Raw genomic sequence first — 144,179 nt, 5'->3', positions numbered from 1 at the left:
GATCGTCGAGGGTGACGGGAGTCAGACCCCCACTGATCAGATATTGATGACCCTGAGGATAGATTATCAATATGTACTGGCTGAACAACCCCTTTAAAGTAAGTCTGTCACCAGGAGACTTACTATTAGACCAGGCACAATGCGCTGTATGGGCTAGTTCTGCTGAATATAACAATACCTTTCACTTATTCATCTGCTGCTTTACCGTGGAGAAAAAGTACTTTTAATCCATAAGCAAATGAACAGATAAGCGCCCCAAGGGAGAGCCTAAGCCATTCTGTGCACCCTTGCTCCTCCTGCCAGCACCAACCTCTCATTAAGGGCTCATTCAGATGACCTTATAATGGGTCCGCATCTGTGTGGACCCATTCATTTCAATGGGGCAGCAAAAGATGCAGACAGAACACCGTGTGCTGTCCGCGTCCTAAGTTCCGTTCCGTAGCTGCGCAAAAAAGATAGAGCATGTCTTTTTCTTGTCCGCAATTGCTGGAGGGGGCAAAATATAGTGTCACTTTTGTCACTGATCATAAGAACCTAATGTTTCTCGAGTCTGCTAAGAGGTTAAAGGGGTATTCTCATCAGCAGTTTTAATACTTACCTACAGTGAGCGCGACGTTCACTTCCTGGATTCAGCTGGGCTTGATTGACGTCTTCTCCCGGCCAGGCCGCGATTGCGCAGAAGACTGAAGATTTTCTCCCGGCCAGGCCGCGCAATGTCCTGAATGCGCACGCCACTGCTCATGCACCTTGGTGACTTATTCTTGGCCTATTTAGTACAGAGCCGGCGTGCGCGTTCGCAGCTCTGTACTATACTGGCCAGAAAAAGTCATCATGGTGCATGCGCGGCAGCATGCGCGTTCAGGACATTGGGCGGCCCGGCCGGGAGAAAATCTTCAGTCTTCTGCGCAAGCGCGGCCACAGGATTTGACAGGCGAGAGGTGGACGTAACCAGGGGAGACGAAAGACAACAATCAGGTAAGAGGGGACTTATTTTCTCAAAAAGGGTGAGAATTGGGTAATAAAATGTATTTACAAAAATGATCACTGTCAAATCATTAACAGATTTAACAGTGATCATTGTGATGGGAATACCCCTTTAAATCCCTGTGGGGGCAAAGACCCCTTACTCTTATTTATGCTGAGTTCCAAATCATCAATGCCCATAGATTTAGTAATGGGTACCCATTTAGAATTGATTGACCGACACTCAGTGATCAAACAAGTCTCTCTTTATTCAAACAACATGCTTATAATATATTGTCTTGGCAAGGAAGGGGGTGGAAAAGCCACCCACACACACATAGTAACCTAGTACATAAGGCCGAAAAAAGACATTTGTCCATCCAGTTCAGCCTGTCATCCTGCAAGTTGATCCAGAGGAAGGAAAAAAAAAAAAAAAACCCTGTGAGGTAAAAGCCAATTTTCCTCACTTTAGGGGAATAAAAAATTCCTTCCCGACTCCAATCAGGCAATCAGAATAACTCCCTGGATCAACGACCCCTCTCTAGTAGCTATAGCCTGTAATATTATTACACTTCAGAAACACATCCAGGCCCCTCTTGAATTCCTTTATTGTACTCACCATCACCACCTCCTCAGGCAGAGAGTTCCATAGTCTCACTGCTCTTACCGTAAAGAACCGTTTTCTATGTTTGTGTACAAAACTTCTTTCCTCCAGACGCAGAGAATGTCCCCTCGTCACAGTTACAGTCCTGGGGATAAATAGATGATGGGATAGATCTCTGTACTGACCCCTGATATATTTATACATAGTAATCACATCTCATGAAGGTCATGACCATATACTTCAGAGAGGTCATACAATTTAAAATGGCTCCTGCAGACACCAAGATGGAGTCTCATCCTCACATCCCCCCATTTGAAACAATGGTTAAGCTTGTAAGATCTGGCCGGACGTACCCCAGATGTTTCACCTCATGGATGAAATGTACATCTGCCGGCAGCAGTGCAAAGTTTCGTTGAGCCAGGGTTCCAAGCTCATTCATTGTCTCACTACGGAATTGGTAAAAAGTTACTTCTGTCTGCAGTCTTTTATTACATGGCAGAATACAATATACCACTATTACAAGCAAGATTATAATAACAAGCAGTGATACAAATATTCAAGATGGACCCTTTATCTTTGAGACATCTGTGGACTGTCACCGCCCAGAAGTACTTCAGAACAAGCTAATCCCATTCTGTCCTTTGGGATCCCTTCCAGGGTGGGAAACAGTACCACTGATCATTCAGTCCCTGACAGGATTGCCAATTTGAGTGAGTAAAAGAATCCTTTGCAGGGCCGCTGATTAAAAAAGGGTCAGAGGCCAAGCAGTCATAAAGGGTTTGCATCAACATGGATGCATTCCGGATACAAGGTCTGCAATAGGACACCAGTCCCAAAAACATTCTGAGGGGCTTTGGCCCCTGAGGGAGTGGGATGTCCTTCACAGCCTGTTTTCCTTCCAAACAGTGACCGAGGAAAGTGACATGGGATTGGAAAAACTGCAGCTTGTCTTTGGAAGACTTACACCCATTTTCTGCCAGGAAAATCAACAGTGACAGAGATGCATCTTTACAAGTGCCATAGTCAGGAGCACATAACAATAGATCATCAACATATTGTAACAAAACAACCTGATCAGGAACCCACCAACCTCTTAGGACTGATTGGAGGGCTTGAGTATACATGGTGGGTGAGTTTTGAGCTCCCTGTGGCAATACTGTCCATGTATACTGTTTACCCTTGAATGCAAAAATATTGAAATTTTTACGTGGATCGGGACACAGAAAAATGCATTTGCAAGGTCAATCACAGTATAACAGATGCCCTCGGAGGGACCTGTGACAACAAGGTGTGTGTGTTCGGGACAGTCATGCACTATCCTATAAGTCACAGGCTGGCATTTTATTGCTTTCTTTTTGACCGCAAACAGGGGGAGGGGGGGGGGGTGTTGGCGGAAGAATTAGTCATTACCATGAGCCCCATTTGAACATACTGGTCAATCCGAGTGTCCACAGAATGTTCTTGTGAATGACTCAAGGGATACTGACGGACTCGGCGTGGTGTATATCCTGGTTTTAAATGTACCATGAAAGGAGTGACATCCAATCTGCCAATATCAGTGTAACGGATCTCCTGGCACCCCAACTGGGTACCTCCATTGATGTATGCTCCTAGTGCTTCCCGAGGACTCCAAGCACTCCGCTCGACACCGTAACCACCACAGTAACAAGGAACAGGAACAGCTCTTACAAGAGCTAGGGGTTATAGCCAGGGGAGTATACAGCGTATAGCAATCCCCACACACATGGGACGAGGCTCTATGTTGAATGTAAAACAGGAACTCACTTTATTGAAGATCAACTCAGTATATATACAGTTCAAGAAGTCTAACAACATAACGCAGTCAACCATGAACAACATGCAAACAGACATCCCCCCCCCACTCCATAATGAATGAATAGGGAGAGAGGAGACACATGTGATGGGATTATCACCTGAGTGTATCATAGGGTGATCTACTCATCTAGGAGTCGACTACTCCTAGAGTCAGCTATCTTAATCCCATCACTAACACAATCAGTGGGAGTCTCAGTGCAGAGTTAACCCCTTTTTGTGTTGCTGAATTCACACCCTACACCTTTAATGGGCAATAGGAAATATGTGTCATATAAATTCCACACATAAATCAGGGTTCATAGTTCCTTGTAACCCCAAAAGGTCTGAGGGGGTCTCCATAGTTCTGGGTCCATAGTCCGTAGGAAGGAGGCTAGCCCTCAGGCTTCTACAGCAGCCCCAGTGATGGTTCAGTCCATCACAATCAGTTTTACCATTTTCCCACAATTTGTCGGGGACTGGCTGCAGGTTCTGCTCCAATTGTACCACACAGGATGTTTGGTCCGGCTCCAGGTGTAAAGCTAGAACCCGGGTTAAAACATCATCGGGGGTGTCAATATCTACATGTGTGGTACCATCCTCATTAAAGTGAATATGAGCCCCCAGTGCCTGCAGGACGTCAGTACCCAACAAATTGAATGAGATATTTTCTTTTACTAACAACTGAGTCACCACTGTGCTGTCTTTGAACTTTAACTTCATAGGTATGGTCTCTGGGATGAAGACCACTTCCCCTGTGAACCCTGAAGCGGGGACACACTGTGTACTTATCTGCCATGGCTTAATATAATCAGGATTGATCACTGTCTTGGCTGCCCCATGTCTATTAAGAAAATAACCTGTTGGTTGCCTACCTGGACTGGTATCTCAATTTGGCAGCCCACGGCTGCTGCAGTCCTGGCAGATAAGGACACGGGGTTGCCGGCTTCCTATTGTGAGGTCACCGGACCAGGGGTGTGCACTGAACCCTGGTTCTGTGAGTTGCCCTGTTGTTCATGAGGTGGTAACCAGCAATTTCTGCGTATGTGACCAGGTTTATTTACAGATGCCTAAACAGGCAATAGAACCTATCTTTACGCAGGTGAAAATGAATACTTCACTTTTATTATTATATAGGCTAAAAACTAAACACTAAATATGTGCGTGGTGCATATTTTAATTATTCTTTAACAAACCAAAAATAAAGGGGTTTTAAAAAAACAGTCGCCACTCCAGGTATATGTTGGTCGATGACAGGGGGCGAGGAGATGTGCACTATCTCCCACCCTTATCACTTTAGAGGCAAAAAACTGACGTAACACCATTTGCAGTGTTATTGCCAACTGAGTTAGGTTGTCAAACCAACCATGTGATACAGCGGGAGAATTGATATATCAACCCACTGTAGAATTATCACATTACATGTGCTCTCAGACTGTCAGATGTCTTAGTGGCAGTTAGCTCTGCAAACGGAAGTAGCACACAGTTATTGATACCGTATCTAACTGATTGTTGAACCAGGCATAGGAATGTAGGCCAGCCGGACTACTATTTGCTGGTTAGCAGTGGAGTGGAGCGCAGCATTTAAAAACTAAAACTGCCCCCCGACATGTTTCACCAGGATTCTGGCTTCTTCAGGGATAAATGGGCAGCAATGAGTAACCCCATCCGACTGGAGGATTAAATACAGTGTGTTAGGATTGACAGGCTTGCCATCCTATCACCTACAGGGCAAAATGCTCAGCCAACCAATAATATACAAGACCACACCCCCACAAGAAGAGTGAAGCGCCAGACACAGTCGCCTACTATGTTGGTCATCAATGACGCGCTGCGCTCAACATACCTGCGCGAACACTTGGAGCACCACGGCTCATGCTGTGAAACTGCGCTTGCGCTGCGCTACATATGGCTGCGCACAGACTCAGAACCTAAAGGAGGGAGTCCTGCGCAGAAGACGGCTGCGCTAGCACTTAGAGGTAAAAATTGATATTATTAGAAATGCGCACATGCTGCGCAACACAGTGATGCGCATGAACTCTGCCTAATAAAAGTACTGCACAGAGCGACACTGCGCGTGGACTTAAAGATAAACGAGCATTGAATAGGCACATAGTTGCTCATCTGTTGCGCTAAAGACTGCAGCGTACAGACTTTGAAACGACACAACTCTGCAGGATGAGCCAGGGTATATGTCTATGGTACGAATGCAATAGAGTGCTCCCTACTGTATTAGACATGATGTGGAGGAGCTAGATTGTATTGTATTGACGTCATCTACAATACCATAGCTGCATAGTTAAGGGGGTGGCATTGGTATCTGGAATGGCGGTGCGTATAGATTTTTGCCCAGAAAACGTGTCAGTATTTTTGTTACTAATGAGTTGACACTATATGTTCCAACAAAAGACATAATTAATAATCAACACAGTACTAAGGGTACACAAAGATTTTTTGGCTCAATATGTATACAATCGAATGGGTGTCAGTTGACACTTGAAAAATAGAAAAGTAGAACAAATGAAAAACCACACAAATCCCCTCCTTCATTCTCAAAGAAAAGCAGTGAAGGCAAAACCTTCATTGAGCCCTTTTGGATTGAGACTGTCAAGACGATAGATCCACCTAGTCTCTTCTTGCAATAGAATTGCATCCAGATCGCCCTTTCTTACACCTAGGTTTTTTTTACAGATTCCCCAGAATTTGAGTACCTTGTGATCTCCACCATGATAGGCCCTAACATGCCTGGATATTGAGGTGTCTGCCATGGTGTTTATGCTACTTATATGTTGGCAGATCCTTCTCCTAAACTCTAGGGACGTCTTACCAACATAGATCTTAAGACACGGACATTGAATGGCATATACAATGCCTTTGGTCTTACAGTTGATATATTGCCTTATATTGTATTCTTTTTTATCCACAGGATTGACAAAGGATCGACATCTCTTCACAAGAGGGCAGAAGACACAGTCCCCACATGGGTAAGTGCCCACCATATTAGATTTTAGCCAGGTGGTTTTAGGCGGTGTAGGACGATATAGACTGTGGACCAGTGCATCCTTTAGATTTCTACCTCGACGGTAGGTAACACTGGGATTCTGCGTAATAACTGCCCTCAAGTCATTTTCTGCCCACAGGACATACCAGTGTTTCTTCAAGATTCGGAACACCTGATTGTTTTGGGCATCAAAGGTGCCAATGCATCTGACAACATGTGTCTTGGAATCCTTGGATGCAGCTCTTAACAGTTCCATCCGATTGATATTACTTGCCCTGGCATAGGCCTGATGTAAAACCTTTTTAGGGTATCCCCTTGCACAAAATCGATCATACAGGGTCTTACTCTCTTTAGCAAACCTTGCTTCATCTGAGCAGTTCCTGCGGGCCCTAATATACTGGCCCACAGGTATTCCCTTCTTGAGTGGTCTTGGGTGGTAACTGTTCCACTGCAGTAAATTGTTCGTCGCTGTGGGCTTGTGATGGATTTCAGACTGAATGTGGCCATCAGGGTCCAGGATGAGTTTAAGATCCAGAAAGGTGATAGTGCTTTCGTGAATCTCAGAAGTGAATGTCATACCTATAGAATTGGTATTAAGTGTTGAAACAAACTGGTGGAACTTATCAGTGGTGCCTTCCCAAAGAATTAGTACATCATCGATGTATCTACCCCAAAAAAGTATGTGCTGTGTGAAATTAGAGAGATCATGTGTAAAACAATAGTGTCCTCCCACCACCCTAAAAATAAATTAGCATAATTTGGTGCACACTTACTTCCCATCCCGGTACCAACAGATTGTAAATAATAATGACCGTCTAAAAGAAAATAATTGTGCGTGAGTAAAAATTTGAGGAGAGTCAGGAGAAACTCATTGTGTGCACAGAATTGAGTGCTCTTAGTGGAGAGAAAAGAGGAGACTGCCTTAATCCCTAAATCGTGTCTAATATTTGTGTACAGAGCCTCAACGTCGAGGCTTGTTAGTTTGGTTTCTGAGGTTACCTGAATATCCTGGAGCCTGATGACCACATCCTTGGTGTCCTTAATGTATGATGGTAGACTGGGTACAAATGGTGCTATGAACTCATCGACGTATTGACTGATATTCTCAGTCAGACGGTTGTTACCAGATACTATGGGTCTACCTGGCACTGGTCGCCTCTGTTTATGCACCTTAGGGATAGCATAAATGGTGGCAATCGTTGCATGCATCTTAAAGAGGTACTTGAATTCCTCTTTTGAGATAAGTTTGTCCTCCTTCGCTGCAGATAGTATCGTTTTTAGTTCACCCAGGAACTTGTCTGTTGGATTGTGATCCAGCTTCTGGTAGGTGTCAGTTTGCTTAACCAGGTCTTCAACCATCTTCTTATAATCCAGTTTGTCCATAAGGACAACATTTCCACCCTTGTCCGAGGGTTTTATTACCAAATCATCATTCTGACTGAGTTCATCTAGTGCCTGTTGTTCATCCACCTCAAGATTGAACTGTGTGGTAGGTATTTTGGTGTTAAGGGTTTTTAGATCTCTTGTCACTAATTGGACAAAGGTATCTATGTTCCCATACTGGGTGAATGAAGGCGTGTATTTTGATTGTGGTTTTAATGATGACAACGGTGCCTCAACTAGATCCTGGGCATTCTCATCGAGTGTGTCCAGTGATTCTAGGATGGCCAAAGCCTCTTTTTCTTTGGCCTGCATCCGCTGGAAATCCCTGGATTGCTGATTGAATGATTTGTGAAGGGCAAGCTTTCTTGCAAACAGGTTGATATCCTTGACCCAATTAAAACATTCAAAGGCTGGTGTAGGTGTAAAGGATAAACCTTTACTGAGTATTTTAAGGTGCCTGGGTTCCAAATGAAAGCTGGAGAGATTAATCACCCTAAGCAGGGCCGTCTTTAATATTGATTGGACACTGGGCAAGAATTTACTTGGGCCCCCTGGATCCCGCCTTCACACACCCTAGCATGCAATCACGCCCTCCACCACAACACACAGTGAATGGGTCCGCATCCGAGCCGCCAAAACGGCGGCTCAGATGCAGACCCAAACAACGGCTGTGTGCATGAGGCCTAAGGACATGCAGTCTCAGGAGTGGTACACACCACAACCCTGCCTTGCAGCCTCACAGGAGTACAGGACCAGTATCTGCACACGTATGTATGGCATAATTGGGATGCACATCACACATGACATGACACAGGTCTTTACCAGGCTGCAGGCACTCCAGCGACTTACAGATAGAGGCAGTGGCGTTGCTATGGCTGGTGTCACCCTTTGCTCAGGGGGGCCCTCATGGTGTCATGTGGAATGGTCATTTTTACTAAGGAATATAGTTTAACCGTTTATGTGCTAAAGAGAAAAAAGTCTTGGTCTATGTGCAGATATCTGATTGGAGCTGACTTCTTATTTTCTCTTTTGCACATAAATGGTTAAACTATATTCCTTAGTGAAAATGACCAGTCCAGTCCACACCATGAGGGCCCCCCTGAGCAAAGATTAGTAAATGTGGCCGGTGGTGGCCCCAGGCCACAGTTCAGCAGCAGACAGAGAGAACCCAACCCAACCCCTTATGTCTCCTGGGGCCGTCTGTCTCTATAATAATCCCCCACTAATTTCTGAATGGATCTGGGGTTAATTATTAATTCGGTGACCTGACCGGTCTAAATTTCTAATATAAAATAAAGTCAATATGCGTGCTTTTTGCTTTACCTACCAAGTCCTTACCTCCTGGCGCTGCAGTGGCAGGTCTGGTCTGGCTGTGTAAGGTAAGGTGAGTGAGTCACTGGTGGTCTGGTCACGTGAAGCCGTGACTCACCACCCAATCCCTCTAGCTCCGGACCAGAGGCAGAGACTTAGTCCCTGCTGCTGGCTGCTCCGCCATGGCGCCACTCACCAGGCTGCGGTGAGTCACACACCCCCTTTTACCACGTGACGGCGGGGCTAACTAAGCAGCGCAGTTGTAAGTTGTTCTGAAGACTGCAGCGCTGCATAGTAGTCTATGTCCTGACATTGTATGCCCACTTCTCCCTGTCTCTCAGGGCTGGGCCTGGACCTAAAAAAGAGGGGAGAACCGTGGGTGCCACTGCAGAGGACATTATCATAGGTGGAGCACAAACGGCACCAGATGGTACAGAAGGTAAAAGTTGTCCTCCAGAGCTGGAAGAATGCTGTTGTGAATTGGCTAATGGGACTGGGGTGGACACTGTCGAGATTGCATTTGGTACAGGGATGGATCCCTGAATGCCTTGCCATATTTGAGGGAAAAAAGAGACAATGCAGCAGCACTCTGCAAATCAGACAAAGTACAACAATGCTTACAAAAATTATGGTGCTAATACTACGCTTATTTATAAAAGCGAGATGCTTGGACAATGCATTTTGTACAAAACTATCTAAGCCCGTCTGCCGAACGTCAAGGCGATCTCTGTTAGACGGGTCCTAACACTAAATACTACCTGTTATGCGCCAGGTAGTATTGCTTGGACAATGCATTTTGTACAAAACCATCTAAGCCCGTCTGCCGAACGTCAAGGCGATCTATGTTAGACGGGTCCTAAAAATTCAGGGAGTGGATCCAACATGCATATGGGTCCAACACTCCCTGAATTTTATGGCGGTCATTATGGCGCATAACAGGTAGTATTTAGTGTTAGGACCCGTCTAACAGAGATCGCCTTGACGTTCGGCAGACGGGCTTAGATGGTTTTGTACAAAATGCATTTTCCAAACATCTCGCTTTTATAAATAAGTGTAGTATTAGCACCATAATTTTTGTAAGCATTGTTGTACTTTGTCTGATTTGCAGAGTGCTGCTGCATTGTCTCTTTTTTCCCTCTAGGTCTTTGCCATGGCAGCGTGCACCTGCGCACTGGGAGGTGCTGACTAACCCCCTTTTTTTTACCATATTTGACCCATTTGTGTCACTGTGCCTATCTGAGGGGCGGGTGCCTTCCTTTGACTAGACTGTCAACTGACACCCATTCGATTGTATACATATTGAGCCAAAAAATCTTTGTGTACCCCTAGTACTGTGTTGATTATTAATTACGTCTTTTGTTGGAACATATAGTGTCAACTCATTAGTAACAAAAATACGGACACGTTTTCTGGGCAAAAATCAATACGCACCGCCATTCCAGATACCAATGCCACCCCCTTAACTATGCTGCTATTGTATTGTAGATGACGTACCATCACAATACAATCTAGCTCCTCCACATCATGTCTAATACAGTAGGGAGCACTCTATTGCATTTGTACCATAGACATATACCCTGGCTCATCCTGCAGGGTTGTGTCGTTTCAAAGTCTGTACGCTGCAGTCTTTAGTGCAACAGACGAGCAACTATGTGCCTATTCAATGCTCGTTTATCTTTAAGTCCACGTGCAGTGTCGCTCTGTGCAGTACTTTTATTAGGCAGAGTTCATGCGCATCACTGTGTTGCGCAGCATGTGCGCATTTCTAATAACATCAGTTTTTACCTCTAAGTGCTAGCGCAGCCGTCTTCTGCGCAGGACTCCCTCCTTTAGTTTGAGTCTGTGCGCAGCCATATGTAGCACAGCGCAAGCGCAGTTTCACAGCATGAGCCGTGGTGCTCCAAGTGTTCGCGCAGGTATGTTGAGTGCAGTGCGTCATTGATGAAGAACAAAGTAGGTGACTGTGTCTGGCACTTCACTCTTCTTGTGGGGGTGTGGTCTTGGATATTATTGGTTGGCTGAGCATTTTGCCCTGTAGGTGATAGGACGGCAAGCCTGTCAATCCTAACACACTGTATTTAATCCTCCAGTCGGATGGGGTTACTCATTGCTGCCCATTTACCCCTGAAGAAGCCAGAATTCTGGTGAAATATGTCGGTGGGCAGTTTTGTCTTAACACTTTCTCAGAGGACTCCACGGTTCACTATTTCCTCTAAAGGCATTTTCTATGATACGATGCAAAATCCAAACAACAACCAGTACGTAAATCACAACACCAATAACCAAACGTTTCCCAAGACCAAGACCAATCAAATTCCATATCTCAGCATAAATAGTGTCACGGCGGGGAGTGGGGGAAACCCCCCACCGTGCGGTGTCAAAGGGTAAAAGGGAATCAGCCTGGCCAAAAGGATTAATAAGCGAGCAGGTCACCTCCTACAACATCCCTAATCCTCTTCCTGACTCCTCACTGTATGAGCGGACCCCGATGGTAGGACGACTCATACTCAGGATACCTAGAAACCCTAAATCGCCCTGGTAATCCGTCAATAAGGAGCAGGGGAGAGACAACCTGTTCATCCCAGTAATGGAGGAACAGGAGTCTCTATCTGAGGCCAGGCTGCAAGGAGAGGGGAACACATACAGCGATAAGGAGATGGCAGGTAAGTGAAACCAGTAACACACTTACCTGCCACAGACACACAGACTGGAACCCGTGCACAAGTGCTGCTGTCAACACCAACATTAAGGACACAGCACACACCACAAACCACACAGGGACCCAGGACACCCATAGCTGCAATAAACATAAGACACCATAAAAACATCTATGACCACAAGGGTGGCCCTCACTGGAAAGATGGTACAACCAGACAGAGCATAACTCCAGCACACACCATGGCTGGAATACCACTCAGCTACAGGCATCCAGCAGAGGCTAAATAGCCCAAGCAGCCACACCCACAAACACATAAACCCAGGGCCAGATTTATCATTAGCTCAGGTCAGAATAATGGAGTGAAAAAGTCCCAAAAAAAGTCCCAAACGCTAAAACTGCGCACAAATTTGCGACTTTTTTCTGCTCTGCACTATGCTCGCCAGTTTTCTGAAAGTGGGCGTGTTTTCTTACGTAAATTAATCTCTAGACAGATTTACTATTGGGACTATTTAAAAAGTCGCAAAAAAGTCGCAATTTCACTCCAGTGAGGACCATGCTTATCTTATGAGACTTTTTAATAGAGCATGCAACTTTTTCATAAAAACGTGCAACTTTTTCATAAAAACGTGCAACTTTTTCGTAAAGATGTGCGATTTTGTAAAGCTGCTTACTGACGGATAAACTGCTACCGTCAAACCACATTTATTACAGTCTTAAAGGGCCGATCATAAATCTGACTTGGCTAAAACTGACTTTAGCCATATGTTAAAGTGGAGTGAGCTGTCAGAGTCATGATAAATCTGGCCATCAGTGTTCACAAAACACTAGGAAGGGAGTTAACCCTTCCAACACCAGACAAGGGAAGGAAGCCACTTAAAGGGGAAGTGCACACACAAGCAATGAAAGCTACACGTTACCACCGGCAACAGCATGCGTGGCAACCATGTCACGGCAATGACCCAGAAGGCCGAGACACTGCCACCGCATGCTCACACAGCAACACGTTGCTGCGGGCAACCGCAAGTGTAGCAACAGTGTCACAGAGCACACCATAGGCCGTGACAAATAGGTTCTTACCATTTTAAAAGGCTTGACCGTCAGAGAAACTTCAATAGACCCACTGTCTCGGAACCAGGCTAAGACACAGAAAACACAGATATGTTTTTGTAAGAATAAGCTTCTTACCTTACAGCGCTGTTTGTAGTATCTGTGAGTCCGGGTCTCCTCCTGTTGCGGCCGGAACGGTAAGGTCAGAGTTCACTGGTCAAGCCCCACGTTTTGGGCGCCAAAGAAATTGTGGGGGTAAAGACCCCTTACTCTTATTTATGCTGAGTTCCAAATCATCATTGCCCATAGATTTAGTAATGGGTACCCATTTAGAATTGATTGACCGACACTCAGTGATCAAACAAGTCTCTCTTTATTCAAACAAAATGCTTATCATATATTGTCTTGGCAAGGAAGGGGGTGGAAAAGCCACCCACACACACATCTCATGAAGGTCATGACCATATTTCTACATATGTGCTTATCGAAAAAGAGACTATAAATGTCAATTAACCGCAGACGCATACGATTCAGAATACAGGAAATAACCGTTAGAGCTAGCAATTTCAGTCTATCGAAAATAGCAAAGGTGGGGGCTAAGTTACTTCCTGCAGAAACTTTGCATGTCAAACTTTCTGATCTATTAACTTCAAAGAGGTCATACAATTTAAAATGGCTCCTGCAGACACCAAGATGGAGTCTCATCCCTCACAATCCCCGTCAGGCAAGATGGGCATTGTTTTTTACACGTTTTGATTTCTCCATCACTTTCAGGCCAGGAAGTAGAAACATGAAGGCTGACGCATTGTCTTGGAGCTTCCTTGCGTCTCAGCCTAAAGATGCACCACCTGAATCCATTCTACCAGCTAATATCTTCGTAGCGGCCCTGACCCAGGATATCACAGCTCTCATGTGTTGGCCTGCAAGGTTTGTGCTAGGTCTAAGACCCCTAGGACTCGCCCTGCTGGTGACCTACGACCCCTACCCATTCCCAGTAGACCCTGGTCCCATATCTCGATGGACTTTATCACTGACCTGCCACCTGCGGAGGGTAAGAGTGTGGTTTGGGTAGTGGTCGATAGGTTTAGCAAGATGGTTCATTTTATTCCCCTGTCTAAACTCCCAAATGCGAAAACCCTGGCGTCTATATTTGTTAAAGAGATTGTACGATGGTATTCCGGAGAATATTGTATCCGACAGGCGTGTGCAGTTTGTGTCCAAGTTTTGGAGGTCTTTCTGTCAGAAATGCCAGATTTCAAAATCTTTTTCGTCCGCCTACCACCCTGAGAGTAATTGGACAGAACGCCTCAATCAGACTGTGGAACAATTCCTTAGGTCTTATGTTGCTGATGACCAGCAATTATGTACCTGCTCTGAATAACCATGTTAATTCTTCTGCTGGTCTCTCCCCGTTCTTTTGTAACTATGGTTTCCATCCTCGTTTTCATTCTGGGTCATTTGTCTCCTCCTCTAACCCCAGGGCAGATAGGGTCTCCTCTGAACTGTGCACAGTTTGGGCTCGGGTTCAATCGAACCTAGAAAAGGCTCAGAATACTCAGAATATCAAGGCCAATAGGAGACGTTCTAAGGGGGTGAACTTTCAGGTTGGGGATAAGGTGTGGTTGTCCTCCAAGAATCTCTCACTCAAGGTAGCTTCTAGAAAATTTGCTCGTTTAATAGGGCCGTATAAAATTACGGAAGTGATTAACCCGGTATCGTTTAGGTTGGAACTGCCTGAATCGTTCTACATTCATGATGTGTTTCACAAATCTCTACTTAGAAAATATTTTGAACCTGTTGTACCATCGCAAGCTGCGCCTCCGCCGGTCCTTGTTAATGATTCTGTGGAGTATGTGGTGTCTAAGATTGTGGATGTCAGGAGAGTGCGTAATTCTTTGCAATACCTGGTCCACTGGAAGGGGTATGGACCCGAGAAAAGGTCTTGGGTACCAGCTAGGGAGGTTCATGCCCCTAGACTGGTTAGAAAATTCCATGCAGACCATCCTGGGAAGCTATTGCCTGAAGTTTTGGGTCCGTTGGCCCCCGCATAAGGGGAGGGGTACTGTCACGGGGCGCCGGCGATGCGCTCCGCAGCGCAGACGACACCCCGCTACTGTATAGGAGCGAGGACGCGTGCAGCATGGCCCTTGATGAAGCGCTGACGCGCGAAACGGCCGTTGCCGAATTTCAACCACTGCATGCCTGTATGTAAGTCCGTCCCATGCCACATTTATATGTACTCAGCTTTTTGAATCCAGCTTTTTATGTACTCAGCTATATACATGCACCCAGCTTTCTGATGTATTCAGCCTTAGATGTATTCAGCTACTGATGTAATCAGTTACAATTGCTCATGTATTCAGCTTTTGATGTACCCAGCGATCTATCTGAGGATTAAAAATGCCTGTTGCTCTGATCGGTGAGTGCCGCCTGAATATTTTCTTTTCATTTTTTGGTAAAACAAGAGACTAAGACAGAAAGGTAAGCTACCAGGCTGGGTAGAAACCAAACAAGCAAATAACAAACCGTAAGCAAAATTAGAACACAATGGAAGCCGAGGTCAAGTGCCAGGAGGTCATGTCAGTACAAAGGAATAACACAGGATCAAGGTCAAATACAAATCGAGGTCAGGAGCCGTCAGATCACATCAATACAAAAGGATTACACAAGATCGAGGTCAAATACAAATTGAGGTCAGGAGCCAGGAGGTCACATCAGTACGAAGGGATTACACAGGATCAGGAGTAAAATACAAGCCGGGGTCGAGTTCACAAAATCACACATGCAGGAAAAGGCTAGTGAGTAGTAAGACCAATCACAGGAAACTTGTGGCTAGCAAGTTGCCTGTTAACTAGGCCAGACTGAATGGTCATGTGTAGAGATGGCCTTGCGGTTCGCCCGGCGGTCGTTTCGCGGCAAACTTTGCTTGTTCGCCGAACATGCAAACATATGGCGATGTCCGCCGGCGCCCTATTCTTTTGCATTGTGCAGAACTTTGACCCATGACACATCCATCAGGTGGGACAGGACAGCCAATTGAGACGTTTCAGCACATGGACACACCCTTAACTCTATAACAGAACCCGATCTGGCCGCCATTTTACAGTCTTTTTGCCAGTGTAGGGAGAGGTTGCTGTGTGGAGCAGGGACAGACTGCTAGGGACACCAAACGCTAGCTAATAGGGCCACAAAGGTCCTTTGAAGGACTGGTATAGGTGTGCTATCGATAGGTGTGACATACTGAGGGGTGTGATATACTTATAATATACTTTTTAACATAGAAAGTATATTATATTGCATTTGTATTGTGCAGCAGTTGTGTGCGGTTCTGCTGCGATACTGCAGATAAACAGGGGGACAAATGCTATTGGAACAACTAATTGAAACTGGTGTGATATACCAGTTGACCCCCCAAAAAACTGATTGAGGCAGGTGTGTGATATACCTATAATATAATTTCTATATAGTGCATTTGTATTGTGCAGCATTTGTGTGCGGATCTGTTGAGATACCGCAGCTATACAGAGGGACAAACACTATTGGAACAACTAATTGCAACTAGTATGATACACCAGTTGCCCCCCCAAAAAAACTGATTGAGGCAGGTGTGTGATATACCTATAATATAATTTATATATAGTGCATTTGTATTGTGCAGTAGTTGTGTGCGGTTCTGCTGAGATACCGCAGCTATACAGAGGGACAAACGCTATTGGAACAACTAATTGCAACTGGTGTGATATACCGATATACCAGTTGCCCCCCAAAAAAACTGATTGAGGTAGCGGTGTGATATACCTATAATATAATTTCTATATAGTGCATTTGTATTGTGCAGCATTTGTGTGCGGTTCTGCTGAGAAACCGCAGCTATACAGAGGGACAAACGCAATTGGAATAACTAATTGCAACTGGTGTGATATACCTGTTGCCCCAAAAGAAACTGATTAAGGGGTTTGATATAACGGCTTCCAGCAAAAACTCATTAAGGGGTTCTATATACCTGCTTCAACAAATACTGCTCTTCTATAGGGACTTTGTCACAGGGTCATTTTAAAAAATGACAGGCAGAGGAAGAGGCAGGCCATTCCGCAGGGGTGGTAGGGGTAGGGCAGGTGCACCAGGCCGGAGCCTAAGTGGGAAGTTGAAAAAGGTGCGTGCAATTACATCAAAGGACGCACCAGTGTTGGTTGAATGGCTCACTCAGCCTTCCGCTTCTGCACCCTCCTCACTCTCTGCTATGTGCACCCCCAAAGACACCACCATCACCACCACCACCATAGCCCTTCCACTCGAGTCAGAGGAATTATTTTCCCATCAATTCCCAGACCTTACCGATGCGCAGCCATTCTTGGCATCGGATCAGAAAGAGGAGGTAGCAACAGCTGCCACCCAGCGGTCTGACGACAGTACCCAGATCAGCCCAAGGAGGGTGGTCCCCACTGTTGCTGCCTACTCCGAGATCTCTAATGTCAGTGGTGGTGAAGGTGATGATAATGACGTGTCGAGAGGAAGAGGAGGGGAGTTCAGAGAGAGAGACGGAGCAGCAGATACGGAGGAGAAGCAGGCAGAACTCGCAGTGCACAGGAGGCAAAAAGCAGACTGCAAATGTATCTGGAGCGAGCCATCCAGCATGCACGGCACACGGCACTTTTTTTAAAGTGTCAGCTGCTGACAATAGTGTTGCCATCTGCAGCCTGTGCTGTCAACGCATAAGTCGCGGTAAGCCCAACACTCACTTAGGGACGACTGCCTTAAGAGGGCACCTGGCCTCCCATCACTGAGCCCAGTGGGAGCAACACAGTCAGAACCCACAAAGCCACACTCCCGGCGCTCCATGTCCTGCCTCTTCTCCTTCACCTCTCTCCTCCCATTTGTTCTCCACTCCACCTTCCACCGTACCGTTGTCGCATTCATCTGGCAAAAGGCAGGCTTCCGTGGCCCAAATGTACGAATGTAAAAAGTTGATGGCGCTGGATAATCCTCCTGACCGCCGTCTTGTCAGAACTGCTAGGCCACCAAGTACTGCCATATAATCTGGTAGACTCGGAGGCCTTTAGAAAATTTCTGGCCACTGGCACGCCGCAATGGAAGGTCCCCGGAAGGAAATATTTCTCCAAGAAGGGCATCCCAGAGCTATATGGCCATGTTCAGCGGCAAGTGAATGTATCTCTGGCACAGTGTCGGTGCCAAGTTATCTGACTACAGACACGTGGTCTAGCAAACATGGGCAAGGAAGGTACAAAACTTTTACTGCCGACTGGGTGAACCTTCTGACGGCTGGCAAGCATGTAACCCGTGGAATCTGTGTGGATTTGGTGTTACCACCACTGATTGCATGCAGGCCTGCCTCTTCTTCTCCTCCTCCTCCTCCATCCTCTGTCTCCTCATTGGCTGACTCCTCCTTTTCCACTGCTACCGCCTCTTCCACTGCACCCCCCGAACCTATTCGACGTGCCAGGTGAGACGTTGCCATGCTGTGCTGCGGCTGTTGTGCTTGGAAGCCAAGAGCCACACCGGTCCTGCACCGAATTTCAGCTCTGCGATCACAGTCCGATCAGTGGCTAACCCCGCTCAATTTGACAGTTGGTAAAGTGGTGTGCGACAACGGTGCCAATCTGCTGAGCGTGCTGAAACAGGGCAAAATGACACACGTGCCGAGCATGGCACACGTCCTGAACTTAGTCGTGCAGCGATTCGTTGCCAAATACTCCGGGGTCCAGGACGTCTTGCGGAAGGCCAGAAAAATCTCTTCCCATTTTAGAAGATCTTACACGGCCATGGCTCGCCTTGCTGACGTTCAGTGACGACACCATTTGCCCATCAGACGTCTGATTTGTGACTGCCCGACGCGCTGGAACTCCACCTTGTATATGCTTGATAGGCTGCTTGTCCCGTTTCTGTGCAGGAGCGAGGACGCTCACCCTTGGTGATAGGGGGCGGGACGGACCGGCCGCGCACGTCTCCTCCGCTCGGCTGGCGTCCTCAGTTCCCCCAGCAACCAGGGGAGGTCTGAGCACCGAGTTGGGCACTCGGTGCTCAGCTGTACTTCCTAGTGCGGGTCATGTGACGCTGGCCACGTCACATGGCCCCAGCTAGCCAGTATTTAACAGGCAGCCTGCTGGCCACAGGTTGCCTGTTAATTAGGTTCCTGGCGATTTTTGATTCCTGTATACTTACCTGATCCTGTGTTACCTGACGATCCTCTGTCTGCTCCTCCTGTACTGCGCAACTCTCCTGGTATTCTGACCCCGGCTTCCACTTGACGATTCTTTGCGGACTCCTGTTGTACTCCATTACTGTCCTGGTATTTGACCCCGGCTTCTCCTGACTATTCTCTGCTTTATCCCTCTGTACTGCGTTGCTCTCTTGGTATTGACCCGGTCCATTCACGATCCGTTATTTGTCTTGTCTGTCCTCCCAGCACGTATCCTAAGTTAGGGACTGCCGTCCAGTTGTCCCCTGTCGTCAGGACTTGCGAGGTAAGTAGGGAGGGCCAGGGGTGAGGGTGGAGCGCAGTGGTCACTATCATCCCCCCGTGTGTAGTTTACGTGACCATTACACTGCTCCACCATTTTTCACCGCACCAGTGGCTGCTCATGTGCGACACATGCAGACTTCTGCGGCCATTTGATGCGATCACCATACTGGTCAGTCGCAGCCAGGGTGCCATCAGTGACATCACACCTTACGCCTTCTTTCTGGATGTGCATTGCATCGTGTTATTGATCAAGCCGTCGAGGGGCAGGAGCAGGAAAATGAGGAAGTCGCAATGCTGAATGAATTCCCGGGGGGGGGGGGGGGTTACTCCATCTGAGACAAGTCAGCAGGAGTCTGAAGAGGAGTCAGAGGAGGATGGTGCCTGGGGGGAGGAGGAGCAAGAAGAGCAGGCTTTAAACTTTTCTGGGATCCCTGGTGTTGTCCGTGGATGGGGGGAGGAGACCGAGGACGACATTCTCCTGGTCGATGAGCAGGAGCCAGGGCGCTCCACCGCTTCCAATTTACTGCAAATGGGGGCCTTCATGCTCCAGTGTTTGAAGAGGGACCCCCGTATAAAAAGCATAAAGGGCAAGGACCATTACTGGGTGGCAACGTACTTAGACCCCCGGTACAAACAGAAAATGGCGGACATGTTACCAGCATCACAGAGGGCTGTCAAAATGCAGCATTTCCAGGCCTTGCTTCGAGAGATGCTGCATTCTGCTGTTGCAGGCCCTAGCAGAGGAATTTAAACCCACAGAAAAACTGTTGCAAGTACCAATCCTACAGGGCATGCAAGAAGAGGGCGGTTTGAAGATGTGTTGGTCACTTCGGATATGAGATCATTCTTGCAGCCAACCCATCGACAGTCGCCCTCCGGATCCAGCCTCAGGGAACGCCTAGACCGACAGGTGTCCGACTACATTGGGTTAACGGCCGATGTGGACGCTCTGGGAACCCCTTGACTACTGGGTGTGCACGCTTAACCTGTGGCCAGAGTTTGCACAATTTGCCATGGAACTCTTGGCTTGGCCCTTGTCAAGTGTCCTGTCCGAAAGGACGTTCAGCGCAGCAGGGGGGATCGTGACCGATAAGCGCACTCGCCTAGCTCACAACAGTGTGGACTACCTCACATGTCTAAAAATGAATGAGGCATGGATCTCGGAGGAATTCAACACCTGTGACGACCACGTTTAATTGAATTTCCTCATGCCAGCCCACACATATCCGCTACTACACAGAAAAAAGAATTGTCCCTGTCTTATGTAAATACAGCGGCATAAAATGTCTTTTCTCTCAGGTGAATGCCTAATGTTTGGGACCTCGGAGGAATTCAACACCAGTGACGACCAAGTTTTATCGAATTTCAACTATTATCATTAGGTTTTTTTTTAAGAGGGGGGATTTTGTTTTTAATCCAATTTAGTATTTTTTGTTCTTTTAAACATATGTATTTGACATGTATTTGTACTGACCTACAGTAAAATTGATATCCAATGACCGTCTAATATACCTCCAGCCACATAATCACTTGATCTTTTATGTAAGGTGAATACATAATTTTTGGAGCCTGTAATCTAACTGGCCAACAGTAAAATTGTTATACAGTGACCGTCTAATGACCTCCAGCCACATTATCAATTGTTCTTTCCTGTACGGTAAATGAATAATGTTTGGGGCCTGTAATCTACTGGCCTGCAGTAAAATTTATATCCAATGACTGTCTAATATACCCCCGGCCACATAATCACTTGATCTTCTATGTATGGTGAATGCATAATTTTTGGGGCCTGTAATGTAACTGGCAAACAGTAAAATTGTTATACGGTGACCGCCTAATGTACCTCCAGCCACATTATCAATTGTTCTTGTCTCGCACTTTTTCCCCCCCAAAAGTGGGGGGAAAATGCCCCTGCGTCTTATGGGGCGAATGCTTCCATTTTACATCGCAGTCTGCGACGCTGCAGCATCGCGGACTGTGATGTATGAGCGGAGAGAGAGGAGGGGCTGTAGTCCGGAACTAGGTGCGGGGCCCGGTGCAGTCACTGTACTCTTACACCGGCCCCGCCGCTCACCGCAGTATTTATAAACATGAATCCTCATCCTGTAACTAACGCTGCGCTCTCCCATGTTCCCATGTCCCCTGTATCCCCACAGCACTTACGAACAAGCTCCCATAGCAGGCAGAGCGGCTGGCAGCGTTACGTCACTCACTGACGTTAAGCGTCTGCTCCGCCCACTTTATGAATGAAGCAGGCGGAGCAGGCGCGCGACGTCAGTGAGTGACGTAACGCTGCCAGCCGCTCTGCCTGCTATGGGAGCTTGTTCGTAAGTGCTGTGGGGATACAGGGGACATGGGAACATGGGAGAGCGCAGCGTTAGTTACAGGATGAGGATTCATGTTTATAAATACTGCGGTGAGCGGAGGGCCGGTGTATTTTGGGGTACACTGTTAGGAGGGGGATCTGAGGATGACATATAGCAGTGTCATCCACAGATCCCCCCATAACAGTTCCATCCACAGATCCCCCACCCCATTCAATGCCATCCACAGATCCCCCACCCCACAACAATGCCATCCACAGATCCCCCACCCCATAACAATGCCATCCACAGGTCCCCCACCCCATTCAATGCCATCCACAGATCCCCCACCCCATAACAATGCCATCCACAGATCCCCCACTCCATAACAATGCCATCCACAGATCCCCCACCCCATAACAATGCCATCCACAGATCCCCCGCCCCATAACAATGCCATCCACAGATCTCCCACCCCATAGCAGTACCATCCACAGATCCCCCATAACAGCGCCATCCACAGATCCCCATAACAGTGCCATCCAGAGATCCCCCATAACAGTGCCATCCACAGGTCCCCCATAACAGTGCCATCCACAGATCCCCCACATGACAGTACGTCATCCACAGATCCCCCATAATAGTGTCATGCACAGACCACCATTAATTCAAAACCCACCAAAAGCACACCTTTTGGTTAAAAATATTTTTTTTCTTATTTTTGTCCTCAAAAACCTAGGTGCGTCTTATAGGCCGGTGCGTCTTATAGGGCGACAAATACGGTACCTCCAGCCACATAATCACTTGATCTTTTCTGTAATATTTTTATAGTTCATCAGCTTTCAGTGTTCTTTTGTAGGTTCTCTATTAGTTTCTGAGTTAAGCTCTTTTGAGGGGCCCTTACTGCGGCTTCACGCCATTCTCTTGTGTAATCTACTTATGTACTAATCTGTACGGTGAATGCCTAATTGTTGGGGCCTCAGAGGAATTCAACACCTGTGACGACCATGTGTTATCGAATTTCACCTATTATAATTTAGGGTTTATTCAAGAGGGGGGATTTCATTAGCCATGTTTTTAATCAAATTTTAAATTTTTGTTCTTTTAAACATATGTATTTGACATTTATTTGTACTGGCCTGCAGTAAAATTGCTATCCAATGTCCGTCAAATATATCTCCAGCCACATAGTCACTTGATGCTTTCTGTCCAGTGAATGCCTAATGTTTGGAGCCTGTACTCCCGTGGGGCCTAAAATAAATTTTTTCTAGGCTCCAGCAGGCCACATTTTTGACAGTTTACCTTCAAGACGCATAAAAATGGCCCCTGTCTAAAATACATATTTTTTGTGGGAATTTTTGCCATTGATCCCCCTCTGGTATGTCACTGTCCATGTTGTGGGAAGATTTGTGCACTTGTAAGTATTTGGTGGCTGCAATAATGACCTGAAGATTTTTCAGGTTCGCCTGCCATTAAAGTGAATGGGGCTCGCCGCGAATTTGATCGCATTCGCGCGATCGCCCCCCAGCCGATGTTCTTCCATCACTAGTCACGTGGCCAGCGTCACGTGACCCTGCGTCAGCCCCCGCCAAAACTCATATCCGTCGTCCCTGCCTCTCCTCGTTGCCTGGAGGTTGGAGGACGCTGGCCACGCTGAGGATGTGTGCGCTGCCGGGTCATCCCCACCCCCTTGTTACCAGGGAGTGAGGACATCGGCTCCTCCCCCCACTCTATCAGCGGGATGCCGGCGGTGCTGCAAGGAGGGAGCGCACCGCCGGCTCACTGTTACAGTATCAGCCCATAGCGAGACCCCCATCAGACCTCAGATCAGCTCACATAGTGAGACCCCCATCAGACCTTATGTCAGCCCATAGTGAGACCCCCATCAGACCTTATATCAGCCCATAGTGAGGCCCCCATGAGACCTTATATCAGCCCATAGTGAGACCCCCATCAGATAAAAATAAAAACCATCTCTACCTGTCCTGCGCCGCCTCTCCTCTCCACCTCCGGCAGAAGTCGTGATCCCCTTTCTTCCCGGCCTGCGGTGCTCTGTCACCTGACTGCGTGCAGCGTCAGGTCATAGTTTGCGCACTACGTTCTGACGCTGTACGCGGTCAGGACAGTGCAGTGCCGGCTCCAGGAATGAAGACCAGGAGAGTTAGTACAAGCGCTTGCAGCTCTTCACTTCCTATTCCCGGCATCTAAAGCATACTAGTGAGCTCTTCCATAATGGGGGAAAAAATACTGTATATAAGATTGGTATCTCTGTAATGGTACTGACCAGCAAAGTAAAGATAACATGTCATTCTTCCTGCGCGGTGTTCGCCTCAATAACAAAACCCAAAAAGCAATGGCAGAGTACCTGCCTGCCTTTTCTTTATCCTGCTTCTCAAAAAGCTAAATAAAATGTGATCAAAAAGTTCTATGTAAGTAGTAAAGGCTGAAGCTCAGCCTGCGTTTGTGGGAGGGGCGAAGGAGGCCTATTTAGCGCAGCCCCACGCTCCCATCACGGACGCCGCGCTCTCACACGTGACGTCTTCCCACTTCCGGGTTCAGTGCCGACGCTGCCGCTCTACCTTCGCTGCTGCTCGTTCCTGCCTCCGGTCTGAATTTCTCTACCCTCCCGAACCGCGCTCCCCTGGTAAGCTAAGCGGCGCCTTGAGCTGCTCCCTATCCTGGAAGCCTCGGCGCCGCGCTCTTCAAATGTTCCACATGTCTGCATACTGGCCCCACCTCCCACACTGGTCTCCAGGCAACGCCGACGCTCAGATCCCCATCATGCTCAGATCCCCATCACTGGGAAACCCGACAGCCAGCATGATTTAGTATCCAGCACACTTTAGGCTGCCATAGCACCTGCATTCAATCAACCCTGGCAATCCATACCCAGCAATCCACGCCAGGTATTAAAATGCATTAAATATGAAATGGAGTTCACAGGACCCACCCGAGGAACAGATTTTAAAGTCCTCTCTCCATGTATACAAAGCATGTGCACATACGCTTAAATTTCATCTTCACGCTATTGTCTGCCACGCAGCAGATTCATGCCAATTTTCTTTAAGTTCTTTCACGCTATTGTCTGCCACGCAGCAGAATCATGTCAATTTTCTGTCTTTTCTTTAGGTTCATTCACGGTATTGTCTGCCACGCAGCAGATTCATGTAAATTTTCTGTCTTTTCTTTAGGTTCATTCACGCTATTGTCTGCCACGCAGCAGATTCATGTCAAATTTTTGTCTTTTCTTTAGGTTCCTTCACGCTATTGGCTGCCACGCAGCAGATTCATGTCAATTTTGTCTTTTCTTTAGGTTCCTTCACGCTATTGGCTGCCACGCAGCAGATTTATGTCAATTTTCCTTAGGTTCATTCACGCTATTGTCTGCCACGCAGCAGATTCATGTCAATTTTGTCTTTTCTTTAGGTTCCTTCACGCTATTGGCGGCCACGCAGCAGATTTATGTCAATTTTCCTTAGATTCATTCATGCTATTGTCTGCCACGCAGCAGATTCATGTCAATTTTTGTCTTTTCTTTAGGTTCCTTCACGCTATTGGCCGCCACGCAGCAGATTTATGTCAATTTTCCTTAGATTTATTCACGCTATTGTCTGCCACGCAGCAGATTCATGTCAATTGGGCTCATTCACGCTATTATCTGCCACGCAGCAGATTTATGTCAATTTTTTCTATCTCATTTAATGTTTATTCACGTAATCATCTGCCACGCAGCAGATGCCCTTTCCGTCTCGTTTCTTTCCCTGACACGTATCAGGTTTCAGTTGTGGTCTGCCACGTAGCAGTCCATGTTAGTTTTCCTGACACGCATCAGGTTCATCCACCGCCCTGACACGCATCAGGGACAGGTTCTCACGTCTCATTTGCACTTCCTGACACGCATCAGGTGCTGTTGCGGTCCTGCCACGCAGCAGGTGCATCGGTCGCGCTACTCACTCCGCCCGTCCTAACCTAGTTGCCCCTGATGCGCCTAAGGGGCTTCGCCTCTAGCCACGCAGCTAGTTCACGGGTTCCGGCCGCCCGCAAGGCATCAGGTCATTCAGGGGCACCTCACAGGTGTCAGGCATGGTCAAGCTTGACCCAGCTTCCGCTCCCTGATTCACGTCAGGTTCTACTTTCTTCTGCTTATCTCAAACCTCACCCCATGTTTCTAGGGTCACCCCCGGAGGTCTGTCCGGTTCAAAGTTCGCTAGGCGAATTCCTCAAGGTACCAATCCTAGGTCATCTTGTTCATCCAGGTCACTTCCGTTTACGATTTCATCCGCCAAGTCCAGGTAAGTTTGGTTTCACTACTTCATCCCTTAGGATCAGGCCGGCATCCGCAGGTCATTTTTCCTTCAGGTAGTCTAGGCCAGCTCATCAGGTAGGTCAGGCCTCTTAAACTCTTCCTGGTAACGGATTTCGGTCACTCTTCGGTGTCATTCAGAGGGTTTCACGGATTCACTCGCTGGTGTCAGGTGGCTCTATCACCCTTCTTACCTTCCATTCTTCATTCCACAGCACGATGTCCCACGCATCGGATATCGCCGAGACCCGCTTCATTCCGGAATCGCCCGGCTCGGCCCATGGAAGCACTCTTTCATTCAGGCAATGGACCATTTCGAAACTTATGACCGAACTAACCAGGAGAGGCATCCGCTATCCTGCCTCAGCCCGCAAAGCTGAGTTGTACAGGCTACTGTCGGCGGGGCCTATCTCAGCGGCAGAAGATCAGGTGTCCCTGTCCACGGTCCAGACAGCGCTGGCCCAGCTTCATTCTGCTATCAACACTCTTACCAGTTCAGTGTCCGACATGCAGACCAGGTTGCTGGTGGTGGAAACCAGGCCATCAATTTTGAGCACTCCCACTTCTCCGGTTCCAGGCCCGTCCGCCATTCATGCCCCAACCCCAAGCCAGGCCCCCAGCTCCTTCACCATTTCCCCATCACATTTCGTTCCCGATAATATCCGGAAGCACATTTTGGCAGGTAAAGACATTAGCTTGGCTTCCATACTTATTTCTACCCACGACTCCGACGAGAACAGGACCATTGCATGTGGAGACGTATCAGTGGTTCTCAAGTCCAAAGACGCCCGGTTGCATAAAAAGCTCTCCATTCCAGAGTTCGTGCTGGCCTTCAGCCTTTTCCGAGACATCCTATGCTCTGCCCAACCGCACCGCAGAGAGGAACTCGACACCTACCTCTACAGGGTCACTGATTTGGGACACAAGTACGGAGGTCACGCTTTTTACGATTATCATCGTTCGTTCTCCGCCAAAGCCGCTGCTGCTCTGTCCCAGTTCCGGCACATCACGGATTGGTCCACACTAGACATGGAGCTCTTCTGCAGGCACTTTGCGGGCCTCAAAGCTCCCACTTGTGCCAATTGCCAGTCCATCTTGCATTCCTCCGACTGGTGTCCCAACTCAGGGGCCCTGGCCCAAGGCAGACCCTCGGCCTTCCCTTCCGGGTCTTCAAGTTCAGGGCAGAACACAGACAAATGGGGCAGGCCCATAGTGTTTTTGGGCAGAAGTCAGGTTTGTAACAACTTCAACTGGTCTGATTGCTATTTCGCAAAATGCAAGGCTTTGCATGTTTGCACCATTTGTTTCAGGGCCCACCCCCAGTCGTCCTGTCCGCAAAGGTCATCAAAACAGCTATGACTAGCTGGAGTCAACGTTGATCTACTAGCCGCCCTCCTGCTGCATCACCACGATCCCGCTTTCGTGCAGTTTTTGGTCTCCGGTTTTTCACAGGGGTTCCATACAGGGCTAGTTTCCTCCCCGCAAACAACTTGGGAGGGTTCCAATCTCCGTTCCGCCTTGGCAGATCCTGAATCAGTGGACTCCCTCATTCAGTCTGAGATCAGTAAGGGTTTCCTCCTGGGTCCATTCATAGTCCCCCCCCTTTGACATCTGGAGGGTCAACCCCATTGGCCTGGTCACAAAAAAAATTTCAAATAAAAAAAGACTGATATTCGACCTTTCTGCTCCTCATGTTTCCAGCACACCTAGTTTAAATTCACTCATCCCTTCAGAAGACTTCTCTATGCGGTACTCCTCCTTGGACGAGGCCATTCGGTTGATTCTCCAGCTGGGGTCAGGCGCGTGGCTTTCCAAGGCGGACATTGCCGACGCCTTCAAACTGCTTCCAGTTTCACCCCATTTATGGAAATTCGACGGCATCAAGTGGAGGGAACGGTACTATTTCTCAGACAGACTGACGTTTGGATCAAAGAGCAGTCCCTGGCTCTTTGATCAATTAGCCACAGCTCTCCACTGGGTCTTGGTCAACCACGGCGGATGCTCCAGGGTCATCCATTATCTTGATGACTTCCTGTTGATCGAGACCGCAGATCAAGCACCTAATCAGCTCCAGGTACTTCTCGACTTGTTCTCAAAATTAAACGTCCCGATTGCCCCAGCAAAAGTCGAAGGTCCATCTTCAGTTATAACATTCCTGGGGATCATCTTGGATACTGGTAAGATGGAAGCCAGATTGCCCGACAAAAAACTCCTAAAAATCCAAGATTCCATCAGGAGGTCTGTCGCGGCCAGGACCCTCACCAAGGTCGAACTCCAGTCGATTCTGGGAATGTTAAATTTTGCCTCCAAGATCATGCCCCAGGGGCGGGCATTCATCTCCAGATTGCTGCAACTTTTACCTGCTGCCTCGGATCAGGACTCCTTGATCCACCTCGACGCCGCCGCAACGGCCGATCTCCACATGTGGCACCATTTCCTGACCAGCTGGAACGGCATCTCCCTCTTCGTCCCTTCCTGGGATGATAATTCTCCCACCGTGTTTTCCGACGCAGCAGGTTCAAAAGGGTTTGCAGCCATTTTCAACAACCACTGGTTCGCGGGTCCTTGGCCGCCTCAGATTTCTTCCATCCAGAGTTCCATCAAATCCTCTCCACTGTTAGAAATTTATCCCATCGTGGCAGCTGCCCAGACCTGGGGGGAGGTCTGGAGGAACAAGCCTGTCGTCTTCGTCACGGACAATCAGGCAGTGGTAGAAATCCTCAGCAAAGGTCGCTCCTCCTCCCCACAAATTATGCCCTTTGTCCGCAGATTAGTATGCCTTGCCTTAAAATACAACTTTCATTTTTCATGCAGGTTCATACAGGGTTCAGCAAACATAGCAGCTGATGCCCTCTCCCGTTTCAACTTCCCGTTTTTTTTTTCAGGTGATGCCAGACGCAGATCCATCAGGGGTCCCTCCACCTGCCGTCGAGACACTGATGATGGATTGAGCAAGCATGTTAGAACTGCCAAGTCACTCATCCATAACTCCTTATCCCTCAATACAGCCAGGAACTACAAGACAGGGTGGGAAACCTTCACACAATTCTCCCTCAGACACCCACAAGGACAGCTGGACCAAACAACTTATGTCATGGCATTCCTGGCTTATTGTCACACAGACCTTCACCTATCTTTCAGCACCATCAAATTATACCTTGCAGGGGTTCAACATTTCCTCACCTTAGATTTCCCAGGCAGCCAATCCATATTTTCTTCTCAGGCCATTAAATCCACCCTCAGAGGGATCCAAAAGAGCAGCAACAAGCCGGTGTCCCGCAGGAAACCAGTCACCAGGGCAATGTTCAGGGCTTTTTCCACCTCCCTAGACAACGATCCTTTCGGGCCATACAAAAGCATAGTGATCAAAGCAGCCATGTATCTCTGTTTCTACGGGTTCTTACGGCCCGGGGAATTCACCAGCTCTCCCGGACACGCAGGCCCCACTTCAGACCAGCTGGTCTGGCAGCAGACGCATTGCACCCTTTCTCTCCCTTCCACCAAAACTTCTCAAGTGGGACCACCAGTCAAAATTATCTACTTCCAGACCTTCAATGAATGGTGCCCGGTTGCCGTGTTCAAAAAGCTTCTCGCCATCTCAAAGGTTTCCACGCCAGGCAGCCCTCTCTTTCCCTTCAACTCCAAATATCTCACGACTTCACAGTTCATCCATCATATCAGAACTTTAGCTTCCGGACTAGGGTTCGATGCCAAGGCCATCTCGGGACATTCGTTTCGCATAGGCGCGGCTTCCGCAGCGTCAAGTCACGGGGTCCCAGCACACGTCATCCAGAAAATGGGCAGATGGCAATCCTCCTGCTTCACGCATTACATCCCTAATCCGCGGGCCGAGATCGCCAAAGCTTTCACCAGCTTAGCTCTATGAGTTCCACCTTGACATTTCCTACCCGTTGACTTTTGCCCCTCATTTAGCTCGCACCCGGCCATGGCTTCCCGCACACCCTAACCATCTATAGTTGACAGTCATGTCACCCCTCTCCCCTCGGTTCTTCTTCACGGTCTCCCACCGTAGCCAGGACCACAAGTAGTAAAGGCTGAAGCTCAGCCTGCGTTTGTGGGAGGGGCGAAGGAGGCCTATTTAGCGCAGCCCCACGCTCCCATCACGGACGCCGCGCTCTCACCCCTCCCACCCGTCCCCTTCTTCACCTCTCTCACCATCAGGCATGCCCCTCATTTAGCTCGCACCCGGCCATGGCTTCCCGCACACCCCAGCCATCTATAGTTGACAGTCATGTCACCCCTCTCCCCTCGGTTCTTCTTCACGGTCTCCCACCGTAGCCAGGACCACAAGCCAAATTAGAACCAATAAAGTTGGCACGCATCCCGCAAAAAATGAACCCTCACACAGCTCTATTGAGAGAAAATTTAAAAACATATGGTTGTCAGAGAATAGCTGCACTGGTACAACATGCCAGTTCAATAGCAACATGGCGCCCATAAACCAATCCATCAAAATCTGCACAGAAAAAGCCAAAAGGTGGTCTTTACCTTCTGAACCCTGCACCATACCAAAACAGCAGTTTACATCCACATTTATGGCATTGCAATATCCAGCAGTACCCACCTAACAATTAAAGGGTGTGGTGTGAGTCTCAGATGGCACAAGCTGGGCACTGAAATGCCATATCTGCGAAAAACTTGCAATTTTCATTTGGCACTGTCCCCTGCTCATTTATTTCTGAAAAACACCTGTGGGGTCAAATTGCTCACTCCACTTCTTGATAAATAACTTCAAGGATTTAGTTTCCAAAATTAGGTCACTTATAGGGGGATGCCACTGTACAGGTACCTTAGGGGTTCTGCAAATGTAATGAGCACCTGAAAATCATTCCAGCAAAATCCGCACTCCAAAAGCCAAATGGCGCTTCTTTTCTTCTGAGCCTATGTGCCCATAAAGCAGTTTCCGTCCATATTTATGGCATTTCCATACCCAGTATAAGGGTCCATTCACACATATGGCTGCGGAACGAATCCAGACTCATTCATTCTCTATGGGGCCAGAAGAGATGCGGACAACACACAGTGTGCTATCCGTATTTCCGGAGCGCGGCACCGATCTTCCGGTCCGCGGATCCCGAAAAAAATAGAACATGTTCTATTCTTGTCTGCAATTGCGGACAAGAATAGGCAGTTCTATGGGGGTGCCGGTCGGGTGATTTAACCCGCCTATCTATTTAAGTAGTGTGGTGTGAGTCTCAAATGGCACACGGAAGGCACAGCATATCGGGCACTGAAATGCCAAATCTGTGGGAAAATTTTCACTTGCCACGGTCCGCTGCACATTAATTTCTGCAAAATATCTACGGCATTAAAATGCTCACTCCACTCAATAAATACCTTGAGGGGTGTAGTTTCCAAAATTAGGTCACTTCTTGTTTTCAAAAACAAATGACAATGGAGAATATCGGGCTAGACTTTAATGTTACCTGTAACTTTGTTTTTTTTGTCATATTGTTCACTGTTTTATAGATGCACTTCATGACATTGTGAAATGAATTTCTCGCAGGCGCCGATAGGGGAAACTGATTGCATGGAGATTTATACAACTCCTACTGAGTAGTATTATAGCTGTATAAAGTCCTATGTACTGAGCTCCCTCTAGTGGTAGCTGTCACCAGCCAGAGTTTTATCATTTATAATTGGATATGGTGCCCTCTGTGATAGATTAAAGGGCAGTGGTGTACCTTCCCTGTTCACACTGCTGCCTGTGGATGAAATGCCATGCCCTCTAATTGCGCTCAATACAGGATCCCATTGCGTCCAAAGTTCCTGCTCGGGGTTCAGGCCCCGCCTTCTGACTCCCTCTGTGCTTCTGCCCCTTAAACAGCACATCAGTGGGGCAGCAGGCACAGTTCATGAGGGGCATATGGCATACTACATAGTGAACAGCAGCAGGCATAGTTCATAGAGTATGACACACTATATAATAAGCAGCAGCGGGCACAGTTCATGAGGGGCATATGGCATACTACATAGTGAACAGCTGCAGGTATAGTTCATAGAGTAGGACACACTATATAATAAGCAGCAGCGGGCACAGTTCATGAGGGGCATATGGCATACTACATAGTGAACAGCTGCAGGCATAGTTCATAGAGTATGACACACTATATAATAAGCAGCAGCGGGCACAGTTCATGAGGGGCATATGGCATACTACATAGTGAACAGCTGCAGGTATAGTTCATAGAGTATGACACACTATATAATAAGCAGCAGCGGGCACAGTTCATGAGGGGCATATGGCATACTACATAGTGAACAGCTGCAGGCATAGTTCATAGAGTATGACACACTATATAATAAGCAGCAGCGGGCACAGTTTATGAGGGGCATATGGCATACTACATAGTGAACAGCAGCAGGCATAGTTCATGGAGTATGACACACTATATAATAAGCAGCAGCGGGAACAGTTCATGAGGGGCATATGGCATACTACATAGTGAACAGCTGCAGGCATAGTTCATGGAGTATGACACACTATATAATAAGCAGCAGCGGGAACAGTTCATGAGGGGCATATGGCATACTACATAGTGAACAGCAGCAGGCATAGTTCATGGAGTATGACACACTATATAATAAGCAGCAGCGGGCACAGTTCATGAGGGGCATATGGCATACTACATAGTGAACAGCAGCAGGCATAGTTCATGGAGTATGACACACTATATAATAAGCAGCAGCGGGCACAGTTCATGAGGGGCATATGGCATACTACATAGTGAACAGCAGCAGGCATAGTTTATGGAGTATGACACACTATATAATAAGCAGCAGCGGGAACAGTTCATGAGGGGCATATGGCATACTACATAGTGAACAGCAGCAGGCATAGTTCATAGAGTATGACACACTATATAATAAGCAGCAGCGGGCACAGTTCATGAGGGGCATATGGCATACTACATAGTGAACAGCAGCAGGCATAGTTCATAGAGTATGACACACTATATAATAAGCAGCAGCGGGCACAGTTCATGAGGGGCATATGGCATACTACATAGTGAACAGCTGCAGGCATAGTTCATAGAGTATGACACACTATATAATAAGCAGCAGCGGGCACAGTTCATGAGGGGCATATGGCATACTACATAGTGAACAGCAGCAGGCATAGTTAATAGAGTATGACACACTATATAATAAGCAGCAGCGGGCACAGTTCATGGAGCAGGGCAAAAGGTGGGTAGTGGGATGAACTAGGGATGGGTCATGGGGGTCTACTTGAGATTTTGCTATGGGGCCCAGAAATTTCTACGTACACCCCTGTTAAAAGGGTTGTCTGAGTTAGGCCTCTTTCACACTTGCGTTGTCCGGATCCGGCGTGTACTCCACTTGCCGGAATTACACTCCGGATCCGGAAAAACGCAAGTGTACTGAAAGCATTTGAAGACGGAACCGTCTTCCAAATGCTTTCAGTGTTACTATGGCACCCAGGACGCTATTAAAGTCCTGGTTGCCATAGTAGGAGCGGGGAGCGGGGGAGCGGTATACTTACAGTCCGTGCGGCTCCCCGGGCGCTCCAGAATGACGTCAGAGCGCCCCATGCGCATGGATGACGTGATCCATGCGATCACGTGATCCATGCGCTTGGGGCGCCCTGACGTCACTCTGGAGCGCCCGGGGAGCCGCACGGACGGTAAGTACACTGCTCCCCCGCTCCCCGCTACACTTACCATGGCTGTCAGGACTTTAGCGTCCCGGCAGCCATGGTAACCACTCTGAAAAAGCTAAATGTCGGCTCCGGCAATGCGCCGAAACGACGTTTAGCTTAAGGCCGGATCCGGATCAATGCCTTCCAATGGGCATTAATTCCGGATCCGGCCTTGCGGCAAGTGTTCCGGATTTTTGGCCGGAGCAAAAAGCGCAGCATGCTGCGGTATTTTCTCCGGCCAACAAACGTTCCGTACCGGAACTGAAGACATCCTGATGCATCCTGAACGGATTACTCTCCATTCAGAATGCATTAGGATAATCCTGATCAGGATTCTTCCGGCATAGAGCCCCGACGACGGAACTCTATGCCGGAAGACAATAACGCAGGTGTGAAAGAGCCCTAACTTCAAACTTATCACTGAAAATATGATATCCTGTTAGCCAGAAATAAATAAAACAAAATGCTATCACAGTAATATATATGATCAAGAGATGCAATTATGCCAGACGGTAGCCCCAACAAGTGCCATGTCAGACATAACACAAGGGAGATATAACATGCTAGAGCTAGACCGCTTTTATAATGCACCTAGATTTTTCACAGTGCCACGTGACCACCGACCGCGAAGAACTACGTCACACAGTTCCAGCAGCCTCGCACCAACAACTCCTCCTCCGGTAGCTGCTCCAATGAAGAAGGAGGATGGTGCCGAGCGCCGAACACGTGAGCCAATCACGGAACAGGAAGGAGTGTTGAGCACAAGGAGGCTTGGAACGCAAATCCGGACAGCGTGTGGTGCACGCTGGTTATCAGTGAATTTGTTGGGGCTGCTATGCAGGAGCAGTAGGCGGACTGGTGAGTGCGAGCTGTTCTCTTCCACCTGTATGATTGTGCGCCGTTTTATTCCCCTATATGTCAGGACGTGTTTGGGGCTAAAGCCCGTTCAGGCATCATGTAAGGCAATAGAAATCCCACTCATCTGTATATTCTGTTACCATGCCTGGCCTGCGGTGGTGCTCACAGCTTCTCTGGGCAAGGTAGGTACATTATAGGCATGGGTGCTGTGAATACCAAGTAGTGTCCTGACTAGAGATGAGCTAACTTCTGTTTTAAGTTCGGCGTCTAAAGTTCGGCTTCCGGTTAGCGGAGGATCCCGATATGGATTCCGAATTCCGTTGTGGTCCGTGGTAGCGGAATCAATAATGACCATTATTGATTCCGCTACCACGGACCACAACGGAATTCGGAATCCATATCTGGATCCTCCGCTAACCGGACGCTGAACTTAAAACAGAAGTTCGCTCATCTCTAGTCCTGACTAGTGTTGAGCGAACTTGTGTTTTAAGTTCGGGTTCTCGAAGAATTCCGTTATGGTCCGTGGTAGTGGAATCCATAACGCGATTCCTCGAAAGCCCGAACTTAAAACACAAGTTCGCTTAACACTAGTCCTGACCCTCGTGGTCAAATGACCGAAAATGGATGGAAACCCTGTGCCATGGGTGCCAAATATGTAAATGTGACGCCAGGTCGTATCGTCATCACAGCGCCAGGTAACAGCCGCAGCAGTGATGTCACATACTGCCAGTAATGACCTCTTCATTCATGTGACACTTGATGCAGCGTCTTCGTGTTACTTGTACGGTATTCAATCTAAGAGGTAAGTTTATTTAGCATCAGGTTCCTTACGTGAATTGGGCTCTTGCATTTATTTAAAAAAAATTTTTTTACCTGTTTTCCGGCTGTGTGTTCGGCAGGTTTTTCGCACACAGTGTGGGAGATTTATCGAAGCTGGTGTTTCCATACACCGGTCTTAAAAGGGTTGTCCAGTCTTTTATTATTGAGGACCTATCAGATCAGCGGTGGTCTGGCACCCCTGCTCATCACCTGTATGAGGAGACGGCGCGCACAGTGTGCACGTGCCGTCTCCCTTCTCTCTTTCTGCTGTATGTCTATCATATAGCTGATCGTCGGGGGTGCCGGGTGTCGGACCCCCGCCGATCTGATATTGATGACCTATCCTCAGCAGGTGATAGGACATCTCCTCCTATCTCTTTGCAGAGTGAAGGCATGGATCAGAAGCCCATGGAAGCGCTTCTGATCCGTGCCTCCGCTCTGCAAAAGATAGAACATAATGTTCTATCTTTTGACGTGTCATGTGGATCGTGGACCCATTCAAGTCAATGGGTCTGCAACCACAGCACAGAGTGCAAATGGCCAATGCCCATGTATTACAGCCCCGCTGTCTGCGGTATGGGCACAGAGCCCTTACATTCGTGTGAAAGAGCCCTGAAGGAAAGCTCACAGCAGACCTGAATTATATTAACCCCTTCCTGACATGTGCCTTGCATGTATGTAGAATTTTAGGTTTAAAGATGTCACCTGCTCAGGAACTGAGCATGCACCGTATCTGCCCAGTGCCTGCCGCTTTAAAGTCAGTGATTGATAATCTTAACCCCTCAGATGCTGTGGAGTTGTTACCACGTCATCTGAGCAGTCAGTTACCGGAAGCAGTGTGCGGTGACCAAGCGGCTCCCCCTAAACATTGTGGGAACCCTTCTGTTGCTAATTCTGAAGACTGAGGCCTTTCCTATCAAACCTTGCCTGTGGTGACATGAATTGCGCCACGTGAGAGCGATGTGCACTGGCTCCTGCGTATGTTGCTCATACTGTTTGGCCTCATTCACTTCTATAGGCCTGAGCTGCGCCAAAGCCACATGATCAATGAACGTTTCGTCACTGGCCTAAGGAAAGCTGAGAGGGCTGCAATGCTACCGCTGCCTTCTCAAACAGCTGATCGGTGGGGGTTCTGGGTGTTGGACCCCCACCAATCGGATACTGATGACCTTAAAATCTCGGTAAACCCCTTTCACATGAACACTACGGATGGGTTCAGAATGAGTACACTGAAACTCGCACCACTTCACAAGCAGTCAGTTTTGTCTGCGATTGCATTCAGTGGTTCAGTTTTGATGTGTTTTTCATGTGTGTGAAAAAAAACTGAAGGCTTACCTTACAAACAACATCACCTAGCATCCATCAGTGAAAAGCGCATTGCACCCGGATGCAACCCATTGAAATACTTGGGAGAACTCTTGATGCCCACTTGTTGAATTATTGTAACCTGTGTATTGACTGTTTTTCATCTTATTATAGAATACTATGGAAGCCCAGGAGGAAATACCTGGAGAAACGGCACATGTATTGCAAAACAACAATAACCTTGAAGAAGATGAACAGGCCTCACAGATAACAGAGTCGGATACCCCTGACAAGACACCAGTACTTTTATGTAACAATGGTATCGTACATAGTATCTCAGGAAAGGCCCAAGATGAATCCAGAGAAGAAGGTCCTTCAAATGATAATGTTGGAGTACAGAGTTTGCCCCTAGCAACTGAAGAGGATACACAAACTGTTCTGGTTCAGTCTTTGCCTTGTACTCTGCCACCACAGGAAGCTAAGGAGGTAGCTGAACAGCTGGAAGGCTTACATTTTCAAAACCGTACTATGGGCGATTATATCGGAGGGACTGACTCTCTCCAAGTAAATAATTGCCTGCCTATTTCTGGTAAAATAGAGGCAGAGGATGTTTATGCCAATGAAGAAAGTTCTTCAGAAGACTCCTCTTCAGACAGGTAGGCTACTAACCGTTTTGACAATGTTCAATTTATGTGTTTTCATTGCTAGGTATATTCAGATTAGGATTGCACTGGGCATCACATTATCGATACCCTATCAATACTTTTGTACCGATATCGATTTGACATTTACCAATACTACACTGTGCAGTAGCGCAGCGTTGTATCAGAGAACATGGCGCGCGCTGCTCTCAGTGCACTCCATGTTCTCCTCAGCAGCACAGTGGAGTAGGAGTCTTTCCCTCCCTCCCTGCTGTGCCGCTGCTGCCAATAAGAAGAGAGACTTGAGGGGGAGGGGCTGTGGCCACTGCGCCACCAATGATAACTAACCCATTAATACAAATACAGAAGGCAGCGCCCTGTCATAGAGGTCGGGTGCCGGCTATGTGATTCTGCCGCCGGCACCCGCCTCCTGTATTTGTATTAAAAGGTTACTTATCTTCATTGATGGCAGTGGCCACAGGGTCCTCTCCCCTCCTCTTCATTCATTGGTGGTGAAGTGGCAGCTTCTGATCGGAGCCCCAGCTGTGTAATGCCGGGGCATCCGATCCATGACAGCCAGGATGCTGCTGAAGCCCTGGCAGCCATGGTAACCTCCCTGCTGCTGTGTGTACTATGCACAGGACAGCAGGGAGAGCGTGAGGTCCTATTCACCCTGATAGAGATCTACAGATGAAAAGATCCCAAGTTCTAGCCCCTAAGGGGCTATAAAAAGTAAACAAAAGTTTGAAAAGAAAACCACACCAAAATATTAAGTTTAAATCACCTCCTTTCCTAATTTTGCATATAAAATATATATACCTAGAAACATAGAATGTGTTGGCAGATAAGAACCATTTGGCCCATCTAGTCTGCCCAATATACTGAATACTATGAATAGCCCTTGGCCCTATCTTATATGTGGCGGATATGGGCAGCATGGTGGCTCAGTGGTTAGCACTGGTGCCTAGCAGCGATGAGCTCCTAGGTTTAAATCCGACCTAGTGCAACATCTGCATGGAGTTTGTATGTTCTCCCCGTGTTCGCGTGGGTTTCCTCCCACACTCCAAAGACATACTGATAGAGACCTTAGATTGTGAGCCCCATTGGGGACAGTTGGATGCTAATGTCTGTAAAACGCTGTGGAATATAGTAGTGCTATATAAGTGCATTAAATAAAATAAATAAATGAACATATTACATATTGCCACGCCTGAAAGTGTAAACTATTAAAATATAAAAAAAATCTCCTAGCTGGTGAACACCGTAACATAAAAAAATAACTTGTTTCTTCCCCCCCCCCCCCCCCCCAAAAAAAAAAAATAGGGTCAGACTGTTGGTTTATCCGTCCACAAAATTATAGAAGGAGGCAACACTCCCCAAAAAAAATTCAGTGTTGCTGTGGGGCGTCACCTGATAGACCGGAGGTCGGTTGCGGGGTCCGGCTCTTCCCTCCTCCAGGCGCGGTCTATGCCGGGGTCTCCCTTATTCATGGTGACCCCGGCGAAGTTCCCTCTGCTGCGGCCCAGGCAGGCATGATGCAGCGTGGTACGGGCGGCTGGAGCGACGCTATGACGCGCTTCCCTCCAGTCGCCGGGTGGTGACGTCACGGAGGCCTAGGCCGGCGCCTAATTCAAAAGGACGCAGATTCTGAGGCCTGCAGATTTCACCCTGCCTGCTGGCAGTAACACAAGTGGACGGGAGCTGAGAGGATGAGCGCCACTACTGGCTCTGGTCCTGAGCCCCCTAACACTCTGGGAGGTGTGAGTAGCCTGCTGGCACCTAGTCATTTTACGTATTTGCCCTGCCGTAGTTGACCCTTTCCTCCCTTGTGTATTACAGCTAAATCCAGATTTAGGAAGTGTGGCGTCTGCTCTAAGCGCCTTCCTTCCTCAGGGTGCAAACTGCTATGTAAGGACTGCACCTCTGCCGTGGTGAAGGCTGAGTCCTCTAGTTTTATGGAGGAGATTAAGACTCTGGTCAGAACGGAGGTCCAATCAGCGTTGGCCGCTAGGGACTCCCCTAAACCCCAGCCTCGCCAGGGCCACAGACCACCCTCCTCCAGAGGCTTTGACTGCTCTGGGAGTGACCTAGACTCGGCCGACTCTGAATTATCAGATGTGGAAACTACTGCTAGATCTCTGGAATTGGAGGAAAGTAGTGAGTACAGGAGATTCCTCTTTAACCCAGAGGATATCGACGAATTGATCCGAACCATAAGGGCCACTATTAGGATGAAGATCCCTAAGAGGTCCAAGTCAGTCCAGGAAGAGATTTTCGGGGGGTTTAGGGGAGAGGCACAAGTCGGTGTTCCCGATCCCGGACAATGTCCAGAAGATGATACGGGCAGAATGGGAGAAGCCGGAGAAGGGTTCCTTTATCCCACGGGGTCTTAAGAGGTCGATACCCCTTCGACGAAGCAGACTGTGCCGATTGGGAAGCCATTCCCAGGGTTGACGCTCCCGTTGCCAAGGTAGCAAAATGGACGGTCCTACCATTTGAGGACGCGGCGCAGCTTAAGGACCCTCTAGATAGGAAAGCCGAGTGCCTGCTCAAGAAGACATGGGAGGCTACAGCAGCTCTCCTAAAACCGGGGGTAGCAGCAACGTGCGTGGCTCGTACACTTGCCGTGTGGCTTGAACAACTAGAGCACCATATAGAGAATAAGGCCCCTTGGGAGGAGATCCTGGACAGTCTTCCTCTTTTAAAGAAGGCCACCTTCTTCCTTGCCGATGCCGCAGCAGAATTGGTTAGACTATCTGCCTGCACGGCGTTCCTTACAATACTACCAGACTGGTGCTGTGGCTTAAGGCCTGGTCGGGCGATACCGTCTCAAAGAACAGACTGATATCTCTACTCTTTCACGGTCAGTATGTGTTCGGGTCTGACCTGGACAAGATCCTTGAAAACGCCACGCACCGTAAGAGGGGCTTTCCAGAGGACAAATCCAAGTCCAGGAGACAGTTTTTTCGGAGGCCTCAGCAGGATCCCAGGGCCGATAGGAGGAGCCGCGAGGGTCGTGGATTTACGAGAGGTGGGAGAGGAAAAAGTTTTTTCCTCAATCCCAACAGGGGAGATCCCTCTCCCTCTTCGTCAAAACAATGACATCATCCCGGAACAAACCATCATGGATCCATTATATTGTATGAGCTGAAACGTTGCCATTCACATGGGTGAATAAACACCACTAGCTTTTACTTGTAGTGCTGTCTGTTTTTTCATCTCTATCTGACGGGGTAAGCTGCTACATCCCTGGACATAGCACCCTCCTTGTGTTTTTTCCAGTGCCGCCATTATTTTTTATTTTCTATATATATATATATATATATATATATATATATATATATATATATATATATATATATGGGATCGACCGATATTGATTTTTTAGGGCCGATACCGATAATTTGTGAACTTTCAGGCCGATAGCCGATAATTTATACCGATATTCTGGGAATTTTCATTTTTGAGAAAAAATAAAAATTCCTACACAAATCTGCTGAAAATTAATATGTTTATTGTTAACCTCTTCACGACCGCAATCTGTATATATACGTGATAGCGGCACATACCCCGTGCAGCTATCACGTGTATAGACGTCAAGCCAGCCCTTTAATCCAAGCGCTGCAAAGCGCTTGGATTAAAGCTTCTGCCCGAGCCCTGCTGCTGTCACGGACAGCATACAGTCTAGTAATGCCAGCAAGGGGCCAATCAGAGTGGCCCCTTGCCGGCCATCGATCCGATTGGTTAGTCTGTGCAGACTAACCAATCGGATCGCGGCAGTGTTAAAATGCCGGTTTCAGGCTCTGATCTGCGCTCTGCAGATCACAGCCTGAAATCGGTAATGTGTCCTGAAGCCCCCGATCTGTGCCCCCTTCTTGTCCTTCTTCTTACCCTGCCCCCGATGCGGTCCGCCCCCTCCTGCCCCGATCTGTAATAAGTAAAATGCTGCCCCCTGCCCCCGATGCGTCCGCCCCCTCCTGCCGCCATCTGTAATAAGTAAAATGCTGCCCCCTGCCCCCGATGCGTCCGCCCCCTCCTGCCCCGATCTGTTATAAGTAAAATGCTGCCCCCGATGCGGTCCCCCTTCTGTGAGTGATGGCGGCGTCTCCATTCCTGAGCCGCCGCCATCAGCAGCGTGTGTCAGCTCTATGCTGACACTGCTGTAACCGCATAGATGCCGCAGTAGCGGCATCCATGGGGTTAATAGAGGGAGGGGGCTCCCTCTCTCTCAACCATCAGGGCTGCTGCGATCGCAGCGCCCGATGGTTGCCATGGCAACCGGACGCTTTGCAAAGGCGTCCGGTTGCCATGGCATAGGCGTCCGATGCTGCCACCTACAAGCATCTGATTGTATTATACTTTGCAATGCAAAAGCATTGCAAAGTATAGTACAACCATCAGCCCCACTGGATCTTCAAGATCCAAGAGGGAACTGATAAAAAAAAAAGTGAAAATAATAAAAGTAAAAATAAATAAATAAAAATGTAAAAAAAAATCCTTTTCCTATAAAAAAAAAACAAAAAAACGAACAAAAACCACACATATTAGGTGTCACCGCGTCCGTAGCTACCATCTCTATAAATATATCACATCATCAACCCCGTCCAATAAACACCATAAAAAATAAAAACGGTGTAAAAAAATAAGCCATTTTTGTCACCTTACATCACAAAAAGTGCAACAGCAAGCGATCAAAAAAGGCGTATATACCCCAAAATAGTACCAATCAAACCGTTACCTCATCCCGCAAAAAAAGCCCATATTTAACCACCTCCGGACCGCTGTACGCACAGACGCGTCCTGGAGGTGGTTGATTCATTCCTCCTGGACGCATATACGCGTCATCTCGCGAGACGCGAGATTTCCTGTGAACGCGCGCACACAGGCGCGCGCGCTCACAGGAACGGAAGGTAAGAGAGTTGATCTCCAGCCTGCCAGCGGCGATCGTTCGCTGGCAGGCTGGAGATGTGTTTTTTTTAACCCCTAACAGGTATATTAGACGCTGTTTTGATAACAGCGTCTAATATACCTGCTACCTGGTCCTCTGGTGGTCCCCTTTGTTTGGATCGACCACCAGAGGACACAGGTAGCTCAGTAAAGTAGCACCAAGCACCACTACACTACACTACACCCCCCCCCCCCCGTCACTTATTAACCCCTTATTAGCCCCTGATCACCCCATATAGACTCCCTGATCACCCCATATAGACTCCCTGATCACCCCCCTGTCATTGATCACCCCCCTGTCATTGATCAACCCCCTGTAAAGCTCCATTCAGATGTCCGCATGATTTTTACGGATCCACTGATAGATGGATCGGATCCGCAAAACGCATCCGGACGTCTGAATGAAGCCTTACAGGGGCATGATCAATGACTGTGGTGATCACCCCATATAGACTCCCTGATCACCCCCCTGTAAAGCTCCATTCAGATGTCCGCATGATTTTTACGGATGCACTGATGGATGGATCGGATCCGCAAAACGCATCCGGACGTCTGAATGAAGCCTTACAGGGGCGTGATCAATGACTGTGGTTATCACCCCATATAGACTCCCTGATCACCCCCCTGTAAAGCTCCATTCAGATGTCCGCATGATTTTTACGGATGCACTGATAGATGGATCGGATCCGCAAAACGCATCCGGACGTCTGAATGAAGCCTTACAGGGGCATGATCAATGACTGTGGTTATCACCCCATATAGACTCCCTGATCACCCCCCTGTCATTGATCACCCCCCTTGTCATTGATCACCCCCCTTGTCATTGATCACCCCCTACCTGTCATTGATCACCCCCTACCTGTCATTGATCACCCCCTACCTGTCATTGATCACCCCCTACCTGTCATTGATCACCCCCTACCTGTCATTGATCACCCCCTACCTGTCATTGATCACCCCCTACCTGTCATTGATCACCCCCTACCTGTCATTGATCACCCCCTACCTGTCATTGATCACCCCCTACCTGTCAATGATCAACCCCCTGTCAATGATCAACCCCCTGTCAATGATCAACCCCCTGTCAATGATCAACCCCCTGTCAATGATCAACCCCCTGTCAATGATCAACCCCCTGTCAATGATCAACCCCCTGTCAATGATCAACCCCCTGTCAATGATCAACCCCCTGGTCAATGATCACCCCCTACCTGTCAATGATCACCCCCTACCTGTCAATGATCACCCCCTACCTGTCATTGATCACCCCCTACCTGTCATTGATCACCCCCTACCTGTCATTGATCACCCCCTACCTGTCATTGATCACCCCCTACCTGTCATTGATCACCCCCCTGTCATTGATCACCCCTCTGTAAGGCCCCATTCAGACATTTTTTTGGCCCAAGTTAGCGGAATTATTTTTTTTTTTTCTTACAAAGTCACATATTCCACTAACTTGTCACAAAAAATAAAATCTCACATGAACTCCCCATACCCCTCACGGAATCCAAATGCGTAAAATTTTTTAGACATTTATATTCCAGACTTCTTCTCACGCTTTAGGGCCCCTAGAATGCCAGGGCAGTATAAATACCCCACATGTGACCCCATTTCGGAAAGAAGACACCCCCAGGTATTCCGTGAGGGGCATATTGAGTCCATGAAAGATTGAAATTTTTGTCCCAAGTTAGCGGAACGGGAGACTTTGTGAGAAAAAAATAAAAAATATCAATTTCCGCTAACTTGTGCCAAAAAAAAAAATTTTCTATGAACTCGCCATGCCCCTCATTGAATACCTTGGGGTGTCTTCTTTCCAAAATGGGGTCACATGTGGGGTATTTATACTGCCCTGGCATTCTAGGGGCCCCAAAGCGTGAGAAGAAGTCTGGTATCCAAATGTCTAAAAATGCCCTCCTAAAAGGAATTTGGGCCCCTTTGCGCATCTAGGCTGCAAAAAAGTGTCACACATCTGGTATCGCCGTACTCAGGAGAAGTTGGGGAATGTGTTTTGGGGTGTCATTTTACATATACCCATGCTGGGTGAGATAAATATCTTGGTCAAATGCCAACTTTGTATAAAAAAATGGGAAAAGTTGTCTTTTGCCAAGATATTTCTCTCACCCAGCATGGGTATATGTAAAAAGACACCCCAAAACACATTCCCCAACGTCTCCTGAGTACGGAGATACCACATGTGTGACACTTTTTTGCAGCCTAGGTGGGCAAAGGGGCCCATATTCCAAAGAGCACCTTTCGGATTTCACTGGTCATTTACCTACTTACCACACATTAGGGCCCCTGGAAAATGCCAGGGCAGTATAACTACCCCACAAGTGACCCCATTTTGGAAAGAAGACACCCCAAGGTATTCCGTGAGGGGCATGGCGAGTTCCTAGAATTTTTTATTTTTTGTCACAAGTTAGTGGAAAATGATGATTTTTTTTTTTTTTCATACAAAGTCTCATATTCCACTAACTTGTGACAAAAAATAAAAACTTCCATGAACTCACTATGCCCATCAGCGAATACCTTGGGGTCTCTTCTTTCCAAAATGGGGTCACTTGTGGGGTAGTTATACTGCCCTGGCATTCTAGGGGCCCAAATGTGTGGTAAGGAGTTTGAAATCAAATTCTGTAAAAAATGACGAGTGAAATCCGAAAGGTGCTCTTTGGAATATGGGCCCCTTTGCCCACCTAGGCTGCAAAAAAGTGTCACACATCTGGTATCTCCGTATTCAGGAGAAGTTGGGGAATGTGTTTTGGGGTGTCTTTTTACATATACCCATGCTGGGTGAGAGAAATATCTTGGCAAAAGACAACTTTTCCCATTTTTTTATACAAAGTTGGCATTTGACCAAGATATTTATCTCACCCAGCATGGGTATATGTAAAATGACACCCCAAAACACATTCCCCAACTTCTACTGAATACGGAGATACCAGATGTGTGACACTTTTTTGCAGCCTAGGTGGGCAAAGGGGCCCACATTCCAAAGAGCACCTTTCGGATTTCACTCGTCATTTTTTACAGAATTTGATTTCAAACTCCTTACCACACATTTGGGCCCCTAGAATGCCAGGGCAGTATAACTACCCCACAAGTGACCCCATTTTGGAAAGAAGAGACCCCAAGGTATTTCGTGATGGGCATAGTGAGTTCATGGAAGTTTTTATTTTTTGTCACAAGTTAGTGGAATATGAGACTTTGTAAGAAAAAAAATAAAATAAAAAAAAATCATCATTTTCCGCTAACTTGTGACAAAAAATAAAAAGTTCTATGAACTCACTATGCCCATCAGCGAATACCTTAGGGTGTGTACTTTCCGAAATGGGGTCATTTGTGGGGTGTTTGTACTGTCTGGGCATTGTAGAACCTCAGGAAACATGACAGGTGCTCAGAAAGTCAGAGCTGCTTCAAAAAGCGGAAATTCACATTTTTGTACCATAGTTTGTAAACGCTATAACTTTTACCCAAACCATTTTTTTTTTACCCAAACATTTTTTTTTTATCAAAGACATGTAGAACAATAAATTTAGAGCAAAATTTATATATGGATGTCGTTTTTTTTTGCAAAATTTTACAACTGAAAGTGAAAAATGTCATTTTTTTGCAAAAAAATCGTTAAATTTCGATTAATAACAAAAAAAGTAAAAATGTCAGCAGCAATGAAATACCACCAAATGAAAGCTCTATTAGTGAGAAGAAAAGGAGGTAAAATTCATTTGGGTGGTAAGTTGCATGACCGAGCAATAAACGGTGAAAGTAGTGTAGTGCTGAAGTGTAAAAAGTGGCCTGGTCTTTCAGGGTGTTTAAGCACTGGGGGCTGAGGTGATTAAGACAATCGCCCAAAAAATAAAAAAGCTATGGCTCTCAGACTATAGAGACACTAAAACATCATTTTTTTGGTTTCAGAAATGCTATTATTGTGTAAAACTTAAATAAATAAGAAAAAGTATACATATTGGGTATTGCCACGTCCGTAACGATCTGCTCTATAAAACTGTCACATGACCTAACCCCTCAGATGAACGCTGTAAAAAAAAAAAAAAAAAGGTTCCAAAACAGCCAATTTTTTGGCCACCTTGTCCCATAAAGTGTAATAATGAATGATCAAAAAATCCTATGTACCCAAAAATGGTACCAATAAAAACCTCAACTCTTTCTTCAAAAAATGAGCCCCTGCACAAGACGATCGGTAGAAAAATAAAAAACATATGGCGTTCAGAAAACCAATCCAGCAAAATCTGCCTTCCAAAAACCATACGGTGTTCCTTTTCTTCTGCGCCCTGCCGTGTGCCCTTACATCAGTTTACGACCACATGTTGGGTGTTTCTGTAAACCGCAGAATCAGAGTAATAAATATTGAGTTTTGTTTGGCTGTTAATTCTTAATGTGTTAAAGAAAAAAATGTAATAAAATAGAAAATCTGCTAAAGTGAAATTTAGAAATTTCCTCTCCATTTTCCTTAAATTCTTGTGGAACACCTAAAGGGTTAATAACGTTTGTAAAATTGGTTTTAAGTAACTTGAGGGGTCTAGTTTCTACAATGGGGTCATTTATGGGGGTATCTACTATATAGGCCCCACAAAGTGACTTCAGACCTGAACTAGTCCTTAAAGTGGGTTTTGGAAATTTTCTTAAAAATTTTAAGAATTGCTTCTAAACTTCTAAGCCTTGTAACGTCCTAAAAAAATAAAATAACATTTCCAAAATGATGCCAACATAAAGTAGACATATGGGGAATGTTATGTAATAAATATTTTATGAGGTATCACTTTCTGTTTTAGAAGCAGAGAAATTTGAAATTTAGAAAATTGCTAATTTTTATTTATTTTTGGTAAATTTGGGATTTTTTCATAAATAAAGGTGATATATATTGACTCAAATTTATGACTGTCAGGAAGTACAATGTGTCACGAGAAAACAATCTCAGAATGGCGTGGATAAGTAAAAGTGTTCCAAAGCTATTACCACTTAAAGTGACGCATGTCAGATTTGTAAATTTTGACCTGGACACTGGGGCATCAATGACCTTTGGTCATGAAAGGGTTAATGTGTATTTTTTTTTTTTATAAGTCTTTTTCATTTATACTTAATATTTTTGTGTTTTTTTTTTTTTTTTTTTTACTAACTTTTAGCCCCCTTAGGGACTAGAACCCTTGTCCTATTCCCCCTGATAGATCTCTATCAGGGTGAATAGGATCTCACACTGTCCCTGCTGCTCTGTGCTTTGTGCACACAGCAGCATGGAGCTTACCATGGCAGCCAGGGCTTCAATAGCGTCCTGGCTGCCATGGTAACCGATCAGAGCCCCAGGCTTACACAGCTGGGGCTCCGATCGGAGGAGCAGGGGAGAGGGGATCCTGTGGCCACTGCCACCAATGAGTAATACTGGGTGGGGGGGGCGCACTGCGCCACCAATGTTTTTACTATTGGCCGGGATTGGGGTGGGGGCGCACTGCGCCACCAATGATTAATATTGGGGGGAAGGGGGGGGCGCACTGCGCCACCAATGAAGATAAGTCTCTCATTCATATACAGGACGCGGGAGCTGGCTGCAGAATCCCCTAGCCGGCTCCCGACCTCTATGAGCGGTAGCTGCGATCCGCGGCACCTGAGGAGTTAACTACCGCGGATCGCGGCTATCGCTCATAGAGGCCGGGAGCCGGCTATGTGATTCTGCAGCCAGCTCCCGCCTCCTGTATATGAATGAATGAAAGGCTTATCTTCATTGGTGGCGCAGCGGCCACAGCCCCTACCCTCCTCTTGTCTTCTCTTCTGTCATTGGCGGCAGCAGCAGCAGCACAGGGGGAGGAGACACTGCTTCCTTCTCCCCTGTGCTGCGGAGGGAACACAGAACGCGCTGAGAGCAGCGCGATCTGTGTTCCTAATACGTTATCGGTATATCGGCAAAATAGATGCCGATAACGTTCAAAATCCTCAATATCGGCCGATAATATCGGCCAAACCGATAATCGGTCGATCTCAAATAAATAAATATATATATATATATATATATATATATATATAATTATATTTATTTTATAATTTAGGCATCGTAGAACAGGGCTACACTATAGAGCTGCATTCCTCCGCAGAGGTTTGTCCTGACCAAGCTCCCCAGGGGCCTCGAGTCTCCCTTATCCGAGGGCGTAAGAAACTTTATTACGCCTGTGTCACGGGTGTATGTGAGCAACGATAGTAATTCACAGTACAGAGCAACTGACTGGACCCAGAACTAGGGAGGATAAAGGGTGACCCCTGTCCGACCCTCAACGCTTTCCCTATTCTGCTAAAGCACATGCCCGGATCCAAAAGGCGGAACGAGGCATGCCCACGTGCCTAAGACTAATGACCACTGTAACCCCTACAATAGTGGAAGGGGCACGGCCACCAGTGCCCTACTCAGTATATGGAGGGAACCGTGGCCACCTCAGATCCAGTCAGAAAACAAACAGGAATACAACAATGTCTGCAGACTTAGCTGAAGGTGTTTGTAGCCGCAGAGAAGACGGATCCAAGGACAGGCTGGCAAAATCCGGAGTGCTAGCTGCAGCAGAACACAGGTCCAGTGGACTGATAGCTACAAGTGAAGAAACCAAAGCAAGAGCCACAACTGAAGTGAGAACTATAATCCACATCCTATCATAGGAGGAGGGGTGATATAAAGAGAAGGAAATCAAACACATGAAGGACAGCTGTGGTGAAAGAAACCAGAAGTAAACAGAGTAGTGAGAACGCCTCCCAGCTCTAGTAGTGACATCATCACAGGGGTGGAGAAACAGAGCTGTGAGAACGTCCCAAAGCTCTGGTAGTAACAGTACCCCCCCCTCTACGGGTGGACTCCGGACACCCAGGACCCACCTTCTCAGGATGAGCCCTATGAAATGCCCTGATGAGGCGAGTGGCTTTAATGTCCGACACCGGAACCCACATCCTCTCCTCAGGACCATAACCCTTCCAATGAACGAGGTACTGAAGAGAACCGCGGACCATGCGAGAGTCCACAATTCTGGAAACCTCAAACTCCAGATTGCCATCAACCAAAATCGGAGGAGGAGGCAAAGAGGAGGGTACCGTGGGCTGGACATATGGTTTTAAGAGATCTGTGAAATACATTATGTATCTTCCAAACCCGTGGAAGATCAAGACGGAAGGCAACAGGATTGATGACTGACAAGATTTTATAAGGCCCAATAAACTTGGGACCCAATTTCCAGGAGGGAACCTTCAACTTAATGTTTCTAGTAGACAACCACACCAGATCACCCACATTCAGGTCCGGACCAGGCACACGTCTCTTATCAGCCACACGCTTATACCTCTCACTCATCTTTTTAAGATTACTCTGAATCTTTTGCCAAATGGTAGACAAAGACGAGGAAAATCTCTCCTCCTCAGGTAAACCAGAAAGAGCCCCTCCCGAGAATGTACCAAACTGCGGATGGAACCCATATGCACCAAAGAATGGTGACTCACCAGAAGATTCCTGACGACGGTTGTTCAGAGCAAACTCAGCAAGAGGGAGAAATGAACACCAATCCTCCTGGTTCTCTGAAACAAAACAGCGCAAATATGTCTCCAGATTCTGATTAAGGCGCTCAGTCTGACCATTCGACTGCGGATGAAAAGCAGAAGAGAAGGACAGCCGAACCCCCAGGCGAGAACAGAAAGCCTTCCAGAACCTGGACACAAACTGCGTGCCTCTATCGGAAACAATATCAGAGGGAATGCCGTGCAATTTAACAATATGGTCGACAAAAGCTTGCGCCAACGTTTTAGCATTGGGTAAACCAGGGAAAGGTACGAAATGAGCCATCTTGCTAAAACGGTCCACCACCACCAGGATCACCGACTTCCCCGAGGAACGAGGAAGATCCGTGATAAAGTCCATGGACAGGTGTGTCCAAGGACGGGAAGGAATGGGTAACGGGAGAAGGGAACCTGAAGGCCGTGAACGAGGGACCTTAGCGCGAGAGCACGTCTCACAAGCAGCCACAAAACCCTCCACCGACTTACGAAGAGCCGGCCACCAAAATCTCCGAGCAATGAGATCCACCGTGGCTCTACTCCCGGGGTGACCAGCAAGAACCGTATCATGATGCTCCTTAAAGAGTTTGTGACGTAGCTCAGGAGGCACGAACAACTTCCCAGAAGGACAACGGGCAGGTGTCTCAGTCTGGGCAGCCTGGACCTCGGCCTCCAAATCGGAATATAGAGCAGAAACAACTACCCCCTCCGCCAAAATGGGACCCGGGTCCTCGGAGTTTCCTCCTCCCGGAAAACAGCGAGAGAGAGCATCAGCCTTCACATTTTTTATCCCAGGTCGGAATGTAACAACAAAATTGAATCTGGAGAAGAACAGAGACCATCTGGCCTGTCTCGGATTCATACGCCTGGCCGACTCCAAGTATGCCAGATTCTTATGGTCGGTAAAAACGGTGATAGGGTGCCTGGCCCCCTCCAACCAATGGCGCCATTCCTCGAAAGCCAACTTGATGGCCAACAACTCCCTATCTCCCACATCATAGTTTCTCTCTGCCGGGGAGAGTTTTTTAGAGAAAAAGGCACAGGGTCGCCACTTGGCAGGGGAAGGGCCCTGGGACAAAACCGCACCCACACCCACCTCGGAAGCATCCACCTCAACAATAAAAGGTAAGGAAACATCGGGATGCACCAAGACGGGAGCAGACGCAAAATTCTCTTTAATCTTAGAAAAGGCTGCAAGCGCCTCCTCCGACCAAGAGGAAAAATCTGCCCCCTTTTTTGTCATGTCAGTGAGGGGTTTGACAACAGAGGAATAATTCAAAATGAACTTTCTGTAATAGTTCGCAAAACCCAGAAAGCGCATCAATGCCTTCTGATTCTCAGGAAGCTCCCACTCAAGTACAGCACGGACCTTCTCGGGATCCATGCGAAAACCAGAAGCAGAGAGGAGAAAACCCAGAAATTGAATCTCCGATACCATAAAAAGACATTTCTCCAGCTTGGCGTACAATTTATTTTCCCGCAGAATCTGCAGAACCTGAAAAAGATGATCCTGATGGGTCTGAACATCAGGGGAAAAAATCAAAATATCATCAAGATATACCAATACGAATTTCCCCATTAAATGATAGAAAATACTATTAACAAAATGCTGAAAGACGGCCGGAGCATTCATCAGGCCGAAAGGCATAACGAGATTCTCGAAATGCCCGTCAGGGGTATTAAAGGCCGTTTTCCATTCATCCCCCTCTCTGACCCTGACCAGGTTGTATGCGCCTCTCAAATCCAATTTGGAAAACACCTTGGCCCCAACAATTTGATTGAAGAGGTCCGGGATCAGAGGAAGGGGATAGGGATCGCGAATCGTGATACGGTTCAGCTCCCTAAAATCTAGGCAAGGTCTCAGAGAGCCATCTTTCTTTTTAACAAAAAAAAAAACCCGCGGCCACAGGTGACTTTGAGGGACGAATATGCCCCTTTTCGAGACTCTCGGAGATGTAAGTTCGCATTGCGATTCTTTCCGGTTGTGAGAGATTGTAGAGGCGTGCTTTTGGCAGCTTGGTGCCGGGAATGAGGTTAATGGGACAGTCAAACTCCCGGTGAGGAGGTAGCTCCTGAACACCGCTCTCGGAAAACACGTCCGAGAAATCAGAGAGAAATGATGGCACCGTTTTAGTAGACACCTCTGCAAAAGTCGCTGTGAGACAATTCTCTCTACAAAAGTCACTCCACTCATTTATTTGCCTTCCTTGCCAATCAATAGTGGGGTTATGTCTAGTGAGCCAGGGTAACCCCAAAACTAGAGGAGACGGCAATCCGTTAAGGACAAAACAAGATATATCCTCCACATGAGTGTCACCTACAGCTAGACGGATATTGTGAACAATGCCCTTCAGAGATCTCTGTGAGAGTGGAGCAGAGTCAATAGCAAAAACAGGTATATCTTTATCTAATGTGCAAACCTGAAAACCATGCATGGCTACAAATTGAGTGTCAATAAGATTGACGGCCGCTCCACTATCGACAAAAATCTCGCAAGAAATGACTTTGCTCTCTAGCGCCACCCTGGCAGACAGGAGAAAACGGGAACTGCAGGTCAGAGGAAAAGCATCAAATCCTACATCAACTTTGCCCAAAGTAGCAGATGAAGCAGAACTTGATGATTTACCTTTTGAGATTTTTCTCTTATTATCGCTCTAGACGGACAAACATTAGCCAAATGACCTATGCCCCCACAACAAAAACATACCATACTCTGAGGACTAAATCCTCTTTTATCAGGGGCAAGTCGAGCTAGCTGCATGGTCTCCTCCTCAGAGGGGAGCGAGACAGGATGAGGCCCCTGCACACTGAATGAGTCCGCACCACTGCCCCTAGACTGACAATGGCTGGACAGAGAGGTCTCGTTTCTTTCTCTTAGACGCCTGTCAAGGCGTACCACCAATGACATGGCAGACTCTAAGGACGTTGGTCTCTCATGGAAAGCAAACGCATCTTTTAATCTCTCCGAGAGACCATGACAGAACTGACTCCGGAGTGCAGCATCATTCCAACCCGAATCAGCTGCCCATCTCCGAAATTCAGAACAATAAAGCTCCGCAGACCGTTTGTTCTGGCATAAAACACGTAGGTTAGATTCGGCCAGAGCAACACGATCCGGGTCATCATAAATCTGCCCCAGGGCCACAAAAAATCCCTCCACGGATCGAAGGGAGGGATCCCCTGATGGCAGCGAAAAAGCCCAAGTCTGAGCATTACCCCTGAGCAGGGAGATGACAATCCTCACCCTCTGCTCTTGATTACCAGAAGAGTGAGGACACAAGCAAAAATGGAGTTTGCATGCCTCTCTGAAACGAACAAAATTCTCACTGCCCCCGGAGAACGTCTCCGGAAGTGAGACTTTTGGCTCGCAACAGACTCCATGAGCCGGAGCAGGGCCCAATGCTTGAAGCTGGGTCATAGATTGACGGAGATCCGCTACTTCCAAAGAAAGACCCTGCATGCGGTCAACCAGGTCAGAAAGCGGATCCATGTCAAAAAAGGACGGTTTTGGTGGATTATAATGTCACGGGTGTATGTGAGCAACGATAGTAATTCACAGTACAGAGCAACTGACTGGACCCAGAACTAGGGAGGATAAAGGGTGACCCCTGTCCGACCCTCAACGCTTTCCCTATTCTGCTAAAGCACATGCCCGGATCCAAAAGGCGGAACGAGGCATGCCCACGTGCCTAAGACTAATGACCACTGTAACCCCTACAATAGTGGAAGGGGCACGGCCACCAGTGCCCTACTCAGTATATGGAGGGAACCGTGGCCACCTCAGATCCAGTCAGAAAACAAACAGGAATACAACAATGTCTGCAGACTTAGCTGAAGGTGTTGTAGCCGCAGAGAAGACGGATCCAAGGACAGGCTGGCAAAATCCGGAGTGCTAGCTGCAGCAGAACACAGGTCCAGTGGACTGATAGCTACAAGTGAAGAAACCAAAGCAAGAGCCACAACTGAAGTGAGAACTATAATCCACATCCTATCATAGGAGGAGGGGTGATATAAAGAGAAGGAAATCAAACACATGAAGGACAGCTGTGGTGAAAGAAACCAGAAGTAAACAGAGTAGTGAGAACGCCTCCCAGCTCTAGTAGTGACATCACAGGGGTGGAGAAACAGAGCTGTGAGAACGTCCCAAAGCTCTGGTAGTAACAGCCTGGGGGCAGTAGAAAGGGTTCCTGCCGGAGAATTGGGGAGGGGTCACTACTCCCCCTTATTCCTGGTCCGGAAATCGAATGGCAATTTTCAGACCATCGTAAATTTAAAACCCCTGAACGAACATATCACTTACCATAAGTTCAGGATGGAGCTTCACTGGACTGGTGGCTCAAGACCAAGAACCTGGAAACGGGAGTTCCTTGGAGGCAGGAGTTTTCCCTCACTACAGACGCCAGCTCCCGGGGCTGGGGGGCCCTCACGGCTTCAGAGTCCTTTCAGGGGATATGGTCCGAGGACTAGTGAAGGATGTCCTCCAACTACAGAGAACTCCGTGCGGTATGGGAGGGCCTCATGTCCATCCAAGTACAGGCCAAGAATCGCCATGTCCTGGTCCATTCGGACAACTCCACAGCTGTGGCGTTTATCCAGCACCAAGGAGGAACAAGACACGGTCACCTCCAGAGGCTCTCAGACCGAATCTTCCTTTGGGCAGAAAGGAATCTACAATCTCTCGCGGCAGTACATCTGAAGGGATCCCTGAATCTCCAGGCAGATTACCTCAGTCGGCAAAGTCTGGATCCAGGCGAATGGTCCTTGTCCCAGAACGCTTTCCAAAAGATTCGGGAGCGATGGGGGGAGTCCCATCCTAGACCTGTTCGCCTCAGTGAAGAACCACAAGGTTCAGGATTTCTTCTCCCTCAACCGAAGAGACCCATGTGTGGCAATAGAAGCTTTTACCCAGAGCTGGATGTCGGGCCTAGTCTACGCCTTTCCCCCCGATACCAGTAATCCCAAGAGTGCTCCAAAAGTTTCAGTCCGAAAGGTGCAGACTGATTCAGGTGGTCCCATTCTGGCCCAGGAGAAGCTGGTTCGGGCTCCTCAGGTCCCTCAGCCCGGAAGATCCCATCCAATTCCTGCCGGAGGAGGGCCTTCTAACCCAGGGTCCCATCCCGCCCCCCAATACCAACCTCCTCAAGCTGTCCGTCTGGATTCTTAGCAATCCCTCTTGTTAGGGTTAGGGCTCTCTGAAAGAGTAGTTAAGACCCTCTTACTCAGTAGGAAGTCCAACACCTCCAAAGCGTATCTCAAGGTTTGGAGGAAGTACGCCTCCTGGGGCGGAGTCAGGTTCAACCAGTCCACCCCTAATATCCCTCTTATCCTGGAATTCCTCCAGGATGGGTTGAATTTGGGCCTTGCTCCCAACACACTGCGAGTCCAGGTGTCGGCCTTGGGGGGGCCCTCTATAATGCCAGCCTTTATGAAGTCCACTGGGTAGCAAGATTCCTGAAAGCGGCGGATCGACTAAATCCCTGAGTCAGGAACATGGTCGCACCGTGGAGCCTTAACACCGTCCTGTCAGGGCTGTCGGATGTACCGTTTGAGCCCCTTCTCTCCCTATCCATTAAGTGTCTCACTCTGAAAACCATCTTCCTAGTGGCCATATCCTCCGCAAGGAGGGTTTTTCGAGTTCCAGGCCCAGTCCATACAGAAACCTTTCCTCAGGGTGCTGGAGGACAAGCTTGTTTTCAAGTTAGACCCCTGTTTTCTTCCCAAGGTGGTCTCCTCCTTCCACAGATCACAAGATATAGTTATCCCGTCTTTTTTTTCCTAACCCTAAAGATGAGCAGGAATCTAGATTCCACAATTTTAGACGTTAGGCGTTCAGTTCTTCATTATTTACACGCCACAAAGGAGTGGCGTATCGACAAATATATTTATCCAGTTTGCAGGTCCAAATAAGGGTAAGGAGGCAGCCAAGAGCTCTATATCCCGCTGGATTAGATGCACCATCTCCGAGGCCTATAAAGCTTCCGGTAAGGAGGCGCCTCCATCCTTTAGAGCCCACTCGGTTAGATCGGTCTCCACTTCCTGGGCTGAGAGAGCCTCTGCTTCATTAGAACAGATCTGCAGGGCGGCCACCTGGAAGAGGGCCCACACCTTCACCAAGCATTATAGGGTGGACGTTTTTGCCGTCGAGGACTTGGCCTTTGGACGTAAGGTCCTAGGTGCTGTAGTCGTCCCCCTTCCCCCCCAAAGTTACTGTTAGTTCTCAGTTTGTGCTGTCATGGTGACGACTGGGGAAATGAGTATTACACTCGCCGGTAATCCGGTTTCCTGGAAGTCTCCATGACAGCACACTTTTGTCCCGCCCTTGTTTTCTTTGTCAATAGACTAAATTGACTAGTTATGTTCTACCCCTTGTCCTAGTCCTGTTATAATACACTGGCGATGAGGGGTGGGGGTGGGGTTTTTAACCTCTGTGTGCTTTTTCCTGTCCTATCAGAGGAAGGCACTCAGTTTGTGATGTCATAGAGACTGCCAGGAAACCGGATTTTATATATATCACTGCTCAAAGAAATAAAGGGAACACAAAAATAACACATCCTAGATCTGAGTTAATTAAATATTCTTCTGAAATACTTAGTTTTTTACATAGTTGAATGTGCTGACAACAAAATCACACAAAAATAAAAAAATGGAAATCAAATTTTTCAACCCATGGAGGTCTGGATTTGGAGTCACACTCAAAATTAAAGTGGGAAAAACACACTACAGGCTGATCCAACTTTGTAATGTCCTTAAAACAAGTCAAAATGAGGCTCAGTAGTGTGTGTGGCCTCCACGTGCCTGTATGACCTCCCTACAACGCCTGTGCATGCTCCTGATGAGGTGGCGGACAGTCTCCTGAGGGATCTCCTCCCAGACCTGGACTAAAGCATCTGCCAACTCCTGGACAGTCTGTGGTGCAACGTGATGTTGGTGGATAGAGCGAGACATGATGTCCCAGATGTGCTCAATTGGATTCAGGTCTGGGGAACGGGCGGACCAGTCCATAGCATCAATGCCTTAGTCTTGCAGGAACTGCTGACACACTCCAGCCACATGAGGTCTAGCATTGTCTCTTAGGAGGAACCCAGGGCCAACCGCACCAGCATATGGTCTCACAAGGGGTCTGAGGATTTCATCTCTGTACCTAATGGCAGTCAGGCTACCTCTGGTGAGCACATGGAGGGCTGTGCGGCCCTCCAAAGAAATGCCACCCCACACCATTACTGACCCAATGCCAAACCGGTCAGGCTGGAGGATGTTGCAGGCAGCAGAACATTCTCCATGGTGTCTCAAGACTCTTGTCACGTCTGTCACATGTGCTCAGTGTGAACCTGCTTTCATCTGTGAAGAGCACAGGGCGCCAGTGGCGAATTTGCCAATCTTGGTGTTCTCTGGCAAATGCCAAACGTCCTGCACGGTGTTGGGCTGTAAGCACAACCCCCACCTGTGGACGTCGGGCCCTCATATCACTCTCATGGAGTCTGTTTCTGACCGTTTGAGCAGACACATGCACATTTGTGGCCTGCTGGAGGTCATTTTATCAGGGCTCTGGCAGTGCTCCTCCTGTTCCTCCTTGCACAAAGGCGGAGGTAGCGGTCCTGCTGCTGGGTTGTTGCCCTCCTACGGCCTCCTCCACGTCTCCTGATGTACTGGCCTGTCTCCTGGTAGTGCCTCCATGCTCTGGACACTACGCTGACAGACACAGCAAACCTTCTTGCCACAGCTCGCATTGATGTGCCATCCTGGATAAGCTGCACTACCTGAGCCACTTGTGTGGGTTGTAGACTCCGTCTCATGCTACCACTAGAGTGAAAGCACCGCCAGCATTCAAAAGTGACCAAAACATCAGCCAGGAAGCATAGGAACTGAGAAGTGGTCTGTGGTCACCACCTGCAGAACCACTCCTTTATTGGGGGTGTCTTGCTAATTGCCTATAATTTCCACCTGTTGTCTATCCCATTTGCACAACAGCATGTGAAATTGATTGTCACTCAGTGTTGCTTCCTAAGTGGACAGTTTGATTTCACAGAAGTGTGATGGACTTGGAGTTACATTGTGTTTGTGTTCCCTTTATTAGTATATGTATATATGTGTGTGTGTGTGTGTGTGTGTATATATGTGTATATATATATATATGTATATATATATATATATGTGTATATATATATATATATATATATATATATATATATATATATATATATATATAATAATTTTTTTTTTTTTTTTTTTTTTTTTTTTTTTACATACCCACACACAAATTAATGGTTGATCTATGTGAATGTATAGCCTCCATCAGATGTATACATCAGGAGTGATTGTGTAAAACGAAGGCCATTAATTTTATGTGATCGGATCCTCACTAGTAAGGTCAATACCGGCTGCAGCATCTGGAAGGTTAGGCAGAGAGAACTCTGTCTGTCCTCAGATCGGCACCCCGTGAGTGCAACTGTTGCTTGCCGAGCAGTTGTTGTGGGAGCCAGTGCCTTGCCGTGTCCTGGCCGCTATTACATCCTGCATCTAGCAGTATCTGAAAAAATGCCTATGAGAATCGCTATATCAAAGAGTATTACATTGTATCCTAGGATTGAATGGTGGGAGAGACTGCAAGTTTTTTTTTTCTTCCACATTCAATCCATAGTAAAAAACTATAGCCTTATCGTTCTGGAATGTGGAGATGAAGAAAAAAAAAAAGTTGGAACCTTTTTAAAGGGCTTTTCTGGGATTTTGATACTGATGACTTATCCATGTAGCAGTCCACATGGTGATGTCCATGCCCCAGCTGGAAGAAACTATGAACCTGAACATGGGATCAGCGCAGGATCAAACATATCGTTACTAAATACTAGACTTTTAGGTGTAGGCGTCCAAGGTTGTAAACTGCTTAGTCATTATCACATTGTAAAAATAAGTTGGGAACATAAATCCAGTCTAGCAGTCATATTTCAAAGTCGGCGTATTATGTTGGGAACTCTTTAATAACAAATTGTGGGGGCAAAGTGCCCCCAAAGACATGAAGGTTCGGGTTATCTAGGAATTCCCTGGAACAACGGTTTTCTTTGGGAACATGTTCCCATGCAGAGGTGATTGCTGCATGTAAATGGGGCCTTAATTTCTGATGCCGATCAAGCAATTATTGGGAATGCTAATTTGTATCCAATAATTGCCCAATCGGACCGTATTAAAGGGTTTCTACCACCAGAAATACCGTTATGTAGCTGACTGACATTAGTGATGCGCTAATGTCAGCACTACATAACCGTATCTTTTTTACGTTTCTCCCTGCAGCCGTTTTGGTAAAAAAAAAAAGCTCTTTTATAATATGCTAATGAGCCTCTAGGTGCTATGGGGGCGTAAAATCAGCACCTAGAGGCTCAGTCCACTCACGCATTATCCCGCCCAGGTCCTCTGTTCTGCCCGCCCCGCTCCTCTTGATTGATGGCACGGTCCGCCGCATCGCTGCCGAAATCCTGCGCCGTTCACTTCTGCATTCGGCGCAGTGAGTGAAGGCCGCTCTCCTGATGCCGGCTTCCTCACTGTGACGTAGTCGGCGCAGTGAGGAATCCGGCACCAGGAGTGCATCATTCACTCACTGCGCCTGCGCCGAATACAGAAGTGAACGGCGCTGGGTTTATCAGTTTAGCCTTGACTGCAGAAACCCCTACCATTGATGAAAACGAAAGGGACCCCTTCAAGGCTCCATAAGAAAGAGCAGTGGTCTCTGCTATGCACAGCGTCTGGTATTGCGCAGCCATTTTCACTGCATTAAGGGCTCCTTCACACCATTTTGGTCCTGGCTTAACAGCTTTTTAAAGCATTTTGCCTGTAGGGTATGTTCTAGCACCTGGTGGTTTTAACTGCCTTTTTTGCATGCCTAGTTTTTTTTTTTTTTTTTTTTTTTTATTACAGGGAAGTTTGTGCCAAAGTATAAATTTATTTGAAACAACAAACACATTTTGGTAAAAACAAAAAAACATCTGTGGAAGAGAAACTCCAGGTGATGAGGGGGAAAAACACCAGACTCGGAGTATGCTTAGGGTACTTTCACACTAGCGTTATTCTTTTCCGGCATAGAGTTCCGTCACAGAGGCTCAATGCTGGAAAAGAACTGATCAGGCATATCCCCATGCATTCTGAATGGAGAGTAATCCATTCAGGATGCATCAGGATGTCTTCAGTTCAGTCATTTTGACTGATCAGGCAAAAGAGAAAACCGTAGCATGCTACGGTTTTATCTCCGGCGAAAAAAATTGAAGACTTGCCTGAATGCCGGACCAGGCATTTTTTTCCATAGCAATGTATTAATGCCGGATCCGGCATTCAAAATACCGGAATGCCGGATCCGTCCTTCCGGTCTGCGCATGCGCAGACCTTTAAAAATGAGAAGAAAAAAAATACCGGATCAGTTTTGCCTTATGACACCGGAAAAACGGATCCGGTATTGCAATGCATTTTTCTGACCAGGCATTTTTTAGACTGATCAGGATCCTGATCAGTCTGAAAAATGCCTGATCAGTCAGAAAAAATGACATGCGTTTCCCTGGTAGTTCAGGCAACGGAACTGCCTGCCGTAATCAAACAACGCAAGTGTGAAAGTACCCTAAGATTAAAGGGCAAAAAAAGCCATTGATTCCAAAAATACCTTTTTTTTAAAAGTCCCACTTCAAAGAGACACCTGTTAGTTCCACATTTAAAGTACATCTGTCCTATGGCTGACCTCTTGCGTTGTGCGCTTGGCAGCTGAAGGCATCTGTGTTGGTCCATATTCATGTGTGGCCGCAATGCTGATAAAAATTGTTTAAATATATGCAAATGAGCCTCTAGGGGCAACAGGGGCGTTGTCGTTACTCTTGGAGGCTCTGCTCTTTCTGCAGCTGCCGTACCCTCTACATTTCGATAGGACTAGGAAGTGATGACGTTTTCACCTCGTGGCCCTGTCAAAGTGCAAAGGGCGCGGAAGTTGCAGAGAGAGCGGAGCCTCTAGGACTCAGTATGGGCAACTCCCCTTAGCTCCAAGAAGCTCATTTGCATATATTAAAACATCATTTTTCGCATCTTATGAACATGGGACCATCACAGATGCCTTCAGCTGCCAAGTTCACATGTAACAGGTCAGCCAGTGTCATGGGTACAAATGTCTCCATGTGACATGCATACGTACACTAGAAAACGAGGCAAATTAAACACAAACATTTGTCTTGCAGTGACTCGGATTCATCATCCTCCTCTTCTACATCATCATCTTCTCTGTCTTCATTGCTCCAACTTGATGATGAACCACTAGAAAACAATGACGTTCCTTTGAAGACTAAAGATGAGCTACTTGTGGATGTGAGTAAATTACAATAAAACTGTTCTTATCGGCCTTATTCCTCTTCTGCATTATACCCAGGGACAGATTGGCCATAGACCCTACATGGACATTTCCCGGTGGGCCGATTCCCATCCAGGTCCTCCTCTATGCCGCTGACCGGGTACATAATGAGCTCTCCAAAGTAATTAATGCAGTGAGAATCAGCTACTGTAGCCGGCCAGCGTCTGAACATGCCCTACTGAACTCAACTGCTGTGGCGCGCACCTCCCCTCCATAGACAACTGGATGCCGAGGACAGAATATGGTGCAGTGTATTGTGCTATACTGTGGTATTTGGTACTGCTGGGGTGGTATTTTGCTCCATGGTATTGTTGACCCCGCCTACTTGTGTTGCCCCACCTTCTGTTAATTTGGACCTGCCTACAAAATGGGGCCCCTTTTAGTATTTTTTTTTTTTTTTTTCCAGGTCCACTTTAAGCTTCCAGTTCGCCCCTGATTATAGCAGCAGAAAAATATGCCAGGAAACCATCTCACTAGCGCCACCTTTTGGAAGTAGCTCCCTGTGAGTCAGTCTTGCCTTTTTAACAAACCTTGGGACATTACAAGGGAAATTAGAAAAGCCAAATATCCCTCTGCAGACAGCTGTTTGGGGGTGTTTGCCCCTCATCAGTATGGAGTAGGGTTCTGGCTGGCTGAGTGCGATGCCTTTGATGCAGCTTAGTACTCGCTCTCCTAAAGAGACCAGCTATGTATGGAGGGCGGTACCTCTTTACTTATTATTTTAGCATGGAGCATTGTCCCTAAGTCTCCATGTGCAGCTGGTATCTTTAACCCTTTCTTAACGCAGTGTTTTTCTGTTTGAGTTTTCATTTTTGGCTCCCTGCCTTCCTGGATCTATGACTTTATTTTTCCATTCACATAGCTGTATAAGGGCTTGCTTTTTGCGAGATATGTTGTACTTGGTTTTTACGGCTCACGATGCAGTACAATTGCCCTATGCTCTTCATTCTCTGGGTCAGTACGATTACAGCGATACCACACTTGTATGGTTTTTCTTGCGTATTTAATTTAAATAAACTTGAGAAAAAGAAAATAAAAAATTCCTGTCATTGCCGTAATCTGACCCCATAGCTTTTTTTTTTATAGTTATGTCTACGGAGATGTCAGAGGACTCCTTTTTTGCGGGACGATCTGTAGTTTTTGCTAATACAATTTTGGGATCTGTATAACTTTTTGGGAGGTAAAGTGATGAGAAAATTGTGAATCTACCGTTGTTGTTTTTTTTTTTTTTCGTTCCGCCATCCCACCATATGGAATTATTATTTTTATATTTTAAGCGATGCCCATGATAGGTGGTTCTGACGCAGTGGTCACAATTAACCATGGCATCTGAGGGGTTAAAGGTGCACGGTCTGCATTAGCTGCGTGTGTCTGCTGTACGAAGCAGCAGGCACCTGGCGACTATGGTGCTTGCTCCGCCCCAAAGTGGGCACCATCTTTAAAGACCCCACATTCACCGTACATGTACGGCAGATGTTAAGGAGGGCCAGTCCCCTGCCTAAGCAGCAGATCAATAAGGACGTTAGACAGACCCCATCGACTGAGGTCTCATGTTTCTATGATGTAAACCAGCTTTTTAATGGACATAAGAGCGCAGCATAGTGTGACAGAAGCCCTTAATGGAGCCTCCAATACGGGTTTGAAATTTACTTAGAGGACCTTTCACTAGAATAAAACATCTAAACTAACTATACAGACATGGAGAGCGGCGCCCAGGGATCCCCCTGCACTTACTGTTATCCCTGGGCGCCGCTCCGTTCTTCGGTTATAGCCTCCGGTATCTTCATAGTTAGGCTCCACCCAGGGGAACCTGCCGGGGTCTCCTTCTCCCATGCTGTAGCGCTGGCCAATCGCAGCGCTCAGCTCATAGCCTGAGAGAAAAAAAAGCCTCTCAGGCTATGAGCTGAACGCTGTGATTGGCCAGCGCTACAGCATGGGAGAATGAGACCCCGGCAGGTTCCCCTGGGAGGAGCCTAACTATGAAGATACCGGAGAACGGAGCGGCGCCCAGGTATAACAGTAAGTGCAGGGGGATCCCTGGGCGCCGCTCTCCATGTCTGTATAGTTAGTTTAGATGTTTTATTCTAGTGAAAAGTCCTCTATTTAATGTTTTAAGGTTAAGGCTAAAGGTCCTGGCAGCTAAACCTTATATTTTTCCTTCATTCTTGTAGGCTGCACTCTAGACAGAGATCTCTTCTTTTCTTTTGAATTCTCTTTTTATAGATTTTTTTTTCTTTTAAAGAAAGCAGAAATTTGAACAAGTGGTACATTGTTGCTAGAAAATACAATTGGCATGAGTAACAAAGACACCATGTATCGAAGCATATTGACAATATATATAATAGGCATGCTGTACTAAAATGTTAAAGGTAAAGAAGATCTTGTAGATGAAAAGGTGGGATAAGGGTAGCTTGGGAGGGGGCTCAAAGTAAACGGATATCTAGTGATAGTCTGTTGTATCTTGATGTTCCTCAGCTAATTGCTGGAGGGCATATGAGGTAGAGCGGAAAGTAACCCAATCTTTCCATATAGATTGGAACTTTGTGTGTGAACGTAACTCCCAAGCCGAGAATTCCTCTATGAGGAATATATAGTTGACCTTTTCTAGCCATTGAGATATACTAGGAGGACACTGCTGATTCCATCGCAACGGGATTGCAGATTTCGCAGCTGCCGTTTAATGCTGGAATAATATCCGTTTGTGTGCGGTATGTCTTCTAATCTAATGTTTAGTAAAATAGCGATAGGGGAGGGATCTTTGTCTAAAGAGCATATTCTCTTGGTTAACTTTATCACTTCTGACCAAAAGGGTGTTGGCACAGGACAGGACCACCACATGTGAAAATAAGAACCTTGCGGCTGGTGGCACTTCCAACATATATTAGAGCTGAGACAATTCTTCTATTTAAGCCTCATTGGAGTGCAGTACCATCTGGAAGTTAGTTTAAAGCAAACCTTTCACCTCATTTTCACTTTATAAACTAGCAACAGTACCTTGTAGATTATCTTGAGTGTGTTGTTATCCATGTTAGTGCCACTTTCCTGGGCTCTTTATACTTCAAAAAATCGTCTTATAAACTTCACATTCTGTGCTCCAACAGTCATGCAACCAGTCAAGGGGGTAGCCCTTCCATCTCCTCTGGCCGTACCGCCCCTGCCCTAACCCCTCCTCCATGCTCCTTAACTGACAGCCGGCTCAGTCGCCGGGACGGCGCTTCCGAAACCTGCGCATGCGCCGTCCTCCTGATTCGCCGCGCGCACGGGAGGGAGAGCAGACAGGTCGGCATCGCGTAAGGCGCATGCGCGATTCTCTTACATGATCGCGCTTTTGTCAGCAAGAAAGACGGGATCGCGCGGTGAATCAGGAGGACGGCGCATGCGCAGGTTTCGGAAGCGCCGTCCCGGCGACTGAGCCGGCTGTCAGTTAAGGAGCATGGAGGAGGGGTTAGGGCAGGGGCGGTACGGCCAGAGGAGATGGAAGGGCTACCCCCTTGACTGGTTGCATGACTGTTGGAGCACCGAATGTGAAGTTTATAAGACGATTTTTTGAAGTATAAAGAGCCCAGGAAAGCGGCACTAACATGGATAACAACACACTCAAGGTAATCTATAAGGTACTGTTGCTAGTTTATAAAGTGAAAATGAGGTGAAAGGTTCGCTTTAAATGAATTTTCTTAGAGACGGGTGCATCGGGATATACCGTGAGCTTTATTATATATTTGTTTAACCTCTAGTGGAGTCCAACTAGTCCCAAAGTCTTTACCCCATTCCGAAACATATCTCCTGTCTACAGGTGATTTAACCATTTGTAAAATTCCGTAGACATTTGAGTAGATGTTTAGGGATGTTCTTTGAAGCTATCAATTTTTCAAAAGCTGTGAGATCCCTAGGAGCAATACTTTGAGATAAGTAAGGCAATACTAACGAGCGTATGTGTGCCTTTTGTAGAAAGTGGAAGGGGGAATATGTCAAGGGGTCATCCAATGTATCAGTGCTCAAAAAAAAGTATAGTAAAATAGATTTCATATCTTGGATATTGATGGTAATCTCTGGTATAGTTCTGGTATATCAGCTATCGACATTAGAGGAGAGAGGTTGGGGCTAATATTTTCTGCATATGTGCGCCAAATCTTCAGCGTGGTTTGAGTGATGGCGTTTTGTGTAAGGTAGGCAGGAGATTTACGATTTATTTGGTCTTTTTGCCAAAGGAGAGAATTCAGTGGGTATTTCGCTAAGTGTTCCTCAAGTGGAATCCATAGTTTGTTGGTATCTTTACGTAGCCAGTATATTACTCTGGACAAGTGGACTGCCTCATAATATTGTTTCCAGTCTGGCAAAGACATACCACCCCTCCGTTTGTGCTGAACCAGGAGTTTATGACATTGTCCTGGTCCGCCGTCTCGCCAAAGATAGTTGCTTATTAATATCCTGATATTTGTGAAGAATTGAGCTGGGAATGGGATTGGGAGAGTTTGAAATGGATATAACCGTTTGGGGAGTAGTATTGCTTTTATGAGATTTTTCCGTCCCATCCATGATAAAAAAAAAAAGGGAGAGACCAGGATTCTAGTGTTCTTTTGAACATCTGTGGGATAGGAGCATAGTTAAGGGAGTACAATTCACTCCAGATAGGGCTAAGTTTAAGTCCTAAATACGTAATGTGCGATTTTGGCCAGTGGTATGGGTAGTGTGACTCTAAGAGGTTTAGTTCTTTTGCGTCTGTATTGAAGCCTAGGGCTTCTGATTTAGAGGCGTTTATTTTAAAATTTAGAGATGGCTCCGTAATCACTAAGGAGAGATTGCAACTCAAGATCTCCTTGTTGAAGTTTTCTCTAGTTGCTGCAGTGATTTGAAAGTGAATATAAAAAGTCAGGATTAGGGTTGAGCGAGTTCGGGGACCCGGACTTTTTCACTGAAGTTCGGGTGATTTTATTATTTTCCATTATAACATGGTTATAACAGAAAATAATAGCATTCTTAAGAGAGAATGCTAACTAAAATGGCAATTGAGGGGTTAAAAAAAAAACAACAAAAAAAAAACCTCACCTCATCCACTCGATTGCACAGCCGGTATCCTCTTCTTTCTTAAGGACCTGCGATGACATCACCGCGCTCACCTTGTGTTGACCGCTTTGACGTTATCGCATGTTCTTTTGCAGGTCCTGAATAAAGAGGATACCGGCAGCGCGATCAATTGGTTGAGGTAAGCTCTTTTTTTTTTTTTTTTTTTTTTTTTTTTTTAATTTATTATTTTTAACCCCTTAATGGCCATTTTATTTAGCATTCTATCTTAATGCCATTATTTTCCGTTAGGGTCCCCATTGACTTTAATGGGGTTCGGGTCCCGAACCCGAACTTTGACCTGAAGTTTGGCTGAACCCATACTTCACGGGGTTAGCTCATCCCTAATCAGGATTAACCCCTTAAGGACCCATGACGTACAGCTACGGTCCCTAAACATGGCGCCCGCTCGCGGGTGCAGCGGGCGCCTTGACCGTGGGGTCTCTGCTATTTTAAATAGCAGAGGCCCGCGGCACATGTATGCGATCAGCCATAAGGCTGATCGCATACATCTTACCTTTCAGATGCCGTGGTCAAATGTGACCACGGCATCTGCGCAAACCGGAAGTCGCGCGCTTCCGGTCCGGTAACAGCGATCCCCGGCTGAGATCGGGGGACCTGTTACTACGATCTAATTGACCGAAGCCCCAAGCCGGCTTCTGAGTCGATTTTAGATGTAAATATCAATACAGGCCACTAGGTGGCAGCCTTGTATTGAAATACTGCAATTGAAGTTTTCAATGATGGCTATTTTTGCCATCACTAAATACTATGGGCAATCGAATGATTGCCAGTTATTGTCACCAAAGGCAGGGCTCCAGACTAAAAAAAATATCAAGGAGCCATTGGCTCCTAACCTGAAAAATTTAGGAGCCAAATGAAATTTTTAGTCGCCAAATTTAAAATACATACTATAGCTGGGATGCTTAGGAGCATGGGGTTTTCTAAGCTACAGCCCACGCAGTTTAAGGAGTTGTACACTCATTTCCATGACCTGTCAGACTAGCCAGATTCGCGTTGATAATCCCTAGGCGCTGGGTCCCGGCTCATTCGCTTCCCGGCCTCCGCAACTTGTCTTGGGCTTCTCCATGAAAACGTTTGGCTGCAGTGGCATCAAGACAATCTCTGGCCACGGTGGAGATCTGCTCCCCTTGCATCACATGACCATTTAACATAATGCATGGGAAGCAGTGGTCAGTCATTGGCTGTAACACCGTCAAATAGGAGGTTTTCATGAAGGGACTCAAGACAAGCAACAAAGGCTGGGGAGCAAATGAGCCGGGACCCTGCACTGGGCATCAGGCAAGTATGATCACCAACAAAGGTCCTGCCAGTCTGAGGTCCAGAAATTAGTGTATCCAAACCCTTTAAGGAGTAATTTTTATATTTTTCTTTAAGGGGTTTCAAATCAGTATTATTCTATATGTGACACAGAATGGGTTCAAAAAAACTATCCCCACTGCACTCCTTAAAAGGCCAATCACTTGAGTCGCCACTGCAACCAGTGACCACATCAGCAGGCATCACGTGTTGACGGGACCAGCATGACAGTGGGGGTGGGGGGAGGGCAGCTTTTTTTTATTTTTTTTTACATTAAGAAAAAATATAACAGCTAAAAATATAATACTACACGAGCTTTACTCTTTATTCTCAACCCCTCTGCTTGCCGGTCAGTGAATGAAAACCTCTTGTTTGCTGTTGTTTCTTGAGGAAAGATTGCCCATATTCTAGTGCTGCTCACTGTGTAACTGTGGCTGGACATAGACATTCAGTCTGTCAATCTTAAAGGTTTCCATTCATTGCCAGCAAGCAGAGATGTAGGAAAGCTAGGGGACCTCCTCTGGCAGCTGAACTAGCCTGTGCTTAACCCGTTATAGGCTGCTTCAGTGCCATTTTCCCTCTTTTTAACTCTACTACATGTCTTTGGCACAGAAAGGAGCCGTTAAGGGCTCTCTGCCCATCACCCCCGTGTCAGTAAGGAGCCGTGCACGGACATCGCCTTCCTTTTCTAGAACATGCGCAGTATAGGCGGCAATCTCTCCTTGTCAATTGGCGTGCCTTGGGACTGCTGAGCGAACCCCTAGGCCGGGGCAGTCCCACCGTTTCATCACGGACTGACGGGAAGGTTGACATCCGATTGCTATTCCCTATGTGGAAGTGAATACTGGTCTTGTGAAATAAGGGGAATAGATTAGATGATTTATGATCAGAAATGGTTACTAGTCTGTGCATTGATAGGATTGCGCTGGTTTCACACCGGAGTCTGTCTGCAGGAGCTCTGCACTGCCCGGGTCGCAGAGCATTATATTGATTTATGATGCTATGTAACCCTTACAGTTCTGGAATGTATTGGATAACACTGACTGCATTAGGTCAGTGTTATCCAGTACATTCCAGACCTCTAATGGTTACATAGCATCATAAATCAATATAATGCTATGCGACCCCGCCAGTGCTATGCAGACCAGGATAGCGAGTGTTAAAGCAGCACAGCCGGTGCTTATACTTGTTCTTACAGATCTCTGCCTTCTCCTTGTGACCCCATAAGGACCCAGTCTTATAAAACACACTAATAAATCTGCCTACGGGTGACTCGCCTCGTGTTATCAGCCGTGGACTGTGCGGCCCTAGTTGAAGTGTCTCCAGCAGCTCAGCGCCACAGCACAGACTCAACTTCAAAACTTGCCAGATGCCAGACTGCTGGAAGCGGGAGCACAAGCCACGCCCACCCTCTATGCCGGGTAATCTGAGGGGCGGGTCTGCAGCGTGTCTCTGTCTGCTGGATGAAAGCCTTTTTTTTTATCTTAGAGGCAGAGCAGTGAGCGGAGGGTCTAGGCGCAAATGGCGACAAGACTACAAAGTCTTGTCGCCATTTAGCAGTTCTAAGTCGCATTGGCGACCATTTTGGTCGCCATCTGGAGCCCTGAAAGGTGACGTAAAAAAAAGTTTTTACAAGTATAACATTTTTTAAAAAAAAGTTAAAATCACCCCGCTTTGCTTAAAGGGGTTGTCCAGGATCAAATAGATTTTTTAAAAGCATATTTTACCATGTCTAGCTGATTTAAGGTCCCCCTGTTGTGTTCCTGTATTTTTAGCACTTCTCCAGTGCTTCCACGGTCCCCCACTGAATATTGACATGTTTGTGTATATCTGTGGTAACTTCCTGACGCACTGCCTTGTGGGTCCCACAAGAAAGCGCCGCTTCCGGGCCGTCAGTCAGATCAGTCTCCACTCCTCCGTGCATCCTTCCCCCTCATTTATATTCCACCTCCTGCCCGCATATCCCTCCTCTCTATCTTCATAGATAAGGCTGCACAATGCCCTATGATGTCACCGGACCAGAGGGGAGGTACATATCCCTGATGTTACCTCCTACAAACCTCCCGGACCAGAGGGGCGTTACTTAGCGCAGCCTGTTGCCACCTACTACCCGCCCTCTGCGCTGTGAATAATGTTCGTGGGTGCCGGTGACGTCACCGGGCTCCTTGCGAAGCGGAAGAAGAGGCTTCGCTCTCCACAAAGGGGCCTGGTACGTCACGAACTTGTAGAGAAACAGCACCTCCGGCTCAGAGTTTGGAGATTAGAATACGGGGCATCAGAAAAGGTAAATAAAGATAATGCAGGCATGTATGAACAATTAAGGTGACTACAGTGCACTTAAGCAAATATCACCAATCCTGGACAACCCCTTTAAAATAAAAATACTTAACCAATAAAAAAAAATAAACATCATGGGCATCGCTGCGTGGGAAAATGCCCATACTATTAAAATATAATATTAATGGCGTAGCGGGAAAAAAAATAACAGCCAATTTGCAATTTTTTGTCTCTTCAACTACCCAATAATATTTTAATAAGTGATCAAAAAGTCGCACACACTTCAAATTGGTATCACTGAAAAGAACAGATCGTCCCGCAAAAAATAAGCCAGGTCAATTTTACCGCATAGTGTAGAGTGTGAAAAAATAAAAAAACCTTTATGAGAATTGCATTTTTTCCCAATACTACCCCATTTTGAATTACTATTTTTTTCCCACTCCCTACTACATGATATTCAACTGTAAATGGTGCCATTAGAAAGTACAACCTGTCCCGCAAAAATTAAGCCCTCATAAGGCTATGTGAATGGAAAAGTAAAAAAGTTAGGACTATGGGAAGGCGGGGAGTGAAAAATGAAAACGCAAAAATGAAAAATCCCAGGGTCCTGAAGGGGTTAAAAGCCCAAAACATCAGTGTGTATCATAACTCTACAACATTGTTGTCTGTTATATGAAAATAACATTATTAAAGGGTTTCTGTCACCCCATTAAACCGTTTTTTTTTTTTTTTTTTTTTTTTCTAATAATCCCTATACTGCGATCTCAGCATACATAAGCTAATTAATTATTTTCGTTCAGTAGAATTTGCTAAAAATCGATTTTTATAATATGTAAATTGCCTTGCTACCAGCAAGTAGGGCGGCTACTTGCTGGTAGCAGCCGCATCCTCCGATGGTAATGACGCCCCCTCTGCTTGTTGATTGACAGGGCCAGTGGACAGGATCTTTCTCTGCTGGCCCTGCCTGTTACCATTCAAAATCTGGCGCCTGTGCCGCGGCCGTACCTATCTTCAATCTGCGCAGGCGCACTGAGAGGCGGCCACTCACTCGGCCGCTCGCTCCTCAATGCGCCTGCGCCGATGACGTCACATCTACACCCGGCGCAGGCGCATTGAGGATGGAGCGGCCGAGTGAGTGCGCCTGCGCAGATTGAAGATGGGTACGGCCGCGGTGCAGGCGCCAGATATTGAATGAAAACATGCAGGGCCAGCAGAGAAAGATCCCGTCCGCTGGCCCTGTCAATCAACAAGCGGAGGGGGCGTCATTACGATCGGAGGATGCGGCTGCTACCAGCAAGTAGCCGCCCTACTTGCTGGTAGACAGGTAATTTACATATTATAAAAATCGATTTTTAGCAAATTCTACTGAACGAAAATAATTAATTAGCTTATGTATGCTGAGATCGCAGTGTAGGGATTATTAGTAAAGAAAAAAAAAAAAAAACGGTTTAATGGGGTGACAGAAGCCCTTTAAGCCATTATCACTTAGGCTACTTTCACAGCGTTTTTCTTTTCCGGCATAAAGTTCCATCACAGGGGCTCTATACCGGAAAAGAAGTGATCAGGCATATCCCCATGCATTCTGAATGGAGAGCAATCTGTTCAGGATGTCTTCAATTCAGTCATTTTGACCAGGCAAAAGATAAAACCGTAGCATTCTTTTATTTCTGGCAAAAAAAACTAAAGACTTGCCTGAATGCCGTATCCGGCATTTTTCCCCATAGGAATGTATTAGTGCCAGATCCGGATGTATTAGTACCGGATTCAAAATACCAGAATGCTGGATCCGTCCTTATGATCTGCGCATGCGCAGACCGGTAAAAATGTGAAAAGAGATACAAGATGGATCAGTCTGTCCGCATGACAAGCGGAGAGACGGATCCATTCTTGCAATGCATTTGTGAGACTGATCCGCATCCGGATGCTTCTCTAAAATTCTTTCAGTCACATCCAGATCGGCGGATCCGGCAGGCAGTTCCGACGACTGAACTGCTTGCCAGATCACACTGCCGCAAGTGTAAAAGTAGCCTTTAAAGGGGTTCTGCAGTTTTTTTAACTAGAGGATAGATCATCAGCTTCTGATCGGCGGGGGTCTGACACCCGGGACCCCCGCCGATCAGCTGTTTGGGAAGGCAGTAGCGCCGCGGCCTTCTAGCTGTTTACTGCAGGCCCAGTGACGTCACGACTAGTATCAATGGCCTGGGTGGAGCTAAGCTCAATTCAGGTGAACAGAGCTTAGCCCCTCCCAGGCCATTGTTACTAGTCGTGACGTCACTGGGCCTGCTGTAAACAGTGAGAAGGACGCGGTGCTACTGCCACTACCTTCTCAAACAGCTGATAGGCAGGGGTCCCGGGTGTCGGACCCCCGCCGATCAGATGCTGATGATCTATCCTGAGGATAGGTCGTCAGTTTAAAAAAACTGCAGAACCCCTTTAATTATCCATTTAAACTGTTTACAGCATTACATTTGTGTAATTGCAGAGCACCGTGTAATCCTTGGTTATAGCACAAAACATTATATAAACTAGATCAGGGAGCATTTGCCACTTGATCAGTTTGCTGAAGAGGGCGATTATTCTAAAGCAATTATATTAAGTGTTGCACTTTGAGTTAATTTAGTATGTTTGTATCTTTATATAGCATGTGTTTTTTAGTACAATTACTTAGTGATTTTTGTAAACTTGTACTGCTTGTTTTAGATAACACTTCACATGTGTGTATACATGAGTCATACTGCTATTTCTGCACGGGGGACTCGTGCAGTGGAGAGTGGGGGCTTGGCGCTCCCATGAGAGCCGCACTCCTGCTCTAACAGCCTGCACTGGCAGGAGCACCGATCCAGGCTGTTTAACCTCTTACATGCCACGGCCATGTCATCACGGGGAGTAGGCACTAGATCACGGTTTTCAACCCGATAGCTGCCCTTTGGAGTATGCTGTGCAATATTAAGTGGTGCCATTAGAAAGTACAACTTGTCCCGAAAAAAGCAAGGCCTCATATGGCTGCGTTAACGGAAAAATAAGGTTATGGCTCCGGGAAGGCAGGGAGGGAAAATGAAAAATCATCCAGGGCTCTAGAAGTTAACACAGTGAGTAACAAACCTTTAAAAGTGGCCAATCCTTTTCAGCCAAGTCTGCCTAGTTTTCACAGTTGTAAGACAGAAGTTACAAAAAGTTTCATTTAGGCCTCACCTCCTTTGCCACACAATCTTTTTGTCGTATTGAAGGCTGGACTCGGCAGGGAGACTCCTGCTCCAGAACTTGTCGCAGAGGAACGAGGAGGATGTGGCTGTGCTCCTGGGACACAGAAGATTTCTTCATATCTTTCTCAGTTTTAGTTGTAGTATGAGACAAAATGGGACCAAGGGATAGGAGATGATGAATAGAGGAAGTGCTGCAATTTTCTTACATTTTTTTTTTTTTTTTGTGTACAATTGCTACTTTCTTTTACCTAGTATATAATGTATTTTATTGTATGAAGAAAATTGTGAGGCGTTAAAGGGATTCTGTCCCCTCGTTTTCGGTTATAGAGATGCGGACATGCGCGGCTAGATGTCCGCAATATATCTGTCCTATAGGGCTGTGTCCTTTTTTATTTTGTTTAAAAAATGGATTTTAGAGATATGTATATGAGCTTTGTAAGGAGCCCAAGGGGCTGCACTAACCTTCCTGGTGTTCAGCCATGCCCCACTGTGAAGGAGCCCAGCCCCGCCTGCGTCCTCCGAATGACCTCCTTTCGTCAGTTAGATTGCTGTAATCTCGATTATGGCAATCTAAGGGCTCATTCAGACGGCCGTATGCTGTCCGCAAAAATACTGAATGCTATCCGTTTTTTTGCGGATCCGCAAAAAAAATGAAACATGTCCTATACTTGTCCGTGAAAATCAGGACATGGCCCCATTGAAGTCTATGGGTCCGCAAAAATACTGAATGCTATCCGTTTTTTTGCAGATCCGTTTTTTTGCGGATCCGCAAAAAAACGGATAGCATTCAGTATTTTTGCGGACAGCATACGGCCGTCTGAATGAGCCCTAACTGTGATGAAAGGAGGAGATTCGGAGGACGCAGGCGGTGCTGGGCTCCTTCACAGGGGGTGTGGCCGGACACCAGGAAGGTTAGTGCAGCCCCTTGGGCTCCTTACAAAGCTCATATACATATCTCTAAAATCCTTTTTGAAACTAAATAAAAGGACACAGACCTATAGGAGCGGTATATTGCGGACATGCTAGCAGTGATCTAGCCGTGCATGTCCGCAGCTCTATAACCGAAAACGAGGTGACCGAATCCCTTTAAGATATAAAATAAGCCATTTCTCCTGACTCAGAACATTGAAAGTGCATCGAATTGACAAAAGTGCAATGGAGCACAGGGGACAGAACCACTGCAGGTGTCTATCTCCCTTCGGTCTTCTTGCACCCTATTTCTAATTGCATTTTTTTTGCATTAAAGAGCAAAGTCCTGTTTTATTTCAGAAAAGTAAGTTCCTGCTCAGCCCAGTTGTGTGAATAGATTTTTGGAGTATGTCGCATAAGTGGTGTGCACTTATTATTCTGCAGCCATTGTGAACTTAGGGAACCCCGCATCGTGGAATCTGCAGCCTCACAACAGCTAGAGTGCCACAGATTACCGACCTCCGCTGTTTATTTTTCTGGTTCACCTGTTTGGTACCTCAGTTGCTAGCGTACAATTTACAGTTTCAGCATACTCCATTTTATAATAAGTGGACAATTAACCATATTAGGATGTATGCTTTTCTAGCTAATTATAGTCCTTTCTCCTGGGAATTGCTGTCTGGGACATTTTCAAACGCAATTTTATGGGGTTAAGTGGTAATCTGTTTGTCTTCATATCTGTTGAGGTCAAAATTGAAATATAAGAAAGTACCTAATGACACTATAGCGCAAAAAATAGTAACTGCAATTCAAAGACATCTGCAGTGTACACTAGTTAATTGTATAGACAAACACAATGCAATAGCACACTGCAAGCATGAGACCTATGAACGATTGCTATATTCCCTACATAAACACATGAGGGACTTGGCAAATATATATTGATTGAAACAATTTATGCCCCTACACCACACCAAGGTGACCTTGTTTGGACGGGAACCCAATCTATATAACATCTGCCTTTGTGACAATGGGTCTCCGATTGAGAAATGCAGAAGAAATAGGCTCAGATATATGCCGATGCCGGCGATCACGCTGGCCGCGGCATACAGGGGGTTTGCGGGAGCTTGTACATCCCCATCGGGTCCCCTTGCAGTGACGGGGACCCGATGGTTGCTATGGCCCCTCCCGATGCCTTGCACAGGCATCGGGACTGCCAGCTATGGAAGCCCAAGAAATCCAGGACTGGATCTCCTAGGCAACTATCAGTGTCTTACAGTGTAAGGCACTAACAGTTCAATACAGCACAATATAGATGTATTGAAACGGGGATCAGACCCTGAAATGTTGAAGTCCCATAGTGGAACAATAAAAAATAATTAAGTGTTTTTAACCATAAAAAAAAGCCCCTTCCCCATAACAAGAGACATATAAAATTGTAAAAAAATAGAAAAAATAAAATAGAAACACACATATTGGGTATCGCCGCATCCGTAACAACCTGCTCTATAAAAATATCCCATGATCCACCCCGTCCGGTCAACACTATAAAAAATTAAAATTGCTTTAAAAAAAAAGCCGCGCCGTCTACTTTTGTATTAGGCGAAGTAAGTGAAGGACGGCAGCAGGCGAGCATCCTTGACTCACTGCGCCTGCGCCTAATACTAAAATGGACGGCGCGGGATTTGCGGGGCACGGAGGAGACCGAGAATGTCAATCACCTTTACAAAAGCGTGCCAAACGGTGAGAGGACGCAGCCTCTAGGTGCTGCAGCAATGCCCCACTAGCACCTAGAGGCTCATTTGCATATTATAAAAGTTATTATTTAGCGCGAACGGCGGCAGGCAGGGAGATATGTCATACAGTTTTATGTACTGCTGACATTAGCACATCGCTATTGTCAGCCAGCTACATAATGATTTTTCTGATGCAGCGCTCCAGACTAAAAAAAATACCTAGTAGCCATTGGCTCCTAAACTGAAAAATTTAGGAGCCGAATTAAATTTTTAGTCGCTAAATCGAAACCGAATAAAAATTTTGGTATTGTGACAACGCTACGACGATCAAATCGGTGTAGGGTAGCTTCAATACCAAAATTTTGATTCTCTTTCTTCACCATAAAAAGTATTGCGATACTCAATACCACACGCAAAAAAAAAAAAAAGACGCGTGCATTTCGCATTTTTATAAAACGTTCGGCCCATAATAGAACAGTCCTATCCTATTTTTTGGGGTGACAAGGTGACTAAAAAATGGCCAATCGCATGGTTTTTATTTATTTTTTTCTGTTATGGCGCTCACCGCATAGGAGATATTTAATAATTTAACAGTTTGGACTTTTCGGACTCAGCGCTATGTAAGATGTAATTTATTTATATATTTTATATGTAAAATTGGGAAAGAGGGGATTTAAAGGGGTTGTCCGGGATTTGGGACCTTTGTCCTATAGTACTGCAGTGTCACACACATCAACACCCATGTCCTACCTGATGAACTTACTTTTAATGCCCCCTTTTGCTCCAATAAATTCTCTGCCGGAAGTGAAGATTTTCTTTGACTCAGTGACGTATCGGGTCCCTTGCAGAGGAGGAAAGCTTCCTCTTCTGCTGCTCAGGTAGCCCGGTGATGTCACTGCCAGCCTAGCTAATTATGCAAAAGTATTGGAGGGGCGGTAACTAGCCTGGCCGAGATCCCGCTAAGCTCCGCCCCCTCCAGTCAGGTGACATCACCGGGTGCCGACAAGGGACCAATCGGAGTGGTCCCTTGCCCCCGCTCACTCCAATTGGTTGGTCTATGCAGACCAACCAATTGGAGCGCGGTACTGTGAAAATGCTGGTTTCAGGCTGCAATCTCCACTCAGAGTGTAGATCGCTGCCTGAAAGCGAGTAAGTGCCCCCAGTTCCCTTTATAAAATAAAAGGCCCCCCTCATATGTGCCCCAGTGCCGGTCATCAAATAAATCCCACCTCATGTATGGGCCCCCATTGTCCTCGATCGCTAACACTCATCTCCAACACCCCAAATCCATGCTGGCACTGATCTGTGGTCTTTAACCCCGTAGATGCTGCGGTCGGCACCCAAACCCGAACCTTTCTGTAAAAGTTCGGTGTTCGGGTAATATTAATATACCATCATATCTGAGTTTATTCCAATCCGATGGTATTTTTTAACTTGAAGCGTCCCCATCACCATGGGAACGCCTCGGTTAGAATATACCATCGGATTTTAGTTAGATCGTGAAAACTCAGATCCGACAGTATATTCTAACAGAGGCGTTCCCATAGTGATGGGGATGCTTCAAGTTAGAATATACTGAGAACTGTGGACATAACGGCCCCCTGCTGCCTGGCAGCACCTGATCTCTTACAGGGGGCTGTGATCTGCACAATTAACCCCTCAGGTGCTGCACCTGAGAGGTTATTTGTGCGTATCATAGCCCCCTGTAAGAGATCAGGTGCTGCCAGGCAGCAGGCGGCCAGACCCCCCTCCATCCCCAGTTTTAAATTCATTGGTGGCCAGTGCGGCCCCCCCTCCCATCCTCCCCAGTATGAAATTCATTGGTGGCCAGTGCTGAAAAAAAGGTGTTCCTATGAGGGCTCATTCACACGTAGGTGTGCCGTTCCGTGCACTAGTGACCTTAATTTCAGGTCACCAATGCATGGGCAACGTCCGTACGACCGCCAGGACGGATCCAGATCCTTTCAACTTGAATGGGTCCGTGATACCTCCGTTTCACATAACAGTATTGCATGAATTATTATTTTTTTCGGTGCGGAGGCATGGCTAGAAACGCCGTAGTGCTTCCACGGGGTTCCACTGCGTACTTCTGCACCACATCTCCATGATTGCGGACACTTTCAAGGGAATGGGTCCGTGATCCGTGTTACACACGGCCACTTGACGTGTATTGTGGACCCACTGTATGTGGGAGACAATACGGCCATGGCTGGGCAGCCGCAGTGTACATGATCCCTAATGGACTGACCGTTTGTTTAGACAAATTTCTGACTGCACACAGACGGCATTTGTATTTTGAGGAACCGCAATTTAACGCCCGCATAAGGCCTTGGTGCAACCCGTGCTCGTGCTGTAGACCGCAAATCTAGGTCCACAATGCACCGTGATGCACTTGAATGGGTCCACGATCCATCTGTTACGCAAAAAGATAGAGCAAGTACTATCTTTTTGTGGTGCTGAGGCACAGAATGGAACCCCAGGAAGCACTCCATAGTGTTTCCTTTAGTGATACCTTCCGCGCTTCTGTTCCGCTCCATTCCGCATCTCTGGATTTGCAGACCCATTGAAGTGAATGGGTCTGCATACGTGATGTGGAATGCACACGGAACGGTGCTCGTATATTGCAGATCCGCCAATGTGGACAGTTGTTTTTCCCGGAGTCCGTTCAGATTATTATTATTTTTTTCCGGATAGGATGAAAAAGTCGGATATACACTATTTATTTTCTTATGGAAACCACGGACAATGCAGAACACCCATCATCATTTTTTTACTGACCCATTGAATTGAAAGGGTCCCCACCCATTCAATTCAATGGGTCAGTAAAAAAATGATAGGTGTTCTGCATTGTCTGTGGTTTCCGTAAGAAAAAAAATAAAAATTGTGTATATCCGACTTTTTTCTCATTTGCGGACAAGGATAGGCATTTATTAAAAGGGATCTGTGAAAAAAACGGATCCTACGAAAAAAAAACTGGCTTTTTTTTTGTGCTGATCCCCGATTTGCGGACAGCAACAAACAAAGGCTACTTTCACACTAGCGATTTGGTTTCCGTTTGTGAGATCTGTTCTGGGGATCACACAAGCGGTCCAAAACGGATCAGTTTTGCCCTAATGCATTCTGAATAGATAAGGATCCGCTCAGAATGCATCAGTTTGCCTACGATCAGACACCATTCTGCTCGGCAGGCTGCTTGCAGCGTTTTGGTGTCCGTCTGACGAAACTGAGCCAAACGGATCCGTCCTGACACACAATGTAAGTCAATGGGGACGGATCCATTTTCACTGACACAATATGGCACAATATAAAAAGGATCTGTCCTCCATTGACTTTCAATGGTGTTCGAGAGGCATCTGTATTGGCTAAGGTAAAGATAATACAAACGGATCCATTCTGAGCAGATGCAGACGGTTGCATTATAGATGCAGATCCGTCCATGATGGATCCACACCAAACGCAAGTGTGAAAGTAGCCTTATCTGTGTAGCAGAGCAAAATTGGGGACATTGTAAACAGGGTGGATTTGATTTAAATCAAACTGATTTAAATCACTAGTCAGTAAGGCTTGATTTAAATCATAGTTTTTTTACATAAAGATTCATATTTGGACAATTTTTCTGTTGTACTTAGGAAGGAGAAAAATAATCATTACCTTAATAATAACAATTTAAATAGGATTTATTCAAAAGAAACAATAACATTACAGCATGTTATTTGCGTAAACATCCATGTTAACTAATTTGGCTAAAGAAAATATATATAAATTCTGTATTTATAGGTTTGTAGAAGTTAGGATTAAGATCTTTTTCTCAACTCTTCATGTTATAAATTCAGTTTTGAGAACTCCAAAATTAAACCAAGCATCTGTGATAATATCTTGTAGGCAGAGAAACTGCCCAGTAATCTTACAAAAACCTCTGGAAGAGCACGACATTGTGAATGGATTAATGGAATTTAACAAAAAATTAAACATATACAGCCTTATTCTACATAATTAAAAAAGTAAAAAAGTAATCTTTATTTCATAATGAAATAACCTTTGGATGGTAATATATTTTCCTCCAAAAAGCATTTTATATTAAAAAAAATCTGATTTTTTTTTTTTTCGATTCTTTTTTTTTTTTTTTTTTAACTCAATGATTTTTATCCACCCCGATTGTAATAAAAACTTTATCATTGCTTGGATAGATTACTATAAATTGGTTATTGTAATGATGAATGTAAACATAAAAGGAAGCACGCACTGAGCAAGGAGGAGTTTATGGAGGCTGAATATGTATGAGGGGGGCGGATCTATGGAGGAGTGAATAATGTGCAGGAGGCTGAATATGTATGAGGGGGGCGGATCTATGGAGGAGTGAATAATGTGCAGGAGGCTGAATATGTATGAGAGGGACGGATCTATGGAGGAGTGAATAATGTGCAGGAGGCTGAATATGTATGAGGGGGCGGATCTATGGAGGAGTGAATAATGTGCAGGAGGCTTAATATGTATGAGGGGGCGGATCTATGGAGGAGTGAATAATGTGCAGGAGGCTTAATATGTATGAGGGGGCGGATCTATGGAGGAGTGAATAATGTGCAGGAGGCTGAATATGTAAGAGGGGGCAGATCTATGGAGGAGTGAATAATGTGCAGGAGGCTGAATATGTATGAGGGGGCGGATCTATGGAGGAGTGAATAATGTGCAGGAGGCTGAATATGTATGAGAGGGACGGATCTATGGAGGAGTGAATAATGTGTAGGAGGCTGAATATGTAAGAGGGGGCGGATCTATGGAGGAGTGAATAATGTGTAGGAGGCTGAATATGTATGAGGGGGGCGGATCTATGGAGGAGTGAATAATGTGCAGGAGGCTGAATATGTATGAGGGGGGCAGATCTATGGAGGAGTGAATGATGTGCAGGAGGCTGAATATGTATGAAGGGGGCGGATCTATGAAGGAGTGAATAATGTGCAGGAGGCTGAATATGTAAGAGGGGGGCGGATCTATGGAGGAGTGAATGATGTGCAGGAGGCTGAATATGTATGAAGGGGGCGGATGCTGGGAGGTGATCTTACACTGTAGAAACCACCTGCTGCTGAGCTGCACTGGGGCACACAATGCTTTGCAGCAGGAAGTGATGGCATACATAAACAGATATGTAAACAGTCTGTTGGGGACTGTAGCAGTAATGCAGCAGTGTAAAAGCTACCTAAAAACATCTTGGGAATATAAACTTGGCTACTAATGGTGAGTAAGCTACTTTAAAAAAAAAATGAGTTTGATCCCGGACAACCCCTTTAAACTTAAAGGGAGTCTTTCACGCAGATTCACCCTATTAACCTAATAGCGTCTGCCCGCCCTTATTCTCTGTTCTAACCTCCCTCCTCCCGTCTGTAATCCCGCGCATGCGCATTCTAAAATGCGATGCCCTGGCCCGACAGTGCTCATTCAATGCGCACGCGCCAATATCGCGTTCATCGGCGCATGCGCAGGATTACGGACGGGAGGAGGGAGGTTTGAACAGAGACTAAGGGGCGGCAGAGGGGGAGTGCCTTCGTGTGAAAATGATCCAGGGGCCTGGGCACCGGCCGATGTAACGCCGCCCCTGGGCACCTTCAGACTCATTTCCATGCGGATTAAAAGTGTTTGTTTTTCTCCACGATGCTAGCAAGGAACAAACTGTAAGCACCGTTTTAATAGCGGGGATGCCGTGGACATAACACTGTTAGGTTAAGAGGGTGAATCTGCGTAAAAGACTCCCTTTAATATTATAGGGTACTTTCACACTAGTGTATTTCATTTCCGGCATAGAGTTCCGTCACAGGGGCTCTATACCGGAAAATAACTGATCCGTCATATCCCCATGCTTTCTGAATGGAGAGCAATCCATTCAGGATGCATCAGGATGTCTTCAGTTCAGTCATTTTGACTGATCAGGCAAAAGATAAAACCGTAGCATGCTACGGTTTTATCTCCGGCAAAAAAAACTGAAGACTTGCCTGAATGTCCTTCCGGTCTGCGCATGCGTCTCTCAAATGCTTTCAGTCACATCCAGATCGGCGGATCCGGCAGGCAGTTCCGACGACGGAACTGCTTGCCGGATCACACTGCCGCAAGTGTGAAAGTAGCCTTAGTGTTTATTTTATTTATTTTTCTTACTATTAGCCCCCTTAGGGGCTGGAACCCTTGTCCTATTCACCCTTAGGTCCCTTTCACCTGGGTGAGATTTCTGCGCGGGTGTAATGCTGTGCACATGAGCGGTGATTTTCACGCATCACTTGTGCGTTGCGTGAAAATTGCAGCATGCTCTATGTTGTGCGTTTTTCACGCAACGCAGGCCCCATAGAAGTTAATGGGGCTGAGTGAAAATCGCAAGCAAGTGCGGATGCGGTGCGATTTTAACGCATGGTTGCTAGGATGAAAGTCTATTCACTGTTATTTTCCCTTATAACATGGTTATCAGGGAAAATAGCATTCTTTAATACATGCTTAGTAGAAGGTAAATTGAGGGTTAAAACATATATATAATTAACTCGCCTCCTCCAATTGATCGCGTAGCTGCCAGTCTCCTGTTCTTTCTTGAGGACCTGTCAAAGGACCTGTGGTGACATCACTGTGCTCATCACATGGTTCGTCACATGATCCATTGCCATGGTAATGGACCATGTGATGAGCTCAGTGACGTCACCACAGGTCCTGAAGAAAGAACAGGAGACCGGCAGCTACACGATCAATTGGAGGAGGTGAGTTAATTTTAAATAATTTTAACCCTCATTGGCACTGTGCCACCAATGTTTATTATACTGGGGTGTTGAGGGGGGCGCACTGCGCCACCAATGAAGATAACTGACCTGTTAATACAAATACAGGAGGTGGGTGCCGGAATCAAATAGCCAGCACCTGACCTCTATGACGGGGAGCTGCGATCCGCTGCAGTTAACCCCTCAGGTACCACACCTGAAGGGTTAACTGCAGCGGATCGCAGCCCCCTGTCATAGAGGTCGGGTGCTGGCTATTTGATTCCGGCACCCGCCTCCTGTATTTGTATTAACAGGTCAGTTATCTTCATTGGTGGCCACAGCCCCTCCCCTCCTCCTCCCGTCTATTCTTATTGGCGGCGGCAGCAGCACAGGGGGAGGGAGAGACTCCTTCTCCACTGCGCTGCTGAGAAGAACATCTGCGGCGGGGCAGAGAACTAGCATCTCCTGTGCCCCGCCGCTGTATTCAACTGCAGAGTTGCGGCGGGTCTAGTTGCAAATGGCGACAAGACTAAAAAGTCTTGTCGCCATTTGTAAATTCTAAGTCGCATTGGCGACTATTTTGGTCGCCATCTGGAGCCCTGTGATGACAGAAACCCTTTAAGATTAGTGCTTCTTATACCATTGAAGAGTAAAGTGAGATATTTGGTGTGATTTGTGCCAAATGTAATACACACACCTCTTGATAAACTTGGTGCATTTTGAGCTCTTGCAGTCAGTCAGATTGTATGTGTGTGTGTGTGTGTATGTGTATATATATATATATATATATATATATATATATATATATTTTCTCAAAAAATTAGCATATTGTGATAAAGTTCATTATTTTCTGTAATGTACTGATAAACATTAGACTTTCATATATTTTAGATTCATTACACACAACTGAAGTAGTTCAAGCCTTTTCTTGTTTTAATATTGATGATTTTGGCATACAGCTCATGAAAACCCAAAATTCCTATCTCAAAAAATTAGCATATCATGAAAAGGTTCTCTAAACGAGCTATTAACCTAATCATCTGAATCAACTAATTAACTCTAACTCTAAACACCTGCAAAAGATTCCTGAGGCTTTTAAAAACTCCCAGCCTGGTTCATTACTCAAAAACGCAATCATGGGTAAGACTGCCGACCTGACTGCTGTCCAGAAGGCCATCATTGACCCCCTCAAGCAAGAGGGTAAGACACAGAAAGAAATTTCTGAACGAATAGGCTCTTCCCAGAGTGCTGTATCAAGGCACCTCAGTGGGAAGTCTGTGGGAAGGAAAAAGTGTGGCAGAAAACGCTGCACAACGAGAAGAGGTGACCGGACCCTGAGGAAGATTGTGGAGAAGGACCGATTCCAGACCTTGGGGGACCTGCGGAAGCAGTGGACTGAGTCTGGAGTAGAAACATCCAGAGCCACCGTGTACAGGCGTGTGCAGGAAATGGGCTACAGGTGCCGCATTCCCCAGGTCAAGCCACTTTTGAACCAGAAACAGCGGCAGAAGCGCCTGACCTGGGCTACAGAGAAGCAGCACTGGACTGTTGCTCAGTGGTCCAAAGTACTTTTTTCGGATGAAAGCTAATTTTGCATGTCATTCTGAAATCAAGGTGCCAGAGTCTGGAGGAAGACTGGGGAGAGGGAAATGCCAAAATGCCTGAAGTCCAGTGTCAAGTACCCACAGTCAGTAATGGTCTGGGGTGCCATGTCAGCTGCTGGTGTTGGTCCACTGTGTTTTATCAAGGGCAGGGTCAATGCAGCTAGCTATCAGGAGATTTTGGAGCACTTCATGCTTCCATCTGCTGAAAAGCTTTATGGAGATGAAGATTTCATTTTTCAGCACGACCTGGCACCTGCTCACAGTGCCAAAACCACTGGTAAATGGTTTACTGACCATGGTATTACTGTGCTCAATTGGACTGCCAACTCTCCTGACCTGAACCCCATAGAGAATCTGTGGGATATTGGGAAGAGAAAGTTGAGAGACGCAAGACCCAACACTCTGGATGAGCTTAAGGCCGCTATCGAAGCATCCTGGGCCTCCATAACACCTCAGCAGTGCCACAGGCTGATTGCCTCCATGCCACGCCGCATTGAAGCAGTCATTTCTGCAAAAGGATTCCCGACCAAGTATTGAGTGCATAACTGAACTTAATTATTTGAAGGTTGACTTTTTTTGTATTAAAAACACTTTTCTTTTATTGGTCGGATGAAATATGCTAATTTTTTGAGATAGGAATTTGGGGTTTTCATGAGCTGTATGCCAAAATCATCAATATTAAAACAAGAAAAGGCTGGAACTACTTCAGTTGTGTGTAATGAATCTAAAATACACTGCTCAAAAAAATAAAGGGAACACTTAAACAACCCAATGTAACTCCAAGTCAATCACACTTCTGTGAAATCAAACTGTCCACTTAGGAAGCAACACTGAGTGACAATCAATTTCACATGCTGTTGTGCAAATGGGATAGACAACAGGTGGAAATTATAGGCAATTAGCAAGACACCCCCAATAAAGGAGTGGTTCTGCAAGTGGTAACCACAGACCACTTCTCAGTTCCTATGCTTCCTGGCTGATGTTTTGGTCACTTTTGAATGCTGGCGGTGCTTTCACTCTAGTGGTAGCATGAGACGGAGTCTACAACCCACACAAGTGGCTCAGGTAGTGCAGCTTATCCAGGATGGCACATCAATGCGAGCTGTGGCAAGAAGGTTTGCTGTGTCTGTCAGCGTAGTGTCCAGAGCATGGAGGCGCTACCAGGAGACAGGCCAGTACATCAGGAGATGTGAAGGAGGCCGTAGGAGGGCAACAACCCAGCAGCAGGAGCGCTACCTCCGCCTTTGTGCAAGGAGGAACAGGAGGAGCACTGCCAGAGCCCTGCAAAATGACCTCCAGCAGGCCACAAATGTGCATGTGTCTGCTCAAACGGTCAGAAACAGACTCCATGAGGGTGATATGAGGGCCCGACGTCCACAGGTGGGGGTTGTGCTTACAGCCCAACACCGTGCAGGACGTTTGGCATTTGCAGAGAACACCAAGATTGGCAAATTTGCCACTGGCGCCCTGTGCTCTTCACAGATGAAAGCAGGTTCACACTGAGCACATGTGACAGAGTCTGGAGAGGCCGTGGAGAACGTTCTTCTGCCTGCAACATCCACCAGCATGACCGCTTTGGGATTGGGTCAGTAATGGTGTGGAGTGGCATTTCTTTGGAGGGCCGCACAGCCCTCCATGTGCTCGCCAGAGGTTGCCTGACTGCCATTAGGTACCGAGATGAGATCCTCAGACCCCTTGTGAGACCATATGCTGGTGCGGTTGGCCCTGGGTTCCTCCTAATGCAAGACAATGCTAGACCTCATGTGGCTGGAGTGTGTCAGCAGTTCCTGCAAGACGAAGGCATTGATGCTATGGACTGGCCCGCCCGTTCCCCAGACCTGAATCCAATTGAGCACATCTGGGACATCATGTCTCGCTCTATCCACCAACGTCACGTTGCACCACAGACTGTCCAGGAGTTGGCAGATGCTTTAGTCCAGGTCTGGGAGGAGATCCCTCAGGAGACCGTCCGCCACCTCATCAGGAGCATGCACAGGCGTTGTAGGGAGGTCATACAGGCACGTGGAGGCCACACACACTACTGAGCCTCATTTTGACTTGTTTTAAGGACATTACATCAAAGTTGGATCAGCCTGTAGTGTGTTTTTCCACTTTAATTTTGAGTGTGACTCCAAATCCAGACCTCCATGGGTTGAAAAATTAGATTTCCATTTTTAAATTTTTGTATGATTTTGTTGTCGGCACATTCAACTATGTAAAGAACAAAGTATTTCAGAAGAATATTTAATTAACTCAGATCTAGGATGTGTTATTTTTGTGTTCCCTTTATTTTTTTGAGCAGTGTATATGAAAGTCTAATGTTTATCAGTACATTACAGAAAATAATGAACTTTATCACAATATGCTAATTTTTTGAGAAGATCCTGTGTATATGTATATGTGTGTGTGTATATATATATATATATATATATATATATATATATATATATATATATATATAAATTTTATTATATAGAGAGATACAGAATTAGTGGGATGTGTGGAAAATCTCAGTTTGTCTTGTATATTTTTGGATTCCATTTACTTCACTGATCTCTGCTGTGGTCATGGTTCAGCACAAGCGGGCTGTGCAAGTTCTGTGACTGTCAGGAAACTTCCTGCTGTGTTTCTGATGGCTTCACACTTGATCAAAGATCAGTAGACCTGGAGAAGTTTTTAAAGTGATCTTTTAATGGTTTTGTGGAGAGCATTTGACTTGCATGAATTTTTTTCCAGTATGCCACTAGAAGTTTAGATGACATTTTCTAACATTAGCACAATGGTGAGCCTGCTAAATCCTCCAGTTTTCTGTATTTGCTGCAAATAAGAATTTGACCTTTTTGTTTTCTGACAGAATTTGAGTATTATAAGGCCCGAGTTGTCCATTATATCCACAAGGAACAGAAAATGCTAATGTGGAGTTGCTTAAGCCGGTGTTTTCCCTTCAGCCCACTAACCTGAAAGATCATCCTGATAAATGTTATTGTCCAGCAGCTGAAAACCCTTTTTTTGCAATCTGTGGTTAGCCACACATTGAGTTAAGTTGTTTGACTTGACTTGTGTTGATTGAGTGCATTACAAGAACTGTCAGTAAAATACTTATTTTTCCCTCTCTAGGAGTTACCGGAAGTTGAAGAATTATCCATTAGCCTGCCAGACCACGTTGAATTAAAGCCATTTGGAACAGTTTCAAGCATTATCGAACAATTGGGTATGTTTTAGAAATTTTGAGTGATCTAATGCTGTATTTCTCAAGGGACCATAAGTGAAAAAGTTAAAAGGGTCTTCCAGGATTTCTTTTATTTTTTTTTACTGATGACCTATCCTCCTAGATGAGTCATAGTATCTAATCATTGAGGGTCTGACACCTGGGACCCCCTCAGATTAGCTGTTTTGAGAAGGTAACTATGCTCTGGTGAGTCTCTAAAAAGTCAGAAAATGTCGACACTTTTTTTTTTTTTTTTTTTTTTTTTCAAAAAATGTTTTTGTGTAAAATAAGAAAAACTAAGGCTACTTTCACACTCGCGTTTGGTGCGGATCCGTCATGGATCTGCACAGATGGATCCGTTTGTATTATCTTTAACATAGCCAAGACGGATCCGTCTTGAACACCATTGAAAGTCAATGGAGGACAGATCCGTTTTCTATTGTGCCAGATTGTGTCATAGAAAACGGATCCGTCCCCGTTGACTTACATTGTGTGTCAGAACGGATCCGTTTGGCTCAGTTTCGTCAGACGGACACCAAAAAGCTGCAAGCAGTGTTTTGGTGTCTACCTCCAAAGCGGAATGGAGACTGAACGGAGGCAAACAGGCATTCTGAGTGGATCCTTTTCCATTCAGAATACATTAGGGCAAAACTGATCAGTTTTGGACCGCTTGTGAGAGCCCTGAACAGATCTCAAACGGAAAGCCAAAATGCCAGTGTGAAAGTAGCCTAAAAATAAAAACTATATCAAATTGGTATCTCTGTAATCGTACAGACAGCACAAAAAATGTTATGTTTCCTGCATAGTGTACCCAAAAAGCAGTGGCAGAACTGCTGCCTTTTCTTTAACCTGCTTCCAGAAAGCGATCAAGAAGTTGAATGCACCCCATACAACTAAAACCGAACGCCTGTAGTTTGAGACTGCAGTTTACAGAATTTAGCTAAATATAATCCACCCTTTTATATATACACTGCGTGCAGAATTATTAGGCAAATGAGTATTTTGACCACATCATCCTCTTTATGCATGTTGTCTTACTCCAAGCTGTATAGGCTCGAAAGCCTACTACCAATTAAGCATATTAGGTGATGTGCATCTCTGTAATGAGAAGGGGTGTGGTCTAATGACATCAACACCCTATATTAGGTGTGCATAATTATTAGGCAACTTCCTTTCCTTTGGCAAAATGGGTCAAAAGAAGGACTTGACAGGCTCAGAAAAGTCAAAAATAGTGAGATATCTTGCAGAGGGATGCAGCACTCTTAAAATTGCAAAGCTTCTGAAGCGTGATCATCGAACAATCAAGCGTTTCATTCAAAATAGTCAACAGGGTCGCAAGAAGCGTGTGGAAAAACCAAGGCGCAAAATAACTGCCCATGAACTGAGAAAAGTCAAGCGTTCAGCTGCCAAGATGCCACTTGCCACCAGTTTGGCCATATTTCAGAGCTGCAACATCACTGGAGTGCCCAAAAGCACAAGGTGTGCAATACTCAGAGACATGGCCAAGGTAAGAAAGGCTGAAAGACGACCACCACTGAACAAGACACACAAGCTGAAACGTCAAGACTGATTTTTCTAAGGTTTTATGGACTGATGAAATGAGAGTGAGTCTTGATGGGCCAGATGGATGGGCCCGTGGCTGGATTGGTAAAGGGCAGAGAGCTCCAGTCCGACTCAGACGCCAGCAAGGTGGAGGTGGAGTACAGGTTTGGGCTGGTATCATCAAAGATGAGCTTGTGGGGCCTTTTCGGGTTTAGGATGGAGTCAAGCTCAACTCCCAGTCCTACTGCCAGTTTCTGGAAGACACCTTCTTCAAGCAGTGGTACAGGAAGAAGTCTGCATCCTTCAAGAAAAACATTATTTTCATGCAGGACAATGCTCCATCACACGCGTCCAAGTACTCCACAGCGTGGCTGGCAAGAAAGGGTATAAAAGAAGAAAATCTAATGACATGGCCTCCTTGTTCACCTGATCTGAACCCCATTGAGAACCTGTGGTCCATCATCAAATGTGAGATTTACAAGGAGGGAAAACAGTACACCTCTCTGAACAGTGTCTGGGAGGCTGTGGTTGCTGCTGCACGCAATGTTGATGGTGAACAGATCAAAACACTGACAGAATCCATGGATGGCAGGCTTTTGAGTGTCCTTGCAAAGAAAGGTGGCTATATTGGTCACTGATTTGTTTTTGTTTTATTTTTGAATGTCAGAAATGTATATTTGTGAATGTTGAGATGTTATATTGGTTTCACTGGTAAAAATAAATAATTGAAATGGGTATATATTTGTTTTTTGTTAAGTTGCCTAATAATTATGCACAGTAATAGTCACCTGCACACACAGATATCCCCCTAAAATAGCTAAAACTAAAAACAAACTAAAAACTACTTCCAAAAATATTCAGCTTTGATATTGAGTTTTTTGGGTTCATTGAGAACATGGTTGTTCAATAATAAAATTAATCCTCAAAAATACAACTTGCCTAATAATTCTGCACTCCCTGTATATAGGGTGGGCCATTTATATGGATACACCTTAATAAAATGGGAATGGTTGGTGATATTAACTTCCTGTTTGTGGCACATTAGTATATGTGAGGGGGGGAAACTTTTCAAGATGGGTGGTGACCATGGCACCATTTTGAAGTCGGCCATTTTGAATCCAACTTTTGTTTTTTCAATAGGAAGAGGGTCATGTGACACATCAAACTTATTGGGAATTTCACAAGAAAAACAATGGTGTGCTTGGTTTTAACGTAACTTTCTTTCATGAGTTATTTACAAGTTTCTGACCACTTATAAAATGTGATCAATGTGCTGCCCATTGTGTTGGATTGTCAATGCAACCCTCTTCTCCCACTCTTCACACACTGATGGCAACACCGCTGGAGAAATGCTAGCACAGGCTTCCAGTATCCGTACTGTTGGAACAAAAAAATTGATGGTATGGTGTGGTATATGGGGTACAAAGATAGTGGGGCCATTCTTAATCAATGGAAACCTCAAGGCCACTGGATATGCAAAATTGCTAAATTATGATGTGTTTCCCTCTTTATGCACTGAAGCTGGCACGTTCCCTGAGTTTTTCCAGCAAGATGGTGCACCACCACATTATGGGTGTCAGGTCTGAGCATTCCTAGATGAACAGTTTCCTGGAAAGTGGATTGGTCATCGTGGGCCTGTTGAATGGCCCCCAAGGTCTCCCGATCTGACCCTCTTAGACTTTTATCTTTGGGGTCATCTGAAGGCAATTGTATATGCTGTGAAGATACGAGATGTGCAGCACTTGAAACTACGGATACTGGAATCCTGTGCTAGCATTTCTCCTGCGGTGTTGCGATCAGTGTGTAAAGACTGGGAGAAGAGGGTTGCATTGACAATCCAACACAATAGGCAGCATATTGAACACATTTTATAAGTGGTCAGAAACTTGTAAATAACTCATGAAAGAATAAAGTTACTCGGGCCCTCTTCTACTTTACATCTTCCCTGCCCTGTCCTCGGGCCCCTGGTGCTCTGTTTGCCCCGGTTTTTCCCTCCCAGGAGCCCCCCCTCACCATTTTTTTTTTTTTTTTCCCGTTCTGGAGTGCCTGCGGTTCCTCTCCGCCGACAGCGCTCCTTTCCCAACTGCGGCATTAATCGAGGCCCCGGCTTTTTCTTTGCCTAGGCCACATCCTTCCCGCCCCCCTTGCTTACCAGGCTTTTTTCTTGTCCCCTCCCCACTTCTCTTGGGACGGGTCTCCTTCCCCTCCTATCCCAATTTATTGCGGGTTTTTGCTGCAGGTGGAGTTTTTGCCTACTTTTTGCTGGCTTTTATTCTGGGCCTCCATCTTGTCAGCACTCCTGAGGGATGCTATCCAGATCTCCTTGCAGCCCTCCTGGCACTCTCCTGCGACTGCTGCAGCACCTCTTCGGGGACACAGCTACTGGAGTCCGATAGGACAGCCTCTGGCTGGCTGCTTTTCCTTTTTTTTTTTTCAGGCTCCCAACCAGTCCTCATGTCCTCTTCCAGAGAAGACTCCCATCCCCAGCCTCCCCTCGGGGTCTCCACGTTTTATTCGTGTGCCCGTTGTAATAAAAAGTTGCCAATCGGTCAACCTGAGCCTGTTTGTGCGCAGTGCCTTGCCCCCAGATCCTCTCCGGACTCCCTGACAACCCCTTCTGGGTCGGTTCCTCCTGAATGGGCTGCCTCCCTGTCCCAAGCCATAAGGAACCTTGCCCGACTCTCCCAATCCATGGTTGAATCGATGGACCGCTTGCCTGCCCAAATTACAGCCTCAGTCCCTCCCAGGGTCTCCTCAGCGGAAGGGGCACGCTCCCGTTCAGACATCAGGTCCCGCAAACAACCTCGGGTTGTCACAGCCTTGTCCCGCTCATCCTCTGCATCCTTGGGTCACTCCCATTACATGTCTGAGGCTGGCGATGAATCCTCCCCTGCCGCACCTTCCGCCGCCTCGGGGGACACCTCTGATTCCGGATCGGAGCAGAGCACAGCCCTGTCTGCGGCCATGCAGGATCTCATCAGGGCAGTTAGGGATGCTCTCCACGTGCAGGAAGACCCCTCCTTTTTTGCTCAGGAATCCGTATCCTTCCACCGTTCCCGACTCCCTGCGTCATCCAGATAGGCGTCTTCAGCCCGCCAAGAGCTCGGACATCCTCTTTCCCTTTTCCAAGGAGTCCATTACTATGTGGTCTGTCCCTCCTCAGGTAGACGCACAAGTGGCCCGACTTGCTAAGGCTACCACCCTTCCTTTGGCCGACGTGGCCTCCTTGTAGACTCATTGTCCAAGTCTGCAACTGTCACAGCGGGTTCTACTATCCGTCCTGCCTTTGCTGCGCCATGGGTGGCTAAGGCCTGTGTGGTATGGGCCAAACAGCTTGTTCAGTCCTTTTTCCTTGGATTCTACTCAGGGGGAGCTCCATCTCTTTGCCTCTCATCTTCTCCAGGCATACCGGTACCTTTGTGATGCTTCCTTGGAATCGGCACGCCGCTCTAGCAGGGCGGCTGCCAACTCTGTGGCCATCCGCCGCACTGTTTGGCTTCGTGCCTGGGCAGTGGATGCCACTCATATCTCTCCCTTTCCTGTGTGGTAGGCTTTTCGGGAAATGCTTGGAGGGGCTTATCTCTGAGGCCACGGGTGGGAAAAGTTCTCTCCTGCTCCAGAACGCCGCAGCCGCCCTATGTCTGCATTGCGATCTCAGCGCTTTCGCTCCTTTCGGGATTCCTCTTCTCGTTAGGACAAAATGATCGTTCGGCCTTCCTTCAAGGCCAAGCCCTCCTGGCACGCCTGCCCTAAGCCTTCCAAACCCCAGTCTGCAAAGCAGTTATCTGCATGACGTGTTTCCCCTGCTCAAGTTGCCCCCTCGAGTGGGGAGTCGGTTGCTCTCCTTTCAGGAGCAATTGAGTGCAAGCGTGGACTCCTCCTGGGTTCTGGAGGTTGTGTCCTCTGGATACAAGATAGAACCGACCCGTGGGGAGGGCGGAGAATTCTTTTAGTTGTTACCCAGGTCCCCCTCCCGGGCGGCCGCTTTTTTTCAGGCCATTTATTCACTTTATGCGCACGGAGTGATTGTTCCTGTCCTGACCTTGGAACATTTTCAGGGGTTTTACTCGAACCTCTTCACAGTTCTCAAGAAGGACGGTTCCCCTTGCCCCATTTTGGATCTTAAGGAGCTCAATTACTTTGTCCTTGTCAGCCACTTTCGTATGGAGTCCCTCAGGTCGGTGATTGCTTCCCTCGAGGTGGACGAGTTACTGTCGTCCATCGACATCTGAGATGCCTACCTGCGTGTCCTGATGGCTCAGTCTCTGAGAGGTCTCTCAGTCTTTACCGCTTGCAGTAGGTTCTCTGCATTTTCAATTCGTGGCATTGCCCTTCGGCCTGGTGTCCGTCCAGAGGGTCTTTTACCAAGGTGTTGGCTCCCCTTGTCACACTTCTCCGTGCCAGGGGAGTTGCCATAATACCCTACCTGGACGATCTTCTGGTGAAGGCTCCGTCCCTGGAGGACAGCCACCTGTTCAGCCTTCATCACCCTGTCTGTGCTGTCCCAGTTCGGCTGGCTGGTGAATCACTCCAAGTCCTCCCTTGTTCCCAGCCAGAGGATGGAATTCCTAGACATGGTCCTCGACACTCGCCTTGGCCGAATGTTCTTTTCTCAGGACAAGGTAGTGGCTCTCCAGTCTGGGGTGGTTCGCCTTCGCAAGCAGTCTCCTCTGTCCATTAGGGTGTGCATGGGCGTCCTGGGCCAGATGGTTGCCGCCTTCGAGGCAATTCCTTATGCCCAATTCCACACATGGTCCCTTCAGCTCTCTATCCTTGCCAGGTGGAACAACTCTCCGCCAGGCCTCGATCGCCCGATCTGCCTGTCCCTACAGGTCCACTGGGACTTGCGCTGGTGGCTGAACCTGCTAACTGTCTCCCTTGGCAGATCCTTCCTTCCCCTTCATTTGCAGGTGATCTCCTCAGAAGCCAGCCTGGCAGTTTGGGGGGCAGTCTTCGGGTCTCTCAGTACCCACGGTCAGTGGTCGATATGGGAGAGCTCCCTACAGATCAATATTCTGGAGCTCAGGGCCATATACCTAGCCCTGTCCTGTTGGACTCACCATCTCTGCGGTCATCCTGTCTGGATTCAGACGGACAACTCCACTGCGGTGGCTTATTTGAACCACCTGGGGGGCACCAGAAGCATGCCAGTCCTGAAGGAAGCCTCTCGCATCCTACGGTGGGCAGAAGAACACGTTCCCGCTCACTCCACTGTGTTTCACCAGCTCTGTCAGTGTTGGGGAATCCCAGACACGGATCTCTTCGCCTCCCGTCTGAATCACAATCTCCCGCTTTACGTCGCCAGGTCTCGGGATCCTCAGCCTCTGGCGGTAGACACCTTGGTGCTGCTGTGGTCCCAATTCAGTCTCCTGTATCTCTTCCCTCCCCTTCCGCTTCTTCCTCGGGTACTCGGACGCCTCCAAAATGGATCGGGTTCCGGCGATATTGGTGGCTCCGGACTGGCCTCGTAGGGTGTGGTACGCAGACCTAGTCTTCCTGCTTGCCGAGGTCCCATGGCGGTTACCTCTGCGTCCCAGCCTCCTTTCTCAAGGTCCACTATTCGACCCGAGTTTACCTCGGATTCATTTAACGGAGTGGCTGTTGAGGCTGAGGTTCCGCAGTCTCTCAGAATCAGTCATCCAGACTATGCTTCATGAACGCAAACCCCAGTCGGCCAAGATGTACCATCGTACCTGGAAGGCCTATTTTGCTTGGTGTGAACCTGGCGAGGTTCACCCTCTCCTTTTTTCCGTCCCTAGGATTCTTGCCTTTCTTCAGGCCAGCCTTGGGAAGGGTTTCCGCCTGGTGCAACCCCGGGATTTGAATTTGGTCCTAGATGCCCTTCAGTCCTCTCCCTTTGAGTCCTTGAAGGAGGTCTCCCTTTCTTATGTCTCCTTTTTAAAGTTGCATTTTTAGTCGCGATTACTTCCATTCGCAGAGTCTCCGAGCTGGTGGCGCTCTTGTGTCGGTCCCCCTTTTTGGATTTTCAGCAGGACAACCTTTCTTCCCAAGGTGGTTTCTTCCTTCCACATAAATGAGGAGATTGTCCTACCTTCGTTCTGTCCCAACCCCTCTCATCCCAGAGAGCGGTCTCTCCACCGTCTGGATGTGGTTTGGGCGCTTCGGCTGTATCTCCAGTTAACGGAGCCCTTCTGTCGATCTGACACTCTTTGTCGTCCCCGAGGTCTCACGTAAGGGTTTAAAAGCCTCCAAAGCTACCATCTCCCACTGGATTAGGTCAACTGTCAAGGAAGCCTATGTGGCGAAGAGTCGTGAGCCCCCCTTCCGGTAGACCGCTCACTCCACTAGGGCGGTCGGGACATCATGGGCGGTCTGGCATCTAGCCTCTGCTTCCCAGGTCTGCAAGGCTGCCACCTGGGCCTCAGTTCACACCTTCTCCAAATTCTACCATATTCATTCCTTGGCCTCTGCTGATGCCAGTTTGGGTCGCAAGGTTCTACAAGCAGCTGTGTGCTAGGTTCTTCGCATGGCTGTTTCTTCCCACCCTTGGGCACTGCTTTGGGACTTCCTATGGTGCTGTGTCCCCCAATGCCATTCATGAGAAAACTGGACTTTTGTACTTACCATAAAATCCTTTTATCATTGGATGCATTGGGAGACACAGATCCCACCCTTGTTGTTGTTTTTTTTTTTTTCTTCGTTCAGGTTTTCCAGATTTCCCGGGACCCTTTGGATAATGGTCCTCTTTCTGGTTTAGGATATGTTGGCTTCACCGTTCGTCTGTTTTTTTTTTATGCTCCTACTGCTTTCGGGCCAACTGGTTAGTTTAGTGTCTGTGCAGAGGGGTATAGCCCATCTGGGTGGAGCAAACACTTTTTTTTCTTTCTAGTGTCAGCCTCCTAGTGGTAGCTGGGCTTATAACCATGGTGCTGTGTCCCCCAATGCATCCAACGAGAAAAAGATATTTTACAAGTACAAAGTAGTACAAAAATCCAGTTATTCAAACTCGCCCATTTATGCTTGTGGTCAATAGTGGACGCGACCCCAACGCGCGTTTCAGCGTACCTTCGTCTGGGCGTAACATCATCATTGTGAATCATGCCTGATAAACCCACCAGCGCCAATCACAAAGAGGCTCCTCTTAACCTGAGTATAGGAGGCAACATGAGGGTCGCACCCCCACACGACATCACCTCCAGCTCCGTGGGTCTGACGCGGGTCACTTCCAGGCCGAGCGTCACACTCGCATGCACGCAGTCATGTGACAAAAGGTCATGTGACCTGGGCGGAGCGTAGAGACATGGCCGGAAGGTTGCATGTTGGACCCATCAGTCATGTGCTCAACTCCAGATACCTCATCAAATAACAAGTCCATAGGAAAGTGTACCTTTGCTTCCCCTCTGGGGACCATTTAGTACTACAGTTGATATTAAACATCAGTTTATATATCTGTACATCATACCTAATATAGTATATGATTACCATATGTAAACAGAACATTCTATCCATATATATAGTATATCTATATGTGCCCAATTATATACGGACTATTTCATCTAAATACAAAATCAAAGAAATGCAATTATTAAATATATAGGGCATATATTATAAAGTGAAAGAACGTAGTGATGAAAAATACATATACTACACTGTAACCAAAAATGTGCACCTATCTTGATTAGGGAAAAAAAAAGAAAGAAAACAAACGTGGGGGTTGCCGTCTATACTCAGGTGATCCTTTTTTTTTTTTTTTTTTTTTTTTTTTTTTTTTTTACAATTAAGAGCCTCTTTGTGATTGGTGTTTGTAGGTTTATTAAGCATGATTCACAATGATGATGTTACTCTCCAGACGAAGTTACGCCGAAACGCGCGTTGGGGGTCGTGTCCACTATTGACCACAATTGCAAATGGGTGAGTTTGAATATTGGTATTAGTTTTTTATACTCTGGTCTGGACACAGTTATTACTATTTAATCCTGGCACTATTTGTAGCTATGTTGTTTACAGGGTACTATCCCAGTGGGTGTAGTCCAGACCATACTTTATAATATACACACCTTTCCTTATTCACCCCCATTTATAAATTGTGGTTTCTGGAGGATGCTTTTTCTGCCACCAGTCCTTGCATCAGATTTTTTTTATTTATTTTTTTGATAAAAACTTTTTTTGTTGCTTGTATACACAATAAAGCTTTTATTATATTTTATGGGTGCTGTTTTGGGCTCGTTTTGTCTTTGTAAGTTGTTTGCAGTTTTTGAGCTGGTACCTTGGTTACCATAATTGATGAGGCTAGTGCTCAAGCAGAGTGTACTGTACACCCGTGAGTTAGGTGTTTATTACTGCTTGGCCTGTTTTTTTTTGTTTATCCATAGTAGATAGTAATGCTGTGATGCTGCCTACCATATGCCGTCATGATTGAGCCTAATAACAGGGAAAGCTCACCAACATATATGTAAGTGCCAGGGTGTAGTGAGGCCTCACCCCCCTAGGCAGCTCTGCAAGTGGAAGCAGCCAGTCCTGCTCACATTCTAGGACAGGCTGCTGGTGGCCATTTTAAAGGGGTTATTTAAGGCTCATTAACTGCCCCGCAATGCGTCAGACCCACGGAGCTGACAATACTTACATGGTTCTCTCCCAATTGCTCCACGGCTGTCTCTGCATCTCCCTTGCATGCAGATTAGATCCTCTGTTTACCATGGAGCATGTGACTGCTACAGCTAATAGCTGGCTGCAGTGGCAACCTGTTACACTTGCATCACCAGCTATTGGAATGCAGAAATGATGGACGTGGAGGGATCGGGAAGAAAACTGGCGGTGGGTACCAGTATTATCAGCATTGCCAGGCAGGGCATTGTGGAGGGGTTGTTAAGTCTTGGATAACCCCTTTTAAATCTTTCCTGAAGAACCCCTTTAAAGGGTTTGTGTCGCGAAACATGTTCTGCATTTCTCAAACCAGCACCTGGATCTGAATACTTATTACTTTTATTATTGCATGTCATTAAAAATTTTGCATAGCCTGTGATAGGGATCGACCGATATTGATTTTTTAGGGCCGATACCGATAATTTGTCAACTTTCAGGCCGATAGCCGATAATTTATACCGATATTCTGGGTATTTTTATTTTTGAGGGAAAAAATGTTTTTCCTATATTTTTTATTTTTTTTTACTAACTTTTAGCCCCCTTAGGGACTAGAACCCTTGTCCTATTCACCCTGATAGAGCTCTATCAGGGTGAATAGGAGATCACACTGTCCCTGCTGCTCTGTGCTCTGTGCACACCACAGCAGGGAGCTGAACATGGCAGCCAGGGCTTCAATAGCGTCCTGGCTGCCATGGTAACCGATCGGACTTACACTGCTGGGGCTCCGATCGGAGGAGCAGGGGCGAGGGGATCCTGTGGCCACTGCCACCAATGATTAATACTGGGTGGGGGGGCGCACTGCGCCACCAATGTTTTTACTATTGGGATGGGGGCGCACTGCGCCACCAATGATTAATACTAGGGGGCTTGGGGGGGGGGGGGGGGGGGGCGCACTGCGCCACCAATGAAGATAAGTCTCTCATTCATATACAGGATGCGGGAGCTGGCTGCAGAATCACCTAGCCGGCTCCCGACCCCTATGAACGGTAGCTGCGATCCGCCGCACCTTAGGGGTTAACTACCGCGGACCGCAGCGGCCGTTCATAGAGGTCGGGAGCCGGCTATGTGATTCTGCAGCCAGCTCCCGCCTCCTGTATATGAATTAATGAAAGACTCATCTTCATTGGTGGCGCAGCGGCCACAGCCCCTCCCCTCCTCTTGTCTCCTCTCCTGCCATTGGCGGCAGCGGCATTACAGGGGGAGGGAGACACTGCTTCCTTCTCCCCTGTGCTGCGGAGGGAACACAGAACGCGCTGAGAGCAGCGCGTTCTGTGTTCCCAATACGTTATCGGAATATCGGCAAAATAGATGCCGATACCGATAACGTTCAAAATCCTCAATATCGGCCGATAATATCGGTAAAACCGATAATCGGTCGATCCCTAGCCTGTGAGATATTCACTAAAATCTATCTGTAAAGCGCCTCCTGCAGTTTCTTGCATGGCAAGACCACTTACTGTTATCTCACATATATATATATATATTCTTATTATAGCCACATTTACTCCTCCCATAGTTTTTACACTACATAGACGGTAATATACCGAAACGTGCGGTTTGTTCTCGATTGGTGTGCTATTACTTTGTGGAACATTTTGCCGAATGGTTCATGAAATATCAGCGTTTTTGTGGCGAAAATGGTCCCATAGGAATGAATGGCGGAGCTGAAAAACTAGGACATAATTGCTAATCTGCCACCACTCCCTTATTTTCAAGCCCATCTACACAAATCTTATATCAAAACGTTCAGCTATCCCTGCTGGCACTAGAAATGTCCACGGCTAAGCCATAGTCCTGATAGTTTTCACAATATGACCATTTGTTTGCAACTCACGCTGCCCATTGACATTCATTGAAACGCCACCTCAAATTTGAAGGGCAATTTCTAACCTACGACTGTGCATCAAAATGTAGGTCGGGGTCTTGTGATTCTCACACTATAAAGCTCTTCGTTTGAAAATGGCAACCGCCAGTGAAGTGACCTCTTTTCTGCTGGGACTGGGGTGTGCTTTCTAAGTCTGAGGGGCTCTTGTCTCTATAGGAACAGAGGTGGGCGCGGGCGTCATGTGACTGCTCCTCTGAAGATGCTTGCCGCAATGCATGCTGGGACATTTACTTACCCACACAGCCTGTCTGAGGAAGCTCCTCAGGGGAACATGTCATGGTGAACACATTAGAAAAATGACATCTAGCCAGCACATTTAGCGTGATATAAAGACTTCATAGTTTGGGCTATTGTCTGGGGCACTTTGGATTTTTGATACTTGGGGTGGCCAACCCCTTTTAAAAGTTTGGAAATTAGTTTTATACAGTAGAAAGTATTTGAGGTGTTTCAACTAGCTACATTTACGAAAAGAAATTAGAGGCGTGTGAATATCATCATGCCATCTAAAGGAAAGAGATCTAAAGCTGCAAAGATACGCTGGACTAAACTGGACCTTTCATACCCACGCTTTCAGGATCCAGAGCCCCACAGCAGCATAGTGGAAATGGAGGTTTGTGACAGTGAATGTGCCCATGAGGTACATAGTGAACCTGTGGTCATTCCCATGTTCAACTCTGTGTCAAGTTCAAGAGCACAGTGACAGTGTGATGGGCACTTCTGAAAACCATGGCATGAAACAAGCATGCGTACCAAGTGAGATATCTGTGCAGGCATCATTTCATCATGTTAAGGAACAAACAGTGTACATGCATGGCTCTGACATTTTCTGGCATACCACAGGGAGCTTGATGATGTGAGGAAGGATGATCTTGATCAAATACTGAAGGAGGGCAACAGCTTGTATGGCACAACAATAAAACGGCTAAAACGAAGAAATGTCTACTCTTCCCACTCCATAAAGTTACGCTGCCCAGTCCAACCTTTCCACAGTTACTCTGCCCACTCCAGTTGTAGACTACTGGTGGAGGCAAGAACACTTTACACAATTTCCCCAGAAATTTTAGCTTTTCTAGTTTTTATTTTTGTCCATCTCAATGAGCTGGTTGAATGTACTCAGTTTAAATCTTCAACTGCACCAGCCAAATGTTCTGTTGGAAGCTGTGCCAGTTACAGGGAGAAAGCTGCAGCAGAAAGACACCCCCTGAGCTGCCAGGATGGAGAGCATCTAGCAGAGCAATGAATGTGGAGATCTCTGGATCCATGTGAGGTACAGGGCTGGTAGAAAGAAATTGTCATGTATTATATTACGACAGATTTAAATTTTTTCCATCAGTCATGGGACAACCCCTAAGGTTTAAAGGATAACTGTCATATTTTCACTCAAAGTAAAATTTTCATATATGTTGCTGCTGTGGTGATCCATAATCATTAATTATTGTGCTCACATACCACTTGTTAAGATTTCGTCCATAGCAACCGCTCCTCACAAGACTTCTTTCTGACTATCTTCTCAAAATGGCCGCCAATGCCCTTACCCTGAGGCTAAGACCTCCCTCCCTAACTACCCAGAATTCATTCGGCTCATCTCGGGAACGCGCAGCCTCACCCCAACCAATTGGCATTCCCCAGACTTAAACACGCCCTCTTCCACCTGAGTAGTTGATCGCGAATATCGGCACTATCCCGGTCTGAGGGGAGCGCGTACGCAGTGTTCAGGACTGCCCACTACTACGTCCTTCGTCTTCTGTATATAGAGGATAGGAGACGGAGGACACCTAGCAACGCTGTTTTAGCCGCATCACTGAAATGCCTGGTGGAGGAAAGAACATGCTGCAATTACTAGGTAATTGAATACCTGTACAAAAGTATTAACTAGGGAACTAAGGTAAATTTAGACCAATCCAATTACATAAATAAAAAAATGTGCTACCCTTTAAGTCTCTTCAAATGTTTTCTCATTTTTGTGCTTTTCTTACAGCAGAATGTTCTCTTTATTGGATACGGCTACTCTATGTGTTCTTTATCATTTTAGATGTTGCTGTCCTTCAACAGATTCCGTAAAAATTACATTTTTCCAAGTCAACATGAGTTCAATCTCTGTTGTTTCTTAGCAACAGTGCGGCCAGAAAGAGCAGCCTTTCCAAGTGAACGCCGCTATCCCTGTTCAGATTTCCAGTGTGATTTGTTTAGCGCATGTAGTTTAATGGAGCTTGTGAACTCCATCTGACAGGAACCCCTTGCATTACTTTTTCTTTTCCCCTTAATTACTATTGTGCAGATTCTTATAACAATAGCTGGACAGAGAGCTGGCGTCTTGGAACACTTTTTTACCTAAAAGCCTTCTAAATTTATGCTTCAAGTATTAATTATAGTCTGCAGTAATGACTTTGAATAGGCTAATCTAGTACTACATGTGGCTTTATTTTGTGCTGAAGTCTTCAGTAAGTACATCAAGGCCTCCATGTCCGACAAGGTGCGACGTTCCACAGCTTGCATTCAGACAGCTGTGATATGGCTCTTTGCAGGGGTCGTGTATTCAGTGCCAGGAACCAGATCACGGCTTGTTTTATTTCCATTCCTTTGGAAATGTCTCCTTGATTTATATATACGACTGGATCTGATCCACTGCTTAGCACTAAATCTCCACCTACTGCATAGAGCCATGTTAGATGGTTTTGCAATGAGGACAGTTTACACAGGATGAACCTTACTGAAAAAATGTTCATATGATTTGTTAGCTCTTCTTCTTTTTTTTTTTTTTTTTTTTTTAGTATTTTTTTTCACATTTCTTAACCCCTTTTAACCTCTTAAGTAATGTTAAAATTGGGAAAACCCTCCCAAAAATGTTTTTTTTTTTTTTTTATTGTAGATTTTTAATGTCTCTGCAGTAAATCTTGTTGGCGCACAACTTGGGGGACACTATTGCACTTTTAACCCCATAGTGACATAATTAATTTTAGCCTTAAGGACCAATACTATTTTCCCCCCCTTGTGTTTCAGCAGTCATAACTTTTAATACCAGTTTTCTATAAAAAATAGATTATATACTGTATTTTTTTTGCATCTTATGGGGCGAATGCTGCGACCGTCAGGTGTATCGACTGAGAGGGAGGAGGGGCTGGGGGCCGGCATCTGGTTCTGTAATGGCAGCGGGGCCCGGTGCAGTCACTGTATTCTACTACACCAGGCCCCGCTCACTGTAGTATAATTATATCTAACCTGTAGGTATTGTTAAACTATTCATCAAATCATCTGAAATCCAGCGCATGTACTACTTACTACTAACTTCGTAGCAGGCAGGAGGCCTGGCGGGATTTTCAGTACATGGGAAGATATCACTTAGACATTGGGGTGCTGTGAATGCAGCTGAAAGTGAAAGTAAAAGCAGGTTTTACCCAAGATTATTCCCGACTTGATTTCGAACAGTGATATATCTTCTGTTACTTGGACTATTCCTGTCATTTTGGTCTTGTATGAATGCCAGCTTTCAAACAAGACTAGTTGTAGGCCTCTATCTGCTACCATTCAGGAGATATCAGCAGCCCTCCCTCCCTCCACTTTCTGCCCGAGCTCAACTCGGGCAGAACAGTTAGGTGGTTAACCAGAGCAGACAGACGTAAACCTCTCCTGATGTTTAAATCAATGGGCATCCATGAAATACACAAGTGAGCACTTGCCAGGCCATGTAAGAACGACATTGGTACCCTTTACGATTAAAGGGGCTGTTCTAGATAAATAAATCTTATCCTACAGTTGCTTAAATTAAAAAAGGCATGGTATATTCACCCCTTTCTCCAGCGCTATTCTCTGCGTTGCTGGTCCAGTCCTGCTGCCCTTGCTTCTTTAAAAACCTCAGCTGGGATAACTTGGATTACATGGATTGGCTGGAGCGATAATGTTCCATCCACCTGCACGTCATAGTGTTGATGGCGGTGTACGCAGTTTCACCACTGCAATCAGTCTGACCTCAGACTGGGGCCTTATTCACAAGTCCATGTCTGTAATGAAATCCGTGGTAAGATGGTCAGTGACTCATCCGTGAAGGATCAGTGTTCTTTCCTCTCCATGTTTCATGGACACTACACAGCTGGAAATTAATTTTCAGAGCGTCTTCTGTAAATGGTGTCCATGTTTTTCACAGACTATAATGGATCCGTAAACGGGGACAAAATGGTAAACATGCTTTTGTGCTAATACCACAGACTGTGCTGAAACATGGATGTCTGAATACACAAATTAAACTAAATAGGTACGTGTGCTGTCTGTGGAACATGTACAGAACATGTCTGTGAATCACCGACCTGTGAAAAGGCCTTAGGCCTAGTTTGGTGATTTTGTTCAATGATTTCAATTAGTGATTGTGAGCCAAAACCAGGTGTTGAGGGTACACAGAGATAAGGTTTAAAAGAAAGATTTGTACCTGTTCTGTGTATTTGACTCTCACCTGGTTTTGGCTCACAATCACTGATGTGTGAACTAGGTCTTAGGCCTTATTCCCACATTAGTGTTTGATCTGTGGTTGTGAGCCAAAACCAGGTGTGAATCAAAGTTGCAGAATGGGTGCACATCTTTTCCTTATACCTTATTTTGGTGGAGGATCCGCTCCTGGTTTTGGCTCATAATCACTGATGAAAATCGCTGATTGGACACTGTGAATAAGGCCTTGACTGTTGAGAACAGTGGCTGCAGTGGTCACATGCTGTATAGAGGCTCATCTCTGCTGTAGTTTGTAAAGAAGCAGTGGCAAGAAGACCAGTCCAGTGCCACAGAGAACAGTGCTGGAAAAAGGGACGGGTATAAAGTGTAACCCTTCTCCCCCCCCCCTTCCTCTTAAGCATTTGTAGGGCTTGTGTGAAATTGTTAATTTATCTTTATTTTTCAGTAATTATTGAGTCTTTGCGTGATATTCTACCGTTAAATGAGGAGACTGTCGTTTTTAAAGAGGATCGAGGCGTTGTTGGCAAGGTGAGCATTCAGAAAATTAAAGAATACGATTGTGTCATTACGTTTTAATGGTCAGAATAAAGGTACATCCACACGCTACTGAAAACACAGCTGTAAAGTCCGCTGTGGTTCTGTGGCACAAACTGCAGCAAAAACTACATGTATTACATGTTTTTTTCCAGCAGAAGTGGCTGTGGAGGCCACCCTCCATTGCAGAATGCGATCCACAGTGGGATCTGCAACATAAGGCCTTCTGCACATGAACGCGTGCACCCGGTGGCCCTGCTGCGACCAGCAAAATGCGCTGCCGCAGTATGCGAACACCGACCGTGGGGCACCGGTTCGGGGACCCATTCGCTTTAATGGATCCGCGATCGGGCGTTCCGCAAAAAAATAGAATAGGTCCTATCTTTTTGCGCAACGGAAGTACGGGACGAAACCCCACGGAAGCACTCCGTAGTGCTTCTGGAGTCTTCCGTTCCCATCTCTGGATTTGCGGACCCGGATTTGCAGAATGCACACGGAACTCTATAACTGAGACTGCAAATCCATGGCATACCTGCCACATGTGAACATACCTTAATGTTAGAGGGACCCATTAGAAGTATGTGAGCTCTGTAACAAAGTGTTCATTTTAGGTAAGTTTTATCATTCATGTATTTTGTAAGAATGAAAACCATTTTGTCAGTGTGAGCAGAGCTTAACCCCTTAAAGCCCAGCACCGTACATGTACGACGCTTTGGGCCCGATCAGCGGCAGGGGTCCGGCAGTGACTGATAGCCGAACCTCTGCTGTATGCGCCGGCATCTGTGAAATCACTGATGCCGGCGCATTAACCCTTGCTCAGCAGCGATGACTACGGCACATGCAGGCTTCAGAAGTGTGCGGGGTGGCCATCGGGTACCCGTGCTGCTTTGACGGGGACCCAATAGCAGGGGAGGTGACAGCCTGTGAGATCCAGCTCCCTGGATCTCACAGGCAATCTGGCTGAAGTGTATTGCAGTTTGTAATACTCTTACAGCCAATACATGGCAATACAGAAGTATTGTCATGCATTGTAAAGGGGATCAGACCCCCAAAAGTTTAAGTCCCAGAGTGGGACAAAAAAGTAAAGTGGTAAAAAAGATAAAGTTTTACCAAAAAAAGTAAGAAAAAAAAAAAGCGTCCTTCTCCCAAAATAAAGTTAAAAAAATAGGGGAAAAAAGAAAAGTAGGGTATCGCCACGTCCGTATCGACCGGCTCTATAAAAATATCACATGACCTAACCCCTCAGGTGAACACCGTAAAAAAATAAAAACTGCTAAACAATATTTTGTCACCTTACAGCACTAAAAGTGCAACACTAAACGATCAAAAAGGCTTATGTCCCCCAAAATAGTAGCAATCTAACCGTTGCCTCATCCCGCTAAAAATGAGCCCCTACCTAAGACAATTGCCCAAAATGTAAAAATAAAGTGTAATACCAAGCGATCAAAAAGTCATACGCACCCTAAAATAGTACCAATCAAACGGTCATCTCATACCGAAAAAAGGAGCCCCTACATAAGACAGTCGCCCAAAAAATTAAAAACTATGGCTTCCAGAATATAGAGACACAAAAAAATAATTTTTTTCAAAAATGCTTTCATGTAAAACTGAAACAAACAACCAAAAAAAGTAGTCCTATTTTGTATTGTTGCGTCCGTAACAACCTGCTGTACAAAATACCACATGATCTGACCTGTCAGATGAACATTGTAAATAACAAAAAATAAAAACTGTGCCAAAACAAAGTGTAATAGGCAGCAACCAAAAATCGTATGTACCCTAAAAAAGTAACAACAAAACTGCCACCTTTTCCCGTAGTTTCCCCAAAAAAAATCTTTTTTTGAGAGGGGGGGGTTCTACTCAGGGGGTCTTCAAATGTGACATGGCAGCTTAAAATGATCCCAGTGAAATCTGCCTTTCAAAAACCATATGGAATTCCTTTCCTTCTGCGCCCTGCCGTGTGCCTGTACAGCAGTTTACAACTACATATGGGGTGTTTCTGTAAACTACAGAATCGGGGCAATAAATATTGAGTTTTGTTTGGCTGTTAATCCTTGCTTTATTAGTGGAAATAATTGATTAAAATGGAAAATCTGCCAAAAAAAGTGAAGTGAAATTCTGAAATTTCATCTCCATTTTCTATTAATTCTTGTGGAACACCTAAAGGGTTAACAAAGTTTGTAAAATCAGTTTTGAATACCTTGAGGGGTGTAGTTTCCAAAATGGGTGGTTTCTATTATGTAAGCCTCGCAAAGGGACTTCAGACCTGAACTGGTCCTCAAAAAGTGGGTTTTGGAAATTTTCTGAAAAATGTCAATATTTGCTTCTAAACTTCTAAGCCTTGTAACGTCTCTCCCCCCCCCCCCCCCTCACCCCCAAAAAATAAATAAAAAATAAAATGGCATTCACAAAATGTTCCAAATGTGAAGTAGACATATGGGGAGTGTAAAGTAGTAACTATTTTTGGAGTTATTACTATGTATTATAAAAGTAGAGAAATTGACATTTTCAAATTTGCTAATTTTTCCAAAGTGTTTAGTAAATTTGTAAAAAATAAAATTATAAATAAGAATGAAATTTTTTGACTCCATTTTACCACTGTCATGAAGTACAATATGTGATAAGAAAACTATCTCAGAATTGCCTGGATAAGTAAAAGCTTTTTAAAGTTATTACCACATAAAGTGACATGTCGGATTTGCAAAAAATGGCTGGGTCCTGAAAGGGTTAAAACTGTGCATTTATTTTCAGACCTCTCAGTGTAGTGAGACATGCTTTGAACCTACTTCCCTGATCCCTGGCATGGGTCCCGACTCTCGCTCCCTGGCCTCCACTGCTTGTCTGAGGTCCCTTTTTATGTAAACTTTCAGTTTGACGCTGCTGCAGCCAATCAGTCCTCTTATGTCACCTGGCCATTTGACAGGATGCAAGGGTAGCAGTGGGCAGTGATTGGCTATAGCAGCGTCAAACATGAAGTCTACATGGACAGGCCGGGGAGTGAACAAGCCGGGACCCAGTGCCAGGGATCAGGAAAGTATGATCATGAACGCGAGTCCCACCATTCTGAGAGGTCTGTAAATTACTGCACAACCTCTTTTTTTACCTCCTCCCACCCCAATCAGACCCTTATTTCCTATCCTGTGCATTGGGGATATCGGACATCTGGGGCCATTGACAGTCACAAGAATGAAGCAGCAGTTGAGCATGTGTGTCTTTGTTCCATTCACCTCTTTAGGACTGATAGAGATAGTCAGGTGCTGTACTCAGGTGGTCCCATAGAGTTAAATGGAGTTGCAGTGGATATATGTGACTGTTCCATTCTAATGAATGGAGCAGTCACTCCAGTGACTGTTGGGGCCCCAGTGGTTAGACCTCCAGTCAGACACTTATTTCTTGTCCTGTGGAGAGGAGATACTTGTTTGTGGGAAAACCCATTTAGGAGATACAGCACATGCCCCTGACCAGTAATCCTTCCATGTGGATGGAAAAAATATACAGAAAGTATTCCCGTGAAATGAATCTTGAGCTGCAGGCCGCTAGCCCCATATTCATGTTAAAATAACACCTTACATGGAAAATTCTTGCCCCAAAGGATGCAGTATATTAATCTTGTAAACATGACCTTATATATCACGCAGGAATGTTTTCATTGTGATTGCTAGACTATGAAAATATATTGTTTTAACTGTGCAAAAGTTTATTTTGAGAGTAGACAAGGTAATAAATCTGTTCTAGATCAGTCTTTATGCTTGTACTTCGTAGTGTAGTGACTAATTTATTTACTCTAGTGATGAGGCACAGACTTGCAGCAGATATAAATTACATTGCAGTCTCCTGGGGTTTCTGGAAAAGTGCATGCTGTTGCAAGGAATGAACGTAGATTCTGTAGACTATTAAGGCTACATTCACACGTCCGTGGTGTGTTGCGGACCCGCAAATTGCGGGTCCGCAACACACCAGCCCGTCGCCCCCATAGAAATGCCTATTCTTGTCCGCAAGCTGCGGACAAGAATAGGACATGCTCTATCTTTTTGCGGAGCTGCGGACCCAAAATCGGGGCCGCTCTCCGCAATTGCGGATGCAGACAGCACACTGTGTGCTGTCCGCATCCATTCAGTCCCCATAGAGAATGAATGGGTCCGCACCCTTTCCGCAAAATTGCGGAAAGGATGCGGACCCATTTTGTGGACCTGTGAATGGAGCCTTAATTGTTGGAACTGTGTACTTATGAGGATTTTGGATCTTACATTTATTATTTAATTGACAAAACTGTCAAAATTCTGTATAAAATCTCCTTAAAAAAAAAAAAAACTTTCGGCGCGGGAAAAAAAGGTAGTCTTTAGAGATGACAAAAAAGGCTTGGGCGATTTCTTAGAATGACATTAAAGGAGTTAAAATTACTGAAAATACTTATATATTACTGTATTATAAACATATTCTCAAATACCTTTCATTAGTTATTATGGCTTATTTTGTCTGGGTAGCAATCGGGGGAAATAAAATGGCTGCTGTCTTATTAGTACACACAAAACCTGTCCTAATCACACGAGGACAAGTTACTTCACAACACAAGAGCTGCCTCATCCTCTTTGCTCTGCTTGTCAGGGATTACGATCCTGAATACAGATAAGATCTTCAGCTGAATCTCTGTAGGAATGGAGTTCATGAGGAGACATGAAGTACAAAGGGGAGGTGGGGGTGTATTAATGAGCAGCACTTGTGTGTAGTCTCCATTGCCACAGTCTGTCCGTCTTCTCTCTATTTTAGCTGTCTCCTCATGAGCTCTATTCCTACAGAGATTCAGCTGAAGATCTTATCTGTATTCAGGAATATAATCCCTGACAGAGCACAGAGGAGGATGAGGCAGATCTTTAGCTAAGTGCTTTGAAGTAGTGCCACTATACCGTGACTTTATAGTGGTCAGATGCCAGATATACACAGTGGTTAATTCCAAATATTACAACACTGCAGACTATACAAGAGAATGTAGTAGTAGATTGTAAGCCATCCCGGGCAGGGCCCTCTCTCCTTCTGTACCAGATTGCAACTCGTCATGTTCATGCTTGGCGCAATTGCCTGTATTGTGTATGTGTACCCCTTTTCATATGTACAGCGCCATGGAGTGAATGGCCGAAGTCAGTTATTGGCGAAGACTGGTACCTCAGAACCAAAGCTGAGTTTGGTTCCAAGTTTTAAAGTGATTTTACACTTTAAAAATCAGTTACCGAAGTTATTCAACTAAATCACACACAACTTCGCGAATAACTGACCAGCTCATTGGAGCCTGTACAATTTAATTCTGTACAGAGACAGCTCTCTTTTTAACAAAGCGACTTTGCATGTAGCATCTGAAGCTAATAATAGTAATCAGCATCCGCAGCCGGAATGCACAGTACTTACGAGAAACTAAAATTTATGTAAAAATCATGCTTTTCTTGCCAAGTGTCCATAGCCTTTGGAAGGATTGGCTGTCTCTTTGTATAATTATGAATGTGTTTGGGATCAGTAATGCATATAACTCACTAATATACACTCATTAGAAGTTTTGTGTGTTAAATCAATGAAGCGTTACCACTTTATTAGCAAAATGGCTGCTTCCCTTCTTGGCACAGTCTTGGATTTAAACCACCAGCCCACGAACTGCAGCGCTGCCTCCCATTGAAAAATCTGTTGTGTGAACGCACCCTTATGCCTCATTCACATGTCAGTGTTTTGGTCAGTGATTTCCATCATTCATTGTCAGCCTAAACCAGGATTGGAGCCTCCACAGACATAAGGGAAAGATCTGCTCCAGTTCTGTGTTTAGAGCCGCACCTGGTTTTGGCTCCAAATCACTGATGGAGATCTGACGTGTGAATAAGGCCTTATAGTAGTCTTTCTCTTCCAATCACCTCCTGTGCTGCTTGCTTACAGCCCAGACCCTAACGTGACCTTTTGCAGTACTGTCTCACAGGAGAAGAGTGTGGCCCGAAAACAGTTTTGTTTTTTGTTTTTTTTGCCTATCCACAGGATAGCTGCTAAGTGTATGTTTGCTGGAGATCAGGCCATTGGGCCTCCCACGATTGCTAGAATGGTGGTTTACCATATATTGTACATATTGTAGGCTTTCAACAGCAAATAGGTCTCTACCAAGTACATAGATGAATTACATATGTTTTGAAACCTGTTTCTACAGTCAACCACTGATTAACAAGTCTTATTTATAGTTATGTATGTGTATTTCACAGATATTTGAGATATTTGGACCTGTACCACATCCGTTTTATGTCGTTCGATTTAATTCTAAAGATCATATTGAATCTATCGGAGTCAAGATGAAAGATGCCTTGTATTTTGCTCCATCTGTTAAGGATTTTACACAGTATATAATCCCTGATGCATTAAAAAGGTATGTGTTCATTTGAGCGTCTGAAGAGGAGTACTTCTTCAATGGTTGTGGTGTTCACCTAAATTTTGAATTTCCCATACTAACTAGACATGTTCAGACTGTGCTCCACATTGTGTATTTGCTATCACAAGTGAATTGGGGTATGTACTTTAATTACAAATGAAACAGTAGCTGAGAGAATCTACATTTATAAAGCTTTACAAAAAAAGACATGCGTGTTATCAGTGACGAGGCTAGTCGGACATGCTTGAACATGTGTTTTTTTTGTTTTGTTTTTTAATAGTTAAGTCCACGTGTTTTCTGTGAGATTCAGGACAGAGCTTTCTACTCTCCTCATTGTTGTCCTTTTCTCAAATCTTTGCCTGAAATTCTTACTAGAAGATGCAGTTATGTCCAAGTGGGAAAGTAGCCTAAAACAGACATGTCAAGAGAGATGACAGCTCCTCTCACCTGCTGTATACAGTATCTTGACGTACTTCTGGTGATTTTTTTGCAAAGACGGGGAAAAAAGCTGATACATGCTGCATTTTAGAATTATCTTTAAAGATGAGCAAATTTTTTTAAAAATTCAATTCGCCGGTTCGCCAAATTTTTGTTTGATCCGAATATATTCGAGGCAAATTATGTCAAAAAAAGGTCTCTTTCCTGGCTGCAGAGAGCCTTTATAGTGGTGTAGAACATTGTGCCTTGTAGTAACACGCATAGGGAGTCTGCTTTGGTAGTGAAATAATACTGAGAGTCCGTATGACATGCAGATGACAGGCGTCACTCTTGGAATCATTGCACACTTATTTGGGCAGTCACAGGGCCAAAACTGACCAAATAAGAAGAACTCGGCCTCACGATGTTGGCGCCAAGAAGAAGCGCACTCCTTTTACACCGTCATCAGCTGATTCCATATAGATGTCAACAGAACCTGTTCTATTAAACGCTTATAGAGCCCCCCTGACACATCGGAGAGGGTGTCAGCAGTAAGTTTGTGTGGACGTCACTGATTATTTTCCCTTCCTTTTGATCTGTCAGTATTGCTAATGCCCAAAAAAAAACAGGAGTGGATCTAAAACAGATGACACGTGAATGGAATATTTACATGTCTTCTATGTTTTGTACCCACTCCTGCTTTTGGCTAACCAATCATAAGCCAATTCTGATGGGACCATACAGGCCTTAAAGCTGCTACACAGAGAGGATCCGTTGTGCGTCTCATTTTTCCTTCCTTCTGACAGATCAGAAGAAAGCTCAAATAAATGAGGTCAGCCAGGCCGAAAGGCAAAATAGTGGACCAGTCCTGAAGTAGGGAGGGTGGGAAGAGCATAAGTGGTGAGGTGGCAGCATCAGGAGGAGGCCACCGAGTGGTAAGGGGACATAATGTGGAGATGGCGGCAGCAGCATCAGGATACCACAGAGTGGGAAGGTGACAGTGTGGAGATGGCAGCAGGACACCACAGAGTGGCAAGGTGACATAGTGTGGATATGGCAGCAGCATCAGGAGACCACAAAGTGACCCGGTGACAGAGTAGGGCGGTGGGTGGCAATACCAGTACCTGCTGACGAAGGTGGGTGAAAGAAGGAGCATTTGGCATCAGACATGTTGGCAGCATCAGAGTAGTAGCTGAGGCAGGTAGCCAGAAGAAACCGATCTCATGGATATAATCATATGCATCAGGCATTGGTGGGTGGAAATCCTGGCTGATCCATGCCTGATTCATCTTGACAAAGGCAAGTCTCTCCACATTTTGGGAGGACAGGCGAGTTCTCCTTGGGGTAACTATGGCCCCTGCTGCACTAAACACCCGCTCTGATGCCACACTACTTGCCGAGCAGGACAGGTTTTCAAGGGGAAACTCTGCTAGTTGCAGCCACAAATCCAGTTTGGCTGCCCAGTAGTCCAGCGGATCTTCAATTTGGGTTGGCAGGGTGCTGTCCAAGTATGGTTCAGGTCCTGCTCCAGGTCTACCTGCTGGTGAGTAGTTTCTTCACTATGCGGGTGAAGAAAGCTACTAATCAGCAACTGTAGACTCGGGCTGCTGCTGGTGGAGCTGGTACTGCTCCTGCCACTCCACCCCTCCCCAGCAGCTATGTCAGTGGAACATGAGCGCAGAGGGCCCCTTCCCGGTCAGACCTGCGAGAGGATGGACAATGGCGCAAATAGGCAGCTGCCAACTGACTACATAGGATGCCTCTGTAGTGTTTCAGTTTGTCCTCCCTCTGAGGGTGTAAAAAAAAAAGGGCCCCATTCTGGACTGGTAGCTGAAAGGATTTGGACCTTTCTGGACCTCTACGACAACCTTGGTTTGGGACACTGATGTCAGGAGAGAGTTTTTTCAGTTGCTAATAACACACACAGGCAATCACTGAGAAACACTTTCATTTTATTATGCTATAGCTTGGCCTTATATAGGCAGTAGAAAAGTTTGCATAACAACAGCGTTAAACCAATCATAAAAGATAAACATTGGTGCTCATACAGATACTACCGGAACATCCTTTTATGGTATGCAATACGTCACATATAAGAATGTACGCAGTTGTGCCGAATGACCCTGAATGAAACAGAACATTTGTTCTAGTTCTGGGAGATTCACAGAATCTGTCCTGAGACAGATAAGTGAACCTAACTCACAGCGGGGGGATGTGAAGTGCGTGGGTAAGATATTATAACAATTTTGTTCACATTAGAGAAGACAAGATGGAGTCACATTTCCCTTCAGTAGCGAGGGTCCAACAAGGTAGGGAGCCAGAAGTCATCTCTTTGCTGAATGGTGACAATTCGGCTGTTACTACGCAAGCAAGTGAGCATGCGTTGGGCCATTTGTGAAAGTGACTCGGAGGGACTTCCTGCCTCCATCTCCACTGCATACTGCCACGGTGTGTCTGGGTCCTCTATCTCGTCTTCCTCATCGCCATGTAGCTCCTCTAGCTGCTACTGTTCCTCCTCTGTCAGCTGAGTCAAAAAACACTGATTTCTCTACACATTGCCTGTGCTCCCATCTCCTCCTCCTCTTCCAGTTCAGCCCCCATAAGGCTCATGTGGCCATGAGATCTAGGTGCCACGTCTCCAGTCCCCTGACCAGCCATTGTTGCTACAATTTGTTCCAGGACATGAAGCAGTGGAATGACATAGTTCATCCCGTAGTCCTGGCGAAAAATTATTTGGCGTCCTCAAAGGGCCCGAGCAAACGGCAGGTGTCACGCATGTGCTGCCACTGGATGACATTGAAGGTTCACAGGGGAGTACCCCTATTCGCTTGCATCATCAAGAAATCGTTGATAGCCTTTCTCTGTTCGTATAGTCGGTCCAACATATGGAGGGTGGCATTCCAACGGGTGGAAACGTCGCATATCAGCCTATGTTGAGGATGCCTTTCTGCAGCTCAAGGAGGGTGTGCTTTGCGGTGTACGAGTGGCTGAAGTGCATGCAAAGTTTCCTGGCCGTTTTTAGGATGTCTTGCAGATGGATGGAAGACTTCAGGAACTGCTTGACAACCAGATTAAACACATGTGCCAAGCAGGGTGCATGGCTCAGCCTTCCTTGCGCTGACACTATGTTCTTCCCGTTGTCGATCACCATGGTTCCGATTTTGAGTTGTCGTGGAGAAAGCCACGATTTGATTTCTTGATGAATCACACGGAGCAGTTCCTCCCGCGTGTGACTCTGTTCGCCAAGGCAAACCAGGTGTTGAACAGCGTGAAACTGCCGTGCCCTGCACATGTAGTATGCTGGAGGGGCACTGTGACTTGTCCCTACAGTGGAGACTGAGGAGGATGACGAGGCGGACATAGTCGGAGGACCAACGTCGTGACAACGTGGAGGCGGAAGGGGCGTGACATGGCCAAGTTGCTGGTGTGGCTGTGCAGGAACCACATTCACCCAGTGGGCCGTAAAGGACATGTATTGTCCCTGACCGTAGTTACAGCTCCACACATCTGCACTGCCGTGCACTTTGGCAGACACAGAAATGCTCAAGGACTGACCCACCTTCTGTTCTACATATTTTTGCAGGGCTGGTACTGCCTTTTTCGCAAAGAAATGATGGCTTGGGACTCTCCACCTCAGCTCGGCACAAGCCATCAGTTCTCTGAAAGGTGTAGAGTCCACCACTTGGAACGGGAGGGACTGCAGCACCAGCAACTTGGACAGGAGCATGTTCAGCTTCTGCGCCGTTGGATGAGTGCACACATACTGCTGTCTCTTGGTAATCTCTTTGGTGATCGATTGCTGACGGAATGACTGACTAGGAGGTGGAGAAGCAGAAGGACCAGCAGAAGATGGGAATGACAGACCGCTCCCTTCAGCTGAGTTGGTGGAGCCTTGACTGGCTGAAACCTGGTGTGTGCTACTGGTTGCTGCCGCAGGCTGGACCACCACATTGGAGCCATGGTTCTCCCAGGCCACTTTATGGTGATGCTGCATATGTTGACGCAGGGCGTGATTCCTACATTGGTACCCTGGCCACGCTTCACCTTCTGCCCACATATTCCACATATAGCCATGTTAACCTTCCCTGGCGGCTTAACAAAAAACTGCCACACCGCCGCTGCCTCTGTAAACCCCTGCACCACAACTTCCCGGGCAGATCGGCTGCTGTGAAGCAGGTGGTCTACCCTGGGCACATTTGGCTACTGACCTGCAACTGCTGCTTCACTGGCAAGCTGCCATCCTCTTTTCCTGATGATGAAGCCCCTTCTGCACCCGGCTCCAAAGTGCGATCGGCTTAATCATCGAGTAGCGTCTGTACGTTACTGATGTCCTCCTCAACTGTCTCTGGGTCAGGAGCCTGATCGCTTGCAACACCACCTCCCACGCCACTCTATTCATCACTACTTGCCCGCCTAGCGGAGGAAGTGGCGGATGTCTCCTCCAGATCTTGCCTGGGCAGTAGCTGCTAACTGTCCTCTAGTAGCTCATCCTCGCTGTATAGTGGAGCTGAGCTCACATCATACAATCCTTCTGTGGCTGAGAGAACAGCAAAGACAGAGGCAGGTTGAGGACAGGTGAGGGCACAGGGCCTGCTCCCGGGCCATGCCAACTAAGGGTTGTGTCTGACGAACCCACTGACTGTTGGCTGGGGGTGTCTGATGTCACTTGGGATTGAGTGGATGACCGAGTTTACCAATCAAGAACCGCTGTGTTGCTGGTCATGACCCTACCGCTAGATGATACCGGGAGCTCAGGCCTCTCGCTGCTACTCTGGCTGCCATGCCCCCTTACTCTGCTGCGACCTCTGCCTGCGCCAGAAACATTTATGCCTCTGCCCCTCCTCCTGTGCATAGCCTGGCACCCCTTTGTCTGACATACTTTTAGCTGAGCTAAATAAATTAAAAGCAAATTAAAACACCCCTAAAAGCGACAAATATATTTTTATTTCTGTACTGAAATAGGCCACTAAACGCTTTTGCCACAAATAACTGCAACAGTGAAGTGAGTATTTTTTTTCTTTGTACTAAAATAGCCCACTAAAGGCTTTTCAACATGGCACTTGCACCCCAAGAACAAATTGCTGGAATGACAGAGCTGTATAATGGCTATTTGGATCCCCAAATCATCTTTCCCTGCACTTGTAAATCGCTTTTCTAGCACTGTCCCTAGCGCCTTCTGACGTCTCTCCCTGCACCAAGATGCTGTGAAAGGATTCCTCACTATCATTTCCCTGCACTTATAAATCTTTTTTTTTTCATTAATTTTTTTTTTCACAATGAGGTTTTTCCAATTGCTGTCCCTAGCGCCTTCTCATGTCTGTCCCTACACTCAGAACACTGGAAAAATGTCTGAATCTAAGATGGCCGCTGTATTTATAGGGCTCTGACATCACAGGGCTGACTGGCTGCTGATTGGCTGCATGTATGTCAGTCTGGGTGATCCCGGCTACTCAGACTTCCTTTCTCCATGTCCTCACACTTGCAGCAGCCATTTTAGGAAAATTGTGATTCGTTACCACGAAGCACGAGGAAATTTGCACTCGTTGCAAATCAAATTTTTCCTGAAATTCGGATCGAATTCCACTTCGTCAGCTTCGATTCGCTCATCTCTATCTTCTCCCATAAAAAAAGTGGTTTTCAAACTTCAATTTTGTGTTTCTTTTGTTAATAAATTTGCCTTGGAAATTCGTTTGGTCATTGACTACACCTGGAACTGAAAGAAATGGCGCTCGTTTAGTCTTCAAAATCGTTGCACAGAATATTGTTTACAGAAACTTTTTTTTTTTTTTTCTCCTGAGAATAAGAATGAAAGGAAAAGCAACTTACTCTTATATCAAGAGCCACTGCTATATAAAATACTGAATTGCTTTTTTTGTACTTAGATTTTATGCTTGCTCTTCAGCAATGTTCACAGATGCTAAGTCTACTCTAGTCTTATAGGAACTTCAGTTAGCACTCTGATGTGGGTAACCTATTGATTTCATTATTTGAACTATAGCGGTAACTGTATAATCATTATGGAAAAGGTTTTCTTGGTCTTGAAGCAATTTTCTCTGCACTGTCCACTTAGGTGCTGAAGTTTTCAGTTTGCACCCAAAACAGTATTGTCCACACTGCAATTTCAAGCATAGTAAAATGTTATTGAAATTTTCTGGTTTTCAGACCCCCTTTTTCTGTGTAGACTGTCAGCAGGGGGAATGTGTACAGTTTTCTGCAGTAAAAAATAAATAAAGTAATGCTTAAAAATTGTAACCTTCTTAAAAAAATAAATATATATATATATATATATATATATATATATATATATATATAAATTATTAGGAACACCTGTTCTATTTCTCATTAATGCAATTATCTAGTCAACCAATCACATGGCAGTTGCTTCAATGTATTTAGGGGTGTGGTCCTGGTCAAGACAATCTCCTGAACTCCAAACTGAATGTCAGAATGGGAAAGAAAGGTGATTTAAGCAATTTTGGGAGAGGGAGTGGGACCATCCTCTGTTTCCCTTCTCCTGGTCATTCCTCTTCCCTTGCGGCCTCCTCCGGTCCTCTCCCCGGCCTCCCATCTACTTTAGTCCCCGGGACTATGCCGAGTTTCCTCTGGCCCGCCCCTGGTTCTCCTTTTTGCCCTGTTTTTCTCCTCCCTGAGTGTTGCTCCCCCTCAGGAGCCCCCCTTACCGGTTTTCTTCATTTCCAACGGCGCACCTTTTCCGGCCACCTCATTAATCGATGCCCCGGTTTCCTCCACGCCTAGGCCGCATTCTCTCCCGCCCCCTTCCCTTTTTTCCCGGCTTTAGCTGGCACCTCCCCGCTCCTCTCGGCTTCTGGAGGGACTCCTCCTCCTATGTCTGCCAAACGCGGGCTTTTACCCTCTGAGTGCTGTTTTCTTTTAAATAGCATCCATCTTACAGCAGGGGGGGGATCCCTTGATACTGCAGCACATCTTTGGGAACTCTGTCCCTGGGTTCCAGTAGACAGCTTTTGGACAAACTGCAGTGGGGGGTCGCATGTATTTCGGTGCGCCTGGGGCGATAAAGGGCTGCAACGTGGTCAGCTTGTCCCTGTTTGTGCGCATTCGCTCCTGTGCCCTCCCATAAGTACCTCGGTTTCTCCTGACCGGACCTCTCCCTGTCCCAGGTCATAGGGAATCCTGTCCGACTCTCCCAATGGCCGAGTCGCTGCGCTGACTGCCTGACCAGGGACTGTAGCCATTACAGGATTGCGGCCACCTCTGCCCTCCCAGGGACCCTTCCGCGGATGCGGATCTCTCTCCTAGGTCCCGCAGTCTACCTCTGGTTGTCACAACCATGTTCCGCTCCTCCTCGGGTCACTCCCAGGGCAAGCCTGAGGCTGATGACAACCCTTCCCTGCCATTCCATCTGCTGCCTCGGGGGACACCTCTGCTCCGATTTTCTCTTGGTAACAGAGCATCAGGCGGTCTGAGTGGTTAAAGACAAATGTACGCTGAGGAACCTCTCATCTCCAGGGCACCTGATACTGGCACCTGGGGGGGGGGGAGGGGGTTTGGCACCTGATACTGGCACCTGAGGGGGGTTTGGCAATATGATACTGGGACATTTTATACGGGTACATTATGGGGACATTAGCTCAACTGGGGGCATTATAGTGGGCTTTATTACTCCCCCATGGTATGACCCCCTAGTAGCAGCACCAGCCTCTCCCTGCTCTATCCCTCTGCCCCTTCTCCAAATCCTTATTATGAAATCTTTCTCATTAGGATAAAGCACAACATCAGGTCCGCCGAGCCCCCGGCCAAGTGTTGAAGTGGTGTCCGAGATCCCCAAGGGTCAAGTAACTAAGTTTTCATATGAAATATGTTTGTTATACACATATAGCATCCACTGTGCCACACAATATACAGTATACCGCTACACTGTGCCAAAGGAGTGGGGTTTACACAGGAAGAGGGAGGTGCGAAGCGCGCTGGAGGGGCCCTTACAAATATTTGCTGTGGGGCCCAGTCACTTCTAGTTACGCCCCTGCCCTTGGTCCTTCTTGCAGGCCTTGTTTCCCAGGCACCTGTCCTTAGGATCTTCAGTCTCACTTTTCTTGGAACCATTTCATGCTAGGGTCTCTCCTGGTCCTGTTGGGTCACATAGTTCTTCTGCACCTGTGCATCTTTCTTTTTGCATGAGGTTTCACTCCCACCCTCGAGGACTGCTTTAGGACGTCTCATGGTGCTGTGTACCCCAATGTATTCAAGAGAAAACTGGATTTTTGTACTCGCCGTAAAATCCTTTTCTCGTAGGATGCATTGGGGGACACAGATCCCACCCTCTGTTTTTACTTACTCCCCCTGTCACCGGGCTGCTTTTTCCCGGTGCAGGATATGTTGGTTCTTCGCTTTTGTTTCTCTCTCCTACTGCTTTTCGTACAAACTGGATAGCCTAGTGCTGTGGAGAGGGTATAGCCCACCTGGGCGGAGCCAATTTTTTTTTTTTTATGTCTAGTGCCTCCTAGTGGTAGCTGGGCATATACCCATGGTGCTGTGTCCCCCATTGCGTCCTACGAGAATTTTTTTTACGGTGAGTACAAAAATCCAGTTTTTTTTATATCACCATTATTCATTATTATTTTTACTACGCATTGTCTTTTCATTCCAATTATATGTAAATATTTATTTATTATATATATATATATTTTTTTACTAGTATAGTTTTTACTAGCATATTACTCTAGTTTATACTTTTTTTTTAGACTTAATAAAGGGGTCCGCAGAACCCCCGAAACGCGTTGTCTTCAAATAAACTTCATGACATTCAACTTCTGGTTGTGATCCTGCGCCTTATGTCCACACGCTCACTTGACTTTCATGGTCCAGTGGAGCCCCAGTACTAAAGCAATGGCACAGCTCCTGAGCCCACAACATACTATTACCTCATCGGGAATCAACTCAGAGCTCAGTGACCTAATAATACATGAATGGAATGGGGTTGCTTGGTGCACCTTTATGATCTGTGGTTGCATCTTGGCTATACAGTGCCCACAAGGAGTCAAAGATGGTTTTAGATGTGTCCCCCAGCAGCACATGACACAGATGTGATATGCCATTTGAGGACACGTCACTGCAGTCATTGGCTGTAGGGGAGCACATGACCTTGTCTAGGCGATTACAATCCAGGGACGGGAGGCATTGCTGAACGGAGCCTACCACTGTGCAGACTGGCTGCTGTGTATTTATCTGCACATACATCTTCAATAGCAGTCAGCTGGCTTGTTTGGCCGACAGCCATCTCCCCTGACCCCCTCATACATGTTCAGCTTGCAAGCATGTATGTGTTTTCAATGGGGGAAAGAGGTGTAAGACCACCTCTGGCAGGAGCTCATCTCCTGGGAGGATGAAAAGATCTGGTGTTGAAATTCAAAGCACCTGTTTCTTCTATTTGCTAACAGGAGGGAGCCACTACACAGTACATTTTCAGTGGTTTATGTATGGGGGCCTGTAGTAAGAGGTCCTCAGAAAGTCAACGCATAGAGGTTTGATTTAACCCCTTAAGGACTTAGGACGTATCGGTACGGCATGGGTCAATCCTTAAGGACCCATAACGTACCGGTACGTCATGGCTTTAATTCGCGATTCCGGTGCCGCGGGGGTTAATCAAAACGGGATGCCGTAACAACGCAGGGGGGGGGGGGTAATTTGACCCCCCGTATCGGTCAATTCAGACCTGCGGTTTGCTGCGCTTTTAGCCGATTCTGATCCCCGCGGTCTCTGACCGCAGGGATCAAACTTTAAAATGCCCCAAATAAAGTTTTATTAACCCCCCCCCTGCACCCCTGAATGATATTATGTGGGCGGGTGGTGCAGGGGGGGGTGTCGCAGGCGGTGCGGGAGGCGGGCGGTGCGGCAGGCGGGATCGCGATCCCCCGCCTGCCTCTCCTTGAATAATCGTTGGCGTCTAGTGGGTATACCAGGGTGCCAGCACATTGCTGACACCCTGGTATAAACGGCTGACATCGGTGATGCGATGTCAGCCGTTTAACCCTTTCTATACAGCGGTCCGTACGGACCGCTGTATGGAAAAGGTTAACAGCTCAGGGAGCTCCCTCCCTCTCCCATCAGGGGGCTGCTGTGCCTTTGCAGCCCCCTGATGGGAGAGAGCCCCCAGACTGCCCCCCCGACAGCCCCGTCCTTACCCTTCCCCGTCTGCGAAGTTCTGAGCAGACGGGGAAGGTTCCCATGGCAACAGGACGCCGTCTCAGGCATCCTGCTGTCCATGGTGCTGAACAGATCTGTGCTAAATGCAGAGATCTGTTCAGACAAAGTGTAAGTAAAATACAGTACAATATATTGTACTGTACTGTATTATACAGACATCAGACCCACTGGATCTTCAAGAACCAAGTGGGTCTGGGTCAATTTTTTTTTTTTAAAAAAGTGAAAAAAGTTAAGAGAAAAAAAAACACTTATCTCTGAATAAAAATAAAAAAAATTAAATACACTACACATATTGGGTATCGCCGCGTCCGTAACGACCTGATCTACAAAACGGTCATGTTACTTTCCCTGCACGGTGAACGCCATAAAAATAAAAAAATAAAAACTATGAGAATTTAAATTTTGCCCACCTTACTTCCCAAAAAAGGTAATAAGTGATCAAAAAAGTCGCATGTACGCCAAAATAGTACCAATCAAACAGTCATCTCATCCCACAAAAATCATACCCTACCCAAGATAATCGCCCAAAAACTGAAAAAACTATGGCTCTTAGACTATGGAAACACTAAAACATGATTATTTTTTTGTTTCAAAAATGAAATCATTGTGTAAAACTTAAATAAAAAAAAGTATACATATTAGGTATCGCCGCGTCCGTATCGACCGGCTCTATAAAAATATCACATGACCTAATCCCTCAGGTGACCACCGTAAAAAAATAAAAATAAAAACTGTGTAAGAAAAGCCATTTTTTGTCATCTTGCATCACAAAAAGTGTAATAGCAAGCGATCAAAAAGTCATTTGCACCCCAAAATAGTGCCAATCAAACCGTCATCTCATCCCGCAAAAAATGAGAAATTAAGATAATCGCCCAAAAACTGAAAAAACTATGGCTCTTAGACTATGGAGACACTAAAACATTTTTTTTGTTTTAAAAATGAAATCATTGTGTAAAACTTACATAAATAAAAAAAAAAATGGTATACATATTAGGTATCGCCGCGTCCGTGACAACCTGCTCTATAAAATTACCACATGATCTAACCTGTCAGATGAATGTTGTAAATAACAAAAAAAAAAAACGTGCCAAAAAATCTATTTCTTGTTACCTTGCTGCACAAAAAATGTAATATAGAGCAACCAAAAATCATATGTACCCTAAACTAGTACCAACAAAACTGCCACCCTATCCCGTAGTTTCTAAAATGGGGTCACTTTTTTGGAGTTTCTACTCTGGGGGTGCATTAGGGGGGCTTCAAATGGGACATGGTGTCAAAAAAATCAGTCCAGCAAAATCTGCCTTCCAAAAACCGTATGGCATTCCTTTCCTTCTGCACCCTGCCGCGTGCCCGTACAGCGGTTTACAACCACATATGGGGTGTTTCTGTAAACTACAGAATCAGGGCCATAAATAATGAGTTTTGTTTGGCTGTTAACCATTGCTTTGTAATTGGAAAAAAAATATTAGAATGGAAAATCTGCCAAAAAAGTGAAATTTTGAAATTGTATCTCTATTTTCCATTAAATCTTGTGCAACACCTAAAGGGTTAACAAAGTTTGTAAAATCAGTTTTGAATACCTTGAGGGGTGTAGTTTCTTAGATGGGGTCACTTTTATGGAGTTTCTACTCTAGGGGTGCATCAGGGGGCTTCAAATGGGACATGGTGTCAAAAAACCAGTCCAGCAAAATCTGGCTTCCAAAAACCATACGGCGCACCTTTCACTCTACTCCCTGCTGTGTGGCAGTACAGCAGTTTACGGCCACATATGGGGTGTTTCTGTAAACGGCAGAGTCAGGGCAATAAAGATACAGTCTTGTTTGGCTGTTAACCCTTGCTTTGTTAGGGTACTTTCACACTAGCGTTTTTCTTTTCCGGCGCTGAGTTCCGTCCTAGGGGCTCAAATCCGGAAAAGAACTGATCAGTTTTATCCTAATGCACTCTGAATGGAGAGTCAGTCCTTCAGGATGCATCAGGATGTCTTCAGTTCAGTCTTTTTGACTGATCAGGCTTTTCAGAAAAACGTAGCATGCAGTATTTTTACCTCCGGCCAAAAAGCCTGAACACTTTGACTGAACGCCGGATCAGGCCTTTTTCCCATTGACTTGCATTAACGCCGGATCTGGCGCTGTGTGTTCAGTCAAAACGGATCCGGCTTTTGCATGTTAAACCCGAAAAATGTGAAAAAAAAAGTTAAAGTCCATAAATGGCGGATCCGTTTTTTCCAATGCATTTTTTCATTGTGATCAAAATCCTGATCTGGATTCAAATGTAATCCGTTTTCACACGTTTTTCCGGATCCGGCGGGCAGTTCCGGTGTCGGAATTGAACGCCGGATTAAAACAACGCTAGTGTGAAAGTAGCCTTAGTGGAAAAAATCGGTTCAAATGGAAAATTAGGTGAAAAAATGAAATTCTCAAATTTCATCCCCATTTGCCAATAACTCTTCTGCAACACCTAAAGGGTTAACAAAGTTTGTAAAATCAGTTTTGAATACCTTGAGGGGTGTAGTTTATAGAATGGGGTAATTTTTGGGCAGTTTCTATTATGTAAGCCTCGCAAAGTGACTTCAGAGCTGAAGTGGTCCTTTAAAAATTGGGTTTTAAAAAATTTCTGAAAGATTTCAAGATTTGCTTCTAAACTTCTAAGCCTTGTAACATCCCCAAAAAATAAAATTGTCATTCCCAAAATGCTACAAACATGAAGTAGACATATGGGGAATGTAAAGTCATCACAATTTTTGGGGGTATTACTATGGATTACATAAGTAGAGAAACTGAAACTTTGAAATTTGCAAATTTTTCAAAATTTTTGGTAAATGTTATTTTTTTATGCAAAAAATTTACTTTTTTGACCCAATTTTAGCAGTGTCATGAAGTACAATATGTGACGAAAAAACTATCTCAGAACGGCCTGGATAAGTCAAAGCGTTTTAAAGTTATCAGCACTTAAAGTGACACTGGTCATATTTGCAAAAAATGGCCAAGTCCTTAAGGTGAAATAGGGCTGAGTCCTTAAGGGGTTAACCTCACAGGTGAGTGGGAACCATGATATCTACTTGGTGATTTTTGTACAAGTCTCTAATGCCAAAACGTTTAAACTAGAAGAAATACGGCTAAGTCTAATCGTTCGTATAGTTTTAGAATTGTATGTTTGAGGTTAGCTACGTATATAAGAAGTCGTCTTGGGAAATGTCTTGCTTCATTTAAGAAATGACATTAATATGACCTTCACCAACCCAAAGACTAGTTCATTGTTTGCTGCTTTCCCTTGCAACTAAATGAAATGTAAAGTTCACGCTTTGTGTGTATGAGAAAATGTTAATCTGCTATCGTGCATTTGTTAGCTCTTATTAATATTCCAAGAGCCCTTTTACAATTAATATTGTGCTCGATCAGCAGTACATGAAACAATGATGTCCCTAGCTTCCACCTTATCCATAGGGGATGGCTTCAGCTTAGTACTTCATGTTTTTCTTATGAAATCCTAAGCCGCTCTGCATTGTGAAATATTCAGTATGCATTATTGATGGCTACCTCTTCATACAAAATAAGTCACTGGCATCATTCCCTGTATACAGTGTCATACATGGCTGTCAATCACGGAGTAGGCCCGCCCACATGACTCCTAAGCCTAGAATGAGCAGAGGTGTCAGTGAATAAATTATAAGTTAGACTAAATAATTTCCCATAAAACTACTGTGTATAGTAGTCAACTCCTGCTCGAACATTCTGCCTGCAGGTTGCATTTTCGAGGTGATAGGTTCACTTTAACAGAGAAGCTTTGTGTGCACAATATATAGAGAGATTTCCAAAATAGGGAAGCACTCCTTATACGTAGCAATCCGGGTGCCAGCGTTCAACCCTTGATCCTGGGTACATGAATATACAAGAAATCCGCGGCACTCCTCTGTAGACAGTGGAAAAAAACAAGTGTATTTATTCACACGTCACAGCGACATTTCAGTCCCCTCACGGAACCTTTCTCAAGCCAAGTGAATTACAAAGTGCAAGTGCATATATTTATATTAGTGACCAAAACAATCTATAATTTGCATACAGTGTTAAGATGATTCTATTCAAATATAGTTCATATATGTACATACATGTGTATAAATCCAATAAATTGCATAAGTGCCTGTGCATATACATTAACCCATGGGGTACCAGCGCCTTAGGCATCGTGGCTGCCATCCATGTCAGCCTGTGAGATCTAGCCCCCTGGATCTCACAGTGCAATACACTGGTAATACATTTACAGCCAATGGATTACAATACAGAAGTATTGGGATGGAAAAATCAAAGGATTCCAGCTCACCTTAATAAAAATGCTTTATTCGACTTCCTTAAAATCCGACATCAAATAGGACACTTTGCTGTGACGCGTTTCGGGCTATAACATCTTAGCCCTTCATCAAGACAAACAAATATACTAAAAAACTCTATTTTATACACAGGTACAAGACATGCCCACCTGATTTGAATAATCCCCATCACCTGGGGTCAATACCTGGTGACTAGCAAAACTTGACAGAGGGGAGGAGATTCTATCAGGTGGAACGGAAACCCAATACATGCAAAAATCATATTATTTATATTGTAGGGTTAGGTCATGTTTTCTATTCAACCCCTTAGGTATGCATGTTCCAAGATTAAACATCCAGTATGTCTCTTTACTTAAAAGTTTTTGTCTGCGATTTCCCCCCCCCCCCACCCCCCTCTAACTGGTGTAGTAACTCTTTCGATACCTTGTACCAAAAACGCTGAGGTATCGCCCTTGTGGACTATCGCGAAGTGTGATGTAGCTGCTGAGACATTACGCGTTGCAACATGCGGTATGTCACTAAGATGTTTGAGCTGGTTTATAGTACATCCCACGTATTGCAACGCGCAAGTTTGACAAGTAATGACATACAAACCTCTATGTGTTGGCTTTCTGAGGACCTCTTACTACAGGCCCCCCATACATAAACCACTGAAAATGTACTGTATAGTGGCTCCCTCCTGTTAGCAAAGAGAAGAAACAGGTGCTTTGAATTTCAACACCAGATCTTTTCATCTCCCCAGGAGATGAGCTCCTGCCAGAGGTGGTCTTACACCGCTTTCCCCCATTGAAAACACATACATGCTTGCAAGCTGAACATGAATGAGGGGGTCAGGGGAGATGGCTGTCGGCCAAACAAGCCAGCTGACCGCTACCATTTGATGTGGATACAATATTTTTTCTTACTAGATGTGGAAGCAAGAGATGTATTTGCTGCTCACACATGTCAAAGTTCCCCTTTGTAGTTAGCCATACTGGTTCACAAATCACATTCTCCAAAAATAAGCTTGGACTCCCTTTTTGTTCAATAGTTGGTGCTTTTTTCACTATGCACTTAATGCCTGCCTCTGCAATGTCCCCCCAAAAGTATTGTGATGCATTGTAAAAGGTATCAGACCCCCAAAAGTACAAGTCCCAGAGTGGGACAAAAAATAAATTGAAAAAAAGTAAAAAAAAAAAAAAAAAAGCGCCTCCTTTTCCCTCAATAAAATTAAAAAAAAAAATGGACATATTATGTTTTGCCGTGTCCGTATTGACCGGCTCTAAAAATATCACATGTTAAAAAAAACTTTAAAAAAAAATTCACTAAAATTGCAACACCAAGCGATCAAAAAGGCGTATTCTCCCCAAAAAAGTACCAATCTAACCGTTGCCTCATCCCGCATAAAATTAGCCTCTACCTAAGATAATCACCCAAAAAATAAAAACTATAGCGCTCAGACTATGGAGACAAGGACCTGCTCCATAAAAATATCACATGACCTAACCCCTCAGGTGAACGCAAAAAAAAAAAAATATATATATATAATATTATATTATATTTATCAATAAACTGTCAAAAAAGCAATTTTTTTGGTCACCTTGCATCAAAGTGTAATACCAAGTGATAAAAGTCATACACACCCTAAAATAGTAGCAATCAAACCGTCATGTCATACCGAAAAAAATTAGCCCCTGCATAAGAGTCGCGTCATATTTGGTATTGTCGCATCCGTAACCTGCTCTATAAAAATACCACATGATCTAACCTGTCAGATGAACACTGTAAATAACAAAAAAATAAACTGTGCCAAAACAGCTATGTTTTGTTACCTTGCCTCACAAAAAGTGTAATATAGAGCAACCAAAAATCATATGTACCCTAAAATAGTACCAACAAAACTGCCACCTTATCCCGTAGTTTCCAAAATGGGGTTTTTTTTTTTTTTTTTTTGTTTCTACTTTAGGGGTGCATCAGGGGGTCTTCAAATGTGACATGGCAGCTTAAAATTTTCCCAGTAAAAATCTGCCTTCCAAAAACCATATGGCTTTCCTTTTGTGCCCTGCCGTGTGCCCGTACAGCAGTTTACGACCACATATGGGGTGTTTCTGTAAACTACAGAATCAGGGTAATAAATATTGAGTTTTGTTTGGCTGTTAACCCTTGCTTTGTCAGCGGGAAAAAAATGGATTAAAATGGAAAATCGCCAAAAAAGTGATTCTGAAATCTCATCTACATATTCCTTTAATTCTTGTGGAACACCTAAAGGGTTAACAAAGTTTTTAAAAATCTGTTTTGAATACCTTGAGGGGTGTAGTTTCTAAAATAAGGCCATTTATGGGCAATTTCTATTATGTAAGCCCCACAAAGTGACTTCAGACCTGAACTAGTCCTTAAAAAGTGGGTTTTGGAAATTTTCTGAAAAATTTTAAGATTTGCTTCTAAACTTCTAAGCCTTCTAACGTCCCAAAAAAAGAAAATGTCATTTACAAAATAATCCAAACATGAAGTAGACATATGGGAAATGTAATATAATAACTTTTTTAGGAGTTATCACTATCTGCTTTAAAAGCAGAGAAGTTAAAATTTTGTTTTTTATTCATAAATAAAAATGAAATATTTTGACTAAAAAATGTACCACTGTCATGAAGTACAATGTGTGACAATCTCAGAATGGCTTGGATAAGTAAAAGCGTTTTAAAGTTATCACCACATAAATTGACATGTCGGATTTGCAAAAATCGGCCTAGGATTTAAGGTGAAAAGTGGCTCGGTACTGAAGGGGTTAAAAGCCGCTTGTCCAAGATAATATCAACAATATTTAAACCTGTATGTCCAGGGAGGGAATCATGGTCCTAAAACTGTCAGATAATCACCATGTCTATACATGTAGATTGCGTGAAAACCGCCAAGACCTCGGCGTTGTCCTCGTCTCACTGCACATTCTCCACCTCTAGTTTCCTCATATGCTCACTAACAGCGGTCGCCATTTTAAGGGCAAAATAGTGGGTAACTTCATATTCATAGTTTATAGTTATACAGCCACCTGATACAGGTCCAGATTAAGAAGGGACACATCGCAAGTTGCACGCTCGTTCAGATCCACTGTGCTTCTTTAAAAACACGGTGAGCGGAACCGGCAGAGCCAGACCAATCATCACTAACTGTTGGTAGGTGAAACACGAGGATTTTCATAATAAAAATATCTTACTATAGTAACATAGTATATAAGGCCGAAAAAAGACATTTGTCCATCCAGTTCGGCCTGTTATCCTGCAAGTTGATCAAGAGGAAGGCAAAAAAAAAAACTGAGGTAGAAGCCAACGACCCCTCTCTAGTAGCTATAGCCTGTAATATTATTACACTCCAGAAATACATCCAGGCCCCTCTTGAATTCCTTTATTGTACTCACCATCACCACCTCCTCAGGCAGAGAGTTCCATAGTCTCACTGCTCTTACTGTAAAGAATCCTCTGTTTGTGTATAAACCTTCTTTTCTCCAGACGCAGAGGATGTCCCCTCGTCACAGTCACAGTCCTGGGGATAAATAGATGATGGGAGAGATCTCTGTACTGCCCCCTGATATATTTATACATAGTAATTAGATCTCCCCTCAGTCTTTTTCTAAAGTGAATAACCCTAATTTTGTTAATTTTTCAGGGTACTATAATTGCCCCATTCCAGTTATTACTTTAGTTGCCCTCCTCTGGACCCTCTCCAGCACTGCTAGGTCTGCCTTGTTTACAGTTGCCCAGAACTGTACACAGTACTCCATGTGTGGTCTGACTAGCGATTTGTAAAGTGGTAGGACTATGTTCTTATCACGGGCATCTATGCCCCTTTTGATGCAACCCATTATTTTATTGGCCTTGGCAGCAGCTGCCTGGCACTGTTTTTTGCAGCTTAGTTTCCTGTTTTTTAAAATTCCTAGAGCCTTTTCCATGTCAGTGTTACCGAGTGTTTTACCATTTAGTATGTACGGGTGACTTGCATTATTCCTTCCCATGTGCATAACTTTACATTTGTCAGTGTTAAACCTCATCTGCCACTTATCTGCCCAAGTCTCCAATCTATCCAGATCCATCTGTAGTAGTATACTGTCCTCTTCAGTGTTAATTACTTTACACAGTTTAGTGTCATCTGCAAAAATTGATATTTTACTATGCAAGCCTTCTACAAGATCATTAATAAATATACTGAAGAGAATAGGGCCCAATACTGACCCCTGAGGTACCCCACTAGTGACAGTGACCCAATCTGAGTGTGTACCACTAATAACCACCCTCAGTTTTCTATCACCGAGCCAGTTACTTACCCACATACAGACGTTTTCTCCCAGTCCGAGCATTCTCATTTTATATACTAACCTTTTATTTGGTATAGTGTCAAATGCTTTGGAGAAGTCCAGATATACGACATCCATTGATTCGCCGCTGTCAAGTCTAGAACTTACCTCCTCATAGAAACTGATTAAATTAGTTTGGCATGACCGATCCCTCACGAAGCCATGCTGATATGGCGTTATTTGCTTATTTCCCAGAAAACCTTCAAACAGTTTACACACAACAGATGTTAAACTTACCGGCCTTTAGTTTCCAGGCTCTGTTTTTGGACCCTTTTTGAATATTGGAACCACATTTGCTATGTGCCAATCCTGTGGAACACTCCCTGTCAGTATAGAATCTGTAAATATCTGAAATAATGGTCTGGCTATGACATTACTTCGTTTAAAAATGTCTGACAGTGTGACACATCCTATCCCAACCCTGCGATGTAGTTCTTCCATACTGTAAAAAAATTAAGAATACAATAATTACCAAAATTGCAAACAAATACATATTATAAAAAAACAAAAAACTAGAATTCACTAGCCACAGAGGTTCAATAGGCATGAAGGGCGCGACACCTTAACTCATCATACCCACTGTAATTCTGAAATCAATATTTAAACCCTTTTGGCTTTAGGGAATTTGTTGAGTAGGGATAGTCTATCAGCCCCTCGCTTGGTTGTTCTCACTTGGTCTAGAATCATAAATCTCAACTCTTGTTTCTTGTGTCCTTTGTATGTAAAGTGCTTAGACGCCAGTAAATCCTTTTTTTTTTTTTTGTTTTTGTTTCTAATTGTTTGTCTGATTATTAAGTCTGGTTTTGATATCACAGGTAGTTACCCACACATACAACAGTTTGCAGGGGCACCACAACATATAAATTACCCATGAAGAATCACGTCAAGTAATAATTAATTACGAACCTCTCCTCTGTATCAGGATGTAAAAAAGAAGAACCCTTAATCATGAATTTACAATTAACACACCCTAAGCATGGAAAACATCCCATGCGTTTCGGTTTAAGAAATGATTGTATCCTACAATCCCCTCTAGATATCTGATTTTACTATTCTATCTCTAATACTCCTTGATCTCTTGTATGACATCATTGGGGGATCCTTGAATGCAGCTATTTGAGGATAACTGTTCAACATACCCCAATGCTTTCGCACAATCTGCTCAATCGATGGACTCAATTCATTATACACTGCTCAAAAAAATAAAGGGAACACTTAAACAACACAATGTAACTCCAAGTCAATCACACTTCTGTGAAATCAAACTGTCCCCTTAGGAAGCAACACAGAGTGACAATCAATTTCACATGCTGTTGTGCAAATGGGATAGACAACAGGTGGAAATTATAGGCAATTAGCAAGACACCCCCAATAAAGGAGTGGTTCTGCAGGTGGTGCCCACAGGCCACTTCTCAGTTCCTATGCTTCCTGGCTGATGTTTTGGTCATTTTGAATGCTGGCGGTGCTTTCACTCTAGTGGTAGCATGAGACGGAGTCTACAACCCACACAAGTGGCTCAGGTAGTGCAGCTTATCCAGGATGGCACATCAATGCGAGCTGTGGCAAGAAGGTTTGATGCGTTTGTCAGTGTAGTGTCCAGAGCATGGAGGCGCTACCAGGAGACAGGCCAGTACATCAGGAGACGTGGAGGAGGCCGTAGGAGGGCAACAACCCAGCAGCAGGACCGCTACCTCCGCCTTTGTGCAAGGAGGAACAGGAGGAGCACTGCCAGAGCCCTGCAAAATGACCTCCAGCAGGCCACAAATGTGCATGAGTCTGCTCAAACGGTCAGAAACAGATATGAGGGCCCGACGTCCACAGGTGTGGGTTGTGCTTACAGCCTAACACCATGCAGGACGTTTGGCATTTGCCAGAGAACACCAAGATTGGCAAATTCGCCACTGGCGCCCTGTGCTCTTCACAGATGAAAGCAGGTTCACACTGAGCACATGTGACAGACGTGACAGAGTCTGGAGACGCTGTGGAGAACGTTCTGCTGCTTGCAAAATCCTCCAGCATGACCGATTTGGCATTGGGTCAGTAATGGTGTGAGGTGGCATTTCTTTGGAGGGCCGGACAGCCCTCCATGTGCTCGCCAGAGGTAGCCTGACTGCCATTAGGTACCGAGATGAGATCCTCAGACCCCTTGTGAGACCATATGCTGGTGCGGTTGGCCCTTGGTTCCTCCTAATGCAAGACAATTCTAGACCTCATGTGGCTGGAGTGTGTCAGCAGTTCCTGCAAGACGAAGGCATTGATGCTATGGACTGGCCCGCCCGTTCCACAGACCTGAATCCAATTGAGCACATCTGGGACATCATGTCTCGCTCTATCCACCAACGTCACGTTGCACCACAGACTGTCCAGGAGTTGGCAGATGCTTTAGTCCAGGTCTGGGAGGAGATCCGTCAGGAGACCGTCCGCCACCTCATCAGGAGCATGCACAGGCGGCGTAGGGAGGTCATACAGGCACGTGGAGGCCACACACACTACTGAGCCTCATTTTGACTTGTTTTAAGGACATTACATCAAAGTTGGATCAGCCTGTAGTGTGTTTTTCCACTTTAATTTTGAGTGTGACTCCAAATCCAGACCTCCATGGGTTGAAAAATTTAATTTCCATTTTTTTTTATTTTTGTGTGAATTTGTTGTCAGCACATTCAACTATGTAAAGAACAAAGTATTTCAGAAGAATATTTAATTAACTCAGATCTAGGATGTGTTATTTTTGTGTTCCCTTTATTTTTTTGAGCAGTGTATATTGACACAAATGGTAACCTCTCTTTGTTTAGTAACAGACGTTAATGGACTATTTCTCGAGATCTGTTTAACTCAAGTTAAATGTCTATGTACTAGATTCTTTCAATACCCTCTTGATATAAATGATCCCTCCATCTTATTCAAAGCTTTATCAGCATTTTGCTCAGTGTCTACAGTTCTCCTTACCCTCAACATTTGGCTATAGGGCAACGAGTTCACCATTCTCCTTGGATGACTACTCGTATAAATGTAGTAATGTATTTTTGTCAGTTTTTTTTTTTTTTTAAATATTCAAATCAGTGTCCAAAATACCATTATCAGTGTATACCTGCGTGTCAAGAACTTGGACACTCTCCTCCGAAGCTGTCAATGTGAATTTAATCTACTCGTCAATAGAGTTCAAATAATAATAAAACTCAATCAATAAATCCAACGTCCCAGTCCAAATAAGAAAAATATAATTGTCTATGTATCTCCACCACGATGTCTGTATCCCTAATATATAAGCTAAGTCCCTAATATATGACTTGGCGTATAAGAAGTGTCATTTATTAGGGATACTGCATATTTTCTAGTTAAACACTATTGAGTTACCACAGTGGGCGACATTAGCCTCCTTTGATATTGTATCTTTGTATACCTCTATTAATCATACTAGGGGCCTACCGACTATAGAAAAGACTTTAGATCAGTCCTCATATTCTGATGATACTAGACGATTTATATTGGAACTTCTTGAATTGACTTGGACTTGGAATTACTTCTCTTTTCAGGGGAAGTTGTATTTGCAGCGGGTTGGAGCGGCAATGGGATCCAATGTCGCGCCCACTTATGCAAATATTTATGTGAGGAACAGTACGTCTGTGTCTCCCCACTACAGACATGTTCTGTCGTGGTGGAGATACATAGACAATATTTTTCTTATTATCTTGATGGCCAAACTGCTTTTAATGTATTTGCACAGGCACTTATGCACTTTATTGGATTTATACACATGTATGTACATATATGAACTATATTTGAATAGAATCATCTTGACACTATGCAAATTATGGATTGTTTTGGTCACTAACCAATTATGGGATATATAAATATATGCACTTGCACTTTGTTAGATCACTTGGCTTGAGAGAGGTTCCGTGAGGGGACTGAAACGTCTGACATGTGAATAAATACACTTGTTTCCACAGTCTACAGAGGAGTGCCGTGGATTTCTTGTGTGTGTTAGAGATATATATATATATATCACACACACACACACACACACACACACACACACACACACACACACACACACACACACACACACACACACACACACCCCTCTCCTGCTCCTGGACGCCACCGCTCCTCACCATCGCGATCCTTTTCATCCTGCTGTTGGCTGTGTATCGCGGCGCACAGTGTGAGGTCACGAGCACCCTCACGCTGTGCGCAGCTCTGCACAGCCGAGCCGAGGACCAGGAAGCAGTGAGGACAGAGCTTTCACCACTTCCCGGTCCTCCGGTACTAATGAAGCGTTTCATTAGTATTCGCCCCATAATACGCAGGGGCATTTTTTCCCACACTTTTCCTCTAGCTCGCTCCTTTACCAGTGACCTCGACAACACCCCATCCACCCCCCCTAACAAAGACCTCCACAGCGGGACATTATGGTCTTTTGATAGTATATAAAATCCCACAGAATTAGTATACACTTAAGTTCATGTGAGTTGCATCAGCCTCACACAAAAGCTGTCTTATACTAAGAATGTCCTTCGTTGCTATATGCAACCTGATGAATATCCAGGCTAACTGCCACAACAGCAAACACACAATGGCTCCTGTAGTTTGGCGGTTAGGTTATTAAGCGTATTTTTTGGCAAATAATTGGAAAGCGCGGGTTAAATTTTCCACTCCAAAAATAGACCGACATTCCCGAGTCACAGGAGGCGGCTGCGCAAAATTTTGTGATTGTAAATTATATATATACACACATACACAACTTGGTTGTTCATCTTGCTATTGGCATAGCTCACGGCTTTCATTTGTGTCTCTCCTTGTTATGTAAGTGACAGAAACTTGTCTATAGTAACCTTTCTAGAAGCTCAATGGTTTCATTTTCATGGACATATTTCATATATAATTCTTAACTCTTTCATACCTGGTCTTTGTTCTCATTTGACAACCCCTTCATGTAGTGTACAAAATAAAACTACCACTGACGGTGTCATGGTATTCCACATCCATGCCAAAATTAAATGCCGTAATCAGTTTGATACATTTGTCTTTTAAATCCAACATAACATTAAAATAATGTCAAATATGCTGTTAAATGAGAGAATGCTGCAGCCTAGGCAATGTGTGTGTAACAGTAGTAATAGCCATATGAGAACTCCAGCCAAGATTGCTTGACCAGCTGCTCCTCCACTGGTGAATGCCTTACCAGTGAGCCCCACCTCCCAAATTGAGATGCACCTCATACACCAATAGAACACGGGTACTGTACAGAGTAGGAAGATAACTAGTAGTAGGACAACACCAACACCTGTTTAAAATGCTTTTATTGTTTATTTTTTTATTAATGTTTTTTTCTTGACATCTAACATCTAATTCCTGATTCTTTGTAGAGATAGAGGTTCTGATGCTTCATGGACTAATGACCAAGAGCCACCTCCAGATGTAAGTAAGCGTTTCAATGAGATTAAAAATGTATATTGCATAGCATTTGACCAACAGCTTTCTTGTGTATACAGGTGGCCTACCATCGATCTTTAGCTTTTTATGTAACCCGAGTTACACAGTCAAAGGCAAAGGTGTGAAATAAATGCTCGTCAATAGTCAAGCCATATCTCACCAGATCCGTTCTACTTGCTTTCTATTGTTGCAGTTTAACAGCTCTTTTAAAGGGAATCATCATCAAAACATGACCTATTGTTTAAAACAAAAGAAAAAATATCCTAATATCCTGGAGTTTTTCATTAGCCCTTGAAGGGGCTATAAAACCCAAATATGCTCCACCTAAGATAAGAAATCAACTGATCTGTTTCTAGCTTTTTTGCCAAGACTGTTCAGTGATGCTCCTGGTCCCTGGCATGAATCTGTCCATATTAGTAGTGACATGTCCCTGAGCGGCACATGCCATCTGGGGATACATCACTGTTGAGGCCAGTTGTTGGCTAAAGGAGAGCACAAGACCTCATCCAGACATTTACAGGCCAGGTACTGGAAGCTTAGCTGAACGGAGCCTCTCCACTAGAAATGAGCGGGTGCGTGGAGTACGTATTTTAGGGCGATCACATTCGGGGCATAGTTAGTGTGATTAAAACTGGACAAACTCTTCACACCTATGTTGAAACTTCCTGTTCTGGACATTTACAGTAGGCGACATCACAGCCTATCTACTCCCCTTTCCGTTACAATGACTTTCAGAGGTCACAGACCATGCCTAGAAAACCCCTTCATGAATGCCCTCCAGTCTAATATTCTATGACCCATGTGGTTGCTGTAAAACCTATTTCTAAATATTGCTAAATGGAGTCCGTCAGCAGTTTTGACTGTGCGAACTGAAAAACATCACTAGTAGGGGCTGAGGAGAGCAGTGCAAACTTACTTTATGTGGATCTTTTATTGAAGGGTCCTTCCATCTCCCACTACAGCTGTCACTCAGAGGGGAGGGAGGTGGGAAGCAGCTCACTGCAGAGAGCACTTCATAATGGAGCTTTGTCTCCAGTGTACTTAAAGGGTTATTCTGTTTTCATGAAATGATTGACCTATCCCCAGGTAAACATTAAAAAGGATGCAGCTCTCGCACTAGCACTGCAGGGCCTTCAAGCAGCTGATCAGCGGGGTTGCCAAGAGTCAGATCACTACCTATTTGATAATGATGACATCCTGAGGATAGGTCATCAGTATCACAAAACTGAAATACCCCTTTAAGGAGCAGAAGCTGGCAGAATAAAAGTTCATATTTATACTAATCTTAGATAAATTGGTTGCTCCGATTAATTTTCTATAGAAAACACGATAAAAAAAATCTGCCATCAGGAAAAAAATAAAATAATATATTTGAATTAAAAATTTGGCGGAATTTTTTATTTTAGAAGTGACACATTCACCTTTTAAAAAGGGCCTTTATGTGAAGACTTGAGTTGTCCTATAGACATGCTAGAAGATGCTGTTTGGACTAGGCATTGACTGCATCACTCTTTAGAGCATATTAATCTCTACAAATTACTTCACTAGAGTTCACATGAGTGAGGCTCGGAGTCTGAGACTAGCCATTGACTGTAGGGCACTCGAAGGCTCTTCTACATAAGCCGACTGACGGCAAATGATCAGAAGCTAATGTTTCCTAATCCGTTCAGCAGAGCGGAGAGATGCCTTTACATGCAGCACTCATCCCCTCTGTATGGGAAGGAGTGATCACTCTTTTACACAGCATGATCTGCTGCCAGAAAACGGTGCTTTACTGAAGATGTGAAAGATGCGATCACCTGATGAATGAGCGTTAGATTAATATTATTGCTGATTCAGAGATCATCTCCAAGTACAAACAGAATGATGTTTTTTTTTTGGAGATTTACCTTTCCCATCACGTATAAAACATACCAAGATCTAGAAAAACCAGAAACACAAAAAAAAGTTTAAAAAAAATCTGCAGGTCGGTTTACAGGTTAGGCTACTTTCACACTCGCGTTTGCACCAATAATTCACAGACTGATCCGCACCAATAATGCAAACGCTTGTATCCATTTTCATTATTTATAAAATAAATAAAAAAGTCTAATTCAAAACTGATCCGTATTGACTTACATTGAAAGTCAATGGAGGACGGATCCGTTTTCAATTGCACCATATTGTGTCAGTGAAAACTGATCCGTCCCCATTGACTTACATTGTAAGTCAGGACGGATCCGTTTGGCTCTGCATAGTCAGACGGTCACCAAAACGCTGCATTCAGAATGCATTGGGGATGAACTGATCCGTTTTGGGCCGCTTGTGAGAGCCCTGAAACGGATCTCACAAGCGCACTCAAACGCCAGTGTGAAAGTAGACTTCTACTGCATCTCCGTACCCCTTACCCTTATACAGTCAAGCTCTCACTGCCTTTGACTGGTAATGGAGTCCACATATAATGCGCCAAAATCGGCTATAGCGTAGCTCAGAAGTTCTCTTGCAAACTTCCAACGAATTCCAATCAGTAGCAGAGCACGCTGAATATTATGAAATTAATCTTTATTCCACACACACAAATGTCCAGAGTCCATATAAAAAGTCCAGTACAACTGCGCTGCTACTTTATCTAATCCCGATCCCCTGTTGATTCTTGATTCCTCATTCAGTGATAAGAGATCTAAGCATTTTATTCATTAAATGTTATATTTTTAAGGTAGTAGACTATAGCGATGACTAGAAGGAACGAGACGCAAAACAGAAGAAAAAAGCTCAGAATTGGTTTGTCCATTAGTTATATATCATATTATATCATGTATTGCTCCGATGCAGTCTATCCGTGACTCCCCCCGCTTAGGGAGGGAATCGGGATTACATTACTGTGATACCCTGATACCCATCCATAGTGCGGTGGGATTATGACCTGGAGCGGATATGCTGACAGGTCTGGACAGTGAGGTGTATGCGGTCTGACACTCCGTGATGCCCCCCTGATACAGACATTCCGGCACGGAGACTGGTGGTTGCCCGCCGATCTTCTGTTTGCAGATCAGCTTTTATCTGCTGAAACTGCGGAGCTTTGGACACTTTGAGTGTGTCTTTGTAATTCTGTATAGGGAACTTGCCGGCCTGTATGGGCATGGGCATGAGCATGCGCCCTGCAAGAAAGATAGCTGCCATCTTTACTGTGGTTCCCATATTTTTCTATATTACTACGTGTCTCGCGAGAGCATGTGGAGCGGCACAGACCGCCCTTCCGGACGCCAGCAGACTCCACTATGTCTCCACGACTTAAAGTGACTCATCCGAAGTTTTTTAAGGTTTTAATCAACTTGTGATTTTTATGCACTGTGTACACTTTATATGTTGATTGGTAATCATGTATGTATGTTGATATTATTACTGTATTGACCACGCTATGCACTTTATATGATCACAATCAATTTAGGTATAATCATGATTATAGATGAATTGTATTTTTAATATTGCTGCATTTTTGATGCACTTACCGTACTTATGGATCTGTGATTATGACATGGTTTGCACTATTTGTATGCCACTATGCACATGTTGTTCAGCTAGACAAAGGCTCCAATGAGAGAGCTGAAACGTTGCTGCTAGATGGGTGAATAAAACATCCACTTTTTTTCACTAATCTGGAGTGCTGCCTTTCTGTATTGGCATAATACCTTTTTTAAGTATTCATTTTTTACCAGTGCTTTTGTCTGAGATAGCAAGTCTGCTTGATACCTCCCTGGGGGGGGCGCTAAGATTCTTGATTCCTCATTCAGTGATAAGAGATCTAACCATTTTATTCATTAAATGTTATGTTTTTAAGGTGGTAGACTATAGCGATGACGAGAAGGAACGAGACGCAAAACAGAAGAAAAAAGCTCAGAATTTAGTAAAAAAGAAGCAGAAATCAGATCCAGACAAACCAGGTAAGTAAATGCTTTGGACCAGGTTACGTTCATGGTCATTACAGCACATGAAATACTGAGTAGGAAAGTGGTAGAATTTATCCTTTTTAGGAAATGATGGCTTTTTAAGGAGCAGGCTTCAGGTTGGAAAGCTGGCTGTTCAGGGACACAGTATATAAGGTAGCCAGCCACAAGATTCCTGTGCAGGTGTTCAGGTTTTCCGAGCGTTGCAATAGAAAATTTGTCAGTTCTTGGCTGCAGGGGTGAAAAATGATTGACTGGATATCAGAATAATTGGCTGCATCGTTTTAGGCTCTATCTGTGCTAAACATTAGCGGTTTTGGATACACAGTTGGCAGAAATGTATAATTTTTATGCATACATCTACTGTCCTGGCATTTTGTAATAAATGCTGCTTTTTTAGTATTGCACTGGATGTAATGAGGAAGGCATTGCTTGTGCTTTTAACTTGTGTTTCATATTTCCCTTGCAGCAACGAATGCCCAGGTATCGCAACGGTTTTCTGGTGCTCAGACATTTTCAAGACGTTATGAAAGAAATGGTTCTACGCCTCATTTCTCTCGCGGACGGGGTTCACATACGCAAGAAAATAATTATGGACAACACCACCAACCATATTACCCTTCTGGCTTTCTAGGACAGCATATGATGCCGCAGTCATATACTTACCACAATCCTAATTCTCAAGAATACGCTATGCCAATGGCAAATAACGGTTACCACGCCCTTATGCCAAATTTCTATGGACAGTATGCTAATATGCAGGCATTTCCGCCTCCTGATGTTAATTGGCCTGCATATGCTTATATGCAAAACTCGCACTTGTACAATCTGCCTCCTCCTCCACCACCACCACCACCACCACCACCACCTGCTCCTCCAAATTCAGGAGAGCCTAGCTATTGAAGTATTATTTTGGCCTTTCCAGATATAAAATATTATTTTGATGGTGATTTTCAGTCTACGTTCGAAATGTTAATGTGAAATTGCTGAAGCCTTTAATGTACTGTAAGGAAATGTTTTGTATATGGATGACGTGTAATAGAAAACCAATAATTCTACAGTGACATCTACAGATTTTTAGGAATTTATTTTTAGACAGACTCATCCTATATAGTATTTTGTAGCAAGGCTTGTTTTGTATAAAAGTTGATATTTTTAACAGTGTTGAATATTTGACTTTTGCATTTGTAAAAGGATGACTAAATCTTTTATTTTCTAATCTTTATTCTGTGTAGTGTTATCAGATATTTAAATCGTTATTGTAAACTTTAAATATCCTCTCTAACAAAGCAATTCACAGTATATTACGAATGTAAATATATTTGTACTATCTTTTTCTTTATAAAAATGTTCTGTTATTACCAGTTTTTTTTTTTTTTTTTGTTTTTTTTTTTTTGTTTTATCACAAACTATGAAGAAAAAGCATTTTTATTTTTAATTCAGGCAGGCAAATGTTAAAGGAGATTTTGGTTATAGGTTGCTCATAAATATAGAAGACTGTACTCGTGTAGCATGTTATTCTTGTCCAGCGTGGGCTGCTGAGGTTAAAGGGATCCAGTCTCTAGGCAGCATGTTATAGAGCAGGATGAACTGTGCTAGTTTTGTGGGAAAAAATTCAGTATAGGGCCTCGTGCACCCGACCGTTGTGTGCATCCGCGCCCGTTGTTCCGTTTTTTGTTTTTTTTTGCAGACCCATTGACTTTCAATGGGTCAGTGGAAAAATCGGAAAATGCACCGTTTGGCTTCCGTGTCCGTGATCCGTTTTTCCAGTCCGTGAAAAAAATATGACCTGTCCTATTTTTTTCACGGACAACGGTTCATGGACCCATTCAAGTCAATGGGTCCGTGAAAAATCACGGATGCACACAAGATAGGAAAAACGGACACGGATGACTATCATTTTCAATGCAAACTTGACTTATTATTTTTTTTTCACTTTTCATGTCCGTGGATCCTCCAAAAATCAAGGAAGACCCACAGAAGAAAAAACGGTCACAGATCACGGAACAACCGAAATCCGTTTTGCAGACCGCAAAAAAAAAACTGTCGTGTGCATGAGGCCTAACTTTATTGATCTAAATTCTGGTCTTAAGAGTCAAGTGAGCCGTCCTACTCTGTCTGTGTATGCACACTGAAACAGGAAAGATGATCAGTAACTCATTAGGACAGCCCACTGGACTCCTATTAAATGACAGTGTGTTTTCCTTGCAAAATCATGTGGCTATTGGCCAGCAAGTGTGAGTGATGCTTTGGCAGCATATGGATGCTGCAACTTGTTACTGTACCTGAACTTTTTTTATTTTATTTTTTTAACCTGTTGATCATCCCTTAAAGAAGCAGTCCAATAAAGATTTTTATTCTGACATGTTAGAAAGGTACATGATGTAAATTGTAGTAAAGGTAATCTTTTACTAGTGACTGTATTTGTAATTTATAACCTCCCTTCTGATCCTCAGCTGTGTCCTTTCACAAACTTCCTGATGTCCAAATGACAGTCAGTGACATCTCTATTCATTCCTGTGAGACTGACATTGAGACTCCCATATGATTACATAGAGAAACTGGCTTTCTGTCTACACATAAGATGCTATGTTATTTGGAGAGTTAGAGTGCTAGTCACATGACATAGCTGATCAGAAGGGAGGTTATAACTCACAAATATAGTCTCTGGTAATAAAATTACCATCACTACAGTTTACATCATGTAACCTTTCTAACAGATTAGAGAATACAAATTTCTGTGGGAGTACTTCAAGTAAATCACCAATCAAATGTTAGGATTTGTAAATTCTCACAGATCTCAGAAGTTTACAACTTGCTTTTTCTATACAGAAAATTTTATAACATTTTCACAGTTGCCAGCCATTAGCAATTTTCAATTTCTCAAACAGCCTTCTGTTTTTGGATTACCTCCACTGCTAACATTAGCATTCTAATTGAATGGAATAAGTTACTGCTTAAAGGGGTTCTCTGGGAATTAAGAAAATGAAAATATTTAGATATTACGTTATGATAAATATATTCCCAAATACCTATCATTAGGTATAATGGCTAGTTTTGTCTAGGGAGCAATTATTAGGCGAAATAAAATGGCCGCCGTTTTATTAGTACAAACAAAACCTGTCCTAATCATACAGGAAGAGAAGTTACTTCACAACACTGAGGTAAAGAGCTGCCTCATCCTCTCTGCTCTACTTCTCAGGGATTATGATCCTGAATAGAGGTGAATCTCTGGGGGAATGGAGATGATGAGGAGACATTAGAGGATTTTGGGGTGTGGCTTATGAGCAGCAGCATTTGTATGCAGTCTCTATTACCACAGCCACAGTCTGCCCTGTCCATCCTCTCTGTAATAAATTCCCAAGAGATTTGGCTAAAGTTCTTATCCACTGTATAATAATCCCTGACAAGTAGGGCAGAGAGGAGGATGAAGCAGCTCTTTACCTCAGTGTTGTGAAGTAACTTGTCCTCCTGTGTGATTAGGACAGCTGAAGTGAAGTCTCAAAGGATGCAGCTGTTGCTGGGTGATTCAATCATAAGAAGTGTGGAGCTTAAAGAAAATGGTTTTGTGAGATGTCTCCCTGGGGCTACTGCTAGAAGAGATAGAAGACGTATTATTAATATTGTTAAGCAAGCAAGCAAAGCAGGAAGGGGACGTGGATGTTCTTGTCCATCTAGGGACAAATGACCTGGCTTGCAATGAAGTGTCAGAGGTGAAAAAATCTTTTATCACACTTGGTAATGACGTACAGGATTTTGCATCCACCATTTCATTTTCTGAAGTTCTGCATGTGCATAATGTTCAGAATGATAGGCAGAGGCGCATAAAGGAGTTCAACATATGGCTTGGTAAATGGTGTCAAGAGCAAGGATTTGGCTTTGTTTCTCATGATAGCTCTACTTGGAATAGAAAGGAACTGTACAAAAAAGATGGTTTGCATCTTTCTCTCAAAGGAACAAATGTACTTAGTGAACAACTCCAAGAATTTGCGAAAGAGTATTTAAACTAGGAAGGGGGGGCAAAAGAGTGAAAATAAGAGTCCAATTGCCCCCCGAAACAATGCCAGAACAGGTCAGAAGCATAGAGGTTAAGAAATGATAAGCTCAGAGTCCTGTCTACAAATGCTCGCAGTTTAGGTAAAAAAATCAATGAACTTGGGTCAATAATGGCATCTGAGAATGTAGATTTAGTGGCTGTTACGGAGACATGGTTTAATGAAAGAAATGACTGGGACATAACCATACCAGGGTACTCTTTATACAGAAGAGACAGAGAAGGCAAGAAAGGAGGAGGAGTGGCCCTGTATGTGAAAGATAGCATTAAATCTAACCTAATACAAGTTGGTGAGGCCAACATAGAGTCAGTTTGGGTTACGTTGCAGTTTGCTAACCATGCAGTAACTCGTGTAGGTGTGATATATAGACCACCTGGTCAAGTTAAAGAACTAGATGATCTACTAGTTGAAGAAATAGCTAAAATGACAATGAAAGGAGAAGTTATCATTATGGGAGATTTCAATCTTCCAGATATAAACTGGAAAACCAAAATAGCAAGTTCTACCAGGAGTACAGATATTCTAAATTCCCTACTAGGGTTATCTCTACAACAAGTTGTTGAGGAGCCAACCCGGAGGGAGGCCATTTTGGATTTGGTATTCACAAACGGGGATTCGGTATATGATGTCATTGTAGGCGAAACCTTGGGATCTAGTGATCACCAGTCAGTGTGGTTTAATATAAGAACTGTGAAAGAGTCCCACCACACAAAAACAAAAGTTTTAGATTTTAGAAAAACAGACTTTTCAAAAATGAAATTAGTCATAAATGAGTCCTTATCAGACTGGAACGGATTACATGGAGTCCAGGAAAAATGGGACTACTTAAAAGGTGCATTATTGAAGGCAACAGAAAATTGCATTAGACTTGTCAGTAAAAGCAAAAAAAGGAGGAGACCAATGTGGTACTCAGCAGAAGTGGCCCAAATCATTAAAAATAAAAAGCTAGCACTTTGTAATTATAAAAAAACCCAGAGCAATGAAGATAAGGAAATCTACAAGATTAGGCAGAGAGAGGCCAAGCAAGTTATAAGAACTTCTAAAGCGCAGGCAGAAGAAA

The 144,179-nt window shown here is 45.3% G+C and overlaps 1 protein-coding gene across 1 annotated transcript; it reads left to right on the top strand.

The window, feature by feature from the left end:
* Positions 1–34,445: 34,445 nt before the first annotated feature.
* On the top strand, positions 34,446–140,091 carry NAF1 (nuclear assembly factor 1 ribonucleoprotein). Its single transcript, XM_040418624.1, has 9 exons — positions 34,446–34,588; positions 36,705–37,186; positions 60,853–60,979; positions 86,975–87,068; positions 103,979–104,061; positions 110,295–110,455; positions 135,075–135,126; positions 138,959–139,061; positions 139,534–140,091. The coding sequence occupies exons 2-9, from the start codon at positions 36,711–36,713 to the stop codon at positions 139,965–139,967; spliced, it is 1,530 nt and encodes a 509-aa protein (XP_040274558.1). The 5' UTR covers positions 34,446–34,588; positions 36,705–36,710; the 3' UTR covers positions 139,968–140,091.
* Positions 140,092–144,179: the final 4,088 nt, after the last annotated feature.

This window comes from Bufo bufo, chromosome 2 (assembly GCF_905171765.1).
Source record: "Bufo bufo chromosome 2, aBufBuf1.1, whole genome shotgun sequence".
NCBI classification, from domain to species: domain Eukaryota; kingdom Metazoa; phylum Chordata; class Amphibia; order Anura; family Bufonidae; genus Bufo; species Bufo bufo.
The sequence above is the reverse complement of the archived record's forward strand: the minus strand, read 5'-3'. Positions and strand labels throughout refer to the sequence as shown.

Bases quoted from the DNA above. Each gene is read 5' to 3' on its own strand.
- NAF1 (XM_040418624.1), top strand. From the start codon at position 36,711: ATGGAAGCCCAGGAGGAAATACCTGGAGAAACGGCACATGTATTGCAA. The intron at 37,187-60,852 runs GTAGGCTACTAA...TTTGTCTTGCAG, and splicing joins GAAGACTCCTCTTCAGACAG to TGACTCGGATTCATCATCCT. The intron at 139,062-139,533 runs GTAAGTAAATGC...TTTCCCTTGCAG, and splicing joins ATCAGATCCAGACAAACCAG to CAACGAATGCCCAGGTATCG.